The sequence below is a fragment of the Bemisia tabaci genome, chromosome 2 (assembly GCF_918797505.1).
Source record: "Bemisia tabaci chromosome 2, PGI_BMITA_v3".
Lineage (NCBI taxonomy): Eukaryota > Metazoa > Arthropoda > Insecta > Hemiptera > Aleyrodidae > Bemisia > Bemisia tabaci.
The window spans coordinates 51857429-51986193 of NC_092794.1; the positions used below are offsets into that span (position 1 = coordinate 51857429).

A 128765-nucleotide genomic window follows, 5' to 3' on the forward strand; every position below is an offset into this window, starting at 1 on the left:
AGTATAGCCTCAAAAGACCATATTCGGAAAATTTCAAGAAATTCCAAGGGGGTAATCTCGAGCAATGTTGCCGAGTTGCCTCTACATCCATAGGAGGAGAGCCGCGTAAATTCGAAACAGGTTCTTTCGTTTCATCCATTTCATTTGTTCATCCATTTTGACACATTTTATAGTAAGTTTAGCCTCAAAAGACCATCCTCGGAAAATTTCAAGAAATTCCAAGGGGAAAAATTCATGCAATGTTGCCACGTCCGTCATTAATACGCATCAAGTCGCGTAAATTCGGAGCAGGCTCTGTCGTTTTAACCAATTCATTTGTTCATCCGATTTCACTCATTTTATACTGACTAAGACCTCCCAGGACCATCCTCGGAAAATTTCAGGAAAATCCAAGGGGAAAATCTCGAGCAATGTTGCCATATCCATCATTCATACGAGTAGAGTCGCGTAAATTTGGAACAGGCTCTGTCCTTTCATCAACTTCATTTGTTCATCCGATTTGACTCATTTTATAGTAAGTAGAGCCTCCCAGGACCATGTTGGGAAAATTTCGAGAAATTCCAAGGAGGGAATCTTGAGCAATGTTGCCGATTTGCCTCAACATCCATACGAGTAGAGCCGCGTAAACTCGGAGCAGGCTCCGTCGTTTCATCGATTTCATTTGTTCATCCCTTTTGACAAATTTTATAGTAAGAATTGCCCCTAAAGACCATCCTCGGAAAATTTCGAGAAAATCCAAGGGGAATAGCTCGAGCAATGTTGCCGAGTTGTCTCTACATCCATAGGAGGAGAGCCGCGTAAATTCGAAGCAGGCTCTGTCGTTTCATCCATTTCATTTGTTCATCCATTTTGACACATATTATAGTAAGTATAGCCTCAAAAGACCATCCTCGGAAAATTTCGAGAAATTCCAAGGGGAAAAATTCATGCAATGTTGCCACGTCCGTCATTAATACGAATCAATTCGCGTAAATTCGGAGCAGGCTCGGTCGTTTCAACCAATTCATTTGTTCATTCATTTTGACACATTTTATAGTAAGTATAGCCTCAAAAGACCATCCTCGGAAAATTTCGAGAAATTCCAAGGGAAAAAATTCATGCAATGTTGCCACGTTCGTCATCCATACGAGTCAAGTCGTGTAAATTCGGAGCAGGCTCTGTCGTTTCAACAACTTCATTTGTTCATCCGATTTCACTCATTTTACACTGACTATGACCTCCCAGGACCATGTTGGGAATATTTCGAGAAAATCCATGCAGGAAATCTCGAGCAATGTTGCCGATTTGCCTCAACATCCATACGAGTATAGAGCCGCGTAAATTCGGAGCAGGCTCCGTCGTTTCATCGATTTCATTTGTTCATCCCTTTTGACACATTTTATAGTAAGTTTAGCCTCAAAAGACAATCCTCGGAAAATTTCAAGAAATTCCAAGGGGAAAAATTCATGCAATGTTGCCACGTCCGTCATTAATACGAATCAAGTCGCGTAAATTCGGAGCAGGCTCTGTCGTTTCAACCAATTCATTTGTTCATCCATTTTGACACATTTTATAGTAAGTATAGCCTCAAAAGACCATATTCGGAAAATTTCAAGAAATTCCAAGGGGGAAATCTCGAGCAATGTTGCCGAGTTGCCTCTACATCCATAGGAGGAGAGCCGCGTAAATTCGAAACAGGTTCTTTCGTTTCATCCATTTCATTTGTTCATCCATTTTGACACATTTTATAGTAAGTTTAGCCTCAAAAGACCATCCTCGGAAAATTTCAAGAAATTCCAAGGGGAAAAATTCATGCAATGTTGCCACGTCCGTCATTAATACGCATCAAGTCGCGTAAATTCGGAGCAGGCTCTGTCGTTTTAACCAATTCATTTGTTCATCCGATTTCACTCATTTTATACTGACTAAGACCTCCCAGGACCATCCTCGGAAAATTTCAGGAAAATCCAAGGGGAAAATCTCGAGCAATGTTGCCATATCCATCATTCATACGAGTAGAGTCGCGTAAATTTGGAACAGGCTCTGTCCTTTCATCAACTTCATTTGTTCATCCGATTTGACTCATTTTATAGTAAGTAGAGCCTCCCAGGACCATGTTGGGAAAATTTCGAGAAATTCCAAGGAGGGAATCTTGAGCAATGTTGCCGATTTGCCTCAACATCCATACGAGTAGAGCCGCGTAAACTCGGAGCAGGCTCCGTCGTTTCATCGATTTCATTTGTTCATCCCTTTTGACAAATTTTATAGTAAGAATTGCCCCTAAAGACCATCCTCGGAAAATTTCGAGAAAATCCAAGGGGAATATCTCGAGCAATGTTGCCGAGTTGTCTCTACATCCATAGGAGGAGAGCCGCGTAAATTCGAAGCAGGCTCTGTCGTTTCATCCATTTCATTTGTTCATCCATTTTGACACATATTATAGTAAGTATAGCCTCAAAAGACCATCCTCGGAAAATTTCAAGAAATTCCAAGGGGAAAAATTCATGCAATGTTGCCACGTCCGTCATTAATACGAATCAAGTCGCGTAAATTCGGAGCAGGCTCGGTCGTTTCAACCAATTCATTTGTTCAGTCATTTTGACACATTTTATAGTAAGTATAGCCTCAAAAGACCATCCTCGGAAAATTTCGAGAAAATCCAAGGGAAAAATTCATGCAATGTTGCCACTATCCATCATTCATACGAGTCAAGTCGCGTAAATTTGGAGCAGGCTCTGTCGTTTCATCGATTTCATTTGTTCATGCCATTTGACTCATTTTATATGAAGTCCCTATGGCCTCCTCGGACCGTCTGGGAAAGTTTCGAGAAAATCCAGGGGGGTAATCTCGAGCAATGTTGCCGAGTTGCCTCAACATCCAAACGAGGAGAGCCGCGTAAATTCGGAGCAGGCTCAGCCCTTACATCTATTTCATTTGTTCATCCGATTTGACACATTTTATGTTAAGTATGGAACCCCAGGGCCATCCTAGGAAATTATAGAGGAAATTCAAGGATGAAATCTCGAGCGATATCGCCAAACATTACGATCATCCATATTTCGCGAGTCGCGTTAATTCGGAGCAGGCTGACGTTCGATCATTTTTATTTGCTCATCCGATTTGACACATTTTATATTCAGTATGGACCCAAAGCATCATTCTTTGAAATTTTAGAGGAAATCTATTGGGGAAATCTCCAGCAATGCTGCCAAATGTCCCCATCATCCATATACGAATCGAGTCGGTCCATAACAGAGTGGCAACCATGTTAAGATGTGTTTCGTATATATCTTTGCACAGAGAGTTTGTCTTGATACATGCGTCCACTCTCAGTGTAACTCTCCTAACAAACTCCTCTGCTCATCGCCGTAACTTGCAGAGCTTTTTCTGAGCTTTGGAGTCGAATCCAGAGATAATATGTAGCGTGAGGTTGGGCTACTTTTTCGCATTAAAAAGCCCTGTTTTTTTCTCTCTTTCAGAAGTGCAAATTTTTTGCCACCTAATTCGGACTGAAATGTACTCGGGAGTATTCCCGGAGTGCGAATTAACAATAAAAACCACATGTCACCTCGGAAAATTATTTATTTTTCCTGCCGCCGGGAAATCGCTAACTGCAAAAGGAAATAATTTTTCGAAGGGAAAATTATTGTATGCTCATCCGGTTTCGTTGCTGAAATCTACTCAGGAGCATCCTCGGAGTCCGAAAACCTTTTAAAAACATCATGTCACCGCGAAAAATCTTGGAAAATTCTTCATTTTTTAGGTCGCCCTAAAATCACTAACAACAAGGAGAAAATGATTTATCCGAAGGTAAACTGTTGTATGTCCATGCGATTTGGGGACTGAAATCAACTCTGGAGCATCCCCGGAGTCCGAAAAAATTACAAAACCATCATTTTACCACGGAAAATCCCGGAAAATTCTCTCTTTTACGCTTACCTAAATTATTTGTTATCTTCAACGAGGAAAACCACATGTCACCTCGGAAAATTATTTATTTTTCCCGCCGCCGGGAAATCGCTAACTACAAAAGGAAATAATTTTCCCAAGGGAACACTGTTGTACGTCCATTTGGTTTGGGGGCTGAAATCTACTCACGGGCATCCTTGGAGTCCGAACACATGAAAAAACCATCATGTCACCGCGGATAATTTCAGAAAATTCCATATTTTTAAGTCGCCGGGAAATCGCTAACTACAACGAGGAAATTATTCTTCCAATGGAAAACTGTTGTACGTCCATTCGGTTTGGGGGCTGAAATCTACTCACGAGCATCCTCGGAGTCCGAACACACAAAAAAACATCATGTCACCGCGGAAATCCCGGAAAATTCTCTATTCTTTACGCCTACCTAAATTATTTGCTATCTACAACGAGGAAATAATTTTTCTAACGGAAACGCTTCTTTTTCGATTACGTTTCGCGCAGCTGATATCTACTCAGAAGGACCCTGTGAGTTTGAACAAACAACAATAATTGCGGTTGTTGTGTGTGTAACAATTTAAATTAGTGTAACATTTCATGCTTAGTGATTACGTGTGAATGCTCGGGGCGGCATGATTTGTTAACACTCGTGCTACGAAACTAACGCACTTTGAAACCATGTTTTCGATAAGCCTCCAAGTATGCTTTTTCGGTGGATATTTGATATCAAAAATATCGCCGCCTAACCGCGATTTTCGTAAGATGATGCTCGGGCCAGTCCTAAGCCTGGAAAAAGTGTGAGGGAAAGGAAGGGTCAACAGCCGTATCGATAGCTTCGGAATTTTCGAAACCCCTTGCTCTATAGGCTTTTCTTACAGTCCTTGCAGCAAAAATTGCCTACTCAGCAAGGAACTTCGAAAATCTTAAAATTTGTCAAAGCTCTTTTGCGTTGAAATGCATTTCTGGAAAATTTTGTGCATAATCTGTGCCCCTTGATTTTTCACGCTCATTCAAGTGCCATAATTCGTTTTTCGAGATATCATTTACCAAGAAAGTTTTCGCAATTTTCAAATTCGGGAACGCTTGTGACGTCATTTTTCGAAGACGTACGTCCTTGAAAACACAAAAAATGAATATAGAGCGCTAAAAATTCCCCATACTAAGTTTCAGCCACTTATGAAAAAATGACGAGGATTTACATCAATTTGAAAGAAAAAAATGGCAACTCTGGAAGCGCATAGCTCACTTATGAAGCGTTTTCGAGCATATGTGTATAGGGAAATAAATCATATTTTAAGCCGAAAAAACTATCCTGAAAGTTAAGTAAGTTAACTTCCGGACACCCTGTATTAGACAAATTCCCGGCAGTGCAAAGAATCCAGGATTTACCGTGATAAAAAACAATTATTGTTCTGTGTTCAAACTCAGAGAGTCCTTCTGACAATGAGTAGATATCAGCTGCGAAACGTAATCGAAAAAGAAGCGTTTCCCTTGGGAAAATTATTTCCTCGTTGAAGATAACAAATAATTTAGGTAACGTAAAAGAGAGAATTTTCCGGGATTTTCCGTGGTGAAATGATGGTTTTGTAATTTTTTCGGACTCCGGGGATGCTCCAGAGTTGATTTCAGTCCCCAAATCGCATGGACATACAACAGTTTACCTTCGGAAAAATCATTTTCTCCTTGTTGTTAGTGATTTTAGGGCGACCTAAAAAATGAAAAATTTTCCAAGATTTTTCGCGGTGACATGATGTTTTTAAAAGGTGTTCGGACTCCGAAGATGCTCCTGAGTGGATTTTTTTAGCACCGAAACTGGATGAACATACAATAATTTTCCCTTCGAAAAATCATTTCCTCGATGTGGGTAACGAAAATAGGAGGGCGTAAAGAAAAGAGAATTTTCCGAGATTTTCCGCGGTGACATTATGTTTTTTTGTGTGTTCGGACTCCGAGAATGCTCGTGAGTAGATCTCAGCCCCCCAACCGAATAAACATGCAATAGTCCGAGATAGATACTTCTTATGAAACGAGGCGAATCGGATAAACAAAAGAAAATTCGCAGCCTTTTGTGAATTTACACGACTCGACTCCTATTGATGATACGGAATTCAACAACATTGATAAAGATTTTCCCCTTAAATTTTCTCTAAATTTTCCTAAGATGGTCCACGGAGGCCATAATATTTATAAAATGAGTTAAATAATATGAACAAATAAAATTGTTGAACCGTCTTAGCCGGTTCCAAATTCACGCGATTCGACTCGTAAGAACTTTAAGGCAATTCGGCACCATTGCTCAAGATTTCCCCCTTGGATTCTCTCTATATTTTCCGAAGATCATCCTGGGAGTCCATACTGAATATAAAATGTGTCAAATCGGATTAACAAATGAAATTGATCAAACGTCAGCCTGCTCCGAATTTACGCGACTCTACTCGTATGAATGACGGATGTGGCAACAATGCAGGAAATTTCCCCCTTGGAATTTTTCGGAATTTTCCTAAGATGGTCTTGGGAGGCCAAAGTTGATAAAAAATGAGTCAAATCGGATGAACAAATGAAATTGACGAAACGACCGATCCTGCTCCGAATTTACGCGACTCGACTCGTTTGAATGATGGATGTGGCAACATTGCTTGAGATGTCTCACTTCGATTTTCTCTAAATTTTCCGAGGATGGTCCTTGGGGTCCATAATTAATACAAAATGTGTCAAATCCGATGAACAAATGAAAAAGATGTAACGGAAGAGCCTGCTCCGGATTTACGCGACTTGACGCGAATGAATGACGGATGCGGCAACATTGCATGAAATTTCACCCTTGGAATTTCTCGAAATTTTCTTATGGTGGTCCCGGGAGGCCGTAGGAAATATAAAATGTGTCAAATCCGATGAACAAATGAAATCGATGTAACGAAAGAGCCTGCTCCGAAGTTACGCGACTTTACGCATTGATAGATAGATGTGACAACATTGCTCGAGATTCCATCCTTGGATTTTCTCGAAATTTTCCGAGGATGGTCCTTGGAGGTCATCGGTGATATAAAACGTGTCAAATCGGATGAACAAATGAAATCTATGAAACGAAAGAGCCTGCTTCGAAGTTACGCGACTTTACGCGTAAGATAGGTAGATGTGACAACATTGCTCGGGATTTCATCCTTGGATTTTCTCGAAATTTTCTTAAGATAATCCTTGGAGGTCATCGGTGATATAAAATGTGTTAAATCGGATGAACAAATGAAATCGATGAAAAACGACGGAGCCTGCTCCGAATTTACGCGGCTCTACTCGTATAGATGTTGAGGCTACTTGGCAACATTGCTCGGGATATTCCCCTTGGATTTTCTCGAAATTTTCCGAGGATGGTCTTTAGGGGCCATTCTTACTATATAATTTGTCGAAATGGTTGAACAAATGAAATGGATGAAACGACAGAGCCTGCTTCGAATTTACGCGGCTCTCCTCCTATGGATGTAGAGACAACTCGGCAACATTGCTCGAGATATTCCCCTTGGATTTTCTCGAAATTTTCCGAGGATGGTCTTTAGGGGAAATTCTTACTATAAAATTTGTCAAAAGGGATGAACAAATGAAATCGATGAAACGACGGAGCCTGCTCCGAGTTTACGCGGCTCTACTCGTATGGATGTTGAGGCAAATCGGCAACATTGCTCAAGATTCCCTCCTTGGAATTTCTCGAAATTTTCCCAACATGGTCCTGGGAGGCTCTTCTTACTATAAAATGAGTCAAATCGGATGAACAAATGAAGTTGATGAAAGGACAGAGCCTGTTCCAAATTTACGCGACTCTACTCGTATGAATGATGGATATGGAACATTGCTCGAGATTTTACCCTTGGATTTTCCTGAAATTTTCCGAGGATGGTCCTGGGAGGCCATTAATGATATGAAATGAGTCGAATTGGACGAACAAATGAAATTGATGAAATGACAAGGCTTGCTCCGAATTTACGCGGCTTGACAGGAATAAATGACGGATGTGGCATCATTGCATGAAATTTCCCCTTTGGAATTTCTTGAAATTTTCAGAGGATCGTCTTCTGAAGCCATTCTTACTATAAAATGTGTCTGACAAGATGAACAACTGAAATGGATGAAACTACGGAGCCTGCGCCGAATTTACGCGGCTCTACTCGTATGGATGTTGAGGCAACTCGGCAACATTGCTCGAGATTACCCCCCTGGATTTTCTCGAAACTTTCCGAGGACGGTCCGAGGAGGCCATAGGGACTTCATATAAAATGAGTCAAATGGGATGAACAAATGAAATCGATGAAACGACAGAGCCTGCTCCAAATTTACGCGACTCCACTCGTATGAATGATGGATGTGGCAACATTGCTCGAGATTTTTCCCTTGAATTTTCTTGAAATTTTCCCAACATGGTTCTGGGAGGCTATAAATGATATAAAATGAGTCAAATCGGACGAACAAATGAAATTGATGAAATGACAAGGCTTGCTCCGAATTTACACGGCTTGACAGGAATGAATGACGGATGGGGCAACATTGCATAAATTTCCCCTTTGAAATTTCTTGAAATTTTCAGAGGATAGTCTTTCGAAGCCATTCTTACTATAAAATGTGTCTGACAAGATGAACAAATGAAATGGATGAAACGACGGAGCCTGCTCCGAATTTACGCGGCTCTACTCGTATGGATATTGAGGCAACTCGGCAACATTGCTCGAGATTTCCTGCATGGATTTTCTCGAAATATTCCCAACATGGTCCTGGGAGGTCATAGTCAGTGTAAAATGAGTGAAATCGGATGAACAAATGAATTGGTTGAAACGACAGAGCCTGCTCCGAATTTACACGACTTGACTCGTATGGATGACGAACGTGGCAACATTGCATGAATTTTTTCCCTTGGAATTTCTCGAAATTTTCCGAGGATGGTCTTTTGAGGCTATACTTACTATAAAATGTGTCAAAATGGATGAACAAATGAATTGGTTGAAACGACCGAGCCTGCTCCGAATTTACTCGAATTGATTCGTATTAATGAGGGACGTGGCAACATTGCATGAATTTTTCCCCTTGGAATTTCTTGAAATTTTCCGAGGATGGTCTTTTGAGGCTATACTTACTATAAAATGTGTCAAAATGGATGAACAAATGAATTGGTTGAAACGACCGAGCCTGCTCCGAATTTACGCGAATTGATTCGTATTAATGACGGACGTGGCAACATTGCATGAATTTTTCCCCTTGGATTTTCTCGAAATTTTCCGAGGATGGTCTTTAGGGGAAATTCTTACTATAAAATTTGTCAAAAGGGATGAACAAATGAAATCGATGAAACGACGGAGCCTGCTCCGAGTTTACGCGGCTCTACTCGTATGGATGTTGAGGCAAATCGGCAACATTGCTCAAGATTCCCTCCTTGGAATTTCTCGAAATTTTCCGAATATGGTCTTTTGAGGCTATACTTACTATAAAATGTGTCAAAATGGATGAACAAATGAATTGGTTGAAACGACAGAGCCTGCTCCGAATTTACGCGACTTGATTCGTATTAATGACGGACGTGGCAACATTGCATGAATTTTTCCCCTTGGAATTTCTTGAAATTTTCCGAGGATTGTCTTTTGAGGCTAAACTTACTATAAAATGTGTCAAAAGGGATGAACAAATGAAATCGATGAAACGACGGAGCCTGCTCCGAATTTACGCGGCTCTATAGTCGTATGGATGTTGAGGCAAATCGGCAACATTGCTCAAGATTTCCTCCTTGGAATTTCTCGAAATTTTCCCAACATGGTCCTGGGAGGCTATCCTTACTATAAAATGAGTCAAATCGGATGAACAAATGAAGTTGATGAAAGGACAGAGCCTGTTCCAAATTTACGCGACTCTACTCGTATGAATGATGGATATGGCAACATTGCTCGAGATTTTCTCCTTGGATTTTCCTGAAATTTTCGAGGATGGTCCTGGGAAGCCATTAATGATATAAAATGAGTCGAATTGGACGAACAAATGAAATTGATGAAATGACAAGGCTTGCTCCGAATTTGCGCGGCTTGACAGGAATGAATGACGGATGTGGCAACATTGCATAAATTTCCCCCTTGAAATTTCTTGAAATTTTCAGAGGATCGTCTTTTGAAGCCATTCTTACTATAAAATGTGTCTGACAAGATGAACAACTGAAATGGATGAAACTACGGAGCCTGCTCCGAATTTACGCGGCTCTACTCGTATTGATGATGGATGTGGCAACATTGCATGAATTTTTCCCCTTGGAATTTCTCGAAATTTTCCGAGGATGCTCCTGGGCGGCCATACATATGTAAAATGTGTCTGATCGGATGAACAAATGAAATGGGTGAAACGACAGAGCCTACTCCGAATTTACGCGACTTGACTCGTATTGATGATGGATGTGGCAACATTGCATGAATTTATCCCTTTGGAATTTCTTGAAATTTTCCGAGGATGGTCTTTTGAGGCTATACTTACTATAAAATGTGTCAAAATGATATGAACAAATGAATCGGTTGAAACGACAGAGCCTGCTCCGAATTTACGCGACTCGATTCGCATCAATGATCAATTAATCAGTCAATCAATACTGACGAAGCATCAACTCCACCGTCCCTTCGCTCCCTCCCCCTCCCCTCCCCCTCTTCCCCCCTCCCCTCTTCCTCCCCTCCCATCTTCCTCCCCTCCCCTCTTCCTCCCTCCCCTCTTCCCCCCTCCCCTCTTCCTCCCCTCCCATCTTCCTCCCCTCCCCTCTTCCTCCCTCCCCTCTTCCCCCCTCTTCCCCCTCCCCCTTCCTCCTTCATCCGCCCCTACAGCCTACCTTCCCCCTCCCCTCCCTCCCCTTCACCTCCCTCCCCCTCCCCTCCCTCCCCCTCCCCTCCCCTCCCCTCCCCCTCCCCTCCCCCCTCCCCTCCCCTCCCCCTCCCCTCCCCTCCCCTCCCCCTCCCCTCCCCCTCCCCTCCCCCCTTCCCCCTCCTTCATCCGCCTTTGTAGCCTACCTTCTCCCCCTCCCCCTCTCTCCTCCAACCGCTCCTTTAGCCTACCTCCCCCCTCCCCCTCCCTAACACTCCCCCGCTTTTCCCGCATCCCTAATGCATTATGCACCTCTCCCTGGCCATCATCTGATCGCGACGGGCCTCTCCTCGGGCTATCCTTTCTGCCAATCGGCTCTGAAAAGATAATATCTGCGATTCATTAATACGAAAGACTCCAAAAGGGTTTAATAAACCGTGAAAATCGATCCCGGAACGATTTCCGCTGTTTTAAGATGGTTCCGGATCTTTTCCGGATCTTTTAGAATACTACCTGTTCCGAAAACATCGGACATCAACTTTGTAGGTAACTATGTAGCTCACTTCAGTTAAGTCTTATCACACACTTTTTGATTCTTATGAAAACAAAAATCACGTGACTGTTGTCAAGGAGGTAGAATTGCCACCTTTGAATGATTAGTACATCATGTCAGTTTTCATTTCTTACATCAATTTACGATACATAAGATTATTGATTAGATCGATGAAAAATTATTCACGGCCAAAAAATTTATTCTGAATGCCGTTGATATGTGATCTATCTTATGGAAAGATTATAATTTAAAAAAAAAACCTGTTCCCCGACACTGGTGCAGTGAAATTTTGTGAGTACTTATTCTCCAGTTGCAAAACTGGTTACATGAACACTGTTCTCTGATTGGTCCATTTGGACCCACATCCGTCATATTTGATAATCAACTTCAAGATTTTCAGTTAGTGACAACAACAAAGTGGTTTGGCATTTGTTTCTGTATTTTTAGTGAAAGTGATTTTTTTTCACACTTCGAATTCTTTCGTTTTCGTCTAAATTTCTTTCATCTTGAGGTATAACAACCTTGCACACACCTACTTGTACACAATCAGTGCACAATGGACGGTGAACCATCAGCGAAGAGAACCAAAGTTGATGATGACGAAGTTCATCAGGCGCTCCAGTCCATCGAAGAAAACCAGAAAGTACTAGAGGAACTGAACAAGGAGGCTGCCGAAGAAATGATAAAGATCGAGCAGATTTACTCGAAGAAACGGCAGCCGGTGTTCAATCAACGGAGCGAGTGTATCGCCAAAGTTCCAAAGTTTTGGCTAAAAGTGGTATCCTTTGCAAATACATTGTACTTTTCTAACTTTTTATTGACATTTTATCTTGTTTTGCATGACAGAAAGTCGGGGTACAATAAAGTATACGATGTTGGAGAAGCTATTGTTTCAGTTCAACTATTGCACTAATTGCTCAAGTCGAAGTACACTCAAGATAAGTTCTTTAGCCTCAAGAGAAAGACGAAAGATCTGTCGTTTAACTTCCACCTTCAATAATTAAGCAGATGAATCATTTGCCTTTTTCTCTAAGGTGGAGAGCATGTTTTCTATGATCACAATATCACCTTATTATGGTAAACAACTATACTTGTATTTCTCTGCTTTGAGGTTATGTTTTTGCGGAGCTTACGGAAATAAAAAATAATACCCATAAACTGAGAAAAATTTTATACAAGGATGAACACATTAATTATCTGTAATTTTCACCAACATTTAGGTATGTTGTAGTACCCCTACCTCTTCCTATGTCAAGAGACCTTATTCCACGGTTGGTAAATTGCGCAGACGTTTTAGTAGCAATGTTGTCATAACAATTTTTGTTACATTGAATTGGATCCAGATAGTACCCATGACATGACCTTTTTCAATTCTTGTAACGAAGCTCACTTTTTTATTGTAAATCCAAGCAAGAAAAGAGGGTTGACTTTCCATGGTGGGGGGGGGGGGGGGCAGAGGCAGAATCCCTTTAATCGGTTTTTTGCTAACGTTCCCGAGAGCTAAAAAAGTTAGATCTTGTAGGAAATGGCTTATAAATGACCTTAAGCACATCACGAAAATTTTAAATTCACCCCTAAATGCAAATCCATGCAAGAAATTGATGTTTATTGTCTAGCTTCTTGCCTTAAAATATGTACCTATTTAATTTAAGACCTGCTTTGATACCTACTGACAAATCCCTTTGGTTTCTCATCTCAAAATAGTCACCACCCAAGTAGTAGTGATCGCAATGAATAACGGTTTTATTGGTTGGTTATCGTGATTTTATCAGTGGCAATATATCGAGATATCATCGCATTAAAAATTGCGATATATGGCGATTAAATTGCTGTAAATCGCAATTTTTGGTTAGATAAAATCGTTATCAATCTTTGTCGATAAAACCGAGACTAGGTCGTTATTAGGATTACATTTTGCAATAAGGAACTACTATTTTTGGCCCATTTTCGAAACAACATACATGCCATTAGTTTCTCTTTATAGATATGTGCTCTCAGAGAACCAGAGATAATGGTTCCTCATTGCATAATGTAATCCATTTATTGCTATTTTTATTTCGAAAATATCGCGATAAATTGTCGGGCGATACAAGCGCGATTTTATTGCAATAAGATCAAGGATAATCGCTCAGATGTTGATGATCCAGGCGATTTTATCATCGATGAAATTGTAATACATAGCGATTTTTCCATTGAGAAATGCTTCTTGGGTAGTGCTTGATGCAGTTGTTTTATTAAAAATTTGGTTTCCTTGAATTACTTGGTTCCTTAACGTATTTCATTAGTTCAACAATCATCACATTATGCGAAGACTTATGCCTCCTGATGAAAAGGAATGCCTCAGTTACTTGACGAATGTAGATGTGGAAGAGTTTGAAGATATCAGAACAGGATATCGGTATGTTAAAATTTTTCGTATATATATTTTTTTCAATTGCATCATTCTTGTGTATTATAACAGGATGCACTTAAGATTGGAGGCTCAATGTGGAATAATACGTATCTCAATTGCAATTTTTAAAAATCTCTGATTATGTATACGTTAGTTTCTTCCAAGAGGACCAATCAAAATGCTTCCTTGGAATTTCATGTGGTATTTTTAGAATAAGTAAAAAAATTAACAAAATTTCAATTGGAACTGTTGATCAGTTTTCCTTCCGAAAAATCAAACTCGAGTGGAGACTTACAAGATTGCAATCTGAAGTATGCATTTAGGACTTTTGTCATTGTATGTAATCATGAAAAGGCTGTTACCAAGCTATCTTCTTTTGAAAAAAATGTGAGAGATCACTAAACACTTACATGTGTAACCTAATAAACCGAAAGTAACGAAATGAAACAAACTGGAAATTGAGGTAACAAACTTTCAGCTAAGTAATGAAATAAAGAAAGCCGTAACTAAGAAACTCAAACTCTCAAAAATAAATTAAAATTGCCGACGCGTTTCGGGACTCCGCGGCCCCTTCTCAAGGCTACCTAAATTTCAAAACGTGTTGGCATTTTTAATTTAGTTTTGTGAGTTTGAGTTCTTTAGTTTTGGCTTTCTTTATTTCACTTGAATGTGACTCTATATTGAAAGAATCATGAAAAAAGAAATTGTGCAAGTCAGAATCTGAAGCTGGTCTCTTTAATAGTTTGTTATGAATTTCTTCAGTGGAAAAAGTATAAAATAAGAAAGTAGGAGAGCAGAAATCTTTTTTCATTCAGGTACAGAAAATCTCAAAACATGAGCATCTGTTATGGAACTTGGATGTTCGTGTTTTTGTTCTTAAGAACTACTCAGAGGTCTTGCAAACTTTTGACATGACACATTCAATGTCTCTTCAATTCTCTTGTCGACAACTCTACTCATGTGGTAGTTTTTATATGTGTTTTTCTCTTTTACCTTCATATTTTGATTTGCTAGATGTTGAAAGGGAAACGTCTCCTTCAGAATTTTTTCCTCTGCTATTTTGATTTTTGCTATGATGGATCTGTTATTCAAAAATAAGTATTAAAACTGTAAGAATCCCTACTAAATAATAGTATGCCTATTATTATAGGTATTAATTCTATAAATGTGTGTATTATATTTTTTCATTCTTCTTTTTTTTCACAGGTTCAAATTTACTTTTGATGAAAATCCGTACTTCACAAACCGGGTCCTCATTAAAGGCTTCTACAATGACAAAACAAGTAAGATTTTTTTTTTTAATTTATTTAATCCACAGCAAAATTTCTATTTTCGCAGCTGTATCTCTACATCCAAACTTACTAATTTCACCACTTGGAGCAAGCAGCATTTTACCGAATAAAAAATATTTCTTTGGACTGTAGATCTTGTAAATGCACACATACTTACAGTAGATTCTGTTTTGGAAAAGCTTTTCCATCTCAGTCTACGAATGTCAAGCTCTGACAGTGTCAGTGAGAACTTAAGACAGATCTTTTGCATCTAAATGTGTTCGAGGCTTTGTGCCATTCCTGTTCTTCCTGGAACAGGACTGAAATAAGATCACAGGGGGTTACAAGTCAATAGAAAAATTTCCGTCTGAACAATTTACAGTTTTGAAAGTTTTAGAAAAATTAGAATTTTTCAAATCACATAAATACAAAATAGGAAGATTCAGAAGTCATAAACTAAATAAGAAAATTTTAAAATAAATATCTATCCCAAAAAATTGAAGAAATTTCAAATTTCAAGATTTTGCAATTTGTTTAAAAAATTCCATTAATTTTTTTTTTTTTTTTTTTTTTTTTTTTTTAAATTTTAAATAGGTATTGTATCTTTCCTATATATTTTAAAAGGCTCTCCTATTTTGGCGCAGACTCAGTGCCCCACATTTTTTGCAAATATTGATCAAAAGTTCTGGCACGAAACTGCAGCAGTCATATTTTGAAATTGAGTTCCAGGCATTTTGTATTATGTACCTCCTTAAATTCCAGACAAAAAAATATGGTTTTAAAACATGGCCTAATCTGTTTGTGTGGGTTGCTCATACTCTTCTGCAAATGAGTTAATCTATTTTATTATGTTTTATCTCCACCATTATTATTTAATTCTGTTCTATTATGTAATTATCGAGGGAGCGTCGCTTATTTTATATGATTGCTTTGCTTCAGGAGGCCCAACATCCACTGCCACTCACATCAATTGGTTGGATGGAAAAAGTCTGCTCAATAATTTTTCCAATAACCGGAAGCAAAACTATAAAATGACTTTCTTCAAATGGTTTTCCGATGAAAGTAACACATCAGCCAATCATATTTCAGAGGTATGTACTTATTTCAGTTTTATTTCTTTTTTTTGATGCCTCCTACTTCTTTCACTTTATAATTAACTCATCTCTTTTGGTGTGTGCACTTAGAACTCGCATCAGATATGTTGGCAGTTATTTACTTTTGACTGTCATGCACAGTAGACGGATTTACATTTCAGCATCGTTGCCCGCAGTTATTCCTCGATGACTATTGGTCAATTGCAATTTAGTTGCTTTGCATATTGAAAGTGAAAAACTGCCAACTCATCAGACTTGAGTTGTAAGAGCACCCACTTATGAAATGCCTGTGTGTGTCTGACGTAAAATTGTTTCGTATTTACTTGTAAAGTTATACTACAATAATTTATATTTTTACTGCTTTCAAAATATTATTTTTCAATGAGGGAAAATATAGAGAAGACTTTATTAGCTAAATAAATAAGCCATTTTAAATTTGTGCTTTCTTTGGACTCGAGAGATCTTTTTGCAAATATTCGGAACCATCCATTTTTGCTCCTGCAAGCTCTACTAATGATATCTAAACAATTTCCAAATTAAAAAATGAATTGAAATTCAGCTTGATAACCTTTATCAAGCAATTTGTCTCCTAAACACTCAAGTAATTAATTTGGTTTTTTTCAGGCTTTAAAAGAAGACATCTGGCCAAACCCTATACTGTATTATACAAAAAGAGACATCAGCAGTGCGAATGGAATCCTCACTGACAGCGATGTCGGAAGGTAATATTTTAATGAAACTTGCAGAGCACTCTACCTGCATTTTTTAGCCTGCACCTTTTCAGTCTAAGTGATGAAAAGTTAACCTCACTATCAACTTACACCAAAAGTAGCAAAAAGCTACTTTATTCATCATATTTGGCCATTGAGTTGCATGAGTTGTGCTGCAAAATAAATCGAACAATGCTCATTTGTTTGAAAAATAATCAGAAGTGATTTTGTCAAATAACTGCTAACTCCACGTTTATCAACTTTAGTAGAGTTCTAAAAATATAAAAAGTTTACGTCAAGGGACGGCTTATTCTCAAAAGTAATCGATGCGATAAAACGCAACCTTAACTCATTTTGTCACCATCTGATGAATGTATCACAAGTGTCATTTGTCCATAGGTACTATGTTGCAAAATTGTTTAAACTTGCTCTATTTTTTATGGAGTAACTAATCAGCCGAATATCTTGAAGATTTTTCCCAATATTTCTTCTGTCATTGAAATTAATCCCTGAAATTTTCATGGAAAGTACATATTTGCAAACACGCTAAAGAAATAATCAAAACAATATTGAGACGTTCCACAACATAGTGTTCAAGCGTAAATGGAGCTTGTAATATTTTGGCCAGAAGGTGACAATTTTAGCATCAAAGCGTTTTGCAAGGGGGTCGAGAATATTGTGAGTTCTAAAAATAAAATCAGCATAGGATGTAAAAATTCGGACTGGATCTTAAAATGAAGCACATACCATCATCAAAAAGGATTATTTTTCTTTTTTTCCTATCTAATGTTCCTGCAGGTTCTGCTGTAAAGTTTAGTGCCGTATTGCTCAATAAATTGCTGTCCTTTTTGCCAACTTTGTTGGATGTTTTGACTAAAATTGTAATAAACCTAAGTAAAATGTTTTTTGGTGCTCTTCATTTCGACACATACATGCAACTTTTCTGCGCCATGCTGTCTTGCTTTTTGATTAATGTGGGTTTTATTGCCTATTCTAGTGTGTTCAAAAATCATTTACTGTTTGGGTAACTTTTTTTTTTCTCGTTATGCATCATTCCAAAAACTTGTAGGGGAAAGATACCTTGCAAAAAGAACAGGACTTTTTCATCTGAACAAGATTTCAAAAATAGTGTGGGTAGTGAGGTACCTTTTGTCTTAATGTCGGTTTTTGTATTTGTTTTTTCGCAGTGTGATCGAGATTGATGACAGCAACTCAAGTGACGATAGTGATGATGACAATGACATTCAGTTTAATTACAACGACAGTGAAGGTGAAGGTGATTCATTCCATCCTGATTTATCGAGTGATGAAGAGGACGGAATTTATGACGGAGAACTGAATGATTCTTCAAGCGGCGTTGAAGAGAGAGTTGGTAGTGGTCAACCAGAAAGTGTAGAAGACTTAGACTCAAGTTTTAACTCTGACGAACCCTCTGCTGTCAATGCCAGCGAATCCTCTGAAAACCCGGGTAGTCAACCGAGTGACAACGTTAAAAACTCTGAAGGCACATAAAAAGGTACTCCCCTCATCATGTAAATAAGTTACATGAGGAAATCTCCAGAAGATAGATAAAAATTATGCTTGAGAACCCGTTCATTAAACTAAGGCAATCTACTTCTATGCTTTTTTAGGCGCTGTGGTACTTAAATGGCATCCATAGATGTCAGCTTTTTTACTGTCGTGATAAAGTGACTCTTAATGATATAACTTTTTCCTTTCTTTTTGATATTGGTATTTGTTTTTTCTTTCCTCTTTCACTGTTCTCCTGTAAATCAGGTACCTTCCCACCTTACAGTTTCTCCTCTGACTGGAGTACATAGCCACGTTTTATGATGAGCCCTTTTGTATCTAAATCTCCATGTTGTGGAGGATTCAAGTGAAAATGTAGATTCGCTCTCTTTCCAGCAGAAGAATGTCATGTATAAACCTTGAAATGAAAGGTCCGTATCTTCTGAAGCCTAAAAAATAATTGTATAATTCAAATTAAGTCATTTTCAACTCATCGGATCAGATTTATTTTAGTCTTCAAACAAGTTTATAAGTTGCGCTTGTTTTTAATCTATTGTGTAAGAACTGTCTTCTCTTTAATCAAATCGATTTTGCTTAGTTTGTACCTAGAAACATACTTAAATTACAAAACATACCGTATAAAAATACGTCCATACATATTTTTATCATCTAGAGAGACTCTGACCAAGAGATATCGCTCCCCTTGCTAACTTTTTTATACACTTGAATGTGATCTAAAATTGTATCCCATCAAAATTTCCTTTTTTCTAATTACTGAGATTATTTTGGCTTCATGAAGATAAGGCCCTCTTTCCTCCCTCAAAATATTGAGACTAAAATATTGATAACATTTTCTTACTTTAACAAGAATTTTATTCTTACAATTAAGTTCATATTCATTTACTATTAAAAGTTACACAACCTCTCTGAAGATCTGTCGATCGTTTCGAATTTTTTTAGATATCTTCTTGAAAACATACTCTAATTGGTAAGCTACTTTATAAAGACAGGGTGAGAGGAAGCAACCACTCTTTTTATCATTGGCTCCTCAAAAATTGCAAAATTTTAAACATTTCATAGAAATCTCTAAATCCACAGTGAATCATTTAATGTGCCAAAAATTCTTGTAATATGTAATGCCTCCTTTAATTTTTCCTATAATTTTTCAATATTGATATTTTTCTTAGCTCTTTCATTTGCACAGAACTTCCATTTTGTTACTTGTAAAGATTATTTTTATTCTTAAATTCAGATTTCACCTCAAAATTTCACAATCCGCAAATCAGTCAATTCTCATGCAAGTATAATTTAAGTGATGAAACCTATGATTCTTCATCGTCTCCCTTTTATATCTTCTTGATTATAATAGTATTATGTACTCACAATTTCTTCAGTTTTACCAAACGATGATACTAAATTGTGTACTTAAGTGAAATTATGTTCCTGTACTTTGAGTATTATTATACTAAGAATTGTTCAACATTGAACACATTGTGTGCCACTCCAGACTCAAAAAGCAGTCTCTGACAAACTAAGGGTGTCTATATTGAAACCTTGAGCCAAACTTAATTCTGATTCTAGAATTAGAATTTTCTCAGTTGTTTGATCATGTCAGCCCCTTTTTCAAGTGTTTCTTTGGCGCTATGAGGATGTATTTGCAAAAACTGGTCGGCATGGAAAGTGTTAATGCTTTAATTAGTAATGTTAGCTGAATTGGGGTAAATATTACATTGATAAGTTTATTTCTAAGTATTTAAGGTTTATAATATTTTGCTGGTCAGCAATCCCTCTTCTTAACATGAGAAGTCATCGCAACTGAAGCAACTCAACACATTTGCCAAAAAATTAAGTATTTATCGTTGTGTTTATTAATCAACTTCTACCGTCTAATTGTTCTGATGTTAAGGGGCTAACAAGTTTCAAAAGCTTATCCTTAAACTGAACACTCTACGGACCTCAATATTGCTAATTGGTCTCCAAGTTTTTTTTAAGCTTTAATTTTCATGTCATCATTGTGAAACTTTGAAATAACTTACAACTTTTTTGAAAAAAATTTTAAGTAAGTTCTCTCTCTTTTCTGCATCTATCTTTTTTCTTTGAGGAAAAATATAGTTACTCCTTGAGCCCTCTTTAACTTGATAAAATGTAAAAAATAAGTTGCTAGAAGTCAATGATTTATTTTGAGAGCAGTGTTTCTTTTGTTTGCAAGTTAGACTGTGCCAATCTTTATAATTATTTCAAAATAAATGTTGCTGAAATTAAAACAGATACATTTGGTTCCTTACAAGGCTTTCATACATGATTTTGTGAATGGGAAATAAAAAAAAAATGTTTTTAACTCTTGCCCCGGTTCTCTAACTTCAGAGTTGTAATTTTTTCTTTTCGTTGTTTCCTTTGTATAGTATATTTGTCATGTTTAAATGACCTAAAACATGTTTCAATAACTTAAAAAGCTCATTAATATTAGGTTTTTGCAAATTATTTTATCTAAGTGAAATTGATTCGTAAGCCTCTAATGTCTATTTTCCGACCACAAACTTAGTACTTTTTATTTGACTTACCTCGCAAGTCAACAAATGAGGTTAGCAAGAGGCTATGCTTCCATCTGAGAGTAGGAGCCGGATCCTAACAAGGATTTTGCAAAGTGTAAATATTATAAAGTGATGAATCTCATAGATTGTAGGCTGGTATTTTTTGTTTTATTCATTCATGCAAAATTACATGGAACAACATGGTTATACAGGTCTCTTCTTGAGCTATTTCTTTTACAGGTATAGCCCCAAAAAATAATAAAATTCCCCTGTGTGCATTCAATAGTAACAAAAACTATCTGTGTTGAAACTACAAAAACATATATCTTGTTTGCAGCAGTTCAAAATTAACGCTGACATGTTATTGTATCAATAGAGAACTACCTAACATAGCTGCTTGAATTTTTTACGTAGTTTTCTTCTCTGGCTAAGCATCAGTTGTTTTTCTTTCATATCCATAAGCTTGAGTTTCAATCTAACTTGTTTCAAAACAGACACACAAAAATGTAAATTATCAGTATTACACAATTATTTTATACTTTCTTAAGTTTTTTTTTTTTTTTTTTTTTTTTTTTTTTTTTTTTTAATAATCTTATTTATGTTCTTTTTATGATGAGTATGTATTAGTAATAGAAGTGATTGTGAGTTGAAGTGTATAAATTCTTTCTGAGGGTATTTTATCTTTAGTCTCAATTAAGTTTGTTTGCTGTTGTATCAAAAGTACTGTTTACATTTCAAGTCCAAGTCCACACATAAACTAATACTTACGCACATTTGTGTGTAGATCACAAAATAATGAAACTGTCATTGAAGAAATGAATCCCATGTGCAGTCTGCGTCGATCCTCAACCATTCTATTGCTTCCATATGAGCTAATCTACGACATTATAAGGCAATTTTAGACAGGAAGATTTTTAGTTTTATTCCGCCGGAGGTTGCACACAGAAAAAAACGGTTAATGTCAGAGATACAGGAAGAGCAGATAAAGTGGCACCAGCTAACCTTTTTTGTGCTCCACTTCTGCTGGTTTAAGGTCGCAATATACCCCAAGTTTAGTCTCAGCCCCAAACCAGCAGGTATGGGACGCATTACCTGTCTGTCTAGTGTCTTCGACACAAACTTGCTTTTTCAATGTATCCTGCAAGTGTATTTTTACACCCAAAATTTTCTTTTATTTCTTTTTGATCAGTGTCAAATAAAAAAAGCTCATATTCTCAGGGGTTTGTTATTATTAGCTTTTGGAATTACCATGTAAAGCTGTTTTTTTTTCTCCTTTTTTTCTTTCAAAGAAACTCCTACAAAAATAGAATGTAAATAGGTACACATATATATACATATAATGAAAGTATTATGTCTTTCAGAGTCCGGATCTCAATTTTTCTCTGATTTCTCTAGTTCTTAACAATGTTGAGACATGTTTTGTATTCCCCTTCCATCCACTCTCTTTCTCTCTGGGACATGAGAATATCTTATCATTTTAGTTCATAAGAATGATTCAACTGTCTCGATCTATAAAAAGTCAAAATCCTGTATATTGTGATCAATAATGTGCCCTCTTATTGAGTATAATTTGTACTACTTACATTTTGCTAATGGTAACTACAATTCCTGGCTAATTCGTAAAAACGCTTATGTGCATAGGGAAACTGATGGTATATATGCACATTGTTCTGAAACTGTCAATGAGCCAGAAATTGTAGTTTCTAATTGCAAAATGCAGTCCATTTAGTTTAAACGGCATTTGCCATGTGAAACTGGAGCTTGAATGATGCAGTACCTATTGCTAAAGAAAATTTGATCAATGACTTCCATTGATTAGTTTTACCTGACAATAGCCGGGAAGATTATCCGCAGCTTTTGCAATGACATATAACTTATGCTCCATAAAGCAATTATTTAGAACATCAATAAAATTTAAAACTAAACAAAATACTCAGAAGTATTTGAAAATAAGTCTCCTATTATTTTTTTCACCCGTTATAATCATTGGATTGCCATCAAATATCTCGCTTTGAATATTTATCAGTTCTTTTTATTATTCTTTAATTAGCTCATCTTATGTTGGCTCTTTTACACTCATTCGAACAGATGGCGTTTCAACTCCTGTACCAAGTTTCAAGAAGACTGCTTTCGTGTTTTTGAATCCATATACTCAAAAAACCTGTAGTAAATATCTCTCTGTATTATTAAGTAACAGTTTGGTACCTGATTTATCATTAGTTAATTTTTTTCCCTCTTTTTTCCCCCTGAAATTCCAATGGTTTTTGGTTTTACCTTAATTCGTGTTCTTATGTTACTTGATTTTGTAAAGTTGTGTGTAAGAATGTGATTTTAATAAAAAGAAAAAATTAACATCCAATCAAACTTGTAATGCCTTTTGTCCAATGAAAGTTTTATCACATGATGGAAATGCTCCATACTAGCGCTGGGAATAATTAAAAATACCTAATAATAACAACCTAGGTAGCCTTAGTGCTATGCATGTAGTACTTTGGTATTCAGAGCTCAGATTTGGTTATCAATACAATTTTATTTGTCGGTAGAATCATGCAAAATAAAAATATCAAAGGTTGGCACCACCAATGTGTAAACATATTACAAGCAGGTTGGAGAAAATATACCTAAATCCTGACGATTTTAGTTGCACGATTTTAGTGGCCCAATGATAATAAAATTAATTGGTCTTAGATTTTTTGGAGTGTCTCGTACTTACAATGCGCCGAAATGCTCTAATCTTTAAATGAATAGAGATGCATGATTGCTAAGTCCAAGAGACGTCCATGCAACAGTGAAATTCCATAGTTTTTGAATGCCTAGAAACATGATCAATTCATCTCCTCGAGAAATAAATTAGTTTCAGGGTAAGGTCAGTCACTAAATCAAATTAAGAGCAGAATAATCGAAGTTCTTTTCAAATGAATTTCTAAATATATTAGCACAGAAAGAACTTAATTTTTCCAAAAAGCGCGCGGTACCCGCATGTCACGAGATGTAATACCGACTGACAAATTATGTCAAAATTGGAAAAGTTGATTTACAATCGAGGAAATGAGGTTCATAATCCAGTTTTTTCTTTTTGACGTCATTTATCAAAGGGTTAGGTTTATGAAGTGACCGAATATCTATTCTGTCCAGGGCCGGATTAAGGGGGTGGCCACATGGGCCGCGGCCCATGGCGGCAAATTTTGCAAGTTTTTTTAATGTAGGTATAAAAAAAAAATCGGATTCAGAAAAAATATTATCAATGAGAAAAGGGGACAAAATCTCCCTTTCTTGAAAGTATAGTAATTTCGAATTTTTTCAATTTTCGGTGATACAAGAGACGGCATCTTTAATTAGTCGAGTTAAGAGAGGAACTAAACTTGCAATTTGGCCTGGAGCTCAGCGCAGAGAGGAATGATGACGAGGACTTAAGATGAAAAGAAGAAGCCCTCAGCGCGGCGGTCGGCATGTAACACATATTAGCGCCTACAAGATTGCATGAATACTTCACGCATTGCGTCAGACACAGTGCGGTCAGCAGCGGTCGGCGTGAAACGCATAGCGCCTACAAGACTGTAGGAATGCTTCCCGCATTGCGCCAAATACAGTGCGGTCAGCGCGGAGCGGCGGCGGAAGTTAAAATTATTAAACCGCATTTATGTTTGTTCTTTCTTCATTTTTTCGTTCAATGCATATAAATGGAAGGCCTTGTCCACAAAGAGATAGGTTTAGGGGACTTAACTTTCGCGCAAAGTTCCGTGAACTTTTGCTAGTAGTGTTGACAGGGCTTTCGAAAAAAATGTGTCTAACACGAGTAAACGCGTTTTATGCCCCCCGCTACCTCCGGCACGCTTACTTGATAGTTTTATTGATGTTTCAAAACGAATGAGGAGGGGGCGGCAAAATACAGGCGGCCCATGGGCGGCAAGTAGATAAATCCGACCCTGCGGTCATCGATATTAAAGTTAATATGATAGTGATATTGCACAGTAATAGTCGCGTTAAACTCTCATTTAGTCCAAGCGAATGGGTATTTCGACCTTCAAAAATTTTAGATAGCTATTTTTCTAGCGATTCTTATGCACTTTTGACGCTGAATCTGAACTCGAATTTTGCACCAAAAATTTCGAGCCAGAAAGTTGCCGAATTTAGCAATCGTAGAGTGCCTCGGGAAAGAAAATTCAGAGGGCTGCGAATCTGAACAAAATAATTAAATAATCATAATACCCTACGAATAAGGCTGAGACGAGGTGCGCGTAAGCGAGCTGTACAGGAAGTCTAAAACTGCGATTCACCCCTTATAGTTGCCACATAACGCTGAAAATCATAACTCTTCCCCATTCAAACCCATATAAACTACCTATACTCCTTTTATCGTACAGCCTGGCAACCTGGCAAAAGGGGCCCTTATCCATGTTCAATTAAGCGAGAACGCGCCTCGGCGACGCGACGACGTGGCGTGTCTTTTATTTTGATTAATTGTCGAAGAATCCGAGGATTTGATCATCCACCCTTTTTCGAGCTGCCAATGGATCCCCAGAGACAAAATCTGGCAAAAACGCAAGCGACTGTAGAGGCGGACCCACCAGGTTGGCAGCGACTGGTATTCCTCCATTTAAACATATGCTTAGTAATCGATTCTTGTCATGGCAGTTGGTTCCACCGAGAATCGATACATCTCCATAGGTTTAAATGGAACGGAGCCAATTTTGCCAACTTGCTGAAATTGCAATATGAACGAGTGATACGACCGTTTACTCTGTAGAACACATCGTAAAAATTTCAAACTATACTTTGCATTATGCGCATTTGTAGGAGAATTTGCATGCAAATTTTTTATTGCTTCATCTGAAAGTGCTTAAAGAGACAATTTCACAGTATTTTTTATGATTTTTTCTAATATGGGAAGTAGTATAAAAATAGATTTAAAAGTGAGAAAATGTGACGTCATCTGGCGGCATTTCCCATTTACCTAAACAAGTGTATTTTAGCAAATTTGGTCATTTTTTCATATCTTCTCCAATAATTGTTCAATTCATGAGCCCAGGGCATCCTCGTGTTCAGTTCACTCAGTAGTTTCCACTTAAACACGAAATTCATCACATTTTAGACACCTGCAAATTCTCTAATAGAGACGACCTTTTCCTAACAAAAACGAACTAAGGCAAAACGACTGTCCCCGGCATTTGGGTAAACTTTATCTTACAATAAGTTATTTTCAAACTCACACATCATCGACCCGAAAAACTAGCGTAAAAAATACCGTTGAGATGTGAACATTCAAGAGATGACAACAGGACAAGGCTCTCGAACTCACACGGCGCTTTGATACCACTATTCGTGCTTCATGGATGTGCTTGAAGTATCATCAAAATTGAAGGCGAAATGGGACACTTGGTCTTGACTCCAACTTTGGTGCCGCGTTTAGAGACGACCTCTTTCGATAAAGACGCGATAACTGTATGTGATAACCGAGTAAATCTACAACAAAATTGCAAAACATCACGACTCACTTTGCGACGTTGCAGATTTCCTATCGATTTTTTATCAGCCGAAAGATAACTAACCATAACAGACAATTTTGTCCAGCCATTTTGTGTTTCTCTGCGGTTTTAAGAGCGGAACTTTTTTTCTCGCCGGATTTCTCACCAATGAAGGGCTCGGTCTCAACGAGAATCTAAATCTGCCTCCCTCTAAATTATGGAACCCCCAAAATCGAAGAAAAAGCAGAAAACCTTTATTATTTATTTAGAACACCTAAAAACAAACGAAGTCTTTTTGGCATCGCAACGCAAATTTCCCAACATGGACAGTTTCACCAAATCTCGAGTCGGTTCATACGTCATTTGATGATTTCCCTTCGCGAAATACCGTCGCATAGAGATGCTGTATTAAGGATAAGGAACACCGTATTATCCTGAAGTTGCCAAATTAGCCTCGATAAATTCACAATTCTCAGGGAACTTAAGAATACTTTTTCTCCAATTTGTCGGAGAAATTTTTTAAAATACACTTTTAAGTATCTGAAATTTTCACGGGAAACTATTCATAACTTGAACAAGGAATATTTTATCCGGAGAGATTTGGCAACATTTGAATGTCCATGCTGCGTTCTACCCTGGACCCTGGCGCGGAAGCACTTCACGCAGAAAAGCATCCCACGCCTGCCGTGTTCCGGAAGAGGACTGTACTGCCGTGCTGAGGAAAAACGCCGTAAGAACCTTTAGGCGTTGCCGAATTTCCATCGGTAAATCACGAATTTTCGGGAAAATTTGCAAATTTTTTCCTCCAATTTTCCAGATAATATTTGTTCACAATTTCACCTAAAGTTCCTGAAAATTTCAAGGAAAAATCTTCATAGCTTTCCTCAAAAATAAAAATTTTATAGTTGGAAATTTGGCAACCCCCAAATGTTCATACGCGTTTTTCCTTAGCACGGCAGTGTAAGAGGGAGTCTGGGATGAACCCTAAGACACAATAGAGCATGTGTTAACCATGGCTCATACGGAGATGCGCTTACTTCCCTCTTTCGGAATATGGCAGCCGTGGTGAGTCTCATCCTCTCATCTTCCACGGCGAGACAATAGCGAAATTGCTCGTCGTTATTGATGGCCGGGGCAGCCAGAGAGCGGGCAATCCCCAATTATTCCGCATAGAATATTTCGGGAAATGCCGATATCATGAAATCGTGACATTCTGTACGGACGTACACCGTTGCATTCTGAAGTCCCATTTTTCGACCTTAGCAATCGATATTTAGTAAAATCGGATTGCATTTTGCAAAAATGAACGACTGGCATTGCAATGTTGCTAAGATTGTGCAACTTCTTTTATCTTGGAGGAAAACCCCGATTATCCATTAATAGTTTCTATTTTACTCGCTAAAACCTGTAAATTTAAGACAAAAATTACCATCTAAATTTAATAGTTTTTCACAATTTCCGCAATTTTATTGCAAAGGATGAAGTTGCACAATCTTAGCATCATTGCCATAGCTAGTGGTTCCTTTTTGCAAAATGCAATCCAATTATGGTTTGGACTGCAAAATTGCTGTGCTAAGGAAGAACGCCGCGCCGTATAATAATTCGAGACATCCCAAATTTCCCTGGATCAACATGTATGTTTGAGGATATTTGGACCGTGTTAAACAGAAAGGAACAAAGCCAGATCAATTATATTGCCAAATTTAATTTTACATGAAAACGCATGTGTGATTTTGTGTGCAAATAGTGAATTTTCTGCATATAGTGGGAAGTAAATTCCTTAAAATTTTCAAAGGAACTCGCATTAACGTTCTCTTGTAAAAAATGAAATCGCCCAGTTGAGGCTGATGTTGCTTGGTTCCTTTCTACTGAACGCGGTCCATTTTTGCATGTTTTGCCTTAAAATTTGTGCAAATTTTAGATTAAATTGTGGACATAATTGTTTGAAAAAGGGTATCCCGGGATAAGCATGTCAAAATGCCCTTGTGAACGGATTTTTATTTTAACCATTGTAAGTCATCAAGGGTGTCCTAAAACTTAGGTTTTGGGGGATTTTAGCCCCCCAACCCCCCCCCCCCCCCCTCAGACCCCCAAAAACCGCTTTTTTGGGCTATTTTTGACTATGCTAACGTCATTTCCTCATAACTTTCGTGATTTTCGATAGAATTGAACCAAAATTTGTCAGAATCTACATCAATTAGCTTAGTTTTTGTAGACAAAAATGCATTATCATCGGATAATATTTTAGCCTCTAAAAAAATTCGTAAAATTTTTGAAAAAATCATTTTTTTCCTTTTTTCGCGGCTACGTGGCGTATGGAAACATGCACACAAACAAAAATTGTCTCTTTTCTTAATTTATACATCCAATAAGATACAGGAAAAATTTCGTGTTGATCGGAGTGGTGCGCCATACTTAAAAACGAAATTTTCTAACCTCAAAACGGCCTAAATGCCACCATTAGCCTCCTTTGATGACTAGGCGTGGAGAAATTTAGAGAGAAATATCCGGTTTTATCGTCTCACCTCTTAAGTGATCCACTTAAGTACATTGAGTCAAAATTTCGAGTTGATCAGAGTGGTGCGCAACACCCAAGCACGCAATTTTCTAACCTCAAAACGCCCAAATTGCCCATTTTGGCACACATTATCACTCCGCGTGAAAAAAAAAAGAGAGGTACATCCGATTTGATTGTCCTAACTCATGACTTCGACACTTAAGTACATTTAGTCAAAATTTCGTGTTGATCAGAGTGGTGCGCAACAACCGAACGCGCCGATTTCTAACCTCAAAACGGCCAAAATGTCTATTTTGGCACCCATTATCACTCCGTGTGAAAAAAAGAGAGGTAGGTACATTCGATATTATAGTCCTACCTCATGAGTTACACACTTAAGTACGTTTAGTTAAAATTTCGTGTCTATCAGAGTGGTGCGCAACACCCACGCACGCAATTTTTTAACCTCAAAACGGCCAAATTGCCCATTTTGGCACACATTACACCGCTCAGCATGGGTTCTGTCCTTCGACCCAGATCAACTTTTTTCGATTTATAGGTGCTGAAGAAGTCCAATAATGCCCATATTAACTTCAGGAAAATTATCTGGTGGTCAGGACGCCGCCATTTTGATTTTTTTCAAAATTGAGAAAACCCACGATTAGATTTTTGCAAATATCTCCTGAGCGATTCATCTCACGAAAAAACAAACAGAAAAAGATGAAATCTCCTACCAATAGTTACCAAACTTGATTTAATCTGGTGAAACAGCGGTTTATATGCTTCAGGAGATATTTGCAAAAATCTAATCGTGGGTTTTCTCAATTTTGAAAAAAATCAAAATGGCGGCGTCCTGACCACCAGATAATTTTCCTGAAGTTAATATGGGCATTATTGGACTTCTTCAGCACCTATAAATCGAAAAAAGTTGATCTGGGTCGAAGGACAGAACCCATGCTGAGCGGTGTAATGTGTGCCAAAATGGGCAATTTGGCCGTTTTGAGGTTAAAAAATTGCGTGCGTGGGTGTTGCGCACCACTCTGATAGACACGAAATTTTAACTAAACGTACTTAAGTGTGTAACTCATGAGGTAGGACTATAATATCGAATGTACCTACCTCTCTTTTTTTCACACGGAGTGATAATGGGTGCCAAAATAGACATTTTGGCCGTTTTGAGGTTAGAAATCGGCGCGTTCGGTTGTTGCGCACCACTCTGATCAACACGAAATTTTGACTAAATGTACTTAAGTGTCGAAGTCATGAGTTAGGACAATCAAATCGGATGTACCTCTCTTTTTTTTTCACGCGGAGTGATAATGTGTGCCAAAATGGGCAATTTGGGCGTTTTGAGGTTAGAAAATTGCGTGCTTGGGTGTTGCGCACCACTCTGATCAACTCGAAATTTTGACTCAATGTACTCAAGTGGATCACTTAAGAGGTGAGACGATAAAACCGGATATTTCTCTCTAAATTTCTCCACGCCTAGTCATCAAAGGAGGCTAATGGTGGCATTTAGGCCGTTTTGAGGCTAGAAAATTTCGTTTTTAAGTATGGCGCACCACTCCGATCAACACGAAATTTTTCCTGTATCTTATTGAATGTATAAATTAGGAAAAGAGACAATTTTTGTTTGTGTGCATGTTTCCATACGCCACGTAGTCGCGAAAAAAGGAAAAAAATGATTTTTTCAAAAATTTTACGAATTTTTTTAGAGGCTAAAATATTATCCGATGATAATGCATTTTTGTCTACAAAAACTAAGCTAATTGATGTAGATTCTGACAAATTTGGTTCAATTCTATCGAAAATCACGAAAGTTATGAGGAAATGACGTTAGCATAGTCAAAAATAGCCCAAAAAAGCGGTTTTTGGGGGTCTGAGGGGGGGCGGAGGGGGTTGGGGGGCTAAAATCCCCCAAAACCTAAGTTTTAGGACACCCTTGATGACTTACAATGGTTAAAATAAAAATCCGTTCACAAGGGCATTTTGACATGCTTATCCCGGGATACCCTTTGAAAAAAAAAATATTCACAATTTGTCAAGAAAATTCGTTTTTTATTGAAGGAAGCATGGCATTGTAGGCTCATACGACGTTCTTTCTCAACATGGCAGAATGATTAGCTATAATGTTATAGTTATTATGCAGTTAGTATGAGCTCGCTGGGGAAGGCATGAACCTCAGTTTTTGTAAAATTTCAAAATGTAGAAATCAGAGTGACTTTTTGTTCAATTTATGCTAAAAGGAACTGTGTGCGTAGAGTTTGCTTGTAACATAGTTCGTTTTAGCATAAATACGTCCAATTGGTGCGAATATAATAATAACAGCCTTTGGGCCACGACTCGATTTGAGAAGTATAAAACGGAACACATGTTCAAGCATAACAAACACAAAAGGTGTGATGACACCAGCACAAGCGACTGAAGGGGAGGATGAGCAGAGTTTATCATACCAGAACGTAACAAGTGATTTGTCCGGCGGAGAGAGCGGCGCAGTTAAATCAGGCGGAGTGACAAACAATAAAATAATAAAAGGGTTTAATAGAATAATGATTGTACATATGACGACGGACAATGAGCGGAAGGGGTCAGATGTTTATTGACTTGACAATGGATTTTGATAATCATATCAAAATCGACCCCAATCATAAACTCGGAGGGTTGTTGTCCTCCACCCCTCCGCGCCTCCGCGCCCTCCCCTCGCGCCCTCCGAGACGGAGATGATATCGCCAATCGCCCCGGCTTCTATTATCAAGCTACTGTCTCTGACTTAGGACTTTCGCTGTTGCCAGATTACCATCATTTTTTTTATATTTTTATCAGAAATTTACCATCAGACAAAGTACTTTATTCATTCTGATGTATGTTTTCTCTCAAAAATTTCACGTAGAACATAATTCGAGCAAGAAAAATTACTAAAATTAACTTCCAAGTAAGATTTTAACGTTTTTTTTAGTAATATTTTTTTAATTTTTTATTTTTTTTTTTTTTAGCAATAGTTACAAATAATGTGAATGCCCCGTCGATGTGAAAAACCGCAGTCAGGGACGGATCCAGACACTTCGAACATTTCAATTGATGCATCAAAAAAAGTACGTATCTTTTTTCGGAGTTACTTACAGTAATTTTTGAAGTACAAATCGTATTTCACGTAAAATTTTGATGACGAAACATAAATTAGCGTGTTGTATTCGCACCTTGTCATAATGGCCAATTTCTCAATAATTCTGGTGACAAACCGCTGGAATCTTACGTATGGTACTCCGGTCGGATCTACTAGAAAGGCATTAAAACCAATGCCATAAAACTCAAACTATCACAATGTTGTAATAAGGCTTTGCTCCTGGTACTGAATGCTCTCTAAATTTTATTTTTTCAAAATTTTTCATCGAGTTGACGGTCAGGTATACAGTTTTACGTCTTTGCTGAAAAATTTGGTTTTGTGGACAAGTTCCCTCTCTGCAGTCAGGGATTCATTTGGCAACCCTTTAAAGTATAAAACAGGCTCGTGTCTGTGTTTTTGCTCGGACCAGGGCGGAAGATTTATAGAACGATTTGTCATGTAGTTTAAGTTTGCCACCCAATTATCAGTAAATTAAATCTGAATTATAGGAGCGGGGCAAAAACTAATTCTCTCTCCCTCCCCCTCGACCACCCCTCTGATTTCACTGTCTGTGCAGTTGCGCATCTTGTCACGCCGAGACACATCGCCGCCCCTTCATCCCTCCATCCCTTCATCCAACCATCCCTCCATCCCTTGGAGCTCGAAGGAGCCAAGCTCAATTCCAGCGCTCCACCCCTTGTCGCACGCCCTTATTTTGGATTTTCTTATTTCTCTCCTCGACTTTCGTATCTTTTCTCGGTTCTCGTCTCGAAATCAAAAGTTTCTCTTTGCACTGGTGTAGGCGAGACGGAGGGGGGGGGGGGGTGTGTGGCTAGAACCTTCCCACCCTTATAGAAAATTACTGCAAAAGTCGTCATTTTTTGTGATTTTTAGGAATTTTTTAGTTTTAAACCGACGATTTGAGAAGCTTATCACCTTAATTTTAACAACCGCAGTGTACAAGAGGCTTTGGGCTTTATTCTGCACAAAGCTTTTATACTAAATCTCAAATTTTTATCCTGATCTTGTATGGTGATTTTATAATGTCTGCAGGCTGATTATTGAAATTAGTGGAAAAAGAGACAGATGAAGGACAAAAAGAGAATAAAGTAGCCCTGTTGGTGGATGCAGGGGGTTGCAATGGACAATAAATTGACGGGAGACTCTATCTTAGTCTATAACAACCACTCGTTTCAACCAACAGGATTATCGCCACATTTTTCTTTTGCCTCCTTCATCGTCCGCTTTGTTTATCACTTTCAATAATGACCCCGCTGGTCAAACAGACTTCTACTCTTATATTCTACATACTGCACTGTTATAGGGCTACTTAAATGTATCATGAAAATAAATTATTATCTCCTCATTTTATTTCGCTAATTTTGCACAATATGTATTTTCAAATTTACAAAACAATATTCACATCTACAGATTGCAACATCATTATAAGGTTCTATGTACACGCAAATAATTTAAGGAACCCTTAAAAAAAATAAATCAGATGCAGTCCCAGGGCCGTCTCGTGGCAGCTCTAAAAGAACCTATTCCCTCTTTTCTTTTCTTCTTTTCTTTTTTTTTTGGGTGCTTTTCTACCCAAGTATCAAACAACGAGTTTGCTCGTAACCCAATCAGTCGGAGCCAAAATCCTGTGCCTTAGTCCGACATGAGAGAAAGCACTGAGTACATCTCCCATGCAATGCAAGATACACCTACTTACAACATGTAACACGATACATGTTTTCCCTAAATATTGCAAGCTGAATAAATTGAAATGAGGTAAGATTTTATGAACATTCAAAAAAAATGGTTGACAAATTTTCCTCTAAAGAGGGCGAGTCAACTTGCGGTCGCCCCAGGACAGCCCTGGAACTATTTATTTTTACTAGGGACTTAAACATAAAGAACGATTCACGTTTTGAGAGTGTAAAAATCCATTGCAAGAGAAGATTGACATCACCCGTAATTTCGCTACGACTTAATTTATATGCACATAACACATTCCGTTCATTTTTTAGTACATAGGTATAATAAGGTATGAATAGATTAAGGTCGTTTTAAGTTCGTGGAAGTGCTTTTTCAGAAAGTTCTAACCAACAAACGCTGCAAAAAGTTCTGAACTGTAAGACTCAGAATTTGTGGGAAGGAAAATTGTCAATATTCCTTTCCCATACCGTTGTGTTTTTCTTTTGTCTACGTTCGTGAACTTTCTATTTCTTATTTTCAAAATGAAGTAATTTCTCGAGGTTCCTTTGAGTATTTCCCTATATACATATACCATTAAACATTATCATCATTTACAAAAAATTCAGAGTGACAATGAAATCTTTGGATAATCTCTTAGATACTAGTTTGGCAAATGGAGAGCGCTAAGGAAATTAGACATATCTACACTGGGTCCGTTTAAAATAGTTCATCTGTTCAGCGGAAGAAATTTGGTTAGACTTAGTCGTATCGGGGTAGAGTTTGGGGTAATTATATACAATAAGCCATTCTCAGTGGAAGATGAAAGTTGGGAGAACCTCTTGGATGGTCTTCAGCAGCTAGAACGTTATTATTTTGAAATTTTTACAAATTGAACTGCACTATCATACCAATTTTGAGTAAATATTAAACTAGACGAAAGAATGATACAAACATTTACAATAGGTGGTTTTGTGCAAGAGTTTTCCTTGCTCTAGACGTCGCGCTAAGAGACAATACACTCTAGAGAGATCCCGCAATTACAATCTAACTGTCGCAGGCAGTAAGTAATCGCCTACTCGTATTCAGATAGGTAACTAAACTAACTGTCTGGCAAAGCGGAGAGTATCACCAGGATTTGAAGGCGCTCCAAGCCGATGTCAAGCTTTTTAAGCTTTTTTTGCACATGATATTTTTACAATGACGATACGAATCATTACAATTTGACAAGTTAACACGCTTGTCGCTTGCAAATTGCCGACTAAAACTGACGGTCTGCGACTTGAGCAATTTAATCGGATGAGACAAAAGTAAAGTTTGGAGGTCAAAGCTAATTTTCGTTTGATGACGATTCATGAGCAACTTGTTGAGCTTAAAATTCGCCCAATGATTGCTGTTGAATGTAGGGGTGAGTACTTTGCTGGGCGAGCTTTTGTATAAATTAGTTCGAATTTTTAAACCAGTTTCTCAACGCTTTGGTCAAAAGCGTTGACTTTAAAAAGTAACTCTGAAGGATAGCAGTTCGGGCTCTCTAAAATATCTTGTCTCCGGTCACGACGTTACTCTTCAAATTTCGTATACGTCTCTATACCTCGCATATCGATGGCAAAAGTACGAAACCACGTATCTCCACCGCGCTGTTTAAAAATGTCCGCCGTTATTCTATTTTTTTTAAAGAGGAACAACCCAACTTTAAAACTTAAGATTTATACAGAATATTCAACTAACAAAAAGGAAAAGTCGAATGATGCTTTTCAATCAATTTCGTCGACTGGTTTTCCGAAAAAAGAAGTAAAGTATGACAGGAAGTCTACAACGTTGCAAAAGGAAATGCGTGGTTCCGCACCTTTACCATCGACATGTTACAACACTATTGCACATATCGTTTTTAACAACAGAAACATTTTAGAAGCAAACTAACCGGCCATAAAGGGATGGCTATTTGAAGAGAGGCGTGACCGCCAAATTATCAGAATTTAAGTTTTTGATGGAGTACTATTCTTAGAGGGTGGTCGCGCTTTACTGCCGAACGATTCCACCATAATGGAGATGTTGCATGTGTGAGGAATTTGCGATTTGACTATCGATTCTCATGTAAAAGTTTGCGAGAAACACGATGGTGCCACTGGTTTTATCTGAAATCAACTCCCAAGCTCAGAAAAAGCTCTCAAGTTGAGGCCAAAATGGAGGGGATATCCCATGCTATCCTGAGAGTCCACCTCTAAACAACAAAACAAACTCTCCATGCAAAGATAGGGAGCAAATACATTGACAGGGTTGCCTCTTTATTTGGGGACTCTAAAACTGAGAACACGGCATCACTGCTAAGTATTTGCTCCCTATCTTTGCATGGAGAGTTTGTTTTGATGTAGAGGTGGACTCTCAGGATAGCGTGGGATATCCCCTCCATTTTGGCCTCAACTTGAGAGCTTTTTTTGAGCTTGGGAGTTGATTTCAGAGAAAACCAGTGGCACCATCGTGCTCCTCGCGAACTTTTACATAAGAATCAACAGTCAAATCGCAAATTCCTCACACATGCAACATCTCCATTGCTCTTTAAACGCCTTTTTCTGACATTTGAAGATCTACTTCAGTGGAAAAAGGGCGTAAGCTCCAAGTCACCTCTCCCAGCGCCGGGTGCTTTTAATAATAAAAACTAAGAGTAAATGCACGAACGATGATTTATAACATTGTCATTGAACACGCACGCTATTTGACTGTCACAATACTTATTACGGATCTATGCGGTCTATGACGGATGGTATGTAGAGCAATTCTCAAAAATATGAAGACTTATCGAGGAAATTGAATTTTTTCATGTCCTCTCGAAAGTTGACCTCTAGCAGTTACGAACCTCTTCAAAGGCCCGCTCAAGTACTGACTGGTTAGCTAAACGTAGAGTAACGTGATAGAGAAAGTATCGCCATAAAATGACTGATTTTAATTGGCTCCTCCATCTTGCGCTTCATGGAACTCTTGAGACCCAATTATAGCGGACGTTATTAGCAGATGCAGTTACAAAATGGCTTAAATTGTGTTTTTATTTATGCATATTACACCGGGCCCTTGACTCGAATTCATTATTTTGACGTGTTAGCATAGATATAGGGCCAATCGTGTGCTATTTTCGAGATTTTTTTAGAATCTCGAGAAAAAACGCATCTTGGATATGATAAGATTGGCAACGAGTGTGGCTGCTGTTGACCGTCAACGTTTGGCAATAATTGAGGGGCTTGGAGGACAAGGCGCATAAGTGCAGTTTTTGAAAGAATTGAGATACTCATGAGCTCAACAACAACTAGGTTGAAAGTATATTCTGTGAAAAATTCACAACTTAACTCCAACTTTAAAGCATCAAAAAGTGAGTTTAAACTTCCTTTCCGACATGAGGGCCCGTGTAATTTTGAAACTTTAAAGACGTACTTCTTGATATAGCAAAAACTCCACTTAAGCGCCTTGTTCTCCAAGTCCCTCAATTCCTCTTCCACTATGAAAAACCAAAACAAGGCGCCGCCATTCCTGGATCCTAATGCGTTTATGAAAAGTGGAGGGGCGTCATGTCCATACTTTTTCTATGAAGTTACTGCATAGAGAAAAAAAAGGAGGTGTTTGCATTTCGGGCATCTTGGAATTTTTTTGATGACGTAGGTCGGTACAGCGACGTTTATCATCGATTTTCTTGGAAATGGTGTAATTTCTGGAAAAAAGTCATTCTATAAAAAGTGCTTGAAATTATATCCTGAGTTGATTTAAGCAAAAAAAATGGGACATTACGGTCCGTTTTTCATACTTCGAATTCCGGATTTCGCTGGCCAGGTTGTACTGACCTACGTCATAGGGTAAACAAACCTCAAGATGCAAACATCTCCTTTTTTTTCTCTATGAAGTTATTGTAGCTCAACGTTATGCGACCTACTTTAAGTACTCCCTCTCGAGGTGGAAGACGCCGCGATCCTAATGCACCAAGAAGGGCTTATCGGCCGGGTCCACACGGTACGGCTGGAACAACTTCTTGAGCCCCGGTTCGGCGACCGGTTTCTTCGGCGAGGACTCCATCCTCGCGTTGAACGTCGGGGACCCAGGGGCAGGGTCGTTCTTTGCCGGGGAGGAAGAGCCCGGCCTGGACATCGGCGGGGAGTAGCGCGGGTTGCTCGTCGGCGGCGGGAACCTGGGTGACGTCACGGTGGTGACGCAGTTGACAATCCCGCAGAGGCAGCTCACGGAGCCGTCGCAGTTCCCGGTCGGGGGTGGTCCCCCCGGGGGGCTGGCGCGGGGCTCCGAGTGGGTGGGGCTCGGCTGGCAGATGAAGGGCATCCCGGGGGGCGGCGGTGGGGGCGGGTGCGGCGGCGGGGGCTCCGCTCCGGGGGGCCGCGGCATGGAGTACGGGGTGAAGCGGGGGTGGAGGGGGTAGCAGAGGGTGGAGTAGGGGTAGGTGCTCGCGGCCATGGCGGCGATGCCCCCGGCGCCGGCGGCTGAGGCGGCTGCCGCCTGGAGGATGCTCGCCGCGATCGCGGGGTCTGTGTACAGGGCGTAGGGCCACGCCATCGCCAGTCGTTGACGCTTGTCCTTCATCCGCCGGTTCTGGAACCATACCTGTCAGACAAAGAAACACAATGAAGAATTTGCAGTCAAGAGTTTAAAAGGCGGATTCGGGCACTTTGAATGGGAGGAAGGGGGTCTAGGCGGCTTCCCAGAAAATTTTCAATATTTTAAAGCATGTAATATGCAGTTTTAGTCAATTTCGTCACGAATAAATGCCAGATAAAAGCGCCCCTCCTTCTTTTATTCGCCATTCCTTTCTTTTCATTTTCCCCCTTCATTTTTTCACTGGGAAAAAAAACACACATTGGATCTAGAGTACAGACTCTTGAAAACATTGCCAAAAAAAAAATACTCTTGATTCAATCGGATTTTTACTTGAATTAAAACGAAATCCGCGAGGCTTGGTTCTTGATTTAAGCTGATTGAATCAAGAGCACTTTTTCTTGTCGATGTTTTTAAGAGTCTGGACTCTGGATCCAATGTTTTTTTTTTTTTTTTTTTTTTTTTTTTTTTTTTTTCCAGTGTTGGATGAAGGGGTGGGGAAAATGAATCCATCGAAGAATGATGTCTACAGCTATGTCTAAAACTATGGCTTTGGCTAGATCTACTTCTATGTCCATGACAATGTCTATGACTATGTCCTATCTGAGTCATATGTAACTACGGCCAATTTCTTTATCGAATTAATTTTCATTTGGTTAACTATGGAAGTCTACTTAGGTGCTATTTTGCAAATGAGCAAGAGAACAATTTGGTTTTAACATGCTTATTATGAGTTACTTAAGACTTTAAGGTGCATATTTTGAAACGGTAAATTTTCAAAATAACAACCTGCACCCTAGGATACCTGCCATAGTTTCTAGGAGTAAATCAGCATTTATGCGGAGTTAGAAAATAAAAAAATCATGTGTGCTGATTATGTGTACATGGAGCAGTATTGCTTTACTACTGTAGCATGGTGCTGATACTGTAGCACGGTACCAATGAATAATAATGCCTTAATAGAACCTTAATAGTACCTTAATAGTTGATTCTGGGAGACTAAGCTGAGCAGCTAATTCACATCTTCTTGGTCTTGAGACATAATTTTCTCTGTAGAATTCCTTCTCAAGCCGGGCAAGTTGATCTCGCGTGAATGCTGTCCTATACCTCCTTATGCCGGGGTCTAAATTATTTTCAACTTCACCTGAGGAGAAAAAAAGGCTCAAGTTAGTATTTCTCATTGTACTACGTATTATTCCATCATAGCACAATAAACCCCATAGCAATATTTGTATTGAAATAAATAACAGTCCTGAAACAAAAGAGTTAAAAAAAAAACGAGATAGTGGAATCGACCAACGCCGAAAAGACTATTGGAAAATATTGACGTTTGAAAAAGACGAATTGCAAATCTCGCACGGTCGAGTAGAACTATATGTAGAGGAGGGCAATCGGAAAGTAGTCAACCCGACTGTGACAAGGGAGTTGGCTGTTATGCCATTTTGCCGTAAGATACTTTGTCCCCAATAGAGTCCCTTTATACCCAGAGTTAAGACAACTCACTTTTGGTTCGGCTGAAAGTGGCCTAAAAAAAAAATCCAATTCTGATTGGTTCTCGCTCATGGAGGCCGAAACGAGTGCACCAAGATGGCGGTACCTCGAATGTGAACAAGAATAATGAAAATATCACCTAATTGTGGTTTATCAAGAGTAAATTGTCATTTCCATCGGTCCAAAATGAAAAGAGAATAAGAAATTATTCACAAACCAATCTCATTTTCTTTTTAATTGATCAATTTGTTGATGTTGTTGTTTTTGTGTGACAGACATCGCAGGATTCCTGATCCTTATCCCTCAATATCGTTCGTTTGGGTGCACTCGTTTCGGCCTCCATGGCCAGCCAAGGCCGGCTGTCAGTCAGCTGATAATCGAGTTGTCTTAACTCTGGGTATAAAGGGACTCTAGTCCCCAATAATTGTATGAGTACCGCTGATTTATAATTATTTTACTACGTGAGCATTCCCAATAATGTCTCCCTGTATGTATATTCTAAATTTGAGGCTTTAGGAGCTCTTTCAGGTTTCGTAGATATGCTATTAAAAATTGTGAGATCTTAAGAAGACTCAAAAAGACTCAAAAATAATAAAATCACGGAGAAATAAGTAATAATTTGGGGGAGGGGTGCGGGGGCCCTTCAGGCCTCACAGCAGATTTTTGGAGGGCGATCGCCTCTTAGTCGCCCTAGCCAGTCCGCCCTCTGTTGGGAATTATTTTATTTTTATTCCCCTTCTAGCCAACCCCTTGGCTAAAAGCACAAATGAGAACCCCAACTTCAACCTATTTGGCCACATGAACACCCTCAGGCTCCGATCAGGTCATTTACTCACATTTTTTTTAAAAAAAAAAAAAACCTCATTGAAAAACATAAAAAAAGTTAAAAGAAGATGTTTACATTTACTCAATTTCAAGGGGTAGTGCGCACTTGAGTGCCAATTCTATTCGCGTCAGACTGTATAAATGCGATTTTTACAGTCCCTCTAAATTAAGGGTGGCCTTATTTGCCTCGCGTATGTATATGTATCGATGATACCGTATAATATCTTCGGCGTATATAATAATAAGTTGACAAATCATTGCTATCTCTATCTGGTTCGCCCCCAGCATTGTTCACGCGGACGCCGTTGGGTCGAACGCTGCGGTCATTAAGAACAAGTCTATTTACACCCGCGCCAAACAGACGTAATGAGAGGGGAAGGGCGCGCTAAATGGCATTTAATTTGATGATTGTCGCTTGGATCGACAAACACGGCCAACATTTCCATGGACTTATAAGCTTTATCCGTCAACACGGTGCAAGGTCGCCGGTTGGTGCGAAAAAGTACCGCACTCAACACATATAATGGACCGCAAGACAGGGTATGAATCTAACCCAAAGCATGATAAATTAGGGAACCTTTATGTAGCATATAGTGGACGTATTGAAACTTTCCAAATTCAACGTGAGAAAATAACGATTCTTGTTTAGATTTGATCAGATTTATTCATACATCCCGATCAAAAAAAAAAAAAAAAAAAAAAAAAAAAAAAAAAAAAAAAAAAAAAAACTTACTTATGAGTTAATTTTGGAAGCTTCCGATATATGTTTAACGTTTTCTGCGAGAGTTGTCGATGATAAATCATGTGATGTAAAGCTCTGCGGGTCAATTGTTGAAAGTTTAAAGCAGCCCGATAAACCATTGAAATGCGATATGTTGCATGTTTAAGACAGGGCTATGTCTTGTTTTGTCCTGTCGACATATTTACAATAACCGAGCCGCACTTCTTTACTCCCAGGGCTTAAGGTGGATCTCCAGTAATCCATTCTGGAGGCATATCATCGACATATTTCAAATTTTAACATTTGGGGAAGAATTATTTGGGGGAAAATCGAAATTTCAGTCTGTAGATAAAGCATTGAAGAATGTTCGTGCCGAAAATCATCTTCCGAAGGCTTAAAACAAAGTCAAAAGTACCGTCTCCAAAAAATTAATCATCGATGGCGATAAATTAAAATTTGTTGCAGCATGGAAACAGTACCTCAGATTTTTTTTTAAGATTTTGGATTTCTGGCACGAGCATTCCTCAATGATCGCTCTAAAGTTTGAAATTTCGATTTTCTCAAAATAATCTGCGCCAAAGCTGAAGATCCACCTTGAGTCCATACCCTGTCGATTGGTCCATTTGGCATCCGCGTGTCATCCCTGTATCGATGGGGGATGGAGAGGGGAGGGGGTAGCGCGGGCACGCGGCGACAGTGGCTCACCCCTCGTGTCTTGTGCTGACCTCTGGTCACTAATCATGATTTACGTCGCCGAAATAAAGGATCGGAGCAATTTGCGGGATCCGTGTCATCCTGGTTAACAGGCGTCTCAAATTGATTGGAGCCGCAGCGGCTGTGATTGCGGTCGCGGGTCGCGGTAATTGCTCGAGGAGTCACGCTGCAGTTCGGCGCGCCCCCGTCTCGCGCCCCATTCGACCAGCATCCACCACCGATGCAATAAAATCCACAATGGTCTCCCGTCGCGTTGGTAGCAATGTCACAACATATCGCGTTAGTGTGAGCCCCCGGCAGCTGCCTTGCAATACAGCAGGTAGGGGTGCGAATTTTAAATTGATATTGCCAAAAAATCGATAAAATCAAATTGATCATCATCCCTGATTTTCAGCCGAATCGATTTTTCCCTCAAATTGATGCACTTTAGTAATTTTTGCGAGTCTTTGGCTATGACTGTAAGTTGTGTCTTACTTTTGTACGGCCTTGTCCACAAAAGCGCCGCAGCTCGCAGAAAATAGGATGAGTTGGGAAGACTCTCCCGTGTTCCCGAAGAGAGACGTAAAGCGCAAAAATTGAGTTTCGAGGAAGATGACTTTGTAGCCTCTGACTTGAAAATATTATTGAAAGAAGTCTCCGTTCTTTGAGAAATTGTCACCGCATTCACCCGGAAGGCTCCGAGAGATTTTTCAAATGATTGGAAATTGACGAATTTAATTTCCTATCATATAAAGGACCTCCTCGGGGATCATACACTGAAAAAAATAATATGCTGTTTTAGCGCCTAAGATGTCAAAAATGTGTCTGGTGATCCCAAGATACTGCCTTCACTGCCTTCGCAGTTAACTTTACATCCTGTGAATGCAAATTCAAACAGCGTGGGCCATCAAGGCTGCATCTTAGGATCACCAGACACATTTTTGACATCCTAGGTGGTAAAACAGCATACCAGTTTTTTCAGTGTACATTCTTTTCCAGGTTCCATTTAAATCTTTGAATACTGCAATTTTACATATGACTTCTCCGTCGTTTTTAAGGCCTATATGACCCCGAGAGTACCACTAAATGGTTTAATTGTGAGTCCTCGGGGTCGCAAATTTCTAACAAGCTAGCCCTGCTTTATTCGCAACGTCAGTGGCTAAATACTTCACTCACATTATTTCTCACTCAGTCAAACCAATTCGCCTTCAATATCTCGATAGGCAACGTGAGCTGCTTGGGAGTTATAATAGTTGCTCGCAGCATTTCAGCCATGTGCACTCGCTATATTCATAGCTGTAGCGGCTTAATAATACTTTACTCACGCACTGTTTTTCATTCTTTCCGATCAGTTCGCCTTCAATATTTCGGTAGGCAATGTGAGCGACTCGGAAGCAATTATACTTGCTTGCAGCAGTTTTGTGATGTGTGTTCATTGGTATCAAACATAATATTGTATTAGAGGACTAATTTCACCCCGTCTTACAATGTTCAGCCCTCATTTTGATGAAGATGCCTAATAAGATCTTTGGGGTCTAAAGATAATAAAGAGGATTCAAAAATAATTGAATTTTGGAAAAATAAGTAATAATCTGAGGAAAAATCGCCGCGGGGACCTCATCGGGACCCTTCATTAGATTCTAAGGAGGCGATTGCCTCCTCCCTAGTGGGACACAGAATATCAATGACCAAAGTACAAAACCACATTATCTCCGTTTGTGACGTTGCACGCCTCCTGTGTTACTTTATTGAAAAATGATAACTATATAGATGTATGTAAACATTTTGGAACTTACAGTTTTTTTGTTTTTTTTTGGCCTCATTCATAATGTAGCAGATATTGTCTTACCGATTGATAAAGAGGCTGTAACGTATATTATACATTATTCCACCTTTATACATTTTCCTACCCCGGGTAAAAATGAACTGTCGTTTACGATGCACCTCGCCGACCCGTATCGTCGCTGAGGAAATAGAATACGAGCCCCCCAGGCTAATTAGACTTGTAAAACAGGCTATCTCCTTGATGGGGCGCAGCGAGGTTTATACCCGGGGAGATTATGAGGCTGTAAACCGGAGAAAGACGCCGAGGAGAGTGCGCGAGGTGCGGATAGGCCCGGCCCTTTTCTTTGGCTCCTCCTCTTTCAAGACGGAGCGCAGGGTCCTCCCTCCGTCCACCATTTTCGCCCCCTCCCGGGCCGCGCGCTCCCGCGGGGGAGGGTGATGGGCGGGGGGGAGGGAAAAAGCTGGCGCCCTCTCCCCCACCGCCGACTCATTACCCGCGGAAATGCGCGCATTAGCCGAGCCTTATAGTATGAGTCACTAAAATTATGATCAATTTTCTCCCTGCTCATCGCTTGTTATCTGTGCAGCACTTGAAGCGCGGCGCCCTATTTATTAAACTTTTCATACCACCCTCCCCCACCCACCCCCGCCCCTTTCTTTTTTTCTACGCGGCGCTTTGCATTGAACTTGAACGCTCATTCGAAAAGGAAGAGCGTATATTGTAGAGTGGCGATTCCAGCAAGTTGGTAGCATGCACCGTTTTTTTTTTCCTCCACTAAAGTGTATGTTACACAATCGATTCTATTTTTACATGTGAATAGGTTACAAATTGCCCGATAGTTTATATACGAGGTATGTTAGATTAGAAACCGGATTTTGGTCATAACTAGCCTACAATGCGTCCAAATTACGTTTTCTTAAGCTTTTCTGATAGCTGAAAATATATTTAAGAACGCTACGTTCACAAATTTGAAAAATCCTAATTAGCTTCGTTGGTATAAGGCTTGAAGTAAGGCAACCTCAAGGGTGTTTTGCGATTTTTATGTTTGACCGAACTTGTCTCTCTTTTTTCGGTCTTGCACAACATTTTTCAACCCACAAGGACGATTGGAGTTTCGTCTCCATCAACACTGTAGACCCAAATCCAGACGCAGGGCTTGAAAAAGGAGACATTGCATCGGGAAATACCCCGTGTTGGGTACGATTTTCGTCTCCAGCGTTGCCATGCATAATTATTCCCAGTCGTTAAGTTCCACGAACTGACCCGGCGAGGGCTCGGATAGGGCTCGGTGAGGGTGGATAGGCCGATACCTTGCCGCAAGGTGATGGTTAGCTCACCGCAAGGTAATATTTACGCTAGGGTATCGTAGCCGTACACTAAAGTATTGTCACCGAAAATTATCCTATCCAAAAATGTAGGATCATTGTTAGAACGTTCAAGCAGCTAAAGGTAATTCGACATTTGGTTGGATTTTCGTTCAACGGACAACAATCAAGGGGCAAGTGTACCTGAAACTCGATGCGTGTCTACATATTCTATCAAAATTGTATGTGCAGAGCCTTCAGAAATATTACTCTGTTCAACAAGCTCGAAACGACCATTTTCGAGGACTTTTGCCCGCATTTCTTCCACGTGACAAATGTCAGTCGCCGTTGAGAGTCGATTCCCATGCTCCTCATTTTTGACGAACTCCTGATCAGTTTTGAATCGTTTAACCCATTCAAAACAGTGGAGACATCTCGTATAATGATCATGGTAAACTTTTCATAGCATATACCAAAAGTTTCTGTACAAGGTATACCGAGTTTAAAACAAAATTTTATGTTGAATCTTTGCTCTGTCAGTGATCGCATGCTAAAATCGCAAAACGCACCTGACTTACTCGTATTCAAGATGACACAGAATAAACACTGATAAAAAATAAACAAAATCTGTGAACGTAGCGTTCTTAGGTATATTTTCAGCTATCAGGAAAGCTCAAGAAAACCTAATTCGGACGCATTGTGGGCTAGTTATGACCAAAATCCGGTTTCTAATCTAACAGACCTCGTAATCCACTTTAATTTACCTCTATAAGAACAATGTATATAATTGTTGTTAGAAAAACGCTTCTTAAAAGCTTCGTAACTCGAAATTTTGACGGAATATCCCTCGCTGGAAGGAAAAAAATCATCAAAGTTTTCAGAAAATGTCGGCGAGCATGTTTCTAATTGAAAAACGAAGTATACATTGGAGAAAGTCACTATACGTCTGCAATGTCGCAAACCAAGATACGCGTTTTTGAAATTACGTTGTTGATATACTGTAATTTAGACTGCACGAGAGGCGAGAGTTGATTTTTAAAAAATTAAACCTCTTAAAAAAATACTAAAAGCGACGAAACTCGCCGAGAAATTCAAAAGTCAGGGTAAAAGATGAATATGCCCATCCATCCACCAGCATGGTACCTTTGAATGAGTTGAAACTAATTTTATTATTACGTTACGCTCATGCTGAAGGCGAAGTGACGAAACTGTTTCCTTGAGAGGATCAGACGTACAGCGCACACGTTCATACATTGGGATGCATTTAACAAATAGCTATGGAAATTGTGGTGTCATGCCATTCCATTGGGTGAGGTAATGCGATTGTTTTTGATGAATATTTCCCTGAATTTAAGAAAAATCTAGAAACATACTATGCTTATTGCGGTAGGTTTTCCGAATATTTTGTGAGTCATTTTTCTTAAACTTTAAACCATCAATTGGACAGATAACTGTGAAAAAAGTGTTACCTATGATAGATATACCATAACATTGATAACGAGCGGAAAGTCACGAAACCGTTTTTTTTTCCTTGACGGTTTTTCACCAAACGCAAATAATTGATTTATTCATAGTCGTGTCATCATACAGGGTTTAAGTCTATTTTCAAACGTAACAAACTATGGAAGATGAGACAAAGAGGTATAAAGTTAGGTTCATCCATGACCCGAAACTATACTGCTGAATAATACGGCTGCAAAACGGCCCAATGATGACTCCATTTTCGATCTCAATTTTGCAAATGTTAAAGAGCAAAAATCCTTAATTTCAGGAATGCACGCGTGTTGATGTAAGAAGTTCCATTTATTTGCAGGACAGTGATTTCGTCCTGGGTAAGACTATTTCTCCAGCAAATCAAAAAGCGTTTTCTGTCGAAATCTTGAAATCTAACTTCAACTCTCCCCAACGAAAATAGCTCTATTAAAATATCCATGGACTAAGGCCCCTTTTCGGGGATAGTTACATGCAAAAAAAAAAAAAAAAAAAAAAAAAAAAAAAAAAAAAAAAAAAAAATTAAGAGATGAAAACCTGAAAATTTGAGGAATGATATAGCCATTTTTTCCTCTTTTAAAAAATACGAAGCGTGGCGGGAAATTTTGAACGTCGCATAACAAATAATCCAGCAATTCACATAGAGCCTCGTTACCGCGTTTTCCTATCCATCGGTAGACCTGCACGGAAAAAAATCTATCAGCTGCCCAGCTACAATAGTAATCCAACCAACTATACTGCTTTCCCAATTTGGCGCCTGTTATGCTCTTAACCCGTGTCAGCTATACCGGTATGGTAACCGCTGGCGCTCCCGGCGGATGACGCTGCGCACTAGACGCGAGTGCACCGCCCCTACGTTAGCACGCCTCGGCCGGCTGACGGTATAGTTGAGCCGGCCATCTGACTATCGTCTTCACTTCTCTTTATACCTTGGTTTGTTATTAGAATAATTAACTGGTAGTATGGTCATTCATCCTTCACATGGCCCAGCTTGCAGTATAGTAAGGTTAGCCAGCAGAATAACCCATGCTCATAATTATAATTGCCAAAACGGACTCCCCTCTAATTAGTGGCTGCAGGGAAATATACTGAAGCTAATTATTGAAAATAAATAGCCTCCGAGTCTTACTCAAATTCGTTCCTTAAACGTTAAGGCTTCCTTAACCAATGCATTTCTTATGGCTTAAGGAGGCCTTAATGTTAAAGGAACGACTATGAATACGACCCTGAGGTTATTTTTTTCAATTAATTAGCTTAAATATAATTCTCTGCAGCCTCTAATTAGAAGGGAGAGTGGTTTTAGCAATTATATTGAGAGCATGGGTTAAAACTTTCATTTAATTTTCTTACAACAAGGATTCGACTTACTTATAACTACAGTGAAATAAAAAATATTTAATTGGTAATAAAAAGAAATACCTACCTAGATAAAAGATAAACTCTCTCCCTAGGCTGATAATTTAAATGTAGTAGGTATAAAGTACTATCAATTTAAAATGAAAGATTATTTTGAGTGCAATGAGACTGTATTATTTTAAACGAGCTAAAAATTATCTTACATTTTGAGGATAAAACATTTAAAACAAGAATATTCAAAGTGTAAGAAAAACTAAATAAAACAAAAATCTCAGAATCACACTTATGGTTGGTTCCTCTTATTTCGACTATTTCATCTGTTTTCATAGTTGAGTGGAAAGTAAAAATGACCAGTAGGATTCCAGAATTACTGCCCATTTTGATTCCAGTTTTTTTTTCTTTCAAAATATTTTTAGGTTTATTTAAGTTCGAATTTCAATTAAATTTAATTCCAATGATGTGTTTACAAAGGCTTTTGGCAAATGCATAATGCAAGGGGATATTGAATAATATTTATCATCATAAAATTAAAAATTAACAAAAAAAAAGCTCACCAATTTGCTGAGATTTGTGATCCATTATGTCAGAAAAATTCACCAAAAGATAATGGGTCCAAAGTTCTTCTTACAATTTTTAAGTAACTTGGAACACATGAAAACACTAAAGATGCGCACTGTGGAAAGATTTTAAGCACCTTATCACAACAGAAAAGAACTAGCACCAAGATTAAATGGGTGATTAATAGAGAACAAACGTCTCAAAACCGCACTGACACTTCACCCATTTTTTATCACAGTAAAAAATGAGCATTATTTCATCGGACTGATGTGACATCCTTGCTCAATGGAAAAGTAGATGCTTGAATTTCACAACTTGCTCCAATCATTGATGATATTAAGGTAGCCATCAATTCTTTACCAAACAGTCCTCCCACAGACGACAAGGACCATTTTAAGGCAGAGAGCAAACGGCTTTAGAAGTTGGGTGACAGGCGAGTGTCTGGAATTGTTGATCTGAAAAAATACAAAATGGGAGACAGATCATCAAATTTATCCACAGTTAATAACTGTTGTTAAGTAAAGGAAAAATGAAAATAATTTCAATAAATGAACCAGCATTTACAAAATGACAACATGACAAATTTAAAAAAAGAATGTCACCCTTCATTTTGAAGGAAGGGCAAATTGATAAATTAAACTTTACTTCTGAACTGAGCCCCTGAATGTAATTATTCTACCAGCAGAAAAATTCTAAAGTCAAACTTCATGTTTCTAAATTGATAAGTTCCAAAATTTCCTCTTGTATCTCATGTTTTACGTGCCATCCATGGAAAAATTTAGTACACATATTTACGGTGGATATAATTTAGTGAAAATTTTTCACTGAAAATAATTTAAGTACTGGTTCATTCATTCCTCCAAATTAAATGGGAAGGATAAGCAGCTATCACAAGAGCAGGCCTAGTCACACAGTTTGACAGTGTGCGCATGCCCAGAGACTGCGCACTGTTTGCGGTGAGCTAATGTTGACTGACAATTTAGTACGCATACTTACATAATTGACTGTACAGTCAGACTGCTCATGTGATACAGGCATACTTAGGTGTAGATCGTAGAATGAGACTCTTGTGTTTCAACTTAAGTCAGAAATATCATAATTAGCTCGGTAATTCTTTCATATATTAGTTAGCGTAAAAACTTGAAACACTAGAAGTGCATAGGTGCCTCGATAAAGCTCAGCTCCGCATTTCAGAGTCAAGGGGCTATTTCTGACAATGGAATAAAATGAGCAAACACTATGACAAACTGTCAATAGATAATTCCATTTATTACATTCTATGCCATTAGTGTAGTGAATAAGGGATTGAAAGCCTGTTCGTCTATGATATGGTTTGTCCTGCCGATCAGATTCTACGCGGTTGTATCCATAGCATACTTACAGAAACTACTTACTGCTGTAAGTATAGCTGGAGATTGAAAGTAAATGTTTACAGAACAACAACCGCACTAGAGGCATCAAGTTTACAAAGACCCATGCTTTTAACAGGGTTGAGTTAAATAATGATGTTATTAATGGGTACCACTATACGTTGCTCAGAGAACCTACTTAAAAATTTAACGGTGGTTGTGATGCATGGTTAGGTACCAAAACAGCACAGTCTGCAAACCATATCTCCAACAACATGCTTTCTTATTATAACTGGCTTTAAAGGAACTAGGGACAATGATAGAACCTGAAGATTTTCAATAATGCATGGACTCAATAATACAGTACCTAGATAGGTTAGACCTGCCCACCGCAGCTCGACTTTAAGATGCACACAAATCTCTCACTAACTTAGCTCCAAAGAGTTATGATTAACTTTACTTTAGTTACGTACAGTTGCATTCCTATTCTACGGCTTGGATACAGTCATTCACTTCCTACATTTCAGCAAAATTTGAGGACTGGCGCATACTTGTGCACCTCAATTGAGGTTCTACGAGTAGGTAGTAAAACAAATGCTTACCTGTACGAGCATGCGTTTTCTCCTGTACTTGTTCTGGAGAATGCTTGGTGCATGTACTTTATCACAGCTCAAGTCTCAACTCACAGCACTGATTCAGATTCACATAAATTAATTAACAATTTTCACTTAGGCCACATTCTTGATACTAATGCTTATTCTGCGGCATGAACGCCAAACTTGCACTTGGCCAAAACCCAAAACAAACAACAAATCGGGGATGCAGGAATTTCAACTCGGCGTGTCAGGTATCTCAACTCAAAAACTCTGCGTCGACCGTGCGCACGTTTAATAATTACTTTTAAATTACATAAATCAAATGAACTGAAGTTACAAATAAACCAAGAGACGCGAGCAAAGCCTATTTGTATTCACATGTCGTTAAAAATGTCACCTATTTAAGTACAATGAGTCTACAGAATCGTCAGTACTGAGAGTGGGTATGGGTATTTTTGGCCTTATTATAATGGCAGCCTCTTCGGAGACAGGAAACATAGGCAACCCAGCTATTGTGGTATAGTTCACATGAGTAGGATAGTTTCGCTGCACTCTAGCGGAGAAATACCCAACTTACGTGCCGTGATAGTGGAAGGAGCTAGATAAACCCGCGCTGATTCAAATATTAAAATTGGCTGCGCCCCTGGTTATACGTAATGACTCACGTAACCATACTTCTGCCGGTCCCGCCTGATCTTCCAATAGCTATTCGGGAATAGTTGATCGAACTATCCGCTTACCTTTTTCAGAGTACCACCCTTGCTCGAGCCCTTATAAATATGTTTATACGCCACATACATTCACCAACTATGGTGGTATAGTTACCAACGTAATACCATTTTTTTCCGTGTGGTCGGCCTTTAACTAGCAGCATAGATATGATGCTAGTTGAAGGCCTCTTTTAGTCATCGTAGTCGTTTTCTGAACAGCTCCTTTTCTAAGAGGCTCTATATCGACGGTGTAAGTTCGCAGCCACGTATCTCGGCTTGCGACGTTGCAGACTTCCTTTTATACTCACTTTCTGAAATGGAAAACCACGCAACGTCAATTATTCTTGAGGGCTTTCAAGAGTGTTCTTAACTGTGCGAAATCTTAAAATTTGTGAAAATCGTCGATTTTTTGTCTTTTAATGACTTCTTTTTTTATAAAAAAACTTGTCCTTTTTAGAAAGCTACGTTACATTTTAGTCAAACTGCAAACGATATATAGGGCCTCGGAAGGAAAGGATCTGATTAAGGAAGGAATAAGAATACGACCCTATGAGGCGTTCTTCCCTAACATGACAACACGAATGTTTTTAAAAGGCGACACAGTGCGGCGCGCGTTTAGCAAACCCCTGTTACTGCTGTGCTGAGAGAAAACACCGTAAGAACATTCAAATGCTGCCAAATTTCCATTCAAAGAGTGTTTTTTTGAAGAGAATTATAATTAGTTTTTCTTGTTATCAAGCAGTTTATGTAAATTTACAAATAAAATCCTCAGAAAAATCGGAAGAAAAATATTTACAAATTTCCCCAAAAATGCGTGGTTTGTCAAAGGGGATTTGGCAACGTCTAAAGGCTCAAACGTCGTTCTTCCTTAACACACCCTTGTAAACCTACATCAAACACGACCGCCACCCCTGTGCCACACCGCTTAGCGGGGCGACGCGACGTGAGAGACATTAAGACGATGAAAATTAATAACACCGATGATGACACCAATAAAGAGGTCAACAGATCGGAAGATGGGAGCCCGGCACAACAAGGAATCTAAAAAGCCCTGCGCCGCGCGCTTCAGACTCAGTCTTGTCACGGGGCAAAATTCAACAATAATAATCAACAAGGCACTTAACACTTGTTACCGGTAAGACACTGTTGTCAGGTTAAATATTTCTGAGATTTTTGGAAAAAACTAATCCTTCTCTGGGAAAAATATAATTTTTTTCCAGACGGAGTTCCAAGACAAAATTCATTAGTTGAAGATAAACGTAGTTTAAGATTTTGAAAAAAGTTAGGAAAAATTTCCTCCCAGAAGACAAGACCTCTGCTCATAAATCAGGTAACATATTTAAAGAGAATTTTTTCCCGCACTCAAGAAGTTTCATCGATTTGCATAATTCATGAGTAAGTTAGTAAGTAATGAGAAATACTCAAGACACCACTGAACTTCAAAGCCTCACGGAAAAAAGGATGTAAAGTTTTGCTAGATAGGTCTACTTGATTTTTGATACAATGATTTTCCTCAGAAATATCCTCAGGAATTCACCGGTGGGTAGCCGTTAATGGTCGATTATCGATATTTCCCAATTTGAAGCTATGGCAAAGAATCGATTATTAAAAAAAATCGTTCCGAACACCCTTTTCCTCGATCCTTTTCCATAGGTTTAAATGGCAGACCATCAATCTATCGCAAAGCATGCCACGCAACTGGAATTCATCAGGTTCTAATACGCCGTGATTTTCGATGAGCAATACATCCGTTTACATTTCGGATGTAACATTTTGGCATTCGGTCGGATCTCATTACTCTCTGCTGATCTAAAAGCTTAAACCATCAAAACACGATTCCGTGACTAACACAACTGAACTATTGCCGCTTACATACCGCTTAGCCTACATAGCCAATTGGACCAATTTGCGAAGATACCCATACCAAAAGGGAAAAGTGCCGCTATAAATGAAAAATGGCAACACCACGTCCAACCCTTAACACTGTGACTGGCAGATGAAGAACACGTATGGCTAATACCGCCGCGCCGCTTCCTTCCTCCGTTGAAAAAACGCACTTCCGGTACAGTAGTGCAACCGGTGCGTCCCTCCTTGGCGCCACCACCCCCGCACTGTGACTCGAAGCTCCGGCACTAAGTGCGACAGGGTAGGCAAAATAAAACCTCTGCATCATCTGAAATGCACTTTGCAATTAGAAAAGACTAAAATTACTGGCTCATCCGTAAAAACACTAACGCACACTGGGAAACTAATGATGAAGACCTTGTATTTAGACTGAGCCAGGGATTGTAGTTCCTAACTGCAAAATGTAGTCCGTTTCTTCGCTCCTCTAGCGTAAGGGCGTATCTCGATTTTCGTATGAGCCTCAGAAAGCATGAATTTACATGTAAAACAGGGCTCACGTGGGAATTGAGATATGCCCCTACGTCAGAAGGCGACGATGAGGATTTGCGCCGAGTTCAGCAAAAACATACCAAGTCGCATTGCGGAAAACAGTAGTTATGATCCGAGTTTCGCGATTAGGTGATTAGTCGATTACAGTAGACTCTGGATTATCCGGATTAATTGGTGCCGGGCCCGATCCGGATAAAAAAAAATCCGGATAATAATAGTAAACACAAACACCACCAACCAACACCACAGTATTCTTATTATGTATACATCATGTACATACCAACACGAATTTAAAAGGTTAACGCCAAATTGAACGACTCAATGGTGATTGTGAATGGTAGCCGACAACGATAAATTACAATACAACGATTAAAGCGCGCAATGCGTGAAGTATTCATACAGTCTTGTAGCCGCTAATGTGCGTTTTAGGCTAACTAACCGACTGCACTGCGTTTGGCGTAATGCGAGAAGTATTTATGCAATCTAGTAGGCGCTAATGCGTTCCACGCCGACCTCACTGTTTGGCGCAATGCGTGAAGTATTCCTTCAGCCTTGCAGGCGCCAATATGCCTTGCGACCGCTTCTCCGCGGATCCGCTCACTTATCGGAATGCGTACGTAGTTACATGGTTGCAAAATCGATCCGGATAATCCAGAGTCCGGATAATACGAAGCCGGATAATCCAGAGTCCGGATAATACGAAGCCGGATAATCCAGAGTCTACTGTGGTCGATTTTTGAGACCATCAATCGAAAATATTCAGAAACCGATTAATGATCGAATCAAACCAAAATTAACCGCTTGGTCGCACATGTTTTGAAACCGTAAATTTTCAAGATAACAACTTGGGGCCCGGAATGCCTACCATCTAGGATGCCTAAAAATGTAAAACATCAATTCTGCTGAATTTGAGAATCAAAATCATGCACACTGAACATATTAGATGGTAATTTAGCAAATTTTGGCACAATTTTTTCCGTATTCTTTTCAAAAATCCTGATTTTCCATAAAATATTAGCTTGCTTGGCCTTTGAGCTGAAATTTGAAGGGGTTTTGTACTGATTTCTTGGAATTTGACCTGGGAACTTGTCATTTTAGTCATAATGGTCATTTCCGAACATTTCCAAGACATATTTCACAGTCCATAATACACTGCTCCTGAATGGCTAATTCATCGATCAATTAGAAAGCGCATAGTTACGAACACACAAAAATCCGCTTAGCTTTAAAGAAACACGAAAAATGCCAAAACAATTTTCTCAGCTACAAAATTTTACGGGTTTTTTTCTAAATTTACAAGTGCGCTCTAACAGTTTTTCTAACAGTCATCGAGTCATCGTCACTATCTGAGGGGCTTGGATGACAAGGTGCGTAAGAGCAATTTGTTTAAAAATTGAGATATCAATGTGATATCAAGAAAAACTAGTTTTAACAGATATTCTGTGAAAACTTCGCTGCCAAATCCAAATTTTTAAGCATCAAAAAGTCAGTTTGAACTTTCTTCCCGCCATAACGATCCATGTAATTTCGAGACTTCAAACACGTATTTCTTGAAATAGCAAAAACTGCACTTATGCGCTTTGTCCTCCAAGCCCCTCATCTAGGGTTTGAACAATATGATAATCAAAACTTACCTTTCTCGTTGCGAGAGGACTTCGAGGAGAAAATTCCACTGTTGGGCGGTGTCCGTCTTTCGGGAGGGCTATCGATGGGTGCTGAGACTGTGACTGGATGTTGATGCGAGAAGTCGGACGAATAATTTTCAAACGTCTTCTTGCAGCTACTCGAGAGGATATCCACCATGGATTCGTGGTAGGGCACTCGCTGTTTCAAATTCCCATTCACCTCGTCCCCCAATTTATTGAGCTCCCCGTGCATGAGCTTGTTGTTCGGTAGTACCCGGAACGGGTGCATGGTGTCCAGACAAATTCAACTTTTTTTCATTTAAAGATTTCCGGAATTTTTAAATGCGTCATTTTAGTCTAACTCTCACCTATTTGCACAGATATATGAATTGGATTTTAGACTGTGGGAATTTTATTTATGTTGTTCAGGACTGCGCTCAAATACAATTGCAGTTTCGAAAATTTACTGTTGGACTCGAAAAGATTCTCTTGAGTATTTAGAGTGATTGTTTCACTAAGACTGCGTGTTTCAGTTACTTAAGCCAGAAAATAATTCATTTTCATTGGAATATGTTGATGAAGGTGTCCGCCCAATTTTCAGGCCTACACAGTACGATTTGGTGTCATTCCAAAAAATGTCCTGTTGAAAAAAGAAACAAAATAAAGTCTGAATTTTTAATGTGAAAATTTAGATTTTCGTCAAACATAAATGAGATTCTCGAACTACAAAATATAAAAAAAGTGAATCAATATGTTTTAAAACATTTTCTAATGAATTTAATTTATATATCGACGGTGAAACTACCAAACCACGTATCTCGTTTGCGGTGTTTAAAAATCTACGCTCGCATTTTATTTTTTTGAAGTAGACCAAATCAATATCATTCCTTGAAATTTTCACAGAATTTTCTCCGCACGAAGAGGAAGAATCACAGAAATTTTCAAGACTGGACGTTAAGTAGTTTTTCATTTAAAAAATAAAGTATGACAGGAAGTCTGCGACGTCGCAAACCGAGATACGTGGTTTGGTAGTTTCACCGTCGATATGTAAATATAATCAAAAGTAAAATACTCTCATACTTTCCTAATGTACTCTCTCATTCAGGAGAGAATTTGCTGCTCGAGCGTAAAGCAGACTGCCTGGTAGAAGCGAGAGTTCAGCAAGCTGTTCATAGAATTTGTCAGAAAAAGTAATGGACATAAAATATGGAGAGAAAATGAAGCGATCCTATTGGTGAAAGCGGATGATTGCAATTAACGGTAGAGTGAAGTAATAGCCTGAATAACGTCAACCTTATAAATTTGCACAAAAATTATTGATTTTGCCTTAGAAGTATGGCAACGTCTGGAGGCTCATACGGCGTTTTACCTTATAGCAATGTAGTATACCAACCATTCGTTCCAACCAATAGGATCGCACCATTTTCTCTTTGTCAATATCGGTAATCAGACCGCAGTGTCTCCTAGAAATTGAAAATCCCTATAACCAACACAGAGGGGAAAAACTTTTTCAAATTAATTTCTCAGAGCCTTCGTGGACTTCTAATAAACTGATCTCATTCCTCATTCTTGGGGGCAAGAGATTCCAATTTAATTTTTTTTTTTTTTTGAGACTTTCTGTTTTCAAAATACTTTAATTTTGTACATGACACTCTGCTGTCAAAAAATAAAAAAATAGTGGAAATAGCTTAATATGTATACGTAGTAGTAATAATGATTTAATTTTATTCAAAGTTATACTCAAACGTCAAAAGGACAGTATCCCCTTTCCTTCGCTCAAAGTTTTTCCTGCTCGATATAAGTCTGTTAAGCTATCACTAGTTGTGTTTTAAGCATATGAAAAAATCATGACTTTAATATGAATGGCACTAAACCGATGAAATTAACTGCCTTATTTTACCCTCCTATTTAAACGGGTTGGGAGTCATCGGCTCTTAAAAAGCTTGAATCTTGTAAGAACACTTGGTGGAATTTTTAGAAATGTTTGAGTGTATGATTGACCTCTCAAGCCATCGTCCAATTTCACTTTTCTATTATTATTCGTTAATCTTAATTTTATTCATTCATTAATTCAATTTTTCATCATATTTTATTAATCAGTTCTTACCATTCTTCAATTATTTTCATAATTTTCTTTTTTATCTTTTTCGGCTGGGGCACTTTTTAAATGAAATATTCCAGTTTCTGCAGTTATTTAGGCGGGAGTTTGCTTTATTAATTTTAAATATTAAAAAAAATCCCGCCTTAATAACTGCAGCAACTATGGAGTTGTTGCAAGACGCGTACCAAAATGTATCCACAAAATCCTAGAAAAGCGCAACATAACTGCTACTCAGAGCAACGTCCATCTTAAAACAACACATACCGTCATAAAATTCTCTTATGCCGGATGCATTACTCAAAAAGTTTTTAAAATACATTTTTGATGTATACTTCAAAAGAAAAATTGATTTTTTTTAAAAAAAAGAAAGAAAAGAAATTTTTTTTAGTAGGTATCAGGATTCAACGGTTCATGTCTTTCCTTCAGATTTGACAGCTTGGTTGAGACTAAAAATTCTTATATATGGGCCAAAATTACAGGTACACAACCTACTTCATACAGTCTTACTCGATTCAAAATGGTGCGCACAAAATAATATATCGTTCATGCCCACTTTCTCGTCTTCTTTTGGTGGAAAAGAAAACGATAAGAAAACAATCAGGCAATCATGAAATCTTAGAACAAAATCGGGGTTTTCTTTGTAACAATGTATAGTACCCACTGTATAACCTATGCAAAAATTTTAAGATTTGGCAACTTAGTAGATATTTTTTGGCAAACCTAACTTAGATATAATTATCAATACTTAGTATCTTAACAGAAAAGCAAATGAAAACTCATTATCAGAGGACGTTTAGGAGAAAATATACCGCAGGGGCTTTTGAAATGTTTAGCTGCAAAATGTTTAGAGTTGCCCAATTTTACCAGCATCAGAAGGCGGATATAGTGCTTATTGCGAGTATTTCCTCAAGAGAGAATTCGCAGGCGTTTGAAATTTCATAAGTTTCATGTTGAAAGATGATTTGAGTAAGAGGATCTTCTTTGGTTTCTATATTGAACAATTATTGGAGGTTATAAGCAATTACCGTATCTGCCAAAACAAATTTTTTTGAATGACACTGCCGATGTATGACGTCACAAGAAAGCGAATTTCCCCTTTTTAAAATCTTTTTGTCCATATAATTTCTCAAATCAGCCAAAAATTAAAAATAATACTAGGAGCTCAGCTCAATAAGTATTCTCAAATGTAGAAAACATTTTTGCGCGCAAATTTTGCATTAATAGAAAAATCAAACGTAAAATTCTGAGTGACAAATTTTACTCATCATAATGTGAACTCAGTCCATAAAAATCTCCGATTTTTACTACGATTCTCCAAAGCAGTTAAAAATTAAAAATAACACTGGGAACTCATCTTAATAAGTACTCTCAAGTGAAGAATAAAATTTTTTCGAGCAAATTCTCTACTAATGTAAAAGCAACCGTAAAATTCCAGTGACAAACCCACGTACCTCAACGTGAGCTCAGCCCATTCATTAAATAAAAATCTCGCACTTTTTCTACGATTTTCAAAATCAGCCTAATATCAAAACAATTTTTTCGTGCAAATTCTCCACTAATAGAAAAAGCAACCGTAAAATTCCGAGTGACAAATTTTACTCACCTCAACGTGAACTGAGTCCATCCATTTAAAAAAAAAAAAAAAAAAAAAAAAAATCTTGCACTTCATAACATTTCCAAGGCGTTTTTCCACGCGGACAAATCCCCAAAAAAGCAACTGGGCCGCACGAGGGAAGCAATGGAATACGGCGTGGCGCACAACCCGTTGACCGAAAGCGACGCGAAACGGGAAACAAGGAAGGACTAAGTGAAATGATACGGAGCGGCACTGAGCTTAATCATGGGGAACAGGGCAGTCGAGTTTACGGAGCGGAGGGATGGAACGGAGCCGTGCCGTAATAAAGAGCGGTAATAGCGGAGGAAGGAAAAAATTAAAGGGGGAGAGGGAAAGAAAAATAAAAGGACTCGCAGCCCCCGAGCCAGAGCAAGCCGCACCGGCATAATATCGTATTATTGTCTGGCTCTAAGCTAGCTCATCGATCCCCAGGGGGTGCGCGCCGAGCTTGCCACATTGTGCTTAAATTGGTGATATTTAACACGGGGTTAAATGAAAAGGCTATTTGAAGAGGGGCGTAACCACCAAAATATGAAACAACTTGATTTCTTTTGCAATTAATCATATTTCTATTCGGGAAGTCAACCAGTTTTCCACATACGACAAGGTTACAATCACTCAAAGAAGATCGGACAAATTGGATTGGATTTTTTTTTTTTTTTTCCCATCATTTTTTTAAAAGAAAATCCCAGCGGTTACGCTCATCTTTCACCAAGCCGTTTAGTACCGTCTTTCGAGAAAAATGTAAATTCTTGAAATCTTGACAATTCTTCATATTTTTGCTCGAAAAAATCAAGTCAAAATTTTGCATACCAAGGAGTACGGTCACACTAGAGGCAGTTGGAAAAATTGGACAAGAAATACATTTTTTTTTAATTTTGGTGGACACGTTCCACGAAACTGCCATTTTCTACAGTACTATGACAATCAAATAGCAGGCGATGACAATATTAAAAATTACAGTTGGTGCCCTTACTTATGATTCTTATCATGAGGAGTACCCGCTCTTTTCCCATCAATTTAGATTTTAAAACGAGACATTTTGACGTTTAAAGTACAATTTTGGTAGAATCGCTTGGCAGTAAGGTGCATCTACCCTTAAAAAATAATATCCCGTCGAAAACTCAATTTATAAACATTTGGTGGTCACGCTCCTTTTCAAACAACCCGTTCAAATTTGGGATAATCGATGTTTTTCCAGGACTACACGGCAACCATGCTGCGCTCCCCGAAACGAGCCGCGGCTCCTTCGCTATTGGTCCGTCGCCACGCACCCCCATTGGCTGTCTCGCCGGCGAGGACGGATCCCCGTGACAACCCTCCCCTTTTTCCCCTCCCCCGCGCCCCCTTCCGCCCCCTGGCTCCTAATTTGTTTTCTTCGGCTAAGTTGGCCCGAGTAAAATACAAGACGGGGGCGAAGAGATTATGCGAGTTGCCTGCTCGTATATAAGAGACGCTGCTGTAACATTCACCCCCTTCCCACCCCCCGACCCGCGGCGCCCCCGCAACTTCATCCCCGGCCCGGCGATCAATCTTAGATTATAATCTAACTTCCGATTATTATATCTAATTTCCGTTCAGGACCTATTAAACTTCTCGTTTATTCCTCCGTGGTATGTCCGCTCTGCTCGTCCGTTTTATGCGAATCCCGGCTTGTAAACTTTGATTGCTTTTTCCGCCGGGTCCTGCATGGAACTTGCGCCGACTTCCCGAGCGGTAAGTATGCATATTGTCGTTTCTCAGACAAAAGGACGTAACTAAATTTCACCGTTGCAAAATTTCCATTTGAAAATGTTTAAATTTCACCCTGAAAAAAAAAAGTTACGGGCTTTGTAAACATATGTTATATATATATAGATATATGTTATATAGATATATGTTATATATCGTCCATTTCGGGCTCAGAGGCCGAATGTTGCGGGTGCTGGAACCGTAGCTTCGACTGCTCCGGGTGCTACGCTCGGAACTTTCGAACTCGGTGCTCGGAACGCGAACGGTGTGTCTATATCCCGTCAATACGGCTTCCACGGCCGGTGTTTTTTTTCCAGTGCATTAGAGGTGTGTTGGGAGTTTCTAAGTGAAAATTTTACAGAATTTTCCTCGAATTATTTGCAGCGAGCTTATTAAATATGATCGAAAAGCGTTGGACAAAGAAGACGACGGGAAAATGGAGGGACCCGATTTGTTGAAACGGGTGGTTGTTATAGACAGAGGGGGAAATTATGAACTCGCTATGGGCTATGGGGTCTCTCGTGAGTTGCCACTAGTCAGTCTATTACTCTACCTCATTTGTCTATTTCAACCACCTGCTTCCACCAATAGTAATACTCCATTTTCCCATTATCTCATTTGTCTATAGCTTTGTAAATCAATTTCAATAATCAGCCAACCCGCGGTTATCAGCAAACTTGTAAGTTTGCATTGCAGTATAGTCGTGTTCTGTAAAAAACTGAATTTTTTAAGTCAATTTTGCAACATAAGAATGAAGTTACGCTTCACTGTGTTTGCAAATACTGTAAATGTGCGGTACAGAGGGAAATGAGATGAGGTCCTTATCTTCGTCGTGAAATATTTTCTGCGGGGTGGATTTGGAGCACTGTTCCAACGGAGCAATGGAATGCATGTTGATTAAGTGATCAGATTTTGTTTTTTTGTCAATGCTTTTTAATTCTAATTTTTGACGGTTTTTGTTGGGCTCGTGAATCCCAATTCTTCCTGCAATCAAGGGTCGTATCATTGTCGTCCCTTAAACAACTCCTTTTCATAAGAGACCTCAGACAGATTTATATACTGCGATTAAGGGAAGTTTATGGAACACCTTAAAAGAGCATCATAAAATGGATGATTTTTACCAACCTCGAGTCAAACCCAGCAGTATGACTTATAAAATGGATCCTTGGGAGAGACTACAATGAGTTATTGCCACTGCAAGAAATGCAAAATACGGAAAAAAATATTCTATGCTTTGGATAAACATCAAATTAGTTGCGAATCTACCGTAAAATTTATAAGAATCGCAATATTTTTTCTTCTGTATTTTGTATTTAATGTAGCAATGATTCATTGTATATCATTCTAAGAACCTTTCTTTCACTTATACTGCTAGATTTTCCTCAAAGTTTGCAAACATTTTTCTTTCTGTTATGCTACGTTCATATAATACCGTTGAATGACATATGGTTAGAACGTTTGAGTAAATAGCCGACTACACCTCCTCCACGAAACTAAAGCCATCATGCACGTTGAAGCAAAATTTATACAAATGCATGCACTGTGCGAAACCTCTACTTACTTTTTATTATTTACTTTTTACTAAAGGAAATGTTATTCATCTATTTTAGTATCTAAACATTTTAAAAAAACTAGTAATTTTAGCTGATTCTCAATAAACCAAACATTTAGGCATATGATTCCGCAAGAATACCAACGGGAATAGAATCTATAATACAAAAGAATTGACGTCACGTCGTTCTTCAGACGTTATTTGACGCATTTGATTGCTGCTTAATTTTGCTTTTGATTTTTCTTGGTTGAAGAACTATTAAAGTGGAAATAGAGCAAGGTAAAGGATGCGCGCTGATGACGGCGCAGAGATACATCTATTCGTACTTGATGGATGTCCGTGTTGCATCTGCAAAATTGAAGGCGCGTTGGCGCGAGGCATGAACTCGCAATGCCTTCATACTGCTAATAATGAGGTGCTGCTCAGATTCGGAAGAAAATTTCAAATTGAGGCCCAAATACGTCTCTCAACTCTCGATTATTATAATTTTTTTTTTCAATTTGATGTTTGTTTCTATTAAGCGCTCAGCCGATAGACAGGCGCTTCTTATTGTTTTCGTTTTGCCAATAGAGTTCTTCCATAGTAGAGCGCTCATGCGCTCAAACGACTAAATGGCTCTTCAACTCACCAAATCATAACCGACGTGAGATCCTCAGAATTTCTTTTTACTATCTAATAATAACCCATCAACGTTATTAAATATAAATTAGCGGATGAAATAAATAACATTCTCGAAATTTGCTTTTGCCGGGAAGTTTATAGTTACTTTATTATTAAGTCTGAAAGTCCAGGTATTGAGTTCTTTTCATCCGAACTTTTTTCCGCCGGTGATAACTTTTTTGGAACTTGTTAAAATTCGCCTCCATATGAAACAGCTCACCATGTTACCGTTACCATAGAAATGCAGCTTTTGAGCCGCGTCTTTTAATTTCAATCCTGTCCTTGTGCTTTGTGTAACTGCTGAGCGCTTCTCTAAGAGCTTTTCCGCTTGTTCTTACGTTGTATTTGTAGACGTTTGTCTAAAACTCGTATGCACTGGCCCCATACAATCCTCGGAACACATGTTTTAGCAAGTCGGGTCAATTTGACCCGCCTTGGGCATGTCAAGTTAAGTTTTATTTCATTTAATGCAGCTGAGTAAATGATTTTTTTTTTTTAAAGAAAAATTTCAACTTCGAAGTCATTTTACGTGACAAACAGTTTCATAAATTGCATTTTCTCTCTCTTACTCTATCTTATTCTCTTCTCCTCCTATTCATCGATATGCCGCATGGCTCACACTTTCGGCGAACTGGGAGCTAGGAATGCGCCGTTCAAGGATTGACTTCGACGGCGTTCCACCGCATACCTAGCGACTCTATTATGCTCTATACACTGAAAAACAAAGTTCCGGACTATATAGACATACCGTCCGCTCCAGGCTCAGAGACCGGAACTTTTGGGTGCTGGAGCCGTAGTTTCGATTGCTCCGGATGCTACGACCGGAACTTTCGACCTCTGAGCTTGGAACGTGGACGGTATGTCTATGTAGCTCGCAAGTACGGCTTCCACGGCCGGAGTTTTTTTTCAGTGTGTGTAACGATATACACTAAACTTCCATTATTATTATTTCACCTCATTTTGATTGAGTCGTCGGCGGAAACTGCTGATGCACGGTATTACGAAAATCCCTTCGGCCAGATTCGAATTCCGTAGGCGGGATGGGACGAGAGCCAGGGACCCAGGGTCGAAGAGGTCGAAGCGAGGGGGCGCGAAGGGTTGGGTGGCTGCGTAAGTTGTCGACAGGGATCGGGGTGAGAAGGCTCATTAATCTTGGTACATTGTAACTAGAGAAAGAAGGGCAATAAACAGAGATTGATCGCGCGTGGGCCCAGGTGCGTGCGGAAGTTAATTCTCCGCCACTCACCCCTTCTTGGGAGCTACCTTCGTCCGCCACCGCCACCGCCGCAGCCGCCCCTGCGCCGCTATGGGGGTGCGGAGGGGGCTCCGTTCAAATACATTTTGGCAACTCCATGAAACTGTCTTTAAACGGACAGATTTATGGTTATAGTACCGCGCTGTTATGGTTGAAATACCGGAGTCTTCTTTATCACTCATGGCTCCACCTCCCGCCCGTGCCGACCTTGCCTACGGGGTGTGCCACCGTTCTTGCCCTAATGGAAATAAAAAGAGCTAAGCGTGTCTTCATCACACAATCGTTCTGAAACAAATTAGGAGTTCCGGAGAAAGTAAGAAGAGATCCCAAACCAATGAAATAAAAATTAGCAATAGAGTCTTAAAGAAAGTAGAAAATGTGAGGAGTGGTGGAGACGAGGAGAGGGGAATGGAGGGAGAGAGATAGAGCCGGAAAATGGAAATTAGCAGGAGTGACAGATCAAGATATACGAGTCTTACTATGGAATCAATAGAATAATAAGAATTATAAGAATCAATTAAAACGTGAACAAAAGGGGGAAAAATTGTTTTTGGTAAAAATTGGAAAAATACCGTATAACCTTGATTTTTATTTTTTTCAATTTTTTTTAAATCATTACTTTTTCTTTTGAAGTATGACCGGATTTATACATATTCTGTCAAGGCCGCGACTTAGGGCGGCAAAAAAATTGCGAAGAGGAAGATTAAGATGACAGTACTCTCATTCCATGACCGTCAAAAGTTTCGGGATTCTTTTCAGATATTTTCTAAAGTTCCGGAAAACACAGAAGATCCGGAACCTTTCGGGAATTTCAAAAACTCCGGGAAAAACTCAGGAAAATCTCAAAAGTTCCGAAATTCGGTACTGGTTCCGGAAAACAGGAGCACTGGAAGATAGGGTGCCGCCGGAAGGGTGGCGCGGCTAGTGCTAGATATGAGGCCACCAAATTGTTTTCTTTACACGGGATGGACACTGAAAATCTCCAAAACGCCTTTTACTCAATTTGAAAATTCTACTTTTTTCCCCTTTCGACCAAAACAGTGATGTGTTACATCCATAAATTAAGGCTCCTTTCCCTTTCCCGCCGAACTGCAACAAATTATGTTACAAAGTGCCAAAAAGTTTATCAAATCTAAAATTTTCACCCTGTTTTGGAAAACTATACCAACGTTAAAAAACTATAAGTTTGATTAAGTCTGTAGTGCTTACAGTTTCAATAAACTTTAATTCTGAGAGGAGTAGAACACTCACACTGTGTTGCTCCTCGTACCTATAATATCCACCAAGGCTGCAATCACCGATAGCAAGTGTAGATAGATGCATGAGATAAGTACTTCGTAGAATATTATCGATTGAGGACCACTCTGAATTGAAAACGTGCGAGTTTGTTTGCATATATTGTCGAATGAAGGCTGCTTATACCGCTTCATGAAACCTGAACAAACTTGAGAGCACAAAACTGCCATGTTACCAAGAAGAGCAGTGTAATGATCGAATTTTTGAAATCAAGATCTCTTCGTCGCATTCTATGAACTAAATACTTCTGCTTCAGCGGGGAAATCCCTCTTAACTGCAAAAACAGCTGTAAGTCCTGAATTTTTAAGTTACATTCTAATTTTCTCCGAACATTATTAATGTGATATTTTTTGGAAGTTTTTCTCGAACTCCGTGCTAAAAAAATAAGTCATTCAGGTAATCTCTCAAAAAATAACAGGACCTATTAGTACTTAGTAGAATTGTGTCAATATCGGAGATTTATGGCTGAAGTAAAGAAGGCATATTCCTGATTGTGCCGATGCAAATATCTGGGAATGTTTCAGATTTGTATTTTTCTTTTCGAGAAAATTGAGAAACACTTTTCCTTGGAATTTACTTTGAATGTTTCTCTCATATTAAAAGATACACAGGAAAGATACCCAATCGGAAATTTGACCTTAGGCAGATCGGAATAATATTGTGGCAACCTTAGCGAGATTGTGAGCATATTTCAACAGTAAGGTTGGCCTGAGAATCTTGGTACAATATACCATCAATACTGGATATATAACCTTAGTATTTTAATATTGCACCAATATTAGCAACATTAGAAATCCAAGGTCAGGTGGTGCTCGGTGATTCCAAGATTGTCACAATGTTGTCACAATATTGGTTATACAATATTGGTAAACTAATACTGTCGTAGAGTTATGTTTTCAATATTGCAGTAATATGTTAGTTTTAACATTGGCACATTATTAAAAAAAATACTGAACATAGGCTTCTGCTTATAATATTGACACAATATTGACACAATATTAGGAAAACAAAATTGCTAAAATAATATCGAGACGATGTTATCTCTGTGATACTGCGGTATTGTTATTATGTTAACATTCAATTAACGTTAGAACAACAAACATAACAGGCTTCTGTTCGTAATATTGTCATAATATTGACACAATATTGGATATCTAAAACTGCTGAATTGATATTATGCTAACATTATTTTTACAACATTGTGGTAATATTCGCACTTTAACATTGTCACAAGATTAAGAAAATAAACATTTTAGGCTTCTGTTTCTAATATTGTCATAAGATTAACACAATATTGTGCGCGGCGAGCACAATTCGACCGCGTTTGCTATTTCCGCCACCAGGGCGCGCTCGCCGCGGATCTGCCGTTGCGGTCCCTTTAAGGGCAAATTAAAGGGCAAAAACTGCGACCTTTCGCTTTTTGACGTAATAGGCACATGATCCATAGGCGTCTAACCCATCTTACCGATATTCTTAGGCCAAGGGCTCAAATGGAGCTTTTTGGCAACGGTCCGCGCGCGGCCGCCCCGTCAATGGGGCTGGTTCTCGTTTCGCCTGGGCAGTGCCCGTTACAAGTGGGATCCAAGTTGAATACTTCAGCCAGTGCAAGCAGCCAAGAAAGTAGCTGACTTAGGAAGGTTCCTCGGCACTCCAATGTTCCGTATGCCTACATTAGGCTGATCCAAGCCTAACTGTTAGTCGTTCCTAATTAATTGAGGCTAAAGCAATGGTTTACTGAGATTTAGCTATGATGCGTTCCCGTTGTGATGCAAGGAGTTATGGTCCAGCTCCAGCTAATTAGAGCAGATCATTTAAACTAGAACATATTTGTTGAACCTTGAAAATTAGAGCTTAGCTAAAGTAAACCATAATGTATGTGTTCATTCATTCAACAACATTATTTTGATAGGATATTTCGGTTGGTTTTCGTTTAGAAAAATAACATGCAACCGGAGATATAGAGACGTTGCAATAGAGATAGGTACGCATTTTCCGAGCATGGGGCCTTTCGAGTACTATGCCAGGCATTTTGACCAACTTTTTGATCCCCCCTGCCCCCCTGTTGTAAAGCACGTAAGACAACCTCCCATCCCCTTCTTGCATTAACCAGTATGATTGGCCTGACTTCCCTCCCTGAACTTTCAGGAAACAACGAAAGGAAGCCGAAATAATAGTTGTAAAAAACGTTTTCATGCGCAATATCATTTTCAAAAGTGAAAGGAATACATATGACTAAGGGCTAAGGAATGGCTCGTAACTTAGGGCCCTCTTCCTCTGAAGCAGATGCAACAATTTCAGAAAATGGCTAGTTTGGTAGAATCGCTCGGTATTAAGATATGTCCACCCCCAAAGAATAGTATTTCTTCAAAAACTGAATTTCTGAGAAGGCGGTTTGGTATTTCTCACTGGAAAAAAAACACATTGGAGCTAGAGTTCAGAATCCTAAAAACATCGACAAGAAAAAATACTCTGGATTCAATCAGATTTAAGCTTAAATCAAGAACCAAGCCTCTTAATTTGAGCGGATTTTCTTTTGATTTAAGCTTAAATCTGATAGAATCAAGAGTACTTTTTCTTGTCAATGTTTTCAAGAGTTTGGAATCTAGATCCAATGTGTTTTTTTTCCAGTGCTACTTTCTTCAAGTAAACCTTTCAATAATATTTTGAGACTCCAAAAGCGGGTTACCTAATTATTGGCCAGCGCGCAGCATAGCAGGGCAGCGTCTATGCAACACTCCGTAGAGTCGGGATTTGTGTCTGAAGCTGGAGCTGAAGTAATTTATTTACTCATTGACTCCGTCACATGGCGCTCAGCACTTTATCCTGGGGCGGAGGCTCTTTAATTTAGCGCATCAAATTCAGGTGGAGCGTTGGCATTTCACCGCCCCCGCGAAAAAAAGGGCGCCAATGACGATAATTTAACCTAGTTCAACGGAGTCCAATTAACTCAATCAAGCGGGCTCCGTTTTGCGCGCGCGGTAAATTAACCCGGCTGCACCCCTCACTTAGTGAATATGCGTATCCATCGAATGAAACGTTTAATCGGTGTCAAACCTCCAACCCATTTTGCCTCTCAACGCACTTTCATCGTGTTGTAACGCTCCGTGGGGATTCCGGTATGATGACGTCAGTGTGTAATTAGCCGATTTCACGATAGCGGGGAAAGTGGTGTCGCCAGGACAGTTTTTAGCGTTTTCAAGGACTTAGCACACATTAATTGAAAGAGAATACAAGTGCCTTTGGATATCGTTCACACTGATGACCCTGTATGAAAGGAAAGTATCGATGGCCAAAGTGTGAAACGAATCTCCATTTATTTTACATTGCAGATTTCCTGTGATCTCGTATTTTGTCTTTGGAAGAAACAGTCAACGTAATTTCTAGAAAACTTCCTTTATTTTTCTCTTCTGTTAACAGAATATTCTGTGTTAATTTGAAGGTGCGAAATTGGCTTGTTTCTCTTCAAAAATTAAAATAGTAGCAGAAATTTTGAAACACCGCAATGGAGATACGTGGCTTCCCACTTTGGCGATCGATATCGACGGTGAAACTGCAAAAACAGTTTGCGAGGCTGTAGAATTCTGGTTATAATTTATTTTTACGTGGAAAAATACTAAACGTCATTTCTTGAAAACTAGACTCATTTTTCTTCCTCGTTTAGAGAGTAATCTGTATAAATTTCAAGGTGTAAAATTGGCTGGTTTTCTCTCCGAAAAAATAAAGAAGAAGCGAAAATTTCGAAACACTGCAAACAAGATACATGCTTTTGCAGTTGCACCTCTGTCGATATGAGAAGTCATTATTACTGACAGGTTGAGTTTCACAAAATGCCGCGTCAGTTACGTAACCGACAGGACATTGTTTTCCCTGTCCATTACGCATAACGGATATGCCATTTTGTGGTCTATGAGACACAATAATGTAATTTCTCATATTTTGTTGCGTTGCATGGAAAAATTCAATTAAGATATCCAGCTTTAAACTATAGAAATGCAAAAGTTCAAAAATAAAGAATCACTTGGGAAGGAATGGCTAGGCGGATTTCTCATTGAAATTTCAGGAAGATATGAAAGACATTAAAAGAAACATTCCAAATATTGGAACATCACCTAAAGCTGATTTTTTTTTATCAAAACGTTTCAAAAATAGAATAGAGGCAATGCTTTACTCGTTTTTATCCCTCGTGTTTCTCATGCGACAAAAAGATATACAGATCCAAAGTTAGATAAAAAAAATTAAGGATTATCTGTAATATTTTGTTTTCATAGTGTGGGTTGCATATCCCGCTCCTGAAATGAATTCATCATATTCTTCAAGTAGTTCCGCAACCTCGTGAAGTATCAAAATTTCCAATGTTTCGTAGGTTTCTTTTGTTTTATGCTACCCTGTTCGGATCAAAAAGCACTTGTATTTCAGTTATAGCGTCATACTGAAAAAGAGTAACTGAAAGACTAGTATCTACGGAGGTAGCACGACCCGGAGCAAAGTGTGAGCACAAGTAGAATTCTCCTTGACTCCGATCAAAAGACAAAGCCACGAAGGTCGAAGGAGACAGAATCGAGCCATAAAATGTGGTGAACCAAGACAAGACACAGAAAAGAGCTCAATGGACATCGTCGCACCGTGACTCACTTAAGCTGACCAAGGAACTTCGTAAAAAAAAAGAAAGACTGAGCAATCCGGTTGCTCTTAGCGTGGATATAAATATGAGCTTTGCGCGAATAGTGGCTAAATTGAGATGAGTCATGTTGAGACATTTTGATTCATTTTTGCCATTCTTTAAATCGCTGTTATTCAACTTCATTTAATGCGCCAGAGGAGAAGCCGACCTGAACGCCAATTTGTCAAAATTATTTTTATTTTTCGATGGAAGTGCGACAGATTTTCTAAATTCGTTTTCTCCCTCCGGATCTTGCGGGGATAGTGTGTAATAATAACTTGAAAATAATCTGACACCAAGTGTCATATTACAAGTTAAATTCCAGGTCGAGCTGTTTAGGGTGTTTGAGAAAAAAAAGAGTCATGTATGTATCAATCTCTTCAGAAAAATCTGAAGAATTGATTTTTGAAACCTCCGACGTGTAAATTTTTCCTTGCATTCGATGAAAAATGAATCCCGTGTTATTTCCCATAAGGAATCCAGCAAATGGGCACTAGACTGATCGGTTAATCAGAGACAACTCGTAAAAGTAGAGGGTGCCAATCGGCCCGCTATTAATGTTGCGGCTCTTCTTATCTCTTTGGCCTCGGATATATTGCGGTTAGATCCCAGAATTTCTTCTCAAGGCCCGATACCATCTTGTTAAGGTCGCTACCTTAAAAGATAAAAATATGTACCTAATAATTAAACCGATCAATACGATCGTTTAATTTAAACGAATTTATAAGCCATTTACAAAGTATTTAAAATTTAATAAAAAAAACACACTAACCCCTCATAAACACATGACGTCACTTGAAGCTCATCATCTACTTAGTAGATCAACAGTCAAGAAAAGGGTGATGACTATTGCTCCCTTATAATCGTCCATAAGGAAGTGTCGTTTGCTCGAAAGGGAAGTTTCCACCTGTCACCAAGAGACCTGCGGGCTGATTGTTAAAATTGATAGAAAAAGCTACAGACAAAGAAGACAAAAATGATATGGAGGGATCCTATGGATGGAAAAGGTTGATTGGAATGGACAAAGGAGGTAGGTAATAGACTAACTAACGACAACTCACGAGGGTCCCTTTAGTCCATCATTTTCTCCCGTAGTCTAACAGAACCACTCAAATCAATCAATAGGATCGCTTCATACTCATTATGTCCTCTTTGTCTATAGCTTTGTCTATCAATTTCAACAATCAGCCCGTAGTTTGTCTCTGGCTTGACCGCTGCTTTTTGGCCAGTTCTCAGGGGCGGCGATCGCCGTGTGCGGCGCGGTGGAAAGCGGGGGTCGGCGATGAGTGTTGATAAAGAAAAATCGACATTTAAAGGAAATTCCGCGGGGCGGCCATAAAGCGGGTATCGGACTGCGACGCGACGCGGCGGATTAAAATTGAATTTTTTAAATATTGAGTGAATAATTCGGCTGATACGCCGAGAGGAGATTTTTATTGTCGCCAGACGAGGGCGAGGGTGAGGGGGAGGGTGCGGAAGGGGCCGTCCCTGTCCCGTATCGCATCCCTGGCGACGTCCCTAGCGGCTTCCCAGCTTGAATAGTTAAACGCCCGGAATCAGCTGGAGATAGGATTAAGAATCGGTCCGAGGTGTGCTCCTCCGAGAGAAATAAAAACGGCTAAATGATAATCTAATTTGCCCTTAGTTCTTCTCATCAATTATTAATGACCTCTCCGCGCCCTACTTCGCACCCTTGCCGGCCTCTCCATCCAGGCCAAGACTCGCCTCCTGAAAATATCTAATTATGCTCATTCTCCCGCACTCTCTCCCTCCCCCCTCTCCCCTTCATGCTTCCGGAGCGTCGTTTAGTGTTGCAAGTTGCACCTAGAGTACCCACGCTGTTAAAAATTTTGAAGAGAAATGGAGAATTTTCAGGTGTCTGAAATTAGTAAGTTGGATTTTTTTAGCCGACGCGCGTTAAAAATCCAGAAATCTGGAAATCTAAATACAGAGGGAAAAAGCTCATATGAGCACAATTCTCCCACAAAGAGATATGCCGTTTGGTGCGCAACACTAGTTATACAAACGGTCTAGTTTTTAACGCACGTTGGAAAAAAATTCCAACTTATAATCTTAACACTCGTGCGTCTACCGCAAACAGTTAGTGTCTGAAATTAAATGAATTTCATGATGAAGTGGAAACAATTGAGTACGCTGAAAACGAGGATACCCTTATTGGTTCATAAATTGAACAATTATTGGAGGAGATATGACAATATGGTTTAATCTGCTAAAATACATGTGTTCAAATAGGAGATGCCACCTGATGACGTCATTAGGCGGTAAATTTTTCTCATTTGAACCTATTTTTATAATATTTTCCTTACCAGGAAAAAATTGTAAAAAATACTGCGATTTACACTCTAGTATTCACTCTGGATCAGTTTTGACTCACGAAGTCTCCTTATCCTACGTCATGCTGGATCGACTCGAGTGAGTTGCACGACTCCCATTGGCTCTCGTCGTCCATACTCATGTATCCTCACTCGCAGGTGTATATGTATTCTGTATTCCCTGCTTTAAAAAGATCGTTGAAGACGCCATCTTACTTTGGAGGGAACTTTACGCCTCGCTAGATTAAGACCGCCATGCCGGGTGATAAAACTAAGGACTTACAAAGTCTGCTTGCGCCTCATCTGAAATGCTAGCACGGGTCGTTGCCGGATCATGCGAGCTCGCGCCTATTATTCTACCGTGCTAAGGAAAAACGCCGTATGAACCTTCAGGCGTTGCCAAACTTCCTCGGATATATAACGAATTCTCTGGTAAACTTATGAATATATTTCTTCCAATTTTTCAGAGAATTTGGTTCGTATTTTGATCTAAAGTTCCTGACAATTTCAAGAAATAATATTCATAATTTTCCTAAAGAATGAACATTTTATCAAAGGAAATTTGGCAACTCTCGACTGTTCATACGGCGTTTTTCCATAGCACGGCAGTATTCGGAGGCCCCGACAACATATCCGACACCGTCTCGCGATGTCGGCCGAGGCTGAAACTGCTCCGATGCAGAGTTTCCTCGGCGGCCGGGAGAAAGCGACGTAATAAACAAACGTATAAAAAGCTCGTTAAAAGCTTTCATTTCTTCGCTCCAACTTTGTCTTTACGTTTCGCCTCGTAAGGGCGCGGATTCCAACTTTGTTGCGAGAGCTATAAAAATGAACTTTACAACAAGATTAGTTTTTCGATTCCTCCGGCTCCTGCTTAAAACTTCATCATCCTCGACTATAAAATAGGCACTGACAGACTTTTCACCTCATTCCGAGCTGCATCCTCTCTGCACACCTTTTTTCAGCGCTTCGTCTCGTCGCTTCTCTAGCGTAAGGACACATCTCGATTTCTACATGAGCCCCAGAGAGCATGGATGTATACGTAAAACAGGGCTCACGTGGAAATTGAGATACGTCTTTACGTCATAGGAGCGATGACCTGCTCGCCAGTCCGACGGAGTTAGTCGATTTGAAAACTTTGGCGCCGATTCTGGACTTCGTGTTACAAAAGAGAGCAGTAACTGTAGAGGATAAATGAAGTTTTCAGAGGATGAACCTAGGAGCTCCTGACCGGAAATTTTTTTTAAGTATAAATCCTCCGTTCATAAGAGTGTCTATGATCCCTGTTCCTTAACTTCGTCCAATTTTGTCAATGGCCAAAGTGCGAGACTACGTATCTCTATCGCAATGTTTCAAAATTTCCGCTTCTCTTTCATTTTTTCGAGGAGGAACAAGGAGACATTATAGCTTGGGATTTCCACAGAATATTCTACTGACAGAGAACAAAAATTGAGGAAGTTCTCTAGGAATCACGCTGACTAGTTTTTCAAAGAAAAAATAAAATATGATAGCAAGCCTGCAACGTTGCAAACGGAGATACGTGGTTTCGCAACTTCGCCATCGCTATTTGTGATTAAGAGTTAAAATGATTTAGGAAAAATCGAGTAATTTCCACACTTAACACACGGTATGGGATCCTCATGTATGGAAAAGTTGGTTATGATCATCTAAAGCCGGGCCAAAGACACAGGGCTATTAAATTTGCAGAATACTTGTAGGCAATGGAACGGTTGGTTTTCCCTTGATCTTTAAAATCGGTAAAAATGTAATATGTAACGGTTCTTTGGTCATTAGTAACTACAAAAATTAAGAAAATTAGAGTTATCATGCATTTGGCTTATCATATTTTAGAACAGCAGAATTTTGGGTCAGGGCCTTGATACCACGATTTATGCGAAGAAGCATACGCGTTGCATAACTCGAATATTGAAGGCGCATCAGCCGAAAGGCAACAGGCCTCGTTACTGGTTAAAGGTTTTCATCAGGAGTATAATAAACTAAAATTGACGAGATCTGCAATATTTATTTTTTTAATACCAAATGACATAATTCTTTGAGAGAGTTTGCCTCTACACAGAAACAGACGGTTGATTTATAAAATACACGTAAGAAAAAGTTGATGTGACCTGGATCGTTTAATTTAATACTTAATGGCATTAGGTCGTAACAGTGGTTGGGTTCGCTTGGAGTTGAGATTTTGATACCAGTTTGGACCATAGGAGTCAATGTCTGGGCAATTGTAGTTGTTCCTGAAGCTCAAACTGTTCGGATCGATTCTGTTATCGACGAGGGTTTTGTAGATTCTGTTCCTCACGTCCCTCGACAAATTCGGCGACTTGGAGAGTACGAGAACGTTAGGAGCTCCGTTATCTAAAATAAAATAAACGCCATTTATAATAAGTGAGGAAAGTAAGGACAAAACGGAGAGACCGTTCATACTGTGTGAGGCATTTTGACAGAAATTTTTACCCCTGCCCCCTCTGCAAAGGCACCCGTAAGAGAATCAGGATTGCACTGTATCATTAAAAATAAAATCTTGAAATTTCGTGTGAAATACTTCGTGAAATTCTCAAAAAGTATGAAAGATGTTGAAACACATTTTGCGAAATTAAATGAAATATTAAATGAGAGGTAAATGGTGTGGCGGGTGGCCTTCGGCCTTTCGGTACTTAAAATGCTTGTTGCATCCACATGAGTCCACTTTAGTTGCTTGACCCAACCGAACTCTTGGAACGCCTTCAAATCTGGCGATACTTCCCGCTTTGCCGAGAGGTTAGTTTAGTTGCGTGACCCAACCGAACGCTTAGAACGCCTTCAAATCTGGCGATACTTCCCGCTTTGCCGAGAGGTTAGTTTAGTTGCGTGACCCAACCGAACGCTTAGAACGCCTTCAAATCTGGCGATACCTCCCGCTTTGCCGAGAGGTTAGTTTAGTTGCGTGACCCAAACGAACGCTTAGAACGCCTTCAAATCTGGCGATACCTCCCGCTTTGCCGGGAAGTTAGTTTAGTTGCGTGACCCAACCAAACGCTTAAAGCGCCTTCAAATCTGGCGATACCTCCCGCTTTGCCGGGAAGTTAGTTTAGTTGCGTGACCCAACCAAACGCTTTGAACGCCTTCAAATCTGGCGATACTTCTCGCTTTCTCCGGGAGGTTTGTTTAGTTGCGTGACCTAACTGAACGCAACACATTGTTAGTTTACTCATTTTACTGCACGCAACAAGCTGATACCATCAAAAGTTGCATTACGAACAGTGTTTTCTTTTTCTTCTTTACCTTTTAATTTTTGCATTTTTCATGCGTCATAAATAGAAAGTAAATATTTCGGCAATTAGTAAACATGTAGTATGTTAGTATGTATTCAGTATGTTAGTCAACCATGCCTTACATATGCCTATAAATAGTATAACCTGTTGAGTGCAACAATTTCAAAGTATTTTAACCTTAAAATGCATAAAACTGGGTGATTTTTAGGCAGAAATTGAAGGAAGATTAGCGCCACAAGTGCCTCGAAATGCGCTCAAATAGAGTTGAAATTTCAAAAATTTTCCGGGAGAGGCCCCCCCGGATCCCCCGGTGGTGGGGGACCAGGCCCCCCAGAAAAATGACCTAGCTACGCCTATGTAAAAAGCCTACCCTCAAGTCATACTTACAGGTAAGGTTGTTGAAGTTGTTGCAAAAAACGAGCACCAGAACGTCAATATCAGCCATAATCACTCCGAAGGAATATTTCAACGGTGCTGTGAAAAAAATTAAAAATGATAGTATAAAATAAATGTATGGATTTTCCTGACTTTACCTTATGTAATCAAGTAATCGGCGATTTCTCCCTTTTTTAAAATAAGAGAATAATGCAATAGTCATTAAAATTGCAAGGAATGGTTATTATAGCTTCGATATTGCTTGCGATTGCCTTCAGCATTCTATAAGCCAAAAAATCTTATTATACGCTTGAATTTGTGAAGAAATGGCTATTTTAAAATAAAGAAGTAGCAAGAAAATTTACATTTTAGCACAGGCGTGAATAGTTGGTTAATTGGTTTGTTGATTAGTCAACCAGTTAATTTAAAGGCGCTTTACACCATCTTAGCCATTAATACCTTAAAAATTTAGAGACTTGATTATGCGATGTACGATAAGGAAAGTTGGAGTACCTGTTCTGTACTTAGGGGTATCGATCAAGTTTCTGTCGTATACGTCTGTGGAAGTCAGCCACTTATCTGTAAGAAATGAAAAGACGACAAAATTAGACCCTCTTACCTATACACTTGCCCTCTAGATGCAGAGAAAAGAGAATGTCCCATTTCCCTAATGGAGATGTTGCATGTGTGAGGAATTTGCGATTTGACTGTTGATTCTTACGTATAAGTTTGCGAGAAACACGATGGTGCCACTAGTTTTCTCTGAAATCAACTCCCAAGCTCAAAAAAAGCTCTCGAGTCGAGACCAAAATGGAGGGGATATCCCACGCTATCCTGAGAGTCCACCTCTACATCAAAACAAACTCTCCATGCGAAGATAGGGAGCAAATACATTAGCAGTGATGCCGTGTTTTCAGTTTTAGAGTCCACATAAATAAAGTGGCAGCCCTAATAATGTATATGCTCCCTATCTTTGCATGGAGAGTTTGTCTTGAGGTTTTGAGAGGTGGACTCTCAGGGTAGGGTGGGATATCCCCTCCATTTTGGCCTCAACTTGAGAGCTTTTTTTGAGCTTGGGAGTTGATTTCAGAGAATAACAGTGGCACCATCGTGTTTCTCGCGAACTTTTACGTAAGAATCAACAGTCAAATCGCAAATTCCTCACACATGCAACATCTCCATTATGTTACATTAAAGTTGATTGAATCCCAGCTTTCAAAATCAGTCTTTTTTTAAAGACTAAAACTCGGTAAAAAAGCTTTAAGTTTGAGTAGGCGGAGGTTTTACACTTTTAAAAGGACTTACTGTAATTTTGAGAGCGGAACACTCTGTACACACTTTTGTCTCGCTCTTGATACGCCGGATAAACCGTGCTGGTTGTTGTATCGTATCCACCATAGCTGCAAGCAACAAAAGTAAAAGGAAATTAATGCACGAGATGAGTAATTAATAGAAATTACCCATAAATATCAGGCTCTAACAAGTTAGGGTACAAGAGGGGTGTAAAAATATCTTTGGCCTACGCAGTTTCGAGCAAACAGAGATTCAGTTTAAGCACTATGACATTGCGCGTTTGCAGTAATTTTTACAATAAAATGGCGCATTTGCAGTGAATTTCTCGAAAATTGACGATTCTGTAGGAATTTTTTAAAAAACTCAACACTTTCGCAATAGTTTTGTACAAATTAGTACAAACGCTCGAACTTTTACAAAATATCAACATCCTTGTCATAAGTTTTCGTAAAAATCAGAGCGCTGTGGGTTCAATCTTCAAGAGAAAACCAATGTTTTGATTTGTCTAACTGAACGTTCGGTTCAAGTAACCGAACTTCTTTCATCAGTTCTTTTATTCTCACAAGTTCCGTTATACGAACTGACAGTTCAGTTACACGAACTGAAAGTAGGGTTTGACCAACCGAATAGTTTGTATGATCTAGAACACTGTGTTACCCTTCATTTTGTGGATATGCAATTTTATCCTCTTGGAAGTCAAAATAGTTGTATCATGTGTTTCGCCCCATCCAACTTTTCTACTCTGCGTTAAAATCTATGGGTCAGTGGAATAGAGACCAAGCCCTTTTTCATTGTTGTGGATATGTGAGAAAGTTTTGTTGCTTCATAATTGTGACCGGATTTTTAAAAAGGGAACTCATCTTCTGTCAGAAAATTTACGAAACTTTGAACCTTTCGCGAAGAAAGAATCGTGAGAAGCGCCTGCAAAACTGTAGGTATACTTCAAGCTTCGTCCCATCCCCACTTGCGCGCAGCGAAGGGGAACCCGATCTCTTGTCTCGCTCTTGAATCTTCAATTCGCAAACCGCACCAAGTTCCGAGATGCGTACGCTATTTGGACGTATTTACACTAAAAGGAACTACGTTACATGTAATCCCTATGCACATAGTTCCTTTTATCATAAATACGTCCATTTGGAAATGCGTATGGCAGTACGCGTACACAACTTCAGAAGGCGTGCGCGAAAAGAGCGCGCATTTTGATTGAAACGTAATAAATTTCATATTCTCCATTATTCAAGGTCGTATAGCCTACGGAATTTGCCCACTACCTGCGCATTTCGCGAACAACCTATCGGTCGTTGGTTTCGTGAACATTCTGCACCTCTAGGGTACAACTCCAATAAGTTTGCTGCACAGTACCATCTTTGAGTAGAATACTAATTTGAGTAAGTTAGCTCAAAGTAATAAATTGGGGGGGGGGGGGGGTTAAGACCAGTCTTTGTGAGCCTCCTACTAAAGATAAAATTTTTCTAGCTGTTTCTTCCGCTTCTCAGTTATTTTCGAAAAAAAACTGAGTGTGGAGCAGGCTAATCTTACGTAATTCAAAAGGGGGATACGAGGTTATCTTACGGGTGCCCTGCAGGAGAGGGGGGGATGGTTAATAAGCCGGCCAAAATGCCTGACGTAATACTTAAATGGCCAAATGTCATTTTGATGGAATGTAGCAACACGATATAATACAGCCCTAGTTTTTGTCGTGTGCTTACTCCTCTAGAAGTGAAAGTGTAATTAGTTGAGAGATTACCACTCGTTGAATGCAGTTTCAATCATGTTCATGGAGAATTGGTCGGGATCGGGGTCATCGTTGTTGGGCGTGAATTGGATAAACGTGCACAAACCACAGCACTGAGCGCCGACAGCTGTAATATTCGTCAAACATGGGATCAGGATCCTACATGTGAATCGTGTACATCCTAATTGAACCTATTTATGCCAAATAGAGCTATGTGCATTATGACGTGCGCCCTGTTATGCATATATGCTTATGGGTCTCAGGGCTCATGGCTTAATGCACATAGTTATGTTTAGCATAAATACGTCCATTTTTAACAGAGTCGTCGCTATAAGGTTTCTGAAAAAAATTGGGGCAAATAAGGTACTCGCATCTAATGACTATAATAAAAAAATGTACAATTTCATTGTAATTAACGCCTGTCTGTACATTTCCGATTTTATTTTTATTAAGTTTCATTTTTTTTATTTTTTTATTATTAATGGAAGCGCTTCAAATTATCCTAGGATTTTTCGGTGGATATCTTTAAAAGAGTGAAGAAAAATCATAGAGAATCTCGAGGAAAACTTTTATTTATATTTATTTTAAAAGATAAAACCTGAGTAGGTATTCGCAACGTCGCAATTCTGCCAAGCTAAGGAGGAACACGGTATGAGCATTCGAAAGTTACAATAGGTATTTCCCCCGACAAAATATTTATTTTTGAGAAAAAATATGCATATTTTCCCTTGAAATTCTTAGATATTTTAGATATAATTGCGACCAAAACTGTCTGAAAATTAGAAGAATAATGTTTGGAATATTCCCAGTAGATGCGTTTTTCATTTAAGGAAATACGGTACAATCTGAAGGCTCATACGGCGTTTTCCCTCCGCACAGCAAAATTGGACTGAATTTTTGCAATAAGGGACTACACTTTCTGGCTCATACATAAAAACTTAACTTCATAGGATAATTAATGGCACATATGATGTTTCTAGAATGAGCCACAAATTGTAGTTCCTAATTGCGAAATGTAGTCCAATCGGAGATTCACGCTTTTCGACTTGAACCATTTGCAATACCTATCCATTGCAATCCATATGAATCGCAGTGGGTTCCCTCCCGTACAATGGATTATTTACAATGGCTTTAAATAGGGAAATTTGGCAACACGAAAATCGTGTTGCCAAATTTCACGAATCGAACCTGTTGATTACTCACTGAAAGTGCTGTCACAGACCACTGTATCCGGCTCGTTCCATCCAATAACTGTACCGGCTACGCTCGATGCAGACACGTAATAAGGCTGTGAGAAGTCCTAAAATCAAATCACATCCTTTGTTAGGGTTTTACATTAATGGGATCAATTTTTATGATTATTGCGGCCATTGGCAAGAAACAGCGACTAGATGCGCCTGCTCTGTTTGAATTTTTGGCATATGCCCTAGAGGAGCGTTGGGGGGGGGGGGGGGGTTGCGACACGTAACGGCCTATGCACGCACCCCCTGATGATTGGCTATTTGCTTAGGTATTCGATGAAATGCCTAAATATAGGTAGTACTTTTAAAAAAAAAGTAAAAAATATGAGAGACTTCGGGTACAAAGTACTCGGTGTACTCTATTCCTCCAAGTTCAAAAAAAAAAGCGAGCTCTACTGGCACGCGTAAAACCTCCATTTTTCTCCTATCGCCTATCAAATTTCTGCAATAACCGATTTTTCCCAAGAAATTGACGCAGAAAGCTTTTCTTGCCGCTTTCCAAGAGTCCAAAAGTTTCCCAGCGAGCTGATTAATTAAATTGATAGACAAGGAAGACGAAGGAATGGAGCGTTTAAACGGGTGGGAGAAAGTGATGGACTAACAGTATTGGGTCTCTCACGTAAGTTGCCATAAGTAAGTTTATTACGCACCTTTTTTGATCATTGCAACCACTCACGTCCCACTTTCACTACAGAACCCCTTCATTTCATCTGTATATTCTTTGACTAATCGCTTTGTCTATCAATGTCAATAATCAGCCAGTTGAGCCGCTGAATCAGAAAATGAGGGAAAATTATTTTCATCCTTCCTTTTTTCAGAAAACTTAATTTTCTCTGGAATAACTTTTTATGCCCTTCAAAAAGCAGTGTAAAAAGCTGTTTAAATTGGTTTTTTTTAAGTTAGGAGGGAAGTTAAAAAAATCTGAGGTTCATTTCCGGACTCAGTCTCGTAAAATATACCGAAATAATTCATCCACAGGCCCTGGGAATTCTTGACCTTTCCTCTCGGAGAGCGGAAAGAAAATCTTACCATGGCATTTTCCCGGGAAAATTTGGTTATCCGTGAAAAATTGGCTATTCCAATAAAGTTGGTGAAGAAATGGAGGTCAGTTTTGGGCTCAAGGGATCAGAACGCACTGTAGACACTTTATACCAAATATAGGACAATTTTCACCCATATTTTGTGTGGCACTATACTGCTGGCCTGTTGTACAAATTTTTAATTCGAAATTGATATCTTAAGTCCAATTAATTGAAAAGTGAATACTATACTCACGAAAATTGTGGAATCATACGGTAAAACATTGTACGCACTACAGCGTGGCTCGACCCTTGGATTCGGAATATACCCCTGACCGATGACCCCAAAAATATTCGAGACGACGAAAAGGAAAGAAACTGAAGATGAATGTCGGCATGCCATCCTCATGCTGTTGAGTTGATGAATCAAGTGTACAATTACTGGTCTGATGAATTACCTTATAAGCACATGTTCGCAAAATTTTGAAAAGTATGACGTGGGTTGGTCCTTAGTTTGTTTATCTGGGTGTCTGCGCTTCGTGTTTGTTCAGCATTAAACTTTTCGTAGTTCGGCCAGAAATTTAGAGGTTCTCAACCTCTGTCATTTGCCCCACCCCTCTGTTCCATCTCATTGTATTGATTTGCCTTAATCTTATATGCCGTTTATGAATATTAAGCTTTGCTGAAATACGAAATTTAAGATCTTATCACGAGACCGTACATAAAATGACGTCACGCCTTTTTTCGATTCTTTTACACACACTTGCTCTCCACCTCGAGTGCATTTTAGGCAGCATTGAACCTTTTAAATAGCATCAGGTTCAGGTCAATCTCGCACATATTAAGCACAAAATATAGGCGCTGAGCGCCGTTTTCGATTGGATTTTTCCCGAGAATGAGAGCTTCGCGCTGATTTCAGGATGAAGTCGGGTTTGGCTTGATTCCTCCTCCTCAATCATCACACTGAAAAAACAAGTTACAGGGTATATAGACATGCCGTCCGTTTCAGGGCTCAGAGGCCGAAAGTTCCGGATGCTGGAGCCGCTGCTTCGATTGCTCCGGGTGCTACGCCTGGAACTTTCGGCCTCTGAGACCGGAACGCGGACGGTATGTCTATCTAGCCCGTAAGTACGGCTTCTACGGCCGGGATTTTTTTCAGTGTGTTGGTATATGTTAGGTCGGGGCCATCCAGGGAGAGGGAGGGAGAGGGGTAAAAATAGGACTTTTCTTCCAATGCCCGGGCTCACTGGGTCGAATTGACAATCAAAATTTTAAACACGGGAGATATTTGATAATCTGTCTCAGGACGTCACGCCTAACCACGATTTTTGCGTTTTAGCCCATTTTGGGGGCCCTCTTGCAGTCTCGCGCTGCTCCATCTTTCCTCTTATTCTGTTAGTCATGTTTCAATCAGAGCTATTCAAAAGGCTTGAAATTTACATTGAGTGAATTCAAAATTGCATCTTCTTTTACCTTCAATTTTGAAATTTCAAAACTCTTTTTACTTTTTTTGTCATTTTACGGCATGGCGTAGGTACATGTATCATATAGCCCGTGATCTTGCAAAAATGCGCAACTTGGTTTGCGACGCTACGACGCTACAGACTTCCTTACATGTATAATTCGTCGTTTCCCTCACGAAAGAACGTAACTCGCATTCCAATGTTGCCGAATTCCCCTTTCAAATTGTATTTTACTTGAAGAATCTTGGGCTCTAACTAAAAATTTTACTGATTCAGCTCTTGATCGCACGCAAATATCAGACAAATTTTGGAGAAAATCGCAAAGGTATTCATGTATAAAATTGAATTTTTTCACTCAATTTTGCAGCCTTTGAATGGGCTTACGTTCCTTCGTCCCGGAAACGAAGAATTTCCTTCCTAAATGAAAAAATATTCAACGTCATATATTGAGAAAATCTCTAATTTGTCTTCCGTGTGAAGAATATTCTGAGAAACTCTTAAGCAACAGTTACGCGTTTTTGCAGTTTCACCGTCGATATCCATAGTATGGATTCCATCAGTGGCGTGGCGTGCTTTGCGATATATCGATTGATCGACCAATTAAACCTATGTAAAAGTATCGATAGACAGGGTGTTCGCAGCGAACACCTTAATAATCGATTATTTAACACAGCTTCAAATGGGGAAATATCGATAGATCGCAAAGCACGTCACGCCACTGGATTCCATACCTCACAATCACAGCAACAGGGCTAGTACATTTTGCAATTAGGAACTATAATTTCCGGCTTAGTTTAGAAACAACGTATGCACCATGTGTTTCTTGTTTTTACAGGTGAACCAGAAATTGCGGTTTCTAACTGTAAAATGAAGTCCAACTGGGATTTAAAATTCACGGCGAGAATAAGTAAACATACATTTCGGAATGAATTCTCTCGATTCTTTATTTACGAAGCAATCCTCGGATATACACATTTCGTATGCGAGACTTTCCTCAGTCTGTTTTTGCGGAAACCGTATTTGCGGATAAAATGGAAAGCTGCGGCCAACTGTTTATTCGTTGGTTTCAGGCTACGATGAAAAATCCAAATTTTAGGGTTGTTCCTGTCAAAAACGCTTCTTATATCTGAAAAATGAAGTGAAGGGTGTCAGTTAGAGTTATATCGCATTAGAAGACTGATGGGTAGACAGTAGATAAAGAATGATCCAAAAGTTCTGCACCACCCCCATCCTATAGCCCCCAGGGTTCTTGCTCCATTTCAGGGTGGTCCTCTTTAAAATTTTGAGGGGTACCGAAAGTTGTTTCCTTTGAGTTGTTTCCTAGAAGGCACTCATAAAATTTCAAGCCGCCATACTTGATTTTTCTAAAAATTACAGGGGGTTACCAGGTGCTGGTGGTGTGGGACTTTTGGATCACCCTGTAAGGAGGCAAGGAGGCAGGGGCATGTTAAATATAAAAACCAGATTGCATTTAGACCAAACATAGCATGGAATAATTAAATAAAATCGAGAAAAAGAGGTTTGAAGCTTTATTTCTCAATGAGACTCATTATTAAGGACAAAGTTTATATTTTTACTTCAAACTATTTTGTCTCGATTTTGACTTCATGATGGAAGAAAATTTACGACTGGTTGGATTTAAAACTCCTTCCGACTCATTATCTCCAAAATGCGACTTCGTGTTAAGTCCGTTTAACTCGTTCATTCAATGACAACCTAATGTCGCCTTCCACCAAAGTCCAATACTCCATTCAATTAATCGGAGATATAATAGACTTGGTGAGATTTGCATTATACATCCAAAAACGTAAATCCTTCTGCAAAGTGTCCTATGTTCGTTTTTGAAATATTCATCTCCTTCGAAATGATGTATGTCGGTAAGAATGAAAATCCAATTTTGAGAAAAAAAAGAAAAGAAATTAGTACAAAATCCAATATGGTTCTCACCTTTTGAATCGAAGCATCCATCGTCGCAACTTATCAATACTCGATAAGATTTGTTGTCATCAGATGCTACCAGATCGTAGTACCGTATTTGAACATCCTCTGCAGAAATAGGAAATGAAGAGGAAGATTCAATCATGTACAGCAGTGAGGAGAATCTTGGTAAAATTTTTGGAGGTTTTTGCATCATTGCAGCAAATGAAATGATTTCGGTCGACTTTTAACCATCAGATTTTTTTTTTTTTTTTTTTTTTTTTTTTTTATCATCGCGTGATCATCACTCCCACGTCCAGCCCAGCAGATCTAATTACGAGAATATGTTGGAGTTTTTCAGCCAACGTGCATTAAAAATTAGCATAAAGCTGTAAATCTCAATACAGATGCAAATTTTTAATGCACGTTGGCTAAAAAAAGTTCAACATACTGTCTTACGAGTGCGTCTACCGCAATCAGTTTGTGTAATTACGAGAAGGTCCAGGGGGCTAGGACCCCTTCCCTGACAGGAAATCCCCCCCCCCAAACAAAAACAATTTCGTCATTTCCAGAAATTTTCATCATATCCTCCCCCATAAAAATGTCTGGCTACGCTATTCTTCAGAAGTGAAATGAAATCGATGGATGACTGTCCGTTGTACCATAACTACTCTGGTGTGAAATAAAGTACTCGACCCCACTGGAAACGAGGGACCACCGAGTCCTTGGGTCGAGTTTGACACAGCTTTTGCGGATTTTAACAGATCAGCCCCTGAGTGCAGTTCTGCAGTTACTCACCACCGGCAGCTTTCAGCTCTGGGAATTCTACGGTGCACTGCTTATAATTCCTCGGTACTGTAATTCTTCTAACTGCAAACAAATAAAAATGAGGATAAGGGGAGAATCATGAGTTTGGTAGTTAATGCACACCATTGAGAATAGATTTGATTTTTTAAGTCGTTATTCGGGAGGTTTAGTTGGTTGCGCCTCTGGAGAAAGGGCGTACTCGATTTCCGCATGAGCCCAAGAAATCATGGATTTATACGTCAAACAAGGCTCACGTTGAAATTGAGATATATGCTTTTACGTCAGAGTAACGAAGAATTGTTGCCAGATATAAACTTTCTCCGAGGGTTTCCAATTTCATGATGATGGTGAATATTCAAAATTCCAAAACCTGCGTCTTAATAAATCGCTGTAGATTTTATGTGCAAGTTAAAATGTGCAGATGTAACCGTAAACAATCAGGTTAGTTTCCCTCTAAAGTGTTTCGGGGAAATTTCGGGTTTTCTGTGGTTTCTGGACGAAAAGTAGGTCAAATGAAAAATGAATTGCACTTTTAATAGACTTTTTCTTTTTTATGAATTTTTTACCTACTGTAAAAGTAAAATACAAATGTACATCAGAAACTGAAGACGAAAAATTTTTAGCAATGTTTACTGTGCAAATCACTTTTCGGTCATATGAAAGCACACAAAGCGATGCTAAAAAGTAAATTCGAGTCTTTCGTTTGTCAGTCTAATTTCGGCTGACAGTCAAAACGTCTGAACCCTTGCTCATCTTCCAGAATTCAATAAATTAATGTCCTGATTTGACGTATTGGTACTTAGTTTTTTTCGGTTGGCTCAAGAATATTTTTAGTTGTAAAATATCTTTGAAAATGTGCTCTCTATTTCTTTAGAATATCTCAAATTTACTGATCGTGTTATGAACTAATAAAAGGGCAATTCAAATATTGATACTTACATGCCGTGCCACTGGTTTTCCGGATTTTTCTACCGTCGATGTCTACGGTGGCAGTTGTGAAATTCCTGATAAACATCAAATTTTCGCTGAAAAATCAGAAATTTCAGCATGATAATGAAAATTAATTTTGGATACTGTAAATGATCGCTGAATTACTTCACTATTCAAATTTTACTTATCACATTAAGGAATTGCAGTTCTAAAATATCGAAGTATCAGTGCCATTAAAATTAATTTAGGGGCAGGCGCAAAATATTTTTCTCCGCTCCACGCAGGGTCGGACTGGCTCCCATATGAGGGCGTAGACCCTTGGCTGTTTAAAGGGGCGTAATGTGGTATTTCCTGGTAGGGCATCCCCTACGTGGAGAGGGGTTCAGAAAATTTTGGCAAAGCTGCACAAGTTCACACTATTTTCAGGTTCTAAGTTTATTCATCACACAGAGTAAAAATTGCAAAATTGAACTATTTAATTAACCGACTGATTTCTGAAATTAAACAAAACATACAAAACTAAAGACACTAGACGTATCCAAGCACCATTATTTCCAAAAAAAAAAAATGAGTCAATGCTGCGGTTTACACGAGCTTAAGCTTAAGACGTAGGACTGCAAATCCATCCTAAAAAAGAATCAGACAAGAACCTGAAGACAGAAGAAAGAATGAGTATCAACACAGCCGAAGACAGGAATGACGTATTCGGGCCTCTTTTTTGACTTTTCTCCCGAAACTGAGCGACATCTCATTGACAGCACATAGCAGAGCATTGAAAGCTCACACTTCGTGTCATCGCGCCTTCGATTCTTCAGATGCAGCACGGACGTCCATCAAGTGCGAATAGTTGTATCTCTGCGCCGTCGTTAACGCGCATCCTTTCCCTCGCTCTATTTCCAAGTTGTGTTTGTTTCCGTTTGTCTTATTTGTAATGTTGCTTTGAACTAGAGCAGAGCATTGCGAGTTCACGACTTACGCCATCGCATCTTACATTTTTATATGCAATGTGGACATCCATCTTGCGCGAATAGTTGTATCGCGTTTACACTCTAGATGTCTCTTTTTTTTGAATTTCGATATAAATTACGGTTAAGTTTGCCCGAGATATGCTATGGCATGTCCAAACCAATAGTCATTTTAAAAAGGAAGAAATATGTTTAAAGGTCGCTCAAGAGGTCAAAAAAGGGTGTGTATGTCTAAAAATTGAACCGACCATTGCTTCGAAGGGAGGTACACACAGCGAATGGAGAAGGGGGATAATAAAGCGCCTGTATGTCAACGAAAAGGTGAACATTTCACAGAAATGTGTTTACGCTTCATAGAGTAGTTCTTGGACCTCTGTTCACCACTGTCGTGCGTAAAAGCACCTTTCTTTGCTCCTAACTCTCTCTTCTTTCGTTCATTTAAGACATTTTCCGCATATATTCTTGTTCGTAATTCTTTTTCTCTCCTTATTTTGCTATCGGTCAGAGGGGCACGTTTTTGGCGCTGCAAGAGGGCGTATCTGCCAATGGCAGATTGGCCCTATGGCCGGTCCTCGGTCCGAGCCTGGCTCCACGGTCGATGGATGCGCGAAAGGAGGGAGTGTTTATTACAGAGTCTGGATGCAACTATTCGTGCTACATGAATGTGCATGTTGCATATTAGAAAATTTGAAGGCGCTGTCGGTGAGGGCCCCTCGCCCTGTTTTTTTTGCCCGCACTGGGATGCACGCGATGAGCATCATGCATTCAGTAACCTTAGCGAAGGGGCAATTTTTAAAAATTTTCGTGATTAGCCCTTTTTGTCCGAGGAAAATGCTAAGACTTCAAGGAATGATCTTGATTTTTTCTTTTTTAAAAAGTAATATAGAGGTAGAGATTTTCCAACTTCGCGAACGAGATACGTAGTTGTGGACTTGTAGCGTCAAAATGTGTTCTAATTATTGAAGGTTTAAACTATATTTCCTTACTCTTTCAGGTAGCCAAATGATGTTCCAGTGTACTCTTCTTTCTTGCCTTTTGTGTAGAAAATTCCAATACAGCCGCACGCCGAATCGAATGTATCTAAACAATCACATTTTATGAGGAATCAGTTACAAGCAGTTAGTCAGACAAGAGATGGATAGCGATGGCCAAGGTGCCACGTTGGCCATAGATATCCCTTTCATAGAAAGTGCAAAACCAAGTATCTCCTGTGCGGTGTTTCCAAATTTCCGATACTTTTTTATTTTTTCAAAGAGAAACAAACCAACTTCATTGCTTGAAATGTATACAGAATATTCTGCCAATAGAAAAGAAAAATCAGGGTAGTTCTCAAGAAATTTTGTTTACTAGTATTTCAAAGAAAAAATATATTAATGCGGAAGTCTGCAATATCACAAATGGAGGTACGAAGTTTCGTAATTCCGCCATCAAATGATGAAAATTGCACCCCATGCATGTATGAAGTTTTGTGAAATCAACCATAGTAAACTTCAGTGTCTAAATATTAAAATGCATTGTCCCCACCGTTCAAATGTTCGCTCTATCTTTGGATTTAACTTTTTTTCCACAAATATTATTTTATTTCATTTTATTTTCATATTTTATTTTTTATTCTATTTCTTTTGAGCAGACCTTTTGAAAGGTCAATCAATTATTTTTTAACACAATTTAATTAGTCTATCAGGGCGTGAGCTTACTGTAAATTCCGCAAGAAGGGTTCATCGTTTTGAAAGAGGCTCCATCTTTCATAGGCGTCGCATACTGCAAGTACCATGCACCGTGTGCCTAAAAAAGACCACAGTAAAAAACTCACAAAAATTGCAATTACCAGAATTTTAGATACTCCGAGTTATGCATGCTTGCTTTTATTCAGAGGCAGCATCAGATTAAGGGAAGGGGTCAGAAGGGCCTTACAATGAAGTATGTTTTATGATAAGAACTGCTGAAGAGTTGCCTTCAGAAACATTAATTTTTCTTTCATTTAGGTAATCCTAATGTAGTCGGTTCGGTAATTATCCCTTGTATAATTCCTTCGGTGCCTATCCAAAGCGAAAATCGAAAACTTCAAAGCACAATTGTGAGAGGGACTTTTGAGAGCATCCACCGCAATCCCCCCTCCCTATCTAGCGAATCTATCTAGCAAATCTAGCGGAGGTTCTTGAAACTTAGAGAAAAGACATTTCATTTTCCTGAAGAACTTGGCGGCGTGGCCCCCTGACCGCTTTGCACCGCAAGCGTTATGCGCTACGCGTCATTTTTATGATTTTACATTATAGAGCATGATGTGGATAAATTTTACTAACACTGCAATGCCCCATGTGAGGCAGAATCGAAAATAAAAATGAAAGATGCAAAATTCAATGCTTTAAAATATTAAATTTCCTGAAAAGCTGTTGCTTATGTTAATGTAATTTTTTCCTTAAAACTAAATTTAAAATACTAGAGTTTTTAGTCCTACCGAGCGTTTAGGAACCAAATGCTCCTTCACACCGTAACACAAAGAGCACTGTCCCTCTCGCAGAATTACCGCAGCAAAAAGGCAGATGAGTGTCAAAAACTCTCCCTGAAAAAGAATAAAATTTTTCGAAAATTATTTTGATATTCACAGCCAATCGTCCGTGAAAAAAGGGACCTTGGTCCACGAGGCGAAACACTTCATCAGTAAATCGGTTTTCGATGAATTGGATCGAGGAGTAAAAGCTGAAGTTCTTGACATGAAATGCTCTCAATGAGTAGTATAACAGTTGTAGTAGTTAAATCTTTCAACCAAAAGAGGGCGTAAAGAATTAAAGATCAATTATATTCGCGCTCGCTCTGATTATCTTTTTTTTTTTACTACTTCAAGAAGCCCACAAGGGCTAATCCTGCGCTTCAGTCCCGTCCCCCTTCCGTCCCTGACAACCAGTCCCAGGCAATCATTGTTTGAGACCATCAAACTCGGGTCGCCTGGCCGGGAATCGAACCCGGGACCTCCCGATCATAGAGCTAGTTTGCTAGTTCGTCAATTAAAGTTTTACATCTATAGCTCTTTATAGAAATCAGGTTTCTGTAAGCTGCAAACTTTAAATCGAACCATAATTGCGATTTTTTTTGAAGAGGCCTTATCCGTACCGATTTATTCGAAAAATGCTCCTTTAGGCTTTCCGTCATTTATGAAGAGTATGCAGATGTAGGTTGGCAGACGATAAAATGTGGATATTTCACGTTGGGAATCAGATCAACGTGCATTCAAATACCTCTTTTTTAATAACTAGGGGTTACGCTCCCTGATCGCTTCACGGTCCAATCCCTCGAAGCGCTTCGCGCCCTGAGGCGTTGTGCGTTACGCACTACTCTTATGCTGTTATATTATTGCGTAAGATTAATGCATAAATAGAAATAAATTAGGTATCAATCTGGACGGGTACTCACAGACATCAGAGAATCGTCGACTTGAGAGGGAACGATACAAACAGAAAAAAGTTATAAAAACAGAACAATGGTTACGGAATTTTCGTTTACAACTGGTGGAAGCAAATTTTACATATTATTGTTTGGACAGACTCTAATTTTTACAAATTCTGACCATTCACTTTCACGGGATGAAAACATTGAAACCAAATTGAATGAAATTTTCAGAGAAATACTTCAGGTTTCATGAAAACAATAGGTTATGATTTAACCTACAAAAAATTTAGGACTAGCAATCTTATCGATGGAGTGCTAATGATATTGTTTTCTTTTCCTTCAAATTTGAGTCCCAAAAAAATTATTTTGGTCAGCTAGAATTTTATTTCTGCATACTTCATATGAATTGCAATGACGTTGTAAACTAAACAAGAGCTATTGACCAGTATCTCTAATAGAGCATTATTATTCTGGCAAAAACATTAGAAGAATGGGCTTACGTGTTCTACACGATTAGCGGGGCAAAATTGAAGTTATTTTTATTTAATGATCGACAAATTTAAACTTTGATTTGTCAATTTTTTTTGGAGCAATGGTTAGTGTTCTTTTCCTCTTGTACTGAAGGAGGGGAAGATGTGAGATTTAGCGTGGAAATACTCAATCTCTGGGTATTTTGAAGTAGGTAAGAAAAGCGATAACGCTTCACTAATTGGAATGATGATTGCTCATCTTTATCAAATTTCTTCTTTCACTTTTTTGAAAACATCATCTAGAAAATACGAGTAGCTAGAAATATTTGCTAGATATAAAAAAAATTGTAGCATTGTTGATATTTAGGAATTTTGTTGAAATGTCGGGCGGCAAATCAAGGAAACTCGGTGGCAGATTTTTTCCTCTTCAGTTTTTTCTACCTTCCAGGTTATCTAAGGTCATCAACATAGAGCTTGACACTATCATAAAGTGCACTTTGGCCTCCGTTAAACTGGCACTGGCGAAACGGAACGGCGAAATGAATACAAATCAACGTGCTCATATGTCAAGAAATTGCCATCTCGTGAAAATTGAAGGCGTTTTGTCAAACGCGGTGACAGTCAGTATGTTGGCGTGACAGAATTCTTAGGAATCACCTTTTGTGATTCACGGTTTCTTGAGTCGGACGATTTTTAGGAAGAAAGCCGTACGAACCTTCAAGAGTTGCTAAATTTTCTGTTATAAAACATGTATTTCAGAGGAAAGTTATGAAAAATCGTCCATAAAATTTTCAGATATTTTAGATTGAATTTCAAACAAAATTTCGAAAAAAATTTGAAGAAAAACATTCACAACTTTTGCCAGTATATTAGATTTTCATTAAGGGGAACATGGCAACGGCTGAAGGCTCGTATGACTTTCTGCTTTAGCTCGATACTGTTGATGACTGCAGTTCTTTAGGTCCAAATTCGACTACATAAGTGGTAAATATAAATAAGCGCTTGATCAATCAAGAGTCAATAGGACGGATAATGATGACAAAAAGGTAGCTTATGTGGACATATCTTCGCCAAAACGGAACTATATGTATTATGACGTGAGCTATGTTATGCATATATTCTTATGGGTCTCAGGGCTCATGTTTTAGTGTACATAGTTCCGCTTGGCAGAAATACGGTCATATTAAAATTAACCCGGGGCTAATAGAAGAATACCATTTACCTTTCGTTCTGCACAGTTTTGTATACTGAATGCTGCGGTCAAAATCCAAATTCTACTCTTATCCCAGGAATGTTTGTAATCCGAGACCCAACAGTCTCATCCAAAATACACTCAACGTCTCTCTTATGATCATTGGAATCTGAAGACACCCAAATAGCAGCCGAATAAGGTACTCGCCTCTTAAAATGCATTCGCTTCCCCTCATGTCGCAGTGATTCACGAAACTTAGAGGGCTCTGACAGCGAAGAGTATAGCGGGATTATCTGAAAATCCCGCTCCTAAAGTGCTGTGCAACAAATAGTCTGGGTCTCCTCTCGCCTTTGACTAGGTTTCAGTGTTTTTTACTGGCGACAGACGCTGTGAAAAGACGCACCTACTGTTTTGTGCCTGGAAAATTTGATTATACTGAACCACGCGAGAAATCGTCAAGACGGCAAAATGCAAGAATTATTTCAGAGACTTTAACGCAGCGCAGAGGAATAAGCTTACGCTGAACAACACCAGAGCTAGAGCTTTATACATCTTTAGTGGCACACATTTGTTCTTTGCCTTTAACTCCGATCGGCAAAAAACGCGCTTTGCAACGAGTGCGACTCACTTCAGCATGCAATATTGTGGTAGGGAAAGGGTTCATGAAACATTTTTGGGAAAAATTATGTACTAATTCAGTAAAATTACGAAGAAGGTTGTGTCCGTAGACAAATTATCAGATATTTAACTATGTACGTTTGTGCTTTGCCTGGAACTTCGACCGACAAAAATGCGATTTGCAATGATACTATGTGTTGCACAAGCGAAAAATCGTAGGTGGATTTGAAGAAATTGCTCTTTCCGTAACGCGAGATTTAACCATTACAAACATGACATTTTACATCTTTAGCCAAGTTCAAAAAATTAAATTAGCTCTGTAATATCTCTGAAAAAGAATGGGGTGAGATCATACGATTCTCAACTCGAAAATCCGCTGTTGCTCAACCGGAGATGATTTCAACGAGGATGTGATTTAGCTCGAAGCTGAATTCGCGGGCAAATCCCGTTAAGTTGTGCGCATGCAAGCGGAATTAAAGGGCAAACTCTACGTCATTACGCAGAATCACCTGTATCATCCCTGTTGCCAAATTGACAACGACATCTCACGACCACTCAAAAAACCTCGTTATATTTTTGAACAAATACGCAACATCCCCATTCCCTACCCTCGCGATCTAGCCAAAATAGTCCCGATCCGAGCATAGGATCTGCGAGAATTTAGGAAACTTCATTTCGCGATCTGGCAACAGCGAAATCCTGATAGGGGTGTTACCAATCCTGACTACCACCACCACTAATATTTTGGCGCTTTCTCGTTTCCGACCAGCGTTAGAACCTAGCGAACCTGAATCAGCTGGTCACTTCGCAACAGTCCGCGCTATAAAGAGTTAGTGAGTTACCCGACGGATTTTCACTTGTGTTGTTCCTGTCAAGATCCTAAGGTAAGATTCTACAAGTTTCAGTCGTGCCGAAGTTAGGGTTCTAATTCGAAAATGGTTCTAACGTTGTGCTCGATAGTTTTAGTTTACTCTATCAAATTAGTTCTGAAACAATTCAGACGGCGATCTTTTGACATTAAATGCACGTGACAGTACTTGAAGCTTCGCAGGTTAACCGTCTTTGACTATAATATAATTTTTCATACAACTTTTTTGGTTTATTCTAATGAACAGTTTTCTGTGATTTTGGTAAAAGTGTAATAAAATGATTAAGCCAACGAATAAAACAAAATAATTAATAATTAACATTAAAAATAAATAATAATTTGCATATGGGTGAAAAAGTAGTAAGACTGAAAGACTAGCAACATTTCTACCTTCATGGAATTTCTCTGACAGCAAGAGGGCTGAAAACCAAAGTTTCCACTAGCAGTAGTAAACTAGAAATAAATTTTCAGTTGCAGTATTTTGGGCCGATTATTTATGTCAGAGATTTTTCAATTAATAGTTGTTCATTATTGCACGGCTATGAAATTTTTATTCGCTAATTCATACAATTAAATATAAATACATTTAGTAATAGACTCGATGGGATAAATATACAATTCATTTCCGTGCAACATTTCAGTACCTATTGATTGATTCAATTGTGCTTATTCATTTTATCGCGATTTTTTTTTTTTTTTTGAAAATGGTTGTTTCTCTTTTTCTAACAAGATATTACAATGATCTGTCATTGCAAAAAGTACAAATACGGAGGAGAAAAATCTTCGATTTTGAAAAACTTCAAGGTAGGTGTAAGTAAGCCTACCTTAAAATTTATGCGTTTCGCAATACATTCTCCTCCGTATTTTGTGCATTTTACAATGGCAAATCATTGTAATCCCTCGGAAGGATCCGTTTCCAGAGTTAAATTTAATAAACCACTGAATTTTTACTAGAGGTTTGAAAAAACCGTCCTTCTTATGATTCTATCTTAGGGTTCTTAAACCTCCCTTAATCATAGTATAAAGCATATGGGTCCTCCTAAGGAAAGGAGCTGCTTGAAGAGTGACTATAAAAACGGCCCACAAGGGAACGAGAGTGGGTATAAGGCGCCTCTTAAATTGGAGACAAAGATGGTAACATTAAATATCATACCCAATGGTGCTTGTTTCTGTAAAACTGCGGACTGATTATTGAAATTGGTAGGCAGAGCTGTAGACGGAACAACATATTCTCATGCTGCAGAATTTCACGAGAATAGGAGTGACTACAGTGGGAAAAAAAGTCTCTTGGGTCCAGAGTTCAGACTCTCATAAAAGTTGACAAGAAAAAATACTTTTGATTCCATCGGATTTTTGTATGAGTCAAGAGCAAAGCTTCTTAATTTAAGCGGGTTTCCTTCAGATTGAAGCAAAAATCCGATTGAATCAACAGAATTTTTCTTGTCAAATTTTTAGGAATTGGGACTCTGGATCCAAAGTTTTTTTTCCACCGTGTAGTCACTCCTTTCCTTGTGAAGATCTGCAGCATGAGAATATGTTGCGTTGTCCATAGCTTTGTGTATTAATTTCAATAATCAGCCTCAGTCCTATAGAAACAAGCACCAGTCGTTATGATGTATTTTTTCACGAGTATTTTCTCTTGTCAAATTTTTTAAGAGTCTAGACTCTGGACCCAAAGACTTTTTTCTCCAGTATAAGAATACGGCCGCGAGACTTTATACATGAACATGACTCACAGTGGATCAAGTCGATCAGAGAGGTCGGACATGAAATTTTTGACTAAATCTGCAAATTATGATGTTTATGTCTCCAAATTTCAATTATAAGAGGTGCCTGCAGAAGAAAATTTCACGAAGAAGCTAATCGACGGTGAAACTACCAAACCACGTATCTCGGTTTGCGACGTCGCAGACTTCCTATCATACTTTATTTTTCAAAACGAAAACTGCTCAACGTCAGTTCGTGAAAACTTCCGTGATTCTTCCTCTTTGTGCGGAGAAAAATCTGTGAAAATAGTATATAAGGAATGATATTGATTTGATCTCTTTCAAAAAAATAAAATGTGAGTGGAGATTTTTAAACACCGCAAACGAGATACGTGGTCTGGTAATTTCACCGTCGTAATGAAACCACTTTTAGAGTCACTAAGCTTTGTTTACACTGAGTTATAAGCTTTCAAAGTTTCCAAATTTTGTCCAACCTCTCCCATTGAGTGCATCCATTGTGCGGCGTGGCGCCTACCTCGGTATAGCCTAATACGAGGCGTTGTCTTGTGATTTCAGGAAGATGGGGAAACTGGAGTTGCTGATAATTGGCGCGGCGTTGATGACAACGGCGAGTGGTCTGTCCCTGCCGACGCTCAAGTTCTTCGGCGGAAACGGCGAGCCGCAACCGGAGGCGGCCAAGCTGGAGTCGAGTATGGATGACGTGGACGCCGACGCCGGGAAAGCGGAGGCGGCGCCCGAGAAAAACGCCCTCGAGCACGACAACGTCTTCTCCACCCTTCACCTCCCCGGACTCCCCGGCATCCCCCTCCCGCCCATGCCCCCCGTACCGGCCTTCCTCCAGCGCCCCCAGGTCAAGGCCACCAAAACCGTCATCGTCGAGGTAATTCAACGCCAGAATTTTTACTACTTTTACTATATCTCAGTTATGGACAGTGTTCGAAACTCACAGGCACCAACGCGCTAAATGCGCCTAAAAAATCGGCCATGGCGCCTAAAAAATGAAGGCTCTGCACCAACGTGGCCTCTAAAAATTGTCCCCTAAAAATCTGGATTTTCATAGGAAGTCACATGAAGAAAGAAAAACAAATCTATTTGAATAGCACTAGGTAGAAGTGAAAGCTTTTTCTATTCTTTACGATTTCATTCTTAGTGCTTTTGTCTTCCCCAAGTAAAATTTACTTACTAGTTCTGTTACGAAAACATCTTGCGTCTAACTTGTCTCCAAATGCGCCGTAATATATAGGCAAAAAGTCAATTTTGCCCCTGAAAAATCTTCAATGGCGCCTAAAAACCGGGCTTGATGCGCCACATGGCTCCTAAAACTCAAAGGTGAGTTTCAAACACTGGTTATGGATGAGATGAGGGAGTGCCAACTCCCTGATGACCTGTGCCTGTGGGAAAAACCTAGATTTGTGGCGGGTAGGCGTCGCAGAGCGCCAGAGAGCGCTCTGAAAACGACTCTTATATTTGTATTATAGCTCAGTAAGTTGGAATTGTTTAGCCAACGAGCGAGAAATATCAGCAAAAAGCTGAGAAGCTTAATACAGAGGGAAAAAGCTCATATGAGCACAATTTTCCCTCGAAGAGATACGCTGTTTGGTGCAACACTATAGTAACGAACATTCTGTGTTGTGCCAAACAGCGTATCTCTTCGAGGGAAAATTGTGCTCACATGAGCTTTTCCCCTCTGTATTGAGATTTTCAGTTTTATGCTGATTTTTAACGTACGTTGGCTGAAAAATTCCATCGCACTTTCTTATAGTATAGCTGCCGTGTTAAGGAAGAACGCCGTATGAGCCCTCAGACGTTACCAAATTTCCCTCGATAAAAACCGAATTTACTGGGAAAATTGTGAATGTTTTCCCCCAACGTTTTCAGACGATTTTGTACGCAATTTAATCTAAAACATCTATAATTTCACAGAAATGTGTGCATGAACGTTGTATTGTAATTTGAGAGCAGCTATTGTAAATAGCTTTAAATCTTAAAAGAACTTCTATAATGGTTCCCCTCTCCTTTTCATTACAGATGACCCACTACGAGAAGACTCACCCTGTTTGCTGGACAGTTGACCCTCAGAAACCACCCTGTGATAGCCACGCAGATGCTAGCAGCGATGATGTTGTCATCAAGCCAACCGCCACCGTAACCCACATCAAGTAAGTTAACATTAAAATAAAAGAATAAAAAAACCATCCCGTCTGAACATTTAATTGCAAAGCGTACGTCTTAGACTCAGCAATTGCCGACAATTTGTATAAGCGGCATGCGTGTTGACTCGTCAAATTGCAATAATTCGCATCGACGTATAAAGGCCTCATTAGTAGCTTCAACAGCACGACCTCGGCTTTAAAGCGCCTTCAAAGCCTAGCGATACTCTCAGCATTCCAGGGAGTTAGTTTAGTTGCCTATCCGCCGCCGTTAACTGGTCACTGGTATCAGTGTGCGCACTTGTGAGTGTGCTTGGTACCATGCCTCATATAAGTATGACCCGTGATAAATCGTGGACATCCCAGAAATGATTTTGTTGAGAGATTTTTTAAAGTTTTTTTTCGAGAGTAGGACAGCGTACATGAAAAATTTGCCTGTGTTTGGAAGGTTTTGATACACTGAAAAAAAATTCTAGGCGTTTTTACCAAGGTCCGTTGGTACCTTTACCATCTCACTTTTTTTTTTTACCAATTATTGATAATTTTACCAAGACAGACTGGTAAGCTTACCTAAAAACCGGTATTTTTACTGGTTTTTTCAGGTAAGAATACCACTTTTATTGGTAATCAATTCCCGGTAACTTTGCCATTTTATCTCGGTAATTCTACCACAGTCGATAAAAAATATTGGCGTTTTTACCAAGGTCCAGTAAAATTACCGAGAAAGTTCAATAATTTTACCGAGATTTCTCGGTAAAATTACCAATTCCATAAATGGTAATTTTACCAAGGAAAAACTGGGATCAAATAGAACCCTGAATTCTTGGTAATTTTACCCGTTTCTTAGTAAGTACACCGAGATTTTTTTTCAGTGTACAATAGCCAGTGCTCCCATTCCGTATCCGTCAAAAGTTCCGGAAATTCGGAACTTCTTTGTTTCAATCCCCCCCCCCACCCCATGACCGTCAAAAGTTCCGGAACTCTGTGTAGATTTTTCAAAAGTTCTGAGAAAGTCCCGGAAAATACGAAAGATCCGGAACATTTCAGTAATTTCAAAAGTTCTGGGAAAAATTCAGAAAAATCTCGCAAGTTCCGAAATCCTTAACTAGTTCCGGGAAACGGGAGCACTGACAGTAGCAGCTTATGTATGCGTCCAAACTACGTCGCATCCATTGGCGTGGCGTGCTTTGCGATATATCGATTAATCTGCCATTTAAACCTATGAAAAAGGATCGATAAATAGGGTGTTCGCAGCGAACGCCTTAATAATCGATTCTTTACCATAGCTGCAAATGAGGAAGTATCGATAATCGATCATTCACGCTACGCCACTGGTCGCATTATGAAACTATAATCCGCGATTTTAAGGCATACTAAGCAAAGTATCTAGACTGTTCTGCGAATTCACTAATTTGAAATTAGCTACGTAAATTCACTGGTAAAATTAAATGTTGAAATGGTGTGGGATAATTTCCTGAATATTTACACAGTTGGAATTGTCGTCTCCGGCGGTTTTTTTAATGAGACAGATTGTCTGCCATTTCGTCTGCCGGCGCGGAATCACAGTTGCCGGATTGTGCTGAAAAATCAGCATTTATCCATATTCAAACCAATGTAAAGTATCCATATTTTAGCGCACGACCCAACAACTGTGTCGCGGATGCCAATGAACTTGAGACAGTTTAAAAAATTCGGAAATAGCTCACCACCAATTTCATTTTATTAGCTTTAATCGTATTCTCTTGTTAAGAAATACAAGTTTTTTCATTGGCCTCTTGCTTTCGCTTAGGTACCAAAAATTTGAAAGGCAGAGAGAAATTGATTTTTAAGGCTACTGGAGTGGGCGAAAGCCCCTTCCCTCTTCCTTTCGCCCGAAAATACCCTTGAGGGATATTCCAGACCCCCTGGTTGGTGGGGTCAAAGAAAAATCTGTGCTTTCATTCGAATTGGTAGCACAGATAAAAATTTTAGGATGAAAAACTGTACCTGAGTTTAGGTATTGTATAACGACCGAATACCCCGAGTGATATAAATAGGGAGCTGAATTTATCTCCTCACGGAGTGACGTACACTATTACGGAGCGAAATCTACTCTTTTTGCAGAGTGTCATACGTTTTTATGGTGCTGATTTCATAAAAATAATAATATAAAAAATCAGCAAGCGAGTAAAGCAAGACTTTTTCATTTTACTTATGCTAATTTCACTTCGCATTCATAACACTCGCGATTTTCAGGAGCTGTGCAAACACTGGTGCCGAATTTCACTCCTCGATTTTTTACAGTGGATATTGCATTTCCGCTTCGCACTCGAACACAGTTTGATATCGACGCCTTCCGGCCAAGGTATCACGGGAGCCATGCGACGATTAAAAATTTCCGCCGCTATTTCATTTTTTTTAAAGAGAAATTGTTCAACGACGCTGTCCGAGAATTTCACTGGCTTTTCTTAGTGCTGCCGATGAAATTCAGTGAAATTTTCAAACAGATTCAACTAACAATTTTTCTGCAAAAAAATAAAATAGCGACTGAAATTTTGAAATGTCGTATGGCGCTTGTGATACTTTGGCAAGACTGCTGTGCTAAGGAAAAACGCCGTATGAACCTTCAAGCGTTGCCAAATTTCCTTGGATAAAACACGAATTTCCTGGTAAACCTATGAATATTTTTTTCCTAATTTTGCAGATAATTTAGTTCGAAATTTTACCTGAAGTTCCTGAAAATTTCAAGGAAAAATAATCATAACTTTCCTCAAAAAATAACAATTTTATTTAGGGAAATTTGGCAATTCTCGAATGTTCATACGGCGTTTTTCCTTAGCACGGCAGAGAAGGGAACGATATCTCGATGTTTTCGGTTTTCTCGGTCTCCGTTAATGTTGTTATACTAACATGACGTTTGCTCTGATTTGCAGGCCTACGGTTGGTCTGAAGAACCCGTTGCCAGTTGTGACCAAGAAGCCCGTCGTGAAACCGGTTGCCAGCGAGGAGGTCGTTGAGGAGGAGGAGGAGGACGAATCTGCCAAGGACGCCATCCCCGCCGAGTCCCGGGAGGGGCGCTACATCCAGTTCGGAACCCCGGTCGTCACCGCCGGCGATGAGGTCAAGATCGACGAAGCTCCTCAGGACAACGTAGCTGCTGCTGAAGACGAAAAGGACGCCCGGATCATCTCCAAGCTCATCGGCCGTCACAACACCGTCTGGGAAACCAAGACCATCTACGCCACCAAGACCGAAAAGGTAGATTTTTATTCTTCATCTATTTTTCCCCACACTGGAAAAAAAAAAACACATTGGATCTTGAGTCCTGACTCTTGAAAACATTGACAAGAAAAAATACTCTTGATTCAATCAGAATTAAGCTTAAATCAAAAGGCAATCCGCTTAAATTAAGAGGCTTGGTTCTTGATCGAAGCAAAAATCCGATTGAATCAAGAGTATTTTTTCTTGTCGATGTTTTTAAGAGTCTGGACTCTAGATCCAATGTGTTTTTTTCCCAATGCACTTTTTTTGGCGGTATACTAGAAAACACTCCACGGGCAGCAATAATTTTCTATTCAAAGATCTATGTCTTGAGCTGAGCTTTAATTTTTGTGACCGCTGGGATACAACACTACGTGATACAACTATTTGGACTCCGGTGTGGCTCAAATTGCATAACCACTGAATTGAAGGATAACTGAGTTTTCTCGCTTTTCTTGTCAAGATAATGCTGCGCTAATGTACTTAACCGCGTGATAAAACTATTTCGATGTCTCGGAGGCTCAAATTGCATAATCATGACGATGAAGGAAAACAGATGTAATTTTCTATTCAAAGATCTTTGTCTTGAGCTGAGCTTTAATTTTTGTGATGTTGCATTGAGCGATACTAAATTACGTGATACGACTATTTTGACTCCAGGGTGGTTCAAATTGCATAACCACTGAATTGAAGGAAAACCGAGTTTTCACACTTTGCTTGTTACGATAGTGCTGCGCTAATATATCGCACTTAACCACGTGATAAAACTACCTATTTCGATGTCTTGGTGGCTCAAATTGCATAACCATGACAAAGAAAGAAATTGGTATACTCTATCAAAAGTACTAACACAAGTTAGTTGTCCGACCTCTCCATGGTTGCCAAAGTGTGCTGACGACAAATCAATACGTTTACATTCAGTCTTGTGGAAATAATGCTAATTTTCAGCAAAATCTGGCAACTATGGACCTGTCTCACTATCAAGTCCCACCGTGTGTCGTCAAGAAAATAGGTGGCGTTAGAGTATGTTGACTTAAACCATCTCTCTCGTTCAGTCTTTTCTTCTTCCTTGTGGTTCCCGATATACCTAGAGTCTCTACATCGGGAACCACGGGAAAGAAGAATAAACGACTGAACATTGATGTCCTATCGAGATAAAGTAAACCTAATCTGATCCCTTTCGTTGTTTCGCAGGTTCAAGACCACGCCACAGCTACTCTCATCATCGACAACTGCGTGCCGGTCGACTCCTCGATCCCCAAGTGCAAGGCCAAGCAACCGTTGGTAGACACCTACGGCCAGAACTACGAGGACCACTTCGACGAGATCGAAGACGCCGACGGCGAGAAGGAAAAGGGGCGCCTCACCTTCCTCCAGAAGCTCATCGCCCAGCAGGCCGCCCTCGCCGAGGGAGGCGCTCACTACGCCGCCCAACTGGCCGCCCAGCACGCCGCCTACCACGCCGCCCTCGCCCACAAGTTCCACTCGACCGCCGCCCAGATCGCTCAGAACAACGCCAACAACGCCCTCGCCGCAGAGAACGCCGCTCTCGAGTCTGCCGCCCACCACCAGGAAGCCGAACACGCCGCCCACGAGAACTTGGTCAAGATCCTGAGCAAGTACACCAAGAAGGGACAGCAGGAGGCACAGAAGGAACAGGCCATCAAGGAACAGACAACCACCAAGGCACCCGCCAAGAAACCGGAGGCACCAGCCAAGAAACCGGTAACACCCGCTCCGGTGCCGGTGGTCCAGCCCGAACAAGAAGATCGCTGGCGCATCGTCGCTGATTCCGAGGAATAACTCAATCAGCTCCGAATCCTTGGATATTTACCAGTGTCTCGTTTCACCATAACCAAACCTCCAATTTTCATAGAATTCTCTCGTGCCGTCTGCTCGTCATTGTACGATGCGCAGATGTAGGTACCTACCTACTTTGACAATGGGGAAAACCACCGCGCTGGAACTTCGGCTTGATGCGCGACCCCATACCCACAACCGATCCTTTGTACAGATCTAAAAGTGCTTGTTGGAACTGACTCGGTCGTTCAGTTCTTCTTACGTTCCGAGAAACGCACTGGCGGTAATGCGTCGTTTCCCATGCGGAGGAGCGTAGCTCAATTCTGCCGCGTTTGGGAAGAACCCCGTATGAGCATTCGAGAGTCGCCAAATTTCCTCCGATAAAATTTGTATTTTTGAGGAGTGTTATGAATATTATCTCTGGAGTTTTTCAGATAATTTAGATCTAATTATGAATAAATTCGCTGAAAAATTCAGAGAAAGATATTCGCCGATTTCTCTACAAATTCATATTTTATTGAAGGAAATTTGGCAACGTCTGAAGGCTCATACGGCGTTCTTCCTTAGCACGGCAGCGTAGCGCTATTCTAACGCAGTATGAACCTTGAGACGTTTCCAAATTTACCTGAATAGAACAATGCTTTTTCAGAAATCAATAGTTTTGCTTGAAATTTTCAAATATTACAAAAAATTGCGAATTCCTTTAAAAAAATTGAGATAAAAAATATTCAAAAATTTTCTTGACACTTCGTATTTTATCGAAGGAAATTTGAAAACGTCTCGTGGCTTATGCAATGTTCTTCCTTCAGTGTTCCAAGGTATGAAAGGTGACTCAAACAATACAGTATTTTCACAAAAGGAAGACTGTGCAATTTCAGTTCAAAATTTTACTGACTTTCACGCATAATAGAAGAAAAATTATTAAAAATTTCAGTCAAAAATGCCCAACAGTCCTTGCAAAAGTGCGATTCCCTAGTGGAAATTTTGCAACACTTAATTGTAATTACATTCATTCGTCTGAGAAATGACAAATTCTCTATGATTCTATTTCTCGAAATTCCCATTGATCAGTTACGACTATAAAACTTGTGTAAAAATTTTAAAATTTCACTTATTCCTTGTTTTTTATTATGAGCTGATTGATCGAATGCTCATTGTATTTCTGTGATTTATTCAGACCGTAGGATTGTGATACCCACAGGGTGTGTTTTTGACTTTCAAAATTGAGACATCCTCCTACTTAATTTATTTGATTAGATGTTAAGTTTTCATGTTCTCAAGAATGTGTATTAATTTATTAAATTATTTATTTATTTATTCATGCATAGAACTTGTTCTATTTTATTCATTCATTCATAGAGAGAAAAAAACTGACACCTACATAGTAAAGTCATTAAAGAGGTGCATATGATAACATATAGTTGTTACACTGTAAAAAGTCAAAGGAAAATAGTACTTGCAAAGAAAAAGAAGGATTTGATAAATGTGCGGGTAAACTTTATTAAAAGAAAATATGTTTTCAAATCAAAGCAAAATCATTGCACGGAATTAAATTTTAACAGATATTAACCAAAATCTGAACAGAGACACAGTAGGATTTTTTAAAAAAACCGAGAGTATGTAAGCGAAGACCTAATTATTAAAGAAGTAAGTATAGGAACACAGACAAGAGAACTCAAAACTATGATTAAAATTCTCATAAAAGTTAGCGAACATATTTAAAACTGATCTGAATTCATCAGGTACACATAAAAGGCTGTGGTGATTCCTTAAACTTTTTAAAGCACCTCTGTCACTTCGAGTAAGTAACATTTTATCATGACAGCAGTTTAAAAATATTGATCAAATGAGAGTTTTCAAGAGAAAAAATTCAAATCAATGATTTCTTTGAATGACGTTTTTCGTCAAGAAAATATGGTTGAATTTTCCCCCATACGAAGAAAACGTGGCGTTTCAAAAATGTATGTTAACAATTGTTTAGAAATGGAACAACCAAGTGACAGGGGACACCAAAACAATAATTCAATGCATTACAAAATATAGATTTTTTGCAAAGCATTACAGCTTTTTAACTTTTGCGAAAAATGGTGGATTTAAAACTAGTGAGGTTGAGGTAGCACGTAGCAATTTCATATGACAGAACAGAGTAGGTAAATTATTCCTAAACTGTAAAAAATTCGAAAATACAAAGAATAATTATCCTATGAGTGGTTTAATTAGAAATCAACAACTTTAAAACCATGAAAAAATTTAGAAAAAGTCCCTACTATCCTGTTAGTGAATGTATTTGTTCTGCAAACACCATTTACAAATTAAATCTGAATGAATATAGGGTATAGGGTAATCTAAGGTAAGACAACCATCATATTTTTTTATAGTACCCATTGCATGCTTCGCAAAAAATATTTTTTGTTCCAAGTCCTAAAGGATGGCTTTTATCATCCTTCAAAAACAAAAACGGACATTATGTAGATAATTAGCTAAAGCCACCTCTTAGTCCTAGAGGTTGGCCTTCGTCACTTTTTCAGGACAAAAACGAACACTAACTACACAGAGCTACCTTCTGAAGCTCCAAACATATGGTCCGAGTAAGGCAAAAAATTAGAAATTTAAAAATTAATATTTTGACAATGGAGAGGCATTGGCGGCTGAAAAAAAATTATGTCACTAATATAATTCATACATCTTAGTACTATGTCTATATTTGGTGCGAGTCCCTGATTTTCTGGCATCAAGGCCAAATTTCTTGCTAGTATGGAAACGGTTCTCACAGGATTTTTCAGAGACACTTTGGTCGAAGTGCAGAATTGAATGCTATGATTTTTTTTGATCTATGTTTAATTTACTGCAAGTCAAATGCTCTTTGAGTAGAATTGCCTTCTAAGTCAAACTTTTTTAGGGTCCCTTCTAATTTTTCATAGGAACGAAAAGCGTTCTGAGTGGAATTTCTCTTTAAGTGAAACTAACAATCTAGTCTCTATGCAGTTTGACCTAGAGAAAGTTACCTGTAAAACAATGAAACAAATAATAAAAAATGTAGAAATGTACCAACGGTAACAAAAATTTTGTACCAAGTGACGCTACATTTTTATAACATCTTCTGAAGTTTAAAAATTCTTTGTCGAACTTTAACAGTTACAAACGTCTGTTTTATTTTTTTAAGAGGACTTAATGCTTTATGGAAAGTGAAAGGTGGAAAGCAAGTTTAGACATTACTTAATTGCAAAAAAAGAAAAAGAAGAAAAACTATAAGTACCTCATTCTGAGCTGTTTAAATTCAAGGGAAAGTAATTTGAAAATCATAACAATAATTATAAAAAAATGAAGACCCAGATAAAAAAAGAAAGGAAAAAAATTACAGCTATTAATAAATAAAAGTAAACATTGGAGTTTAATTCCGTTACATTCAAATGTCTCTGAAGGAAGGGTAAGAATATGCAAACCGGAATTTAGGGTGAAAAAATGACCGGAGCTCTCAGAGATTCCAAAACAGTAACAGTAATAAGTTAGTATCACAAAAAGCTTTAAATAAATAATAGAATCAAAAAACATAATATACGTAAACTAACTAAAATTAAACCATATTCCATTTGCGTTAACTTATTTTTCGGCAAGAGACAACAATGTCACACAGATTTGCCTTTTTCACCACAAATTTTCAACAAAATGGTTGAGTATTCTGTTAAATTCAAAAGGTAGCAAAATATTTACAAGTACCAGACGAAATTTCATAATTAAAAAAATGTAAAATTCATAAAAAAAAAAAAAAAAACCAAACAAAATTGTAATAAAGTAAAAGTTGAGCCAATAGTTCGACTAGGCCCTTATGAAATAAACAGGGCAAAAAAATTAAATAATAGAATTGATGCTACTTGTCAACAGCTGTAGGCAGCCATGGGTGTACGCAAAATAACATCCATCATAAAAAGAGCTTTTGGGTAATTTTTTATGTTATTTAGTATATTATATATTTGTTTAATATTTAGGCAAAGTACAACCTTCAACAGCAGAAAAACTGAATAAATTTCTAGTAGGATCTCGATTAAACAGTTATTAATTACATGACATAAAATTTATTGGATAAGAGATAAAATTTTTGTTTGACACTTTTAAGTACCTAAGAAATCCAAAACTGTCCACAGGTGCTTGTAAAATTAGAGAAAAAAATTACAAACTGACAAAAATTCTTCCATTATGAGTGATTTGACAAAGTGCTGAGAAGTTTTCAAAAATTTTGAAGAGAAGAATGAAGTCTGAAGTTATGAGTAGGGTTGGAGTAAAATGATAAGTCTTGTAATATTAGGCATTCCGATTTTTAAGGATTCAAACCAGAATAATAGAACAATAACTTCAGGTCCGAATTCTAGATACATGTATGTCAAGTTACCTGCGTAAATTCTTCACAATTTATTCATTGACAAAACATTGATTGATTACTCATTGAACACGAGCAATTTTGGTTGCAAAAAATATTTGGACCTATTTTACCACAATGGCGCAAATCAGAACCGAGGTTGTGCGTCTTTGTACAATTTGACCATAACATAGCTACTAAATTAGGCTGTTATGAATGGGAAAAGCTGCTATCAGTTTTTACCAGGCGCTTTTAGAGAGCATGCGTTGAGTTTTATGATACCCAACAGTGGAACAGTTTTAAATATCACCAGATGACGATCAGAAGTTTTGCTGATCTTTTCTTACACCCATTAGAGTTTGATTATTTATTTATTTTTTTTTTAAAACCCATTAACATCCAAACATGAAGCTAGTTAGAGAGCAACACTTAGAAACAGTTAAAGGTACGAATGACCCATAACTGAATTTTGAACTACAGGAGACTATTCCAATATTTGGAAAAAAAAGCTTTTTAACTTCTCAAAGAGGATCAAAATAGAAAATCATTTGTTTGCGGACGGATCATTAAAAAATATTAACATATTAAGTCTTAGAAAAGCACCTGCTGAATTCAGATGATTGTAAATTTGAATTCTTCTTAAATACAAGCCACAAGAGTCAGTGCACAGGTCAAGGCTCAAATCATACAAGAAATGATCTGAGGTTCTTCAGGCAGGTATAAACGACTCTGTGAGCTTTAATTAGAGAAATATGTCAAGGCGGACTTTTTCAGCAATTTTGTCACTTTCAGCTTAGCAATAATAATAAGCTAGCTAGCTATTAATTAGCATTGTCCACAGACTTTAAATACCCTACGATGAAAATGTACAACAGATGTCGATACAAATAAAATAGAATGCTGTGAAATTGCTTGTTTGGCAGGGTCTGTTGGCTACAGTACAATTCACAGAACTCTCAATAACAAAAGAAAATTCTAATTTATAACAATAAATCAATAACAAATTACCATTACCTAAATTTTTTATACATCTAGGGCACATGTAGACATTGACACACTTGGTGAATGTGCACCACAGTAAGTTGCTCAAGTCGTAAACTTAATAATGGTCCCACTCGTGTAGTTAAAAAAAAGGAAAACAGAATATATACTTTCTCTTAGAAAGTTTTCTTCACTTAATTGTAAGAATAATTAACACTAGGGGGCTTTGCCACCAAAAAAAAAAAAAAAAACGAAAAATCAATACAAAAACAAAAATCCTTGAAATTTCTTTTTGAAAGAGAAAGGAAACAGAAAAAAATTATAGACAGCAGATTCTTTGAAGAGGAAAATACCAAACGTTGACTCAGTAAAATAGCCAAAGCATCTGAAGCACAAGATCAACATTAGTAACGAGATGAAATGCTAAAGAGACATTCTTAGCATTAAAAGGGAGTCACAAAACCAAACAGTCATGTCATGGTCATGATATAATTTTTTATAAATACAATAAATAAATAAAAAGGCAGCTTCAAACTGAAGTTGATAGATATGCTCATAGATCACAATGCTGAAAAGTAATTTTCCGAGATTCCACAATCTTATCAAAAAGGAAATTTAACTTTTTAAGATTTGGTCTTTGTGTTTCCGAACAATTTTCAAATATGATCACAGACATATAATAAAATCTAGACAGTGCTTAAAGCTTAACTTACAGCAGAAGAGATGAAACAATTTGGGGAGTAATAACTCGCCTTTAAGTGAAACGCTACGACATGGTATGCATGTAACGCTAAGTGCAACTTACAGCTTATGAGCATGCCTAATGCCCGTTGACCCAGATAGCTCTTGCTGATTTCACGAATTATCTTATTCTAAATGCAATTCGGGCGGCCTACCTATTATCTCATCAATTGAGTTATGATCTTGGTCTGGATTGTATTACATGTCTATAAATCTGATTCTTCAGTGGAAATATTCGGATGCTGCCAAATTTCTTCTGATAAGATGACATTTTTTTGTAGAGAGCTTGCGAATTTTTTTATTTGAATTTTTCCGATGTTTTATTTTCAATTCATTCTAATGTATCCGAAATCTTTGGGGAAAAAATATTCATTAGTTTTATCATAAAATAAATATTTGACAGTATTTGCATATTTGTACCACGTTATTCTTCCGTTTTGCAGCATAGTTTTCTGGCGCAGCGATGTAATCAAAAACGAGAAACTGAGCAAAAAAAGACAGAAACATGAAAACTTTTGGGAAAGTTGCTTAACCGGTCAGAGGATGCCAAAAATATTCATAAAGTAGTGTGAACTGACCTAAGCCTATCAACAGTAGTCTCATACTAATATCCACAAAACTTAGTAAGTATAAAAAAAATAAAAATAAGAGCACTTAGAACATTTGTTTTGGACTTAATTGAAATTATAAATAAAATATGCACTAAAAACAAGTGCCACGATTTGGTCCTATCAACCGAACTTTACACTGCAAATTGCTAAGTGAAAACATGGAAACATGTTGTTTTAACTAAAACTAATGCTCTTAGTTTTTCTTTGCGAGATAAAGTGAGAACAAAAATTTGCAAAGATGCAGATATTACAAGACGATGAACTGACACACTGGCTACAATATGCGGCCTCTATAAATCCGTTGCTGAAATATTCTGCCATTGTACTTAGATGCTTACAAATCTAGAGAGTAAAACAAGGATTCACAAAGAGTGCGCACAGGACACCTTATTCGACCAAATGACAAATCAACCATTGACCTGACCTTACATTCTCAGTCACTAAAGATTTTAAGAACTTTTTTGAAAGTCATGCTGTCAGTCAAAGAGATATGCCGTTGATACTACATCTAAGAAAATCGATCAACATTTCTCAAACTCCATTAAAAAATACAAAACAAATTTACTAACAGCTTGCAATACAAAATGAAAAAATAAGTCTGAGGTTAGACATTGAATAAGATTGCAGTAAAGTACGCAACACACACGTGTTAGAACTCTGCAGAAAAAATATCTTTGACTTGACTGACAATACATAGCGTCATGATTGTAAAAATGTAGGCTGTTCCATTTCAAATGATTCGCACATGGACAAAAAGCCTTCTTTTTTCCCCTCTTGTCACTTTTAATACACAATAAACTTTGCAAATAAAACTTAAAAAAGTGTTAATGTACTTATTAGGATGATAAGAGATTAGCGACTTTTGATAATTGAGCATTTATTTCATTTCACACCGGCTCAAGTCAAGCCGGCTCACTTTCTGCCATGCTGAGCTTGAACCATCCAAACCAGATTTTGTAAATTTTTCTCACAAATGGATGGCGTTGAGTAAAATAGCTACATTTACATTACGGTGTTTCAAAATCTTATCTATATAAATTTTTCGGAAAGAAAGAAAACAATACCTTTACTTGAAAATTGCTGCAATTTTTCTTGGCCATATGATGATTATTTCTAGACAGTTTTAGGCAAAAACGTTGGTTTTTTTCCTCCCAAGAAATTAAAATAGTAGATGAGATTTGGAAACACTGCAACATATGTGTGACTGTTTTGTTCAACTCTATCCAAATATTACTTCATGACAGGACAACTTTCGTACCCGCCTCATATTTTCTTTTTTCAGGATGAATACTACAGAGTGTGAAATGTGTATCTTGAAATTAGGAACTATGTAGATATCTGATTTCCTTTCTACGAAACATTTCGCCTGAAAAAGACTCATCATATATGGAATGGAGTTCTGTGGTTTTTGCTTGGCATGGAAGACTTACAGTAATCCTTCAAAGAAAGCTACACTTAAATTTGTATAAATGAGAGCCTGTTTCAGCTACTAAGTACATAATAACTTACGATGAAGTATAAAAAACTCAACAAATTCTGTTTCATTTCTGAAGCTTGTTCTTCCTCACTAGAGTTTGGACTCGGCTGTCAAGGAACTTCGTTTTCGTACGCCACGGTCAGAGCCATTTCTCTTGAGACCTTCACATTGACGCATATGTTCTGATGCTGAAAGAGAGAATGCAAGCATTAGATAATTATTATCACTGAACACGTCTTTAAGAAGTCCACTTGTTGATGTTCATCATAGAAAAGAAATCGAAGAATACAGCACATAAATATGCTGAGTGGCAATGATAATAAAATAAAATGAAATGCACCAACTCACTACACAAATTAATAAAACAATTTTTTTGTACAATTTTGCCACTTGGTTAATTATCATCTTTGGACGTGGATATTTTCAGGATAATATTTACATCATCGGGTGCAAAAACACAGAGGAAAAAAAGGTGAAAAATTTGGGATTGACAATACATTAAAACACATTCTATTGGAGAAAAAATATGACAACAGATATTACGATAAAACTAAATAATTAATGAGAATATTTACAGTGAATGTAGTGCCGGGAAAAGACTCAATAGATAAATACGGAACTTTGCAGATAAAACTGAGGCAAATATAGGGACAAAACAAAACTTAATCTCTGCCTTTGACACCTAAGTTGCACTTTACAATGGAAAAGTTGTGATTTATCGGAAGAAAGTAGTAATTTTATTGCAGCTTAGTCGCTGTAAAATCACTAAGATCATCAGAGCTATTACAACCTAATTTTCTCTTTTCAATAAAGTCATCATTTAATTGCAATGAAATTACCATTTTATGACAATCCATCACACGATTTTCTCTGGTTAAGTAATTAAAATTCAGCATTATTACAGTAACCATTTCACAGCAATAAATTGCCATCAAGAAAACTACAACAATCTACCGATTGGATTACAACTTATCAGGGTCATTAGTCATTACTACTTGGACTTGGCATAAAAATCGACGGCAAGTTGACAAAACTTTGAATACATGACACGACCATTCAACAGGAAAAGTGAGCATGGTGCACAGGTCAAACCTAGACTTACTTGACCAGAAGTTGTAATAGGACAAGAGGTTGATATTCAAATGTCACCCGTTAATGAGGCAAGAATTTTAATTAATCAGCACTCGAAAAAGTTGGAACTCTTTGCCTCCATAAATGTCGATACTTAGGTTTTGGATCTGAGTCAGGATCAGAATTATCTGACGCAACCCAGCCCAAGGTATTCAAAGCTGTAAAAAAATTATTTAAAAATTGGAGAAGCTTTGATATTAAAACAGATGCCTACCCAAACAAACATTTTCAAAGCCGAAAAACTCATACCTCAAATTGCAACCTTGAGGGGTTTCCACTCATGATTTATTCTTTTAAAGTTAAAGGAAAACCAACCAACTAAAATTTCCTATTGAAATTTTCTGTGCCTTTGTGTCACTTATTCTAAAAAAGTCACTTGGTAGGTATTACAAGAAAATATTATGATTAATTTTCCTCATAAAGAATGAAACATGACCGGCGATTTTGAAACATCGCAATTGAGATACGTACTTAGTCATTAATGTAAAATTTTTTAAAGTGTAACTATTGAATGTTTTTTTTTTTAAAAAAAATCTAGTCTTCTTTACCTCCTTACATACTACATAAAAGATTCATCTTTTCATCTTATTTTCCTTTAAGTTACCTTTTTGTGCGTGTAACATATATTGAGTTGAGCCTGTTGATCCTGATATTACGTAATAAATAAATGTCTCAGATTTCATAAAAACAGGCCGTAGTGTTGTTCTGATCAATTTAAGAAGAGATACGCAAATGATAAAAGACCTAGTGTTTTCAAGAATTTAGGCTAAGTTAGCAAAAACTTCTCATACTGGAAAAATCTACTGGTCCAGATTTACTCTAATACAAGCAAGTTCTACAGTAGTTAATACAGTTTTCAGAAAAATCAATCAGCAAAAAGAAAATTGAGAGAAAAAAAGGTTCGAGTTTACTTAAAATTTGAGGAAATAAACTTACTCCAAGCAGCTTTATTCTGCGCCTCATGTCTGATAATCAACTCGCTTGTCAAGTAAGCTTCCCGCTTGATTTGGTCCCGAAGTCTGGCAGACATGTCTGGTATTAACCATTGAACAGCTATTGTTACAAGGGAGACAACATTCTGGAAAAATCATCATGATTTAAGTATTTAATGACACAGCCACTGTCGCATCTTACCTAGTTTATATTAGATTTTTTTAAAATTATATCATCCACTGTCAAACAATCATACAGATAAGTCAAAAACTTTATTTCAAGACTACGCAAGAGATATCGCAAAATTTGGTACTGGGTAAACTTTGACATTATGAATTTGATGTGTTGTTCCGAGCAACCTCCTAAGTGTGATGAGCTCTTAAAATCAAACGTCCTACATTGTCAATACCAAGAAAAGCAGAGCTGAAGAGTGAATTTTTCGGCCTTCGTACACACATTTTTCAACGAAGATGTGGAGGTGTGGGACTTTTGCTATGTACTACATGACACGCTGTTATCATTTAGAGGAATTTCATTCTTTTTATGTGTCTCATCTCCCCAGTCTGAAAGGAAATGAAAGCTTTATTCGATAACTAATAAGATTTTGCGACATTTTCACAAGATATACCGAAAAATTCATTTTACAATCCTGCTATCCTCAAGATTGGCACAAGGAAAATCTGATTTTAGGAACTTGGAAGGCTTAGGAGGCTGTAAGGAACATCATATCAGGTAATACTGAAATTTTGCCAATGCCAAATTGATTGGCATTCCGCACATAATACTTTGAAGTTTCTTTTTGCCTCTTTAAAATATTTTAAACTCACTAGTTTCTCCTACCATTCACTTGAATCTGTATAGATTCTTTGGATTCTACACTCTGGATATTTGCAATTGTCTTTCTTATACAAAAATTAAACCATTTGTCACAAAAGAGGTCAAAGACAACAAAGAAAAAAGTTTTCATTAAAGGAAAATAAGCCATGAAAGTTTACCTGGAATATAACGATGAACATTAACCTTGCAACTAAGACTTGCCAGTAAATTATTGGTCTTTTGTACCTTTTTTCTGCCCACGGAGGGTCACGATACTGCTGATACCTAGAAAAATAAATAAATTAAAAAAAAACATGATTTTGCACTTTGATCATCGATATGGTTTTGATTGGATGTATCTGCTTCACTATTTGAGCAAAAATGCAGTGACTGCCTATGTCCAAGCAGCACACATTGATCTTTTTTTTTTTTAAATATATGATAATGTTATTGACTAAAGTGAAATTTTGGAATAAAAATGCACATTTGTGCTAATAATACATTTCACTGTGTAAGGAAATGATCGAGGTGATTTTGCTTGAGAATGAGCTGAGCTTGCGACTTGTGCTGCAAAATCCTTTCATTTTGGAAAAAAGATAAAACATAATTACCTGCAAAGAGTTACATTTTCTGATGGATACAGAGGTTTTGAATCCACTGGAAAGTCACTTGTATTAAAGTATGCAAGAGAATGGTTTAAAAAGCCCTCTTCCGTGCGATTTTGGTTCACCACATACTTGTAAACCATTCGAGGTATGAAGTTTGAGGAAAATGCGATTATAAATGCCTGAAAAATCAAAATGATTTTTAAAATGTCACGCAAGTTCACTTGAGCACAAGAGAGCTTTAAAGGCAGAAAGTTCATACTTTCCCTCGGATCTTTTTATTGCTAAGGAGTTAAAATCATAGTTTCGAAATTCTCAAAATGTTTAATTCCAATATGCGTAGACTTAAAAAATACCACTTGAAAATATGCTTGAGTGCGTGGTTGCAATGTCAAGAAAAGAAGCTTTTGACCAAAATTTTGGGAGAAACTACGGACAATTTCTAAGTTGGATTTAGTTTTCAGACCATTTCTCAAAACTAATCTCTACTAACATTCTCAATAAACCTCCTTTCATAATTTTTTCTTCTTCTTTTTTTTCGCATGCTTGCTAAAATTTGACGGTCTTTGAGAAATGTTGATAGGTAAAACTACAGGCAATACTTATCTTTGGCAACTTTTAAACTTTAAAAACAAAATTCACAGAAGCAATAGGCAGAAAAATATGTCCTTGATAGGGAATTTCCCAACTGATTTTCACACTTACATTGGAGACAACAGATATTTTGCCCAAGACATCCAAGATGCGGAACCAAACTCCGATGTTGGGAGCTCTGTGAGGGACAGGTCTTCGATAAAATCTTAGAAATTTCTGAGCGTCGAGTCTCATTTCAAAAATATTATTCAGGAGGGCAAACAAGGGTGCGAGAGGGAAGGCTGATACAAATATTGTAACAAATCCATACTGCATAACTAAAACAGAAAGTGAGAGTAAAAAGATTAGTTTCTTAAAAAGAGGTATGTAGAGATGTTTAAACTGCTGCCTTGGAAAAAACTGAAAACCTGAAAAATTTTTCAAACAGGGAGTACTTCAATGAAAGGCTTGACTCATCTGATAAATATTGGCTATCACATCCATAGTTTAAAATATTTGTTACTTTAAAGAAAGGTAAAAGAAAAAATTGAAAATTACCCATTTCCAGGTATTCCACGAAAAGACCTCTTGGACCCCAGTCAAGGAGTTTATAATCCTTGTACCAACTCTTGTCAGTGGGGACAAGTGTTGTATCGTCTTCAGCTTCAGTTGCAGAGGTTGATGATGTTGATTTCACACTTGAAAGACCTGAGACTTCTGACATTGCTGAATACCAGCTCATTATAGGCCTGGAAAAATGAGAGAAAAATTCTTCTGTGACATATCGTAGATTTTTCAGTGCTAATTAAGGTGTATCTTTAGCAACTCGAGAGATTCTTCCTTTGAGGAAAGCCACTGCTGTGTTTTAATTTTTATGAATGCGATGTTAGAATCCATACAGCATTCAGTTGGTCTTGACCCACTAACAAAATATTAGAAAATTCAATAAAAAGTTATCACTTGAGGTTGAAGCTGGTAGTTTTCTCTTCAAACTCCTACTCCAACTAAAAATGATCCTTTTTGAAGCTCTAAATACAATTTTTCAGAGATTGAATCAATATATATATATATATATATAATATATATATATATATAATATATATAAAATAGCTGATTTTGAATTCAGATTTTTACTGAGTGACATGCTGGATTACTATGGAACTAAAGGGTGAACTTGGGCTGATTTTTAGTTGAAGATGAGTTGAACGACTACGATTAAACACAGAATTTTAACAATCGGTAATGTAATACAGATGTGCCATTTTTAGTTATTGATATTTTTTTAATTGGTCTATGAAAAGAAAATCTAAAATTCGATAAAAATAAATACAGTCAATACACTTACGGAATGATCATTTCTAGAACACTATTCATGGCTTGGTTACCAATCATTATAATAGCCAGTTGAATGCATAGTTCCATTAAACATCCAGCTGGACTGCACTGCAAAGGCAAACCAAACAAATTAAGAATATTAAATCTTAGAATCTGAGTTGAGTTAAGAGGGAAGATTTTTCCTAAACCCGAGAAATTATTTAATTCGTTTAACTTTAAGGGCGTGTGTTGGTGAAAAGATGGCATTACAAAAAGTGATGCCAGAGTCTGTCTTTTTTTTTTATAATTATTATTCCAGACTAAGTGAACTATTAAAAATAACCTTCAAGAGCAGGACATGTGATTTATGTATTATTCAGGGATGCAGAAATACTTAAGCCTTCCCATTTTACTTTTTGGCTCCCCACTTTAACAGCCCTAAAATTATCAAAGTTATTATTCTTTTTCTCTTCATTTTCTACTTTCTGCAATTTTGCAAAATAAAAGTAATTTTCTTACGGATGCAAACAGGCCTCTTCAGTTTTAAGATCTCGTTTTGTAACCCTCCCATTTTCAAAAGCAGTTTTCAGGGCCTTCCTATTTTTACAGAAGACCTCTTGTAACCTGCTGGTTACATTTTTGAAAAGTTCCTGTAACCCTAATCTTATTTTCCTCTTACTAACAAGAGGACACAATGACTATTACTTGTCATTAAGAAAAATTCTCCTCATAAAAATACATACACCATCTTTAAAACTCTTATCCTCACGGCAAGAGTTCAAGGAACTTTTTTATCGCTGAAGTCTCTTAGACTAAATAGTACTTACCTCTTCTTGCCTTAGACCGAATATGCGATTATACTTGGCTGGGTATCCAGTGAATTTCCCCTTTAAAAATGCCATATACACGATGGATGAATAGTAGTTGATAAATTGGAATAAGTAAATTTTTAGCGTGAGAGATTCATCGAACTCAGTCTGCGTCCGAAGATATTCCAACTCCGTTAAGTACACTGCCATTTTTTCATAAACCTGAAGTGTAAAAGTTCATGTTAGAAACAAAAGAGTGCTAAGTATCAATAGAAAGTCAAGAGCTCATGAAAATATAAAGAAATAAATACAAGGAAAAAATTAATTAATTTTACAAAATGTATCACCACTACGATGGAATTTCCAAGTATTGACCTGAGGAGCTTCCATTTTTACCACAAAGAAAAAAAGTCAATCTAAAATAAGACTCAACGTTTAATCGTGGATATAAATCTAATTACTTTGAATGTTCATAGGGGCATTTACTTCAAGGATGGGAGACATATATATTTGCCAATGCTTGTTACAATTTTACTTACATAGTTCAAAAGAGTGATGCATATCAAGTTAAGAATGGCTGCGGTTGTCGGGATAACTAAATTGGAATAGAATGAAAGCCACTCGGCGTCACTGAACAGACTTATTGACGTTAAAACGCACATACGATACAAGACAACTCCAAACACAGCTCCCAGCGCAATAAGTAGCTGAAAAGAATGAACATAAAATCTGGATTAGAGGGGGCATTGAAATGTCATAAACAAATTTTACATACCAAGGTTAACTTCTTCTGTAAGACTAAGTTATCATTTGTAAATTACCTTCTTCATTTATTTTCTAGAGGATCTTTCCCTTTCAATGGCTAAATGAGTGTCTCAATCTGAACATTAGAAAATCTCCAATTATGTTTTATTTTTTTAAGAAAATTGAACCAAACGTTCCTTTTTTTCCCCCTATACATAGAATAGAATGGCATAGAAATTTACATGGAATGAGTGAAGAAAATTAAAGACAAATTTTAATTGAAACTGTCGGTTAGTTTTTCTTTCAAAAATAAACATGAGCAGAGACTTGCAACGTTCAATTCTACTGGCTACCACTGGTATTCAGATTGATCATCCAGCAGTTCCACTTGGAGATATGTGCTGCCATAAGCAATCATACTGCTTGTTAATATGCATAAAAAAATAGAAAGTAAACGGTAAAAAGAAATGGATGAATAAGTTAATTGATACATACCAGAAGTAGAGCAACTGAGAAACTTAGAAGAGTTGCAGGAACTTTGACTTTCCAAAAAGGCACACTAGGTTCAACAGCACCAGTCACAACATTAATTTTTTGTTTCTTAGACGTAGCAAGTTTGGCTAAATATTCTGGTCTGGGATGCTCTGCTTGGACGGTGAACCCTGTAAGTCCCCATCTATGAGTCACCGATGCTGAGTATCGCTTCCAGAGTTCCAAAAACACAGTCGCTACAAATCAATAAAAGGAATTTAAACACAAGAGCTTGACAAGAGTTTTCAGTAAACATCAGAAAAATCAGGCTGTCGCACAGTTTTTGTTTTTCTTTAAAAAAAATTATTTTTGGAAAGTACATCAAAAATGCGGATAGGTAGGTATCTGTATTTTCCTATTTATCACAGTTTAGCTAAGAAATTGATTTTCAAATTCGCTAAAAATCCAATCCCATTTTGAACTGAAATATGCTTTGCCAACAGATATCTGAGTGTCACAAGAAGAATTGACCAAAAGCACCCTGTACACAAATTAAGATGCATTATCTTGTTCAAGTTTGCTTGGTTCAATTTTTAAGTAGGCAAGATGAATAATTGCGACAATTGGCAAGAGATATAATTTTTGGTGATGAAGGGGGAAAATACTCACCCCAAACAGACATGAAAAAAGCGAAGAACACAGTTAACGGGTTGTCGAATAGATATGTGAACTTTGCATAGAGACATGTGTCGGACAGTTTCCAATAATCACAGTTTTTATCACATAGAGGGCACATGGTGATGTCTCGAGATCTATTACAGATATCTTCACTGAAATGAAAAATAAAAAAGATTTCATAAATAATTTGACAGGGTGAAAAGTGATCAATGTTCCCTATGCATCCTGGAACAGAAGTATGTAGTATGAAGGTCCAGCACTTTAGATGCAAAGTCCATCGCACAAGTTGGAGGTCAAAGGCGAAGTGATAATGCATCAAAGAAACTTAATCAGATTTCTTTTGACAAATGAAGATGCCGCCTTCGGTCGCTGACTTGCGCGGAGGACTTGCATGTCTAAAGTGCCCGAACTTGACATACTGCACATCAGTGTTGTTATAAGCACAGGCTTCTACCAACTGAATGTGAATTAGGCGGGGTTTCCAGGCACACTAAATCGATAATCATACTACTTGATGTGACACCATGCTCACTTTTAAATTTATTTCAACCAAAAATGTGTCTGGCTATCGAACAAAGCGTTTAGTGAGAGCTTCCCTGTATTTTTCCCTCAAAATTTTTAAAGAAAGTTTCATTTCCGATTATCATAATTTTAGTGTCATCATTAGGATTAACTAACACATTTTTTCATGCTCATTAATTTAAAATCATAATTTTTTTTTGCATGGTCATCATAAAACCTGACTTAACACTTTGACTGAGATTAAAAATAAAACCATTATAAATGGAATTAATCATGATTGCATTGAGAAAGCTTGCTAAGAAGGCTGATGGTACAGGTCCTTTCCTAGTATTGAACAATTTTGTGAATTTTAAAGCCACTAAAAAGGCAGAAAGATGACTCTCTAACAAAAACCGCAAACCAAACTTTACAACTTCATTGCAAAACTATTGTTGATTTTCAACTCAAATTTTTTCCTGATATCTTTCATAAGAGACAAAGAGAGGAAAATTAGCACTTATGCTTAAATTTTTCCATCACTAATCTAATAAAAATCAAATATACCTAAAAAAGGAAAAGGAGAAAAACAGCAGATACAAGCTTACCTGACAGTATTCCTGCTTAAAGTGAATAATCCAAAACAGAAGACTGTGATGCCTGCTATAGAGGCAGGTATAAGCATGTGCGTATAAAAACCTAGCCATGCAAAATATAGAGCGACTTTTACGCCAAAATATTCTTTGATATGGTCAATAGGTTGATTTTTGACCCAATTCTTGATTGTAGCCCACTCAGTGTAAAGTAAATAACGCATAGAACCTGGAGCATTATAATCACCCTGAAAATTACGACAAAGAGTTTACAAGTTGAAGATTCTGAGAAATAGATCCGTGAATGCAGTGCAATGTAAGAAAAAATTTAATTCTAAAATCAAATGCGGATATTGCTTTTCGTAAAAAAATTTAAATCCTTTTTTTCTAATTTTGAAAAAAATGAGTTCTCTTTTATCCTTGCTATCCGTTGGATTTGGAGTATTTGAAGGTCCACTATTCTTTTGTTACCCTGTTAAAGGTGAACACGGAAAGTACGGCATATCTTGCCAAATTAACCGAGAGTCCTTTAACCAGCAACAGGTTGCATAGACAGGGGCCCTGATAGCCTGTAGGAGGGAAAGGGAGACACCTAAGCTGGGTGTCCTTTATTTTTGAAATTTGAGAAATCTTAAGCTCCTCTAAGCTTATAGAAGGCTGCAAGGGGTAAAGAAGAGTGGTAGTTTTTTAAAACAATATTAAAAAAATGTTGAAACAATTTTAGAGGTTCCTAAAATATCAAAAAGGCGCAAGTTACAACATGGAAAATAGAACCAGCTCCAAATCTAAAAGTATTTACTCACATCATGAAGTGGATATGCTGCTTTGTACACTCCTTCATCCAGGAGCCTTTGAATTCCAACACAATTCATATCATCAGGGTCTTCGCTGAAGTTTTGGCGACTAAGAATAAAATCAACTATAATTGAACGTATTGGTGCAGAGAAAAAATTTGGTGCATCTTCGTCGAATAAATAATGCTTATTTCTACTATATTCTGCGGTAAGTTTGAATTTTTCAGGGGGAAACTTGTCCGAGTCGATATACATGAATTGCAAAAGCTTACTCAAGAATGAAGTCACTTCCGTTATCACAGTAAATTGTTTTGGTTCTTCTTGATCTGGAAACTGTAACAATAAAGTCAGAATTAACAGTTAACGAAGGAGCAATATTGATGGTATAAATTTACACAAATATATTAGACCTATTTAAGATAATTTGCTTGATTCACAGATTATTCAAGGAGTAGGGACAAAACAGAATATTTCTGGAAAAAAAAAATGCACTCTACCCACTAGCTGGCAGCTGAGAAAAATTAGAATCAGAAATTGAGAGATGGAAGTCATCCCTTCAACAACTTGCTGACTTTGCAGCCATTTTATTAAACTTTAGTTTTACATAATTAAGCTTCCTTAAGTATGAGATTTATTCTGCCGGAATAAGCCTACACTTTACGAGCAAATATTCCAGGTAAGCAACAGTAAAATATAAAAGAGAGCAATGCTTAGTTATCTCTAGTTTTGCATGCTAACAAGTATCCTGTGATGTATTTATGCCCAATTGTAGACACTTTTGTTACATATCCTTTGATCCTTTTCTGTCCAATTTAAAACCGGAGGATAGCCTCACAGTAAACTCTACCTTTAACTTCTACACCAGGGCTTGATCTAAAATATAAATGAGTAAAATTCATCAACTGCCATATCCCTAAAAATTCTTTATCATTATTTAAAGTGGCTGTCAGTCCAATTTATGCCTTGAACTGCTGCTTGGTGATCATGTCATTATTTCCCTTGCAGAAAAACAAAACTACGTCACTGTTGTCAAATTTTCTCTTGGAAAATGCACTTTTACCACGAGAATCTTGGGCTTTTCTGACGAAAAATGTCATTAATTCCTCTTCTGATCTCACGCTAAAAAGAGAAAAATTTTTAACAAAAAAAGCAAAGATATATTCTTGTACAAAATTATACTGTCCAAGTCAATTTTGCAACCTTGGAATGAAATTGCATTCCTTCGTTGGAGAAACCACCATATACAGAGGACCAGAGGGCAATGATAATACTAACTACTCCAATCATCAGTTGTGACAACTTAAAATTAACTCAAATAAGCTACGATGATATGCCTTCGAATACTGCATGACAGCTTGTCTTAAGACTGGTGACTTTTTTTTACTAGAGTAACAAGGAGAACTCACTTCTTTCATTGGCATCCGGAGTTTCAAAATCTCACAGTATCTTCGAAGAACCTCCTTGGGGGTAAATATTTTGACAAATTCTAGAGTTCCTATAGTTTCATACTCTAAGACCAGACCCTGATCTTTAAGGTGCTGCTCGAAAATATCTCGTCTAGATCTGGCAGTTGACTCAAACGTTTCAGCTTTTGAATTCTTCCTCCGTAAAGATGTTGTACTAAGGTGGGCTTTGGACCAGACCAGAATAAAGTCAGGATCATCATCATTCATTTGACTTTTGTCATCTGAGTTTCCGTTCTGCAAAAAGGAGAGAAATAATTAGGTGGAATATTTTGAAGATGTCGGCAGGGCTGTTTGTTGGAGATGATAAGTTAGAGAATCCTGACCTTAAAGATTTTGAAAGCAGAGAATTTAAAAATAATGAATGACAAATAGACTGAATTGATCATATCAGGTCATCATTACCTAATTGAGAGAGAATACGGTACCTGAGGAATGTCAATCATAGTGCAAAATATGCACATAGGTATTTTTTATGAAAAGTTGTAATTTTTGCTGCACTTTTTTTTTGCAATTCAGCTTGGAGTTTTCCTTAAAATAATAGTAAATAATCTATTTTTACCTCTGTTCTTCACAGAAAATTGGAAAATTCCTCAATCCTGACAACCTATGATGTAACATTCCCTCCTGAATCATCAAATTTTGATAAGAACACACATTGTATGATACCTTACTTCCCATTCTGATTCTATTTAATGGACTAACACGGTGCGTAAATATTAGTGATCTGGAAAAAAAGGGTCTCGATTGAAAATCACCAAGAGGTTATAAAAAAGGTTTCAATTGGTGTTATGCAAACTAACTACTTAATTTTGACATTCCATTCATCACATGAGGTGCTATGAGCTTAACAAAATAACGCCTCAATTATTTCAGACACTTCACAAAACTTGTCCATACACTGGACTTATCAATAATTATACAGTTTTTCATGGTCATTAATCTTTGATTGGGTAAATTAGTGTTTTTTTTTCCTATTTTCTTACTTTTTGTTAACAGTTAAAAAATACAAATTTCTCAGTACTTAATAAACACAATAAAATAATAACTGTATGAACTATGATATTAAACTTCACTCTTACTGTTGCCATGTGACCTATACCTTTCAGACCAAAACACCACAGATGATAAGCAAAACTTTTTTTGCTCAAGGGTAAAAACGGAAAAAGAAAACATAAGTGGGAGTTGAGGTGAAAAATTGTGCAAAGGTCAATTATGACTGACTGAACAGCATGATGAATGATAGCTGGGAGGTGAACAAATAATCAATACCTACAGCTTCAAAAGCAATTCCAAACTTATTAAGGATTCAACAAGGCACAGAACAAAAATCACTGAATTTTTAATACAATAATTGGTTAGTGGGAGAGCTGGAAGTTAAATAATAAAGGTGTTCCTCCCAGGTTTCAGTGTTACACCCACACTAGTCCATCCTAAAAGAGGATCTAGTGAATCTTTATTTCTGTGATTGCGAACGTACGTGTTTCTGCTTATTAGGTGGTCTTTGCAGACAGCTTGTAATTCACGATGAGAGCGAAATAACGGACAAAGAGCAGAGGAAGCTTACGAAGTGTTGGAATAGTTTTTTAATATTATTCTCTAAGAATGTGAAAAAAAAGGTAAACCAAACGGGAAAGTAAAATTTACTTTGCATGAAGTAAAACTCTTAACAATATTATCTTAGTTGCTGTGTTATAGAGATTGTGTCTCACATTTTTTCAAAAGAAAAGAAAAGACAAATGGTGGAGGGGGGGGGGGGTATTAATATTTTGATAAATTAAATAATATTCTTGGAATGACAAGGGAAATTCAAAGCAAACTTTTTGAGCATGCAAGGACTAGTTTCTTTTCGGAAAAAAATAAAATTTGACAAAAAAACAGACAGATGTTTCAAAATGAGATAAATTTTTTTGGGACTTGTATTGTTGATGGTCGCAAATACTACTGTGATAGGTATATAATTAAAACTTGCCTCTTTTATTTCAACGCCTGAGAATTCAACCTCAGGCATCATTGCAGTTTTTTCTTCGAAAGTAGAAATGTCAACAGCACTGTGGAAAAGGGTAAGGCGAGAAAGTATCGAAGCTGGTCTTGAATTCAGCGGGACAGCATCAAAGTATAAGTCATCATCTGCGTCCTCTACGTCCGTCATCCTGGAAAAGAAAATTCAAAGGGTAGATTTTAAAATACATTTAAAGTAACTTCTAAAATTGCAAATTTTTTGTTTTGCTTTGCTATCCTTTCCTAATAAATTGCTTTAAAATTTGAAAAACTAATCCATCTTGACAGTTAAGACAATGGTACTTGGGTATAAAATAAAATGAGCACAATAATCCAACCTAATTCTTGAAAGTTTCTTCAAAATAGTCTAACTTTAATTCTAATTAGGAGCCATTTAGCCAATAAACCGAATGCTAAACACCATACGGCAGGAAGTCAAGCATGAGGCGAAGATGCAACAGAAACTACAAAATCGTACCTATTAATTTTTCGAGCACCAAACCCTGATAATGCTAAAAAATCAGAATGAATAGATGTGCATTCTAGAATATTTGGCAACTTTCTTTCTGACCTTGCTTACTTAAATCGTAGCATTCGATCAATTCAGAATTTCTGCTTCCTTTGACCTCAAAATCCATTATTATATTTCAGTGCGCTCACTTAAGATTTCTTGCAGGTAATCAATGTGATGAAAGCTTTAGACCTTCGAAATTTTAGGGTGCATCTACAACTCTAGCATGAAAATTTCATGCCCGTGAGGATCTGAACATTTCCTCTAAAACGTACTGTTTACTTGCTAGTAAAAGCCCATCATGATGGCGTTGTTGGATGCACTTGACGATTTTCTGTAGCCTCAATGACAAATTGGGGTAATTAGTCCCCTACTTTAGAAGAAGATCACATTTTGATAACAAATGATGTGCAAGTGTGCAGGACAGTTGATCGCAGACTGTTCGGTGCAAGCTTTTATTGAGAGGACCAATTGTTCATTTAAAATTACATGGTTCAGTCCAATAACAGGACAAATACCAAGGCCAAGAAAATAAAAATACATCAAGAACTTAAAATAACATACAGTACCATTGTGAGTTCAACAGGGAGAACTTCTACATCAGATCTGTTAACGGTCCGCAAGGGATGGACGTAAATGAAAAGCACTAAATATTTCACGAGACAAAATTGGAAGTAACAAGGTTAAAGAACTGTGGGGGGAAGGTAAAATCGTGGAGAAATTTAGTTGAGTAAAGTAATCACTTGGGCTAGCAGAACATGAACTTATGAATCATGTAAGGAAGTAAACAAATGATAACACTAATGGGTGGCAATTACAGTGGTCGATGTTCTACACAAGAAAGAGATAAGTTTGCAAGGACTACATCTGTGGGGGGTCATATTGAATGATTCTACTTGTTGAACGTGGTCGCGGAGAGAGAAGCATGAAAAAAGATACACTGCAGCCTCCCACGAAGCATGATTTTGAGCAGTACCTTGGACTGGAAGGGAGACTGATGTTACAACACGAAGATGACGTCAGTATTCATTCCAAGACCAGTGAATCATGGACTTTGACATCCTGGAACGATCAGGAAGCACGCTCGACAATCCTCCATGGTAACATTAAAAGCACCGGCTTAGAATCAGAATCTGGATCGTCGTTGGACATGGGTCGTCTTATCACTCTTATCACAGGGACCGTCCGCAGGGAAACTAACCTCAATTCGTGGTGATGTGATGATCAGTCGCTATGTTGTGATCGTGATTATGTGGCAGGGCAGTCGTATCAGCGCGCGCAATGGACTCTAATTCCACAGTGGCCCCCTGAGAAAGCACATTTATTTTTAGGTTTCGGGAGCAACTTTATTCCCCCACCGTTATAATCGCGAATGGAGAGGGCCGGTCGAGTAGGTATTGCTCAATCCCTCAGACACTTGTCTCATAAGTGAGATGGCATGAAAAAATTAATTAGGCAAGAGTATACCAACTTTGGCGCGGCTTGAGAACTTTTTTCGCTCCCCCCTCCCCCTCTCGTGACTGTCACTGTCTCCTGGTCACGGCTCCCCGGTGAATCATGGTGCCGTGCTAAGGAACAGCGCTGTGTGAGCTTTCAGACGTTGCCGAATTTCCATTCATGATTTATGAATTTTCCGGAAAATCTGCAAACGTTCTTCCTCCGATTTTTCAAAGAATCCCTGGTAAAAATTGGCGATAGGAGCTGCGTTTCAAAATACCATGGAGTTCTTGTAGCCGACTGAGGAGGGCGATAGAAAATCATATAGCTGGCTGTAGGAAGAGGAAAAAATCATACGGCCGGGCTACACGAAGCGATAAAAAATTGTACAGCCGGGCTTTACACTTTATCGCCTGGCTGTTGCTTATTCCCCATCGGCTATAAAAGGCTATAAGAAATTGCGTAGAAATTATTGTGCTTTGTAAATCCTAAAGTTTGTGCGGAACCACCTTAGTATTTACAAAACGAACAAATTTTCCTCTAGGTACTACATATTTTTTTTTTTCATCAATTAAAATGAGAATAATCCATACAGAGTGTGCAAACATTTCAAAGTCATGAGTTGAAAAACGCTGATTCCGCGAGATTAAATCTTAGAACCCAACACAAAGCGGAGCGGCGGCGCACTGGCGCCTACAAACCTAACAGGGATACTTCACGCATTGCGCAATGCGTGAAGTATCCCTGTTAGGTTTGTAGGCGCCAATGCGCGTTCAGCGCTGGCTGCTCGCCCGCGGCGCTTGAAGCAACTATTTCACACCAGAGGTATTGCACAGTATCATTCGAAATTGAAGGCGCTCCAACATATTATCAATGGCAGGCGTCCTTCAAAAGTGCGGAGCTTTCCTCGCAAATTAAATCAAGATACTGCGGCCCAAAAAGAGAGCGGTAGTCCAAAAACTCACTAAGTCCTAGCATCCGTAATTAGTAACGTTTAGCATATACTTTATCGCCATCGGCTATAAAAGGCCATAAGAAATTGTGCTGCCGGCTATAGAAGCTATTGGTAATCTTACAGCCGGCTGTAGGTCTATGGTATTTTGGAACACATACTGTACTGCCAATTTTTACCAGGGATTATATTTACAATCGGATCTAGCTTGTCTGAAAATTTCAAGAGAAAACGTACACAACTCTCCTTAAAAATGAACTTGGTATTGGAGAAAATTTTGCAACTCTCCAATATTCATACGGCGACGGCGTTTTTCCTTCCTTAGCATGGCATCATCGTTTCTCTTCTCTCTAAAGTTGAATAGGTATAGTGTACAGTGCTTGAACGAACATGAGGTATATGAAGAAAATGACACATTCATGCTATATTTACTTGGTCACTTTAAATACGTACCAGACGCGGCCTACATTTCAGGAGGGAAAGGGCAGAACGAATTAATAACATTTCTTAATATACCTACTTACCAGACTTCAATGTACTGTAGTTCCGTTAGGTATTGCGCCTAGGGCCTCATATACCTACCTGAGTGTGATATGTGTCTTATACGCTTGTGATATTACAGATTTCCTGTAGCATTTCGTTTTGCCGAGGGAAGAATTGTCATCGGTTTTGCTCCGAAGTCCAGGGCCGGATTTACCAACATGCCGCCCATGGGCCGCCTGCATTTTACCGCGCCCCCTCATCATTCGTTTTGAAACATCAATAAAAACCATTAAGTGAACGTGTCAAAGGGAGAGGGGTGCATTAGACGCGTTCATTCTTGTTGGACACATTATTTGCGAAAACCCTGTCAACACTACTAGCAAAAGTTCACAAAACTTTGCGCAAAAGTTAAGTTCCGTATACCTATCTCTGTGTGGACGAGGCCTTCCATTTGAAGAAATGAACGAAAACATTATGAAAGAACAAACGTAAATGTGATTTAATAATTTTACCTTCCGCCGCCACGCTGACCGCGATAGGTTTGGCGCAATTCGTAAATTATTCCTACAGTCTCGTAGGCGCTTTGCGTTTCACGCCGACCGCACTGTGTTTGACGCAATGCGTAAAGTATTCATGCAGTCTTGTAGGCGCTGATATGTGTTACATGCCGACCGCCGCGCCGAGGGTTTCTTCTGTTCATCTCAAGTTCTCGTCATCATTGCTCTCTGCGCCGCGCCGTTCCAGGCCAAATTGCGTGTTTGGTTTCTCTCTTAACTCGACTGATTAAAGGTGCTGTCTCTTGTATCACCGAATGATGACAAAATTAGAAATTACTATACTCTAAGGAAATGAGAGATTTTGTCACCTTTTTTCGTTTGTAATTTTTTTCTGAATCCGATTTGTTTTATACCTATATTTGAAAAATTGCAAAATTTGCCGCCATGGGCCGCGGCCCATGTAGCCATCCGCTAGATCCGGTCCTGCCGAAGTCCGTGCGATTCATCAGGATTGTACACAGAAAAAAATGGATGGTGCTGACGACAGAACCTTTTGTTCATACGGCTCCCACAGTTTCTTTGTTACACTTACAGAACTTTTCTGTTGTGAGAACAGAACTTCTGTCGTGGGAAC

The 128765-nt window shown here is 38.4% G+C and overlaps 6 protein-coding genes and 1 long non-coding RNA gene across 10 annotated transcripts; 2 read left to right on the forward strand and 5 right to left on the reverse strand.

Moving 5' to 3' along the window:
* Positions 1–11622: 11622 nt before the first annotated feature.
* On the forward strand, positions 11623–23054 carry Set (NAP domain-containing protein SET). Its single transcript, XM_019052108.2, has 6 exons — positions 11623–12041; positions 13549–13661; positions 14862–14938; positions 15866–16017; positions 16645–16742; positions 17918–23054. The coding sequence occupies exons 1-6, from the start codon at positions 11820–11822 to the stop codon at positions 18240–18242; spliced, it is 987 nt and encodes a 328-aa protein (XP_018907653.1). The 5' UTR covers positions 11623–11819; the 3' UTR covers positions 18243–23054.
* Positions 23055–33313: 10259 nt separating this feature from the next.
* Positions 33314–55626, reverse strand: eve (homeobox protein even-skipped). Its single transcript, XM_072297514.1, has 3 exons — positions 55008–55626; positions 39077–39243; positions 33314–38108 (listed from the first exon to the last, which is right to left on the reverse strand). The coding sequence occupies exons 1-3, from the start codon at positions 55285–55287 to the stop codon at positions 37470–37472; spliced, it is 1086 nt and encodes a 361-aa protein (XP_072153615.1). The 5' UTR covers positions 55288–55626; the 3' UTR covers positions 33314–37469.
* Positions 48670–51119, reverse strand: LOC140224120 (uncharacterized). Its single transcript, XR_011899394.1, has 2 exons — positions 50276–51119; positions 48670–48779 (listed from the first exon to the last, which is right to left on the reverse strand). It is a non-coding gene; the product is annotated as an uncharacterized lncRNA (long non-coding RNA).
* An 18596-nt stretch (positions 55627–74222) lies between the features above and the next one.
* On the reverse strand, positions 74223–81615 carry LOC109042511 (uncharacterized). The gene is made up of 7 exons (XM_019059693.2): positions 81387–81615; positions 80074–80170; positions 78883–78997; positions 77148–77242; positions 76356–76421; positions 75855–75941; positions 74223–74571 (listed from the first exon to the last, which is right to left on the reverse strand). The coding sequence occupies exons 1-7, from the start codon at positions 81537–81539 to the stop codon at positions 74342–74344; spliced, it is 843 nt and encodes a 280-aa protein (XP_018915238.2). The 5' UTR covers positions 81540–81615; the 3' UTR covers positions 74223–74341.
* Positions 81616–83519: 1904 nt separating this feature from the next.
* Positions 83520–91121, reverse strand: LOC109041732 (uncharacterized). Its single transcript, XM_019058516.2, has 8 exons — positions 90624–91121; positions 89671–89775; positions 88910–88997; positions 88199–88292; positions 86257–86342; positions 85309–85380; positions 84541–84639; positions 83520–83719 (listed from the first exon to the last, which is right to left on the reverse strand). The coding sequence occupies exons 1-8, from the start codon at positions 90627–90629 to the stop codon at positions 83541–83543; spliced, it is 729 nt and encodes a 242-aa protein (XP_018914061.2). The 5' UTR covers positions 90630–91121; the 3' UTR covers positions 83520–83540.
* A 2081-nt stretch (positions 91122–93202) lies between these two features.
* LOC109034664 (uncharacterized) lies at positions 93203–108157 on the forward strand. The gene is made up of 5 exons (XM_019048328.2): positions 93203–93763; positions 96030–96354; positions 97503–97633; positions 100537–100861; positions 102059–108157. Exons 2-5 carry the CDS (start codon positions 96034–96036, stop codon positions 102665–102667), a joined length of 1386 nt encoding a protein of 461 aa, XP_018903873.2. The 5' UTR covers positions 93203–93763; positions 96030–96033; the 3' UTR covers positions 102668–108157.
* LOC109035077 (anoctamin-1) lies at positions 104134–126167 on the reverse strand. Of its 4 annotated transcripts, none has more exons than XM_019048591.2 (16): positions 125332–125957; positions 124223–124403; positions 122194–122487; positions 120797–121120; positions 120009–120241; positions 118894–119054; positions 118249–118481; positions 117549–117716; positions 117028–117231; positions 116232–116329; positions 115445–115635; positions 115019–115224; positions 114320–114495; positions 113888–113993; positions 112896–113037; positions 104134–111016 (listed from the first exon to the last, which is right to left on the reverse strand). In XM_019048591.2, exons 2-16 carry the CDS (start codon positions 124400–124402, stop codon positions 110919–110921), a joined length of 2814 nt encoding a protein of 937 aa, XP_018904136.2. In that variant the 5' UTR covers position 124403; positions 125332–125957; the 3' UTR covers positions 104134–110918. The 4 variants fall into 4 exon arrangements, with proteins under 4 accessions (XP_018904136.2, XP_072153618.1, XP_072153617.1 ...); XM_072297517.1 differs by lacking the exons at positions 104134–111016; positions 125332–125957 and adding exons at positions 111782–112117; positions 125964–126167; XM_072297516.1 differs by lacking the exon at positions 104134–111016 and adding an exon at positions 111782–112117 and having other exon boundaries at positions 125739–125957.
* Positions 126168–128765: the final 2598 nt, after the last annotated feature.

Coding starts and splice junctions, on each gene's coding strand:
- Set (XM_019052108.2), top strand. CDS start 11,820: ATGGACGGTGAACCATCAGCGAAGAGAACCAAAGTTGATGATGACGAA. Junction 13,662..14,861: donor GATATCAGAACAGGATATCG/GTATGTTAAAAT, acceptor TTTTTTTCACAG/GTTCAAATTTACTTTTGATG. Junction 14,939..15,865: donor CTTCTACAATGACAAAACAA/GTAAGATTTTTT, acceptor GCTTTGCTTCAG/GAGGCCCAACATCCACTGCC.
- eve (XM_072297514.1), bottom strand. CDS start 55,287: ATGCACCCGTTCCGGGTACTACCGAACAACAAGCTCATGCACGGGGAG. Junction 39,244..55,007: donor GTCCTCTCGCAACGAGAAAG/GTAAGTTTTGAT, acceptor TTTTCTCCTCAG/GTGAAGTTGAAAATAATTTA. Junction 38,109..39,076: donor TCCCAGAATCAACTATTAAG/GTACTATTAAGG, acceptor TTTGTCTGACAG/GTATGGTTCCAGAACCGGCG.
- LOC109042511 (XM_019059693.2), bottom strand. CDS start 81,539: ATGAGGATGGCATGCCGACATTCATCTTCAGTTTCTTTCCTTTTCGTC. Junction 78,998..80,073: donor GGTCTGTGACAGCACTTTCA/GTGAGTAATCAA, acceptor CGAATATTACAG/CTGTCGGCGCTCAGTGCTGT. Junction 75,942..76,355: donor TACCCCTAAGTACAGAACAG/GTACTCCAACTT, acceptor TTTTTTTCACAG/CACCGTTGAAATATTCCTTC.
- LOC109041732 (XM_019058516.2), bottom strand. Junction 86,343..88,198: donor TCATTTGGCTACCTGAAAGA/GTAAGGAAATAT, acceptor CTGATTTTTCAG/CGAAAATTTGATGTTTATCA. Junction 83,720..84,540: donor TGGATGCTTCGATTCAAAAG/GTGAGAACCATA, acceptor TTCATTTTTCAG/ATATAAGAAGCGTTTTTGAC.
- LOC109034664 (XM_019048328.2), top strand. CDS start 96,034: ATGGGGAAACTGGAGTTGCTGATAATTGGCGCGGCGTTGATGACAACG. Junction 97,634..100,536: donor GCCACCGTAACCCACATCAA/GTAAGTTAACAT, acceptor TCTGATTTGCAG/GCCTACGGTTGGTCTGAAGA. Junction 100,862..102,058: donor ACGCCACCAAGACCGAAAAG/GTAGATTTTTAT, acceptor GTTGTTTCGCAG/GTTCAAGACCACGCCACAGC.
- LOC109035077 (XM_072297517.1), bottom strand. CDS start 124,402: ATGACGGACGTAGAGGACGCAGATGATGACTTATACTTTGATGCTGTC. Junction 120,242..120,796: donor CAGCATATCCACTTCATGAT/GTGAGTAAATAC, acceptor CGTAATTTTCAG/GGTGATTATAATGCTCCAGG. Junction 113,994..114,319: donor GAAAATGTAACTCTTTGCAG/GTAATTATGTTT, acceptor TTATTTTTCTAG/GTATCAGCAGTATCGTGACC.